The following is a 136958-nucleotide window of genomic DNA, read 5'->3' on the forward strand; positions in this document are numbered from 1 at the left end:
AGCAGGGTTTAAACTGACGGACAAAACTTTTTTCACAAAGCCGCAGTGACAATGGCTTTGCACACAGTCAAGGAGGCATTTGTATACACTGTATCCTAAAAGACAGACAGGAAAAGTGATTCAGAAGTTTCAAGAATTTTTTTAAACCCTGTCTGAGAGGCTAATTGTTCCATTTCTTCTTAATGAAGAGGTTCAAAGAACAATCACTATTATCAGGGACATCTATAAAAATGCAGGACTCTTTCTTAAAATCTAAATTCTCAACAAGAGTGAAAATAAAATACACATGGACTAAAGATTCTACACACATGAAGTACAGTACACATAGATGACATGGCTCCAGCATTAGTTACGTTTACTTATTGTGAGTGTCTGATGTTCAAAGGGATGAGGGTCTGATGGTCACAGGGATGAGGGTCTGATGGTCACAGGGATGAGGGTCTGATGGTCACACTTATCCATGGTCAGAACAAACAGAAATAACATCATAGTTTATAACATGTAAGGCTCATGGGGAAATGAAGGCCTTTCAGCATTGAAATGAAAAAATATTTGATAATATAGACGGACTTACCACCGGACTCTACACTTGACCGTCGCTGTCCCTGCAGATGAGACACAAGCTCCCCTTTGTTTGGCACAGTCGCGTCTCCTCAGCTCAGGGTCTGCTCCATTACTGAACGTAGTGTTGAACTGGACTGCATTTGCCTGTAAGACTTTCCCTGTCCTAAAATATATGCAGGCTAACTGAAATCAAATAAAAATCCAATGACACTGTTGACCGTGATTCAACAGAATTTTTAATTTCTAAACATGAAAGATATTATTCATCATCAAATCTTTTATTTATCTTAACAACTGTAGAACTGAGGTCACACGTTTGCAAATTAGCAAAGCTGTGTGCAACTTGTCAGAGTCAAAGATTAAAAAACACATAAATACTAATATATAAAGAGCATATAGTATATCTTATATGTTTCTTGTTTGAAAATGAGACCCTGTGTCTCAATGTTATAACCTGTGCATATAAATAAAAGAAAAAAAGGAAAAAAATCGCTGTGTCTTGCTTGCTGTTACAATCACTATCTTTACAGCAGACATTACTGGTTAATAAACCATACTTAATTGATTTAATAATAATTGATTTAATGTACACAAATAATGACTATTCATCCAGTGTTCAATATCAAAATGTGTTTTTTATCCATTCTTAACTTTTCCTCCGTCATTTTGTACCGTTTTTCCCGTGTTTTCCCGACTCTCTCTCTTATACTGCGTCAACGTAAACATCATCACGTTTCAGACGCAGTTTCTTCTGTGACCCAATCAGAGTGTCGTGTAGTGTGAGGGGTGTGTCGTGTAGTGTGAGGGTGTGTCGTTGAGTGGGGGGGTGTGTCGGTGAGTGGTCTGCGGGTCTGCAGCTGGACCTGGTCCGAGGAGCACGCCGGGAACACGCCAGGGAAATGTTTGGTATGTTGTAGTACGCCGCCTAATATCGTAATCAAAACACTCCGGAAATAAATGCAATGCAGTAACATAATGTTGAAACATAGGAGCCGGTAACGCAGGACCCAGGTGACGCGAGCCAGGAGCACCCGCTCACCCTGCTTCACACAGATAGGATGTCGGAAATGGCAACAGGGCTTTCAGTGCTGTTGTGGCGATCTCAGGGTATTCTGCCATGACTTTAATCCAGAACACCAGCAGAGTTATTGTCTCAAACATACAAACATAGCCGCCGTCATTTGCAATCTCCAGCAGTTGATCTTCTTCTTGCGACCGTGACATGTGACCGAGGCAAGTATCTTGACGTGCGTCAAGAGTGAGTGATAGACAGATGTGGCAGATAGAAGCCGGTCATTTTTCAAAATATCATCATTCAGAATCTAATAATAAATAAAACGGAAATGATTTAAGTTATGTATTCTTTCTCTGCACCCCCGGTACCGGCCCGGGGGTCAGGGACCACTGGTCTAAATGTCTGTGAGACATTCCTGCAGCTTCATAACTGGATCACATGGAAACGTACAACTGTGTGTCATCTGCATAACAACGGACATTTAGGTCGTGTTTCTTAATAATATAAACAAGACAATATTTATTTTTAGTGTGTTTACAGAGAAAGTCACTCCCTCTTTAACAGTTTGTGAACACATTAAACCCATCAAGCTTTTTTTGTCAGAAACACAACACACTGCATTTTACAGTTTTTCTCAGTCGCTTTGGTGCTTTTCTCAGATCAGAATGAAAATTCTCATAACTATTAGTTCAACCTCCACAACATTTAGTCATTTGTGCACATCATAGTAGCAATTTCTCCTTCCTCTGAACAAATTGCCAATGCTTTTGGACATGTATCACTTGCTTTCATACAATTCTCTGCTGTTTCTAACATTATCATTTGCTTATGTCATGTCAGTCAAAATGAACTATACTTATGCATGCTGAATAGTCGTTCCCAATAAAACGAATTATTATAAAATATAATAATAATAATAATAAAAATAATAATAATAATAATAATAATAAAATATAATAAAACTATAATTTTTTCCTGGAAATGTCTCCTAAATTGAACAATTGCTCTCAGGTGAACTTCAGCTTTCACTCACAAGGAGGTGCAACCAATGACAAGCCACTTGTTCACAGTCACTCAGGGATGAATCCCATGAACTGTCACTTGGCAAGCATATATGAACCGAGCAGGACATAGCGTGTACCATTTCTACAATTCTGTGACACAGAAATGGAAGGTCAGCATCGTGGAAGAGGGGTGAGGATGAGAATCTGCCAAATACATAGGCAGATTCCTAATGAAATGAGAGCTACAGTTGTGGACCACGTTGTCAATCACGGCCTCACAATGGCTGAGGGTGGTCGGAGGGTGCAACCAAATGTTGGAAGAACCACTGTGAATTCAATCATTCAAACATTTCCTACGGAGAACAGTTATGTATAGTATTGGACAGTTATCAAACATCTCATGTTTACTGTACATTACTCTGCACCACATAGGATTGAATGACAACCTTGTATTTGTGCACAGCTCTACCAAAAGGGTGTTTCTTATGTTTGTTCTAAATATGTGACTGTAGTGTATTTTACTTTTGCACAATGCTGGAAAATTGCAAAGACCATATACATTAAAAATGTGAAACATACTGTACATATTCAGTGTCATGTGTAACTTTACTGTAGTTTTCAAATGGCTGTACAAGTAGTATATAGTGCAGTCTTGAGCATTTTCAGGTAGTGTCACCGAGTTCTGACCTTTTTTTTGCATTGGAAAACACTGAGAGAATAAACTGTCATAATGAAAACTTGACACTGCCATTTGACTATCAAAACGATGGTGCCAAGACTTCTCATTTTGATGACACTGGCTGTGCAAATGTTAATAGTGATGTGAGAAAAGCAGCAAAGAGACTGAGAAAAACTGTAAATTCATGTCTCGTATCAATCACACACACACACGTGCACAAACACACACACAAAGCCTGCCAAATATTGTCAACACAAGATTCATAACAAAATGAAGAAAATGATCAGATCACATCAGGTGTAGCAGCAGTCAGGATCAGCTGTGATTCACCACTTCAACCTGTGGAGGACAGCATTTCCCCTCTGAGTGCACAGCCTGTGTCTCATCTGTCAGACAGTGAACACGTGAGGTGACACATGAAAAAGGCTGTGAGAGAAAAAGTTTGTCTCTTGGAGTGGACAAATATTTTTAGTATTTTTGAAAATGCAAAAGTACAGTACTTTATTTTGACACATGGCGTGGCTGCTGTATTTTGTAGTTTTGTTTTATACATTTATTAGTTGGGTATTTTATTTTGAAAAAAAACATGTGTTTATTTGTCCGTGTGTGTGTACAGCTGCAGAGTTTGTCCTCACACTTTATTATCATAATTTAGTCATATATTTTCTACCCTCTTTGCTGCTGTAACACATTATTATCTATCTGTCTGTCTGTCTGTCTATCTATGTATGTATGTATGTATCTATCTATCTACAGTTGAAACCAGAAGCTTACATACATTATGTAAAAAGACCCATATACTTTTTTTCTCACTGTCTGACATGAAATCAGACAATCACTTTTCCTGTTTTAGGTCCGTTAGGATTACCAAAATTATTTCTATTTGCTAAATGCCAGAACAATGTGAGAAGGATTTTTCTAGACAATTTTATTTTATTTATTTTATTACTTTTTCGGAGGTTAAGACAGAATTTTACATACAGTAAGATTACTATACCTTTAAACAATTTGGGAAAGTCCAGATGATTATGTCATGTCTTTGGAAGCTTCTGATAGGTTTATTGACAACATGTGAGTTAATTAGAGACACACCTGTGGATGTATTTTAAGGCACACCTGAAACACACTCCTTCTTTGTGTAACATCATGGGAAAGTCAAAAGAAATCAGCCAAGATATCAGGAAGAGAATTGTGGACTTGCACAAGTCTGCTTCATCCTTGGGTACAATTTCCAGATGCCTGAAGGTGCCACGTTCATCTGTTCAAACAATTATACGCAACACCATGGGAATGTCCAGCCATCATACCGCTGTCCAGCCATCATACCGCTCAAGAAGGAGATAGGTTCTATGTCCCAGAGATGAATGTGCTTTGGTCTGAAATGTGCATATCAACCCAAGAACAAAAGACATTGTGAAGATGGTGGCTGAAGCTGGCAAGAGTGTGTCATTATGCACAGTGAAACGAGTACTGTACCCACATGGGCTGAAAGGCCACTCTGCCAGGAAGAAGCCGTTACTCCAAAAGAAACATAAAAAAGCCAGATTACAGTTTGCAAATGCACACAGGGACAAAGACCTTAATTTTTCGAGACATGTCCTGTGGTCTGACGAAACTAAAATCAAACTGTTTGGCCATAATGACCATCGTTACGTTTGGAGGAAAAAGGGGGGAAGCTTTCAAGCCTGAGAACACCATCCCAACTGTGAAATACGGGGGTGGCAGCACCATGTTGTGGGGTTGTTTTGCTGCAAAAGCAAACATATGAAGCAACATCTTAAGACATCAGCCAGGAAGTTAAAGCTTGGGCGCAAATGGGTCTTCCAAATGGACCATGACCTAAAGCATACTGCCAAACTGGTTACAAAGTGGCTTAAGGATAACAAAGTCAATGATCTCAATCCTATTGAAAATGTATGAGCAGAGCTGAAAAGGCATGTGCGAGCAAGGCGGCCTACAAACTTGGCTCAGTTACACCAGTTCTGTCAGGAGGAATGGGCCAAAATTCCTGCCAACTATTGTGAGAAGCTTATGGAAGGACATCCAAAACGTTTGACCCAAGTCATACAGTTTAAAGGCAATGGTACCAAATATTAATGAAATGTATGTAAACCTCTGACTTTGAAGAAAGTAATAAAAATAGTCTAAAAATTATTCTGGCATTTAGCAAATAGAAATCATTTTGGTAATCTATCTATCTATCTATCTATCTATCTATCTATCTATCTATCTATCTATCTATCTATCTATCTATCTATCTATCCATCCATCCATCCATCCATGGGTACCGGTCCTGATGATTGTTTGTGCCTCTAAACCAGAGTGGTGCTTTGTTGTTGGACTTATGTTCTCATCATATTGTCCATAACAAACACCATGTTCAGGCATAAGGGTGTCCATATGTGCACTTGGCACCAGGATGTGGCCACATGTCGTGGACACTCAGGTGAAGAGAGGGGGCAGAGCTGTCAACTGATCACTACCTGGTGGTGAGTTGGCTCTGTTGGCGGTCAGGCCTGGTTGACCCAAATTTATTGTGAGGGACTGTCCCTCTGGGAGTCCTTTGGGGGGCACTTCAGGAGTATGGTGTACTGGACCCTTTGATTCGGTCCCTGTACGACGAGTGTCTGAGCTTGTCGTAAGTCGGCTCTGTTTCCAATGAGGGTGGTACTCTGCTAGGGCTACTCTTTGTCACCGACAGAATTTGTAGACGCAGCTAGGGCGTTGAGGGAGTCCAGTTTGGTGGACTCAGGATTGGGTCTCTGCTTTTTGCAGACGATGTGGTCCTGTTTGCTTCATTGGGCCGGGTTAGGATGAGAATCAGCATTGCCCCAAGTGCAGTTTAAGTATCTTGGTTTCTTGTTTCACGAGTAGGGGAAGAATGTAAGGGGAAATCGACAGGCAGATCAGTGCGGTATCCATAGTGATGCGGCCTCTGCATCGTTCTGTCATGGTGAGATAGAAGGCGAAACTCTCGATTTACCGGTCGATCTACGTTCCTACCCTCACCTATGGTCACGAGGATGGCAAGCTCGGTCATCCAGCAGGGGCTCAGAGAATGGCCGCTGCTCCTCCCCATCGAGAGAAGCCAGAGGAGGTGGCTCGGGCATCTGGTTAAGATGCCTCCTGGACGCCTCCCTGGTGAGAAGTTCCAGGCAACTTCATCATGAGCCGTCATCAGTGTCAACAATTCACTGCTGCCAACAGCACTAATGATTATTTCATGAAGTTCAGAGTCTAACCCTTGTTTGAACTCCAAACTCATGATAATTATTGTTTGATTGAATCTGCATGTGTTTAGACTGAGGAGGAAACATGTCAGGTGTTCACCTGCACCTCCTCTGTGAGTGAAGTCATCTACATTAACCTGAAAAAACCATCAGTCAAAAGAGGAGGTGGACTAAAGACACAGTTCCATTATACAGAAGGTACATATTTGTGTAGGTAGGTATGCAACAGTAATTATCAAGAGTTTGGAGTTCATACAAGGAATCCACTCAAGTGCAAACATAAAATTAAAATATCATTGACTTTTATTTGGTTTACTCTCACATGTTTTAAACCGTTGTTACCATTGTTCTATAAGGGGACGCTTGATCGTCACGAATGATAAAGCAGGCCCCTCCCCTACACTGTTTAACCCTGCCCCTCTTGTCTGAGGTCACCAGATAAAAAAGGACAAACACTTGTGTCATCGTTACTCTGAAACAACACTTTCAAAATCAACCATGGTTCGTTATGGTGTGGCTGTTCTGGCTCTGCTCGTTCTCCTGATGCTTTATGGTAAGTTTAAACATTCACAACAACATTTGTTGTAAAAACATTTTCACAACCAAAACTAACTTCATGTTTTGATTTTCTCAGTTGCAGAGAACGAGGCTCTGAGTTGCGACAGGATCTATGGGACAACATGTAGATCTGAGTGTCTGTCATATGAATATGCACTTAGTGTGGGCTGCGGCGACCAACTGTACGTTGAGATTTTCCTGATTCAATCAATATTCTGTTCATTTATTTTCCTGTGAAATGTGATTATATTTCTTTCTTTTATCTAGGTGTTGCTATTATGAATAATGGGCCTCATTCAGACAGAGCTGGAATCAGATGGTTGGACAGACAGAAGATGATGTCGTTAACTCTACTGACCTTGAAATATTCAAATCAATTCTTCTGCTGATTTCGGTTCAGATGGAATAAAAATATTCCCTTAACATCATTTGCTTCTTTGTGTAGTTTGTTCATGATTATTTGGATTATTTGTCAGAATATAATTTGATGTATATCTAATACACACACACACCCACACACACACACACACACACATGAGACATGAATTTAAAATGCAGTAAGTTTTTGAAAAAAAAAGCTTGATGGGTTTAATGTGTTCACAAACTGTTTGAGAGTTCTCAATAAAGTCACAAGGAGGCGCCACATGATACAGATTCAGTTTTATTGTTCATGCCAATAGAGATGTTTCTTGTACATGTTTTCACCCAGTTGCTTCCCAAAGTTTTCTGTAAAACAAAGTTCTGTCATGTTCTGCGTCTGTGGTAACTTGGCCTTACTTCATGAGTCACAATAATGGTCCTTCAAAAAGCTTCAGAATGCCCCAGAATTTTACCTCAAGTGTTCAAAAGCTCCGCCCCCTCGCCATGCTAAGCGAGAAAAACTCCTGATGGTCTAAATCAGTGGTCCCCAACCTTTTTTGCGCCACAGACCGGTTTAATGTCAGACAATATTTATTAATACAACAAGCCTTGCCACTGCAGAGTTGTTTAACCACCTCAGTGACCTCCCTCAGGGAGATTGACGATGATCTCCCATCAGCTTCCCTCTCTGCCTCCACCACAGAGGGCGCAGATGTCAGATTCAGGAGTTCCTCAATGTGTTTCTTCCACTGTCCGGTTTACCTCCTCAGTCGAGGTCAACAGTGTCCCATCCTTACTGTACACAGCTTGGATGTCCCCCCCTTTCTCCTCCTGAGGCCCCGAATGGTTTTCCAGAAACACCTTGGTGCCGACCAATAGTCCTTCTCCATGTCCTTTCCAAACTTCTCCCATAACAGCTGCTTTGCGTCTGCCACAGCAGAGGCTGCCGCCCTTCGGGCCCGTTGATGCCTTACAACTGCCTCAGGAGTCTTCCGGGATAGCATATCACGGAAACACTCCTTCTTCAGTCAAATAGCTTCCCTGACCACAGGTGTCCACCACGATGTTCGAGGGTTACCGCCCCTTGAGGCCCATAAGGCCCTGAAGCCACAGCTCTCTGCTACAGCTTTCACAATAGAGGCTTTAAACACTGCCCATTCAGGTTCAATGTCCACAGCCTCCACAGGGATACAGGAAAAGCTCCGCCGGAGGTGAGAGTTACATAACATTACATTACATGTTATTTAGCAGACGCTTTTATCCGAAGTGACTTACAATAAGTGCATTTAAACATTTGGGTACAAACAAGAGCTAGAAGTAAGTAAAAGCTTCAAGTAAGCCAAACTATAAAGTGCTAGTCATAAGAGCGATGTATAAGCAAGTGTTTTTTTTGTTTTTTTTCTCATTGCCTTAGTCGAGGTACAGTCGTTCCACCATTTGGGAGCTAGGACAGCGAACAGTCTTGAATTCTGTGAATGCCTCTGCGATCCTCTCAGTGAGGGGGAAGCAAGCCGGTTTACCGATGCAGAGCGGAGCGGGCGGGCTGGGGTGTAGGTTTTGATCATGTCCTGGATGTAGGCTGGACCGGATCCATTAGTAGCATAGAATGCAAGCACTAGAGTCTTGAAGTGGATGTGAGCAGCTACAGGAAGCCAGTGAAGGGAGCGGAGGAGCGGTGTAGTGTGAGAGAATTTTGGTAAGTTTAAAAAGAAACTCGGTCGTGTCGAAATTGAGTTTCAGGTAATGGTCAGACATCCACTGAGAGATGTCAGTCAGACAAGTGGAAATCCGTTCTGCTACATGTGTTTCGGAGCTGGGAAAAGAGAGAATGAGTTGGGTGTCATCGGCATGAGAGTGAATAACAGAACCAAGAGAGTTGGGGTACAGAGCGAAGAGGAGAGGGCCCAAATAAGAAAGACCTACTAAAGTGATACTTAACTTAATTCCAGTAGTCCTATGAGATACCCAGAAAGTCCAAATGCACACTGTGTTGAAGGCCTCTCGGACAGGGGCATCCTCCAAATGTTCCCAATTCATCCACACTATACGTTTGGGTTTACCAGGTCTGTCCAGAGTCCTCCCCCATCCTCTGACCCAACTCACCACCAGATGGTGATCAGTTCACAGCTCTGCCCCTCTCTTCACCCGATTGTCCAGAACATGCGGCCTCAGATCCGATGAAACGATCACAAAATCGATCATCAACCTTCGGCCAAGGACACTCTGGTACCAAGTACACTTATGAGCGTCCTTATGTTTGAACATGGTGTTTGTTATGGATAGTCCATGACTTGCACAGAAATCCAACCACAAACGACCACTCTGATTCAGATAAGGTTCCTCCCAATCACGCCCCTCCAAGTTTCCCCATTGTTGCACACGTGCGCGTTGAAATCTCCCAGCAGAACTATGGAGTCCCCCGATGGAGCCCCTTGCAGCACTCCATCGAGGGCCTCCAAGAAGGCTGGATACTCCGAACTGCTGTTTGGTGCATAGGCACAAACAGCAGTCAGGGATGTCCGCCCCGCAACCCTAAGGCACAGGGAGGCGACCCTCTCGTCCACCAGGGTAAACTCCAACGCAGTGGCGCTCAGCCGGGGGCTCATGAGTATCAGATCACATCAGGTGTTAAAGCAGCAGTTAGAATCAGCTGTGATTCACCACTTCAACCTGTGGAGGACAGCATTTCCCCTCTGAGTGCACGGCCTGCGTCTCATTTCTTCTGTCAGACAGTGAACACATGAGGTGACACATGAAAAAGGCTGTGAGAGAAAAAGTTTGCCTCAAAGAAAAATCTCTTGTGTTTTTTGTCCGTGTGTGTGTGTGTGTGTGTGTGTACGGCTGCAGTGTTTGTCCTCACACTTTATTATCATACTTTAGTATGTATGTATATATGTATCTATCTATCTATCTATCTATCTATCTATCTGTCTGTCTGTCTGTCTGTCTGTCTGTCTATCTATCTATCTATCTATCTATCTATCCATCCATCCATGGGGACGGGTCCTGACGATTGTTTGTGCCTCTAAACCAGAGTGGTGCTTTGTTGTTGGACTTATGTTCTCATCATATTGTCCATAACAAACACCATGTTCAGGCATAAGGGTGTCCATATGTGCACTTGGCACCAGGATATGGCCACATGTTGTGGACACTCAGGTGAAGTGAGGGGGCGGAGCTGTCAACTGATCACCACCTGGTGGTGAGTTGGCTCTGCTGGTGGTCAGGCATGGTAGACCCAAACTTATTGTAAGGGACTGTCCCTCTGGGAGTCCCTCGGGGAGTCTCTGCTCAAGCTGCTACCCCCACGACCCGACCTCAGATAATAGGTTAAGTGTCTTGCCTGCTAGTGGAGCTGGAAATCTAACCCACAACCTTCGTAATGAAAGACGACTTGCTCTACCACTGAGCTATCGTCGCCCCGTTGTCGTATCCATATATTATACTTGTGTTTTTGTCTGGTTTCAGCAAGTGTGCTCTTGTAAGATGGTTTTTAACATGTGAGAGGAAAAACAAATAAAACAGCGTATTTAAATTTCATCTTCATCATGAGCCCTGCCAACAGCACTAATGATTATTTCATGAAGTCAAGAGTCTAACCCTTTTTTGAACTCCAAACTCATGATAATTATTGTTTGATTGAATCTGCATGTGTTTAGACTGAGGAGGAAACATGTCAGGTGTTCACCTGCACCTCCTCTGTGAGTGAAGTCATCTACATTAACCTGGAGAAACCATCAGTCAACAGAGGAGGTGGACTAAAGACACAGTTCCATTATACAGTAGGTACATATGTGTGTAGGTAGGTACACAACAATAATTATCAAGACTTTGGAGTTCATACAAGGAATCCACTCAAGTGCAAACATAAAATTCAAATATCATTGACTTTTATTTGGTTTACTCACATGTTTTAAACCGTCGTTTCCATCGTTCTATAAGAGGACACTTGCACGTCACGAATGATAAAGCAGGCCCCTCCCATCCGCTGTTTAACCCCGCCCCTCTTGTCTGAGGTCAACAGATAAAAAAGGACGAACTCTTGTGTCGTCGTTACTCTGAAACAACACTTTCAAAAACAACCATGGGTCGTTATGGTGTGGCTGTTCTGGCTCTGCTCGTTCTCCTGATGCTTTATGGTAAGTTTAAACATTCACAACATTTGTGCTGATGATGAAATATTTTTACAACCAAAATTAATTCCTGTTTCGATTTTCTCAGTTGCAGAGAACGAGGCTCTGAGTTGCGACAGGTTCTATGGGACAACATGTAGATCTGAGTGTCTGTCATATGAATATGCACTTAGTGTGGGCTGCGGCGACCAACTGTACGTTGAGATTTTCTGATTCAATCAATATTCTGTTCATTTATTTTCCTATGAAATGTGATTATATTTCTTTCTTTTATCTAGGTGTTGCTATTATGAATAATGGGCCTCATTCAGACAGAGCTGGAATCAGATGGTTGGACAGACAGAAGATGATGTCGTTAACTCTACTGACCTCGAAATATTCAAATCAATTCTTCTGCTGATTTCGGTTCAGATGGAATAAAAATATTCCCTTAAAATCATTTGCTTCTTTGTGTTGTTTGTTCATGATTCTTTGGATTATTTGTCAGAATATAATTTGATTTGTATCTAATACACACACATACACACACACACACACATATATGAGACATAAATTAAAAATGCAGAGTGTTATGTTTTTGAAAAAAAGCTTGATGGGTTTAATGTGTTCACAAACTGTTTGAGAGTTCTCAATAAAGTCACAAGGAGGCGCCACATGATACAGATTCAGTTTTATTGTTCATGCCAATAGAGATGTTTCTTGAACATGTGTTCACCCAGTTGTTTCCCAAAGTTTTCTGTAAAACAAAGTTCTGTCATGTTCTGCGTCTGTGGTAACTTGGCCTTACTTCATGAGTCACAATAATGGTCCTTCAAAAAGCCTCAGAATGCCCCAGAATTTTACCTCAAGTGTTCAAAAGCTCCGCCCCCTCGCCGTGCTAAGCGAGAAAAACTCCTCATGGTCTAAATCAGCAGTCCCCAACCTTTTTTGCGCCACAGACAGGTTTAATGTCAGACAATATTTATTAATACAACAAAATAAAATTATACGACCGGCATAAAAACTGATATTTACTGAATATAATAATAAATGTGAATCCATTGTGTATGCAAATGTATTAGCAGCATCCTCGTAACATCGCGCCAACAGTACTGCAGTACTGAGTTCTCAATAAAGACACAAGGAAGCGCCACATGATACAGATTCAGTTTTATTGTTCTTGCCAATAATGATGTTTCTCGTTCATGTGTTCACCCAGCTGCTTCCCAAAGTTTTCTGTAAAACAAAGTTCTGCACCTGTGGTAACTTCGCCTTACTTCATGAGCCACAATGGTCAATGAGCAATAATGTCCTTCAAAAAGCCTCAGATTGGCCCATTTTTACCTCAAATGCTCAAAAGCTCCAACCCCTCGCCATGCTAAGCTAGGAAAACTCCTGATGGTCTAAATGTCTGTGAGACATTCCTGCAGCTACGTAACTGGATTACATGGAAACGTACAACTGTGTGTCATCTGCATAACAACGGACATTTAGGTTGTCATCATCATCATCATTATCGGGGGCCGGGTCGCGGGGGCAGCAGTTTCAGCAAGGGACCCCAAACTTCCCTTTCCCAAGCCACATTGACCAGCTCCGACTGAGGGATCCCGAGGCGCTCCCAGGCCAAAGTGGAGATGTAATCTCTCCACCTTGTCCTAGGTCTACCCCCGAGGCCTCCTCCCAGCTGGACGTGCCTGATACACCTCCCTTGGGAGGCGTCCAGGAGGCATCCTCACCAGATGCCCGAACCACCTCAACTGGCTCCTTTCAAGGATCTCTAAGGGAAAAGCCAGCCACTCTCCTGAGGAATCCCATTTCGGCCGCTTGTACCCACGATCTTGTTGTTTCGGTCTTGACCCAACCTTCATGAGAGCCTTCCGGCTCAGCTCTCTTTTTGTCACAACCGTACAGTAAAGCGAATGCAATACCGCACCAGCCACTCTCTTCGATTCTCCGGCCCATCTCCCGCTCCCTTGTCCCCTCACTCATAAACAACACCCCGAGATACTTGAACTCCTTCACCTGGGGCAAGGAGTCATTCCTTACCCGGAGAAGGCAATCCACCTGCTAAGAGCCATGGCCTCAGACTTAGAGTTGCTGATCTTCATCCCGACCGCTTCACACTAGGCCACAAACCGATCCTGTGAGCACTGAAGGTCACAGGCCGACAAAGCCATGAGGACCACATCATCTGCAAAAAGTAGTGACGAGATCTCAAGCCCGCCAAACCACGACCCCCTCCCGGGCGACTACGTCTCGATATCCTGTCCATGAAAATCACAAACAGGATTGGTGATAAAGAGCAGCCCTGGCGAAGGCCAACACCCACAGGAAACAGACCTGATTTAGTGCAGAGAACCCGGACACAGCTCATACTTTGGGCGTATAGGGATTGGATGACCCTTAGTAGTGCCCCCCTCACCCCATACTCCCGCAGCACATCCCACAGTATCTCCCTGGGAACCTGAGGTAACCTGATCATACGCCTTCTCCAGGTCCACAAAACACATGTAGACTGGATGGGCGTACTCCCAGGCCCCCTCTAGGATCCCTGCAAGAGTAAAGAGCTGGTCCGTTCTTCCATGACCAGGACGGAATCCGCATTGTTCCTCTTGAATCTGAGGTTCGACTACTGGAGGACAGCATTTCCCCTCTGAGTGCACGGCCTGCGTCTCATTTCTTCTGTCAGACAGTGAACACAGGAGGTGACACATGAAGAAGGCGGTGAGAGAAAACGTTTGCCTCAACGAAAAATCTCTAGGAGTGGACAAGTATTTTTAGTATTTTTGACTTATTTTGATTTATTTATACATTTAATAGTTGGGTATTTTATTTTGAAAAAAACGTGTTTTTTTGTCCGTGCGTGTGTGTGTGTACGGCTGCAGTGTTTGTCCTCGCACTTTATTATCATACTTTAGTATGTATGTATGTGTGTATCTATCTATGTATCTATGTATCCATCCATCAATGTATGTATCTATCTATCTGTCTGTCTGTCTGTCTATCTATCTATCTATCCATCTCTCCATCCATCCATGGGGATGGGTCCTGACGACTGTTTGTGCCTCTAAACCAGAGTGGTGCTTTGTTGTTGGACTTATGTTCTCATCATATTGTCCATAACAAACACCATGTTCAGGCATAAGGGTGTCCATATGTGCACTTGGCACCAGGATATGGCCACATGTTGTGGACACTCAGGTGAAGAGAGGGGGCGGAGCTATCAACTGATCACCACCTGGTGGTGAGTTGGCTCTGCTGGTGGTCAGGCCTGGTAGACCCAAACTTATTGTAAGGGACTGTCCCTCTGGGAGTCCCTCGGGGAGTCCTTTGGGGAGCGCTCCAGGAGTATGAGGTACTGGACCCTTTGATTCAGTCCCTGTATGACCAGTGTCAGAGCTTGTCATAAGTCGGATCTGTTTCCAGTGAGGGTGGTACTCTGCCAGGGCTGCTCTTTGTCACCGACAGAATTTGTAGACGCAGCCAGGGCACTGAGGGAGTCCGGTTTGGTGGACTCAGGATTGGGTCTCTGCTTTTTGCAGACGATGTGGTCCTGTTTACTTCATTGGGCCGGGTTGGGATGAGGATCAGCATTGCCCCAAGTGGAGTTTAAGTATCTTGGTTTCTTGTTTCACGAGTACGGGAAGAATGTAAGGGGAAATCGACAGGCAGATTGGTGCAGTGATGCGGCCTCTGCATCGGTCTGTCATGGTGAGATTGAAGGCGAAGCTCTCGATTTACCGGTCGATCTACGTTCCTACCCTCACCTATGGTCACGAGCTGAGGGTAGTTAATGACTGAAAGAACAAGATGGTGGACACAAGTGGCCAAAATAGATTTCTTCCACAGGGTGTCTGAGCTCTCTCTCAGAGATGAGGATGGGAAGCTTGGTCATCCAGCAGGAGCTCAGAAAATGGCCGCTGCTCCTCCCCATTGAGAGAAGCCAGAGGAGGTGGCTCAGGCATCTGGTTAAGATGCCTCCTGGACACCTCCCTGGTGAGAAGTTCTAGGCACGTCCCACTGGGAGGAGGCCCTGGGGAAGACCCTCTTGGATGGCCTGGGAATGCCTTAGGATTTCTCCGGAAGAGCTGGACAGAGTAGCCGTGCAGAGGGAAATCTGGGCTTCTCTGCTCAAGCTGCTACCCCCACGACCCGACCTCAGATAATAGGTTAAGTGTCTTGCCTGCTAGTGGAGCTGGAAATCTAACCCACAACCTTCGTAATGAAAGACGACTTGCTCTACCACTGAGCTATATTCGCCCTGTTGTCGTATCCATATATTATACTTGTGTTTTTGTCTGGTTTCAGCAAGTGTGCTCTTGTAAGATGGTTTTTAACATGTGAGAGGAAAAACAAATAAAACAGCGAGATGAAATATTTAAATTTCATCTTCATCATGAGCCCTGCCAACAGCACTAATGATTATTTCATGAAGTCAAGAGTCTAACCATTTTTTGAACTCCAAACTCATGATAATTATTGTTTGATTGAATCTGCATGTGTTTAGACTGAGGAGGAAACATGTCAGGTGTTCACCTGCACCTCCTCTGTGAGTGAAGTCATCTACATTAACCTGGAGAAACCAGCAGTCAACAGAGGAGGTGGACAAAAGACACAGTTCCATTATACAATAGGTACATATGTGTGTAGGTAGGTACACAACAATAATTATCAAGACTTTGGAGTTCATACAAGGAATCCACTCAAGTGCAAACATAAAATTCAAATATCATTGACTTTTATTTGGTTTACTCACATGTTTTAAACCGTCGTTTCCATCGTTCTATAAGAGGACACTTGCACGTCACGAATGATAAAGCAGGCCCCTCCCATCCGCCGTTTAACCCCGCCCCTCTTGTCTGAGGTCACCAGATAAAAAAGGACAAACTCTTGTGTCGTCGTTACTCTGAAACAACACTTTCAAAAACAACCATGGGTCGTTATGGTGTGGCTGTTCTGGCTCTGCTCGTTCTCCTGATGCTTTATGGTAAGTTTAAACATTCACAACATTTGTGCTGATGATCAAACATTTTTACAACCAAAAATAATTCCTGTTTCGATTTTCTCAGTTGCAGAGAACGAGGCTCTGAGTTGCGACAGGATCTATGGGACAACATGTAGATCTGAGTGTCTGTCATATGAATATGCACTTAGTGTGGGCTGCGGCGACCAACTGTATGTTGAGATTTTCTGATTCAATCAATATTCTGTTCATTTATTTTCCTGTGAAATGTGATTATATTTCTTGCTTTTATCTAGGTGTTGCTATTATGAATAATGGGCCTCATTCAGACAGAGCTGGAATCAGATGGTTGGACAGACAGAAGATGATGTCGTTAACTCTACTGACCTCAAAATATTCAAATCAATTCTTCTGCTGATTTCAGTTCAGGTGGAATAAAAATATTCCCTTAAAATCATTTGCTTCTTTGTGTTGTTTGTTCATGATTCTTTGGATTATTTGTCAGAATATAATTTGATTTGTATCTAATACACACACACACACACACATATATGAGACATAAATTAAAAATGCAGAGTGTTATGTTTTTGAAAAAAAGCTTGATGGGTTTAATGTGTTCACAAACTGTTTGAGAGTTCTCAATAAAGTCACAAGGAGGCGCCACATGATACAGATTCAGATTTGTTCTTGCCAATATAGATGTTTCTTGTACATGTGTTCACCCAGTTGCTTCCCAAAGTTTTCTGTAAAACAAAGTTCTGTCATGTTCTGCGTCTGTGGTAACTTGGCCTTACTTCATGAGTCACAATAATGGTCCTTCAAAAAGCCTCAGAATGCCCCAGAATTTTACCTCAAATGTTCAAAAGCTCCGCCCCCTCGCCGTGCTAAGCTAGAAAAACTCCTGATGGTCTAAATCAGCGGTCCCCAACCTTTTTTGCGTCACGGACCGGTTTAATGTCAGACAAAATTTATTAATACAACAAAATAAAATTATACGACCGGCATATAAACTGGTATTTTCTGAATATAATAATAAATGTGAATTGTGTATGCAAATTTATTAGCAGCGTCCTCGCAACATCGCGCCAACGGTACTGCACAGAGCGAAGCCGTGCGTCAGTGCCTTTTGGGGGAATAAATGTCCAAGTCCATCATCCAGTTGCAGATGCTGTCCGCTGACCAAAGGACAAATGTACAACATGTGAAGTCCCGCCTGTTAATTGCGAAGCAGGGGGTAACGGAGGACCCAGGTGACGCGAGCCAGGAGACAGCAGCAACAGCACCCGCTCACCCTGCTTCACACAGATAGGATATCGGAAATGGCAACAGGGTTTTCAGTTATTGTCTCAAACATACTTTTAAAGCCGCCGTCATTTGAATTTGTGGACATAACATTGGTGACAAGGATGGAGCTTCCCTTTTTGCCGTTCCCTTCGTTCCTAGCCCTGCCTGGGGAGCCGCCGATCCCATGGTCCCGCTGGCACGACTCGTTCGAGACGTTCATTACGGCTGCCAGGCAAACTGATGCTAGCGATGCTAGGCGCTGATCCACAGCTTGGGGAGCGAAGGGCAACGGATCTTCTGCACTCTCGGACCTGTGCAGACATATGCAAACTGTGTCGCCTTACTGACCGGACATTTTGGTGCTCCACAGAGCGTTATTGTCCGACGGATTATCTTCCGACAGTGCTGTCAACAGCCGGGTGAGTTGGTCCAGCATTACATCGCCGATCTCCGCTGTTTGGCTAGCCTCTGCAGATTTGAACGGTTGGAAGACGAGATGATTCGGGACCAACTAGCAGAGCACACAACTGATCCCAAGTTGCGGGAGAGGCTGCTCATGTCCCCAGATGACCTGCTGCTGTCAAAAGCGGTGGAATTTGCTGTTGGTTTCGCATCAGGCAGCCTCCGCCCCCGCCCCCTCACACTCTGCTTCAATGGCACAAGCCGCGGTGCCTGCGACTCAGCTCTCAGACCCTGCTTTTCCACATGATGACCTCGAGGTGAATGTTGCAGGACGGCAGAGCGCCACAGCACATTGGCCCTGTGGTAACTGTGGTTCTTCCTCTGACCCCACACGCGCACCAACCTGTCAGGCCACAGGTCAGTGATGCCAACGCTGTGGTAGACTGAACCATTTCTCCAGAGTGTGCTGCTCTGTGCCCACCTCTACAAACCCCCAACCTCGTCTGTCCCGCCCGTCCAGCCCATCCACGATCCACTCTGTTGGCTCCAGCGTCAAGGCATTTAAGTTGTGCACCGTGGAGCTGGATGATGTGTGCCTACCACTGTTGTTGGACACTGCGGCCTCTAGGTCTCTGCTCAGCAAGTCCACAGTCCGGCAGCTCTTCCCCCAACAAACTATCAGGGCGGGCGCAGAGGAGCTGTACGGTTATGGCCACACTAAGATCGGCATGGTGGGCACCGTTACCTTCTCTGTGCGCTACGGCTCGAAATCCCTGCCTGCATTAACCTTCCAGGTGTCCCGCCATGGTGCCAACCTCCTTGGGTTTGATCTGTTCTGCGCCTTGGGCTTCTCCATCACGGACAACACAGGCACCACCATACTGACGGTGACCACGCCCTGGCAGCAACGCTGGCCGTCGCTCTTCGCTGGCCTGGTCTGTCTCACCGGGTTCAATCATCAGCCGCTCATTGACCCAGCAGTGTCCCCTGTCATTCAACCTCTACGTCGGCTACCCCTCGCCCTACGTGACGAGGTCACAGCTGAGCTGCAGAAGCTGAAAGCGGGAATTATTGAGCGGATTGACGCTTCGCTCTGGATTTCCAACATGGTGGTGGCGAAAAAGAAGTCGGGCGGCCTGTGCCCCTGTGTCAACCTCAGACAGGTAAACAGAGCTGTGATCCCAGACAAATACCCATTGCCTATGATGGAGGAGCTGTCTGCTCAGTTCCATGACTCCACGTTCTTCTCCGCCAGGGCTACTTGCAGGTTCCCCTACACCCTGACAGCCGCAACCTCACTGCCTTTGTGTCACACATGGGGGTCTTCCACTACACCCGCATGCCCTTTGGTCTCAGCTCCTCCCCCAGCTGCTTTCAGAAGATCATGGCCACCATCTTTGCTGGCATCTCGGGTGTGGTTGTCATGGTGCATGGGGAGACAGCTGCAACACATGACTACCGCCTTTCCAGAGTGCTTAATGTGCTCGCTCGCCACAACCTCACAGTGAACGGGGAGAAGTGCATCTTTGCAGTGCTTGTCATCGAGTTTGTGGGGTTCCGTCTAACTGCTTCTGGCCTCAGCCCACTCCACTCAAACGTCGATGCCATCCTGCGCCTGCCTGAGCCCTCCTGCCCTGAACAGCTATCATCATTCCTGGGGTTGACTGCCTTCTATCTGCGCTTCCTTCCCCGCTACTCCCCGGGGGTGGAGTGGCTCAGTGGTTAAGACCCTACCTTGTGTACCAAAGACATCATGGTCGCAAGTTCGATTCCACCCCTGGCTAATTGTACTTGATTCCATTGTAAGTCGCTTTGGATAAAAGCGTCTGCTAAATGACATGTAATGTAATGTAATACTCCGAAACCACTGCACCACTGTGCGCCCTCCTCAAGCAGGATGCAGCTTGGTCTTGGCCCCCTGCTTGCTCCACTGCAGTCTGTAGGCTCAAATCGCAGCTCACTTCCCCACCGGTGCTCGCCCATCATGATCTACAGAGCCCCATATTTGTGACCTGTGACGCCTCTAATACGGCAGTTGGCGCTGTTCTGTCTCAACTTAAGCAAGGGGGCGAACGCCCAGTGGCGTTTGCTTTAAGGTCACTCACTCCAGCTGAGCAGAAGTACTCTGTCGGTGAGAGGGAAGTGCTGGCTTGTGTCTGGGCATGTGAACGGTGGCATATGTACCTGTACGGACGTCACTTCACGCTGCAGACAGACCACCAGGCCCTTACAGCCCTGCTTGCCATGACGGGATCGGGACACAAGCCACTGCGCCTCTACCGGTGGTCTGAGAGGTTGCAGGCATACAATTTCACCACACAGTTCACGCCTGGTTGGGACAACGTTGTGGCAGACTTGCTCTCCAGAGTCAAGCTTAAGTCTGTTGGAGACGTTGCCCAGGACCCTTCAGAGCCAGAGCTTGTCCTCATGCTGCACACGCCCCGCCAAGGAGCTGTTTCCTTGCAGGAGCTCCAAGACGCGTCTGCACAGGATTCCGTCCTCAATCAGCTCCGCACTTTCATTCGAGAGGGCTAGCCAGGCAAAGTTGCGGAGGAACTGGCGCCCTTTCACTGCATCAAGGACAATCTCTCGTGCTGGAATGACGTCTGCGTGGCAAGGGGGCTGTGCACAGTGGTCCCAAGTGCCTTGAGGGCACACATCCCTGCCATGGTGCATGAGGGTCACCTGGGTGTTGTTAGAGTCAAGCAACGCTGAAGGGGCTTGGTTTGGTGGCCAGGCATCGACAGGGACGTGGAGACTATGGTGAAAGACCGTACAGATTGCCTCACCAGCGGTAAGACAGGCCTGCCCCCACCTCCGCCCCTGCAGCCTCTGCCGTGGCCACCAACACCGTGGACCCACATCCCAGTGGACATCTGCGGTATACTTCACGGCGTCCCTCAGCACCAACACTTCCTCCTGGTGGCCTACGACCTTCACTCTAAGTGGCCTGAGGTGCTGCCCACTGGTTCCGTCAACGCCAGTGTGGTCACTGGTTTCCTCTTCTCTGTTTGCCTATTCGGGTGTGCCCGATACCGTCACAACTGATAATGGGCCCCAGTTCATCTCGGCCGATTTCTCTTCCTTCCTGGCGGGGAGGGGAATTAAACCAGAAGAGACCGGTCCTGGATCAGCTTAGACCCAGGGTCAAGCCATATTTGAACCCCCTCCAGTTCGCCTATCAGTCCCATCTTCGTGTGGAGGACACCATCATCTACCTACTCAACCGGATCTATGCCCACCTGGATAAGCTAGTGAGCACTGTGAGAGTCATGTTCTTTGACTTCTCCAGTGCATTTAACACCATCTGTCCAGCACTTCTGGGTGAGAAGCTGACAACAATGCAGGTAGATGCCCCCCTCGTGTCCTGGATTGTGGACTACCTGACTGGCAGACCGCAGTACGTGAGCCTGCATCACTGTGTGTCAGACAGAGTGGTCCGGGGCCCCGCAGGGAAATGTCCTCTCTCCCTTCCTCTTCACCGTTTACACTACGGACTTCAACTATTGCACAGAGACCTGCTTCCTTCAGAGGTTTTCTTATGACTCTGCCATAGTTTGATGTATCAGCACGGGTGACTGTTGACAACTTTGTCACATGGTGTGAACAGAACCATCTGTGGTCATTGTACAGGATTACAAATACCTGGGAATACACATAGACAACAAACTGGATTGGGCAAAGAACACTGATGCTCTCTAAAAGAAGGGCCAGGGTCGTCTCTATTTTCTGAGGAGCCTGAGGTCCTTCAACATCTGTCGGACTATGCTCAAGATCTTCCATGAGTCTGTGGTGGCTGGTGCGTTCCTCTATGCTGTTGCTTGCTGGGGCAGCAGGCTGAGGGTTGCAGATGCCAACAGACTCAACAAGCTGATCCGTAAGGCCAGTGATGTGGTGAGAGTGGAGCTGGACTCTCTGACAGCAGAGCAGTGGGATCTGTGCAATTACCTAAACTATATGTGCAGTAACCAACTTATGTATAATAACTAAAATTACAACCATCTCATCCATTCAGCACTGTATAGAGTGTACATATCTACTGTATATATTGTATTATGTTGACATTTTATATTAGAGTACATATGTTTAAGTTTACTTAGCTTTATGTTTACTCTTGTTCATTCTTTATTATTCTTATATATTTCTATCCTTGTTTCATGTTCTTTGAATAGTAGTGGCTGTAACACAAGAATTTCCCCTTGGGGATCAATAAAGTATTCTGATTCTGACTCTGTCTATCTGTCTATCTATCTATCTATCTATCTATCTATCTATCTATCTATCTCCATCCATCCATGGGTTAGTTGTTGGACTGTTCTCATCATATTGTCCATAACAAACACCATGTTCAGGCATAAGGGTTTTCATATGTGCACTTAGCACCAGGATGTGTCCACGTGTTGTGGACACTCAGGTGAAGAGAGGGGGCGGAGCTGTCAACTGTAAGATGGTTTTTAGCATGTGAGAGGAAAAACAAATAAAACAGCATATTTAAATTTCATCTTCATCATGAGCCGTCATCAGTGTCAACAATTCACTGCTGCCAACGGCACTAATTATTATTTCATAAAGTTAAGAGTCTAACCCTTGTTTGAACTCTACACTCATGATAATTATTGTTTGATTGAATCTGCATGTGTTTAGACTGAGGAGGAAACATGTCAGGTGTTCACCTGCATCTCCTCTGTGAGTGAAGTCATCTACATTAACCTGAAGAAACCATCAGTCAAAAGAGGAGGTGGACTAAAGACACAGTTCCATTATACAGTAGGTACATATGTGTGTAGGTAGGTATGCAACAGTAATTATCAAGAGTTTGCAGTTCATACAAGGAATCCACTCAAGTGCAAACATAAAATTAAAATATCATTGACTTTTATTTGGTTTACTCTCACATTTTTTAAACCGTCGTTTCCATCGTTCTATAAGAGGACACTGGCTCGTCACGATTGATAAAGCAGGCCCCTCCCCTACACTGTTTAACCCCGCCCCTCTTGTCTGAGGTCACCAGATAAAAAAGGACAAACACTTGTGTCGTCGTCACTCTGAAACAGCACTTTCAGAAACAACCATGGGTCGTTATGGTGTGGCTGTTCTGGCTCTGCTCGTTCTCCTGATGCTTTATGGTAAGTTTAAACATTCACAACAACATTTGTGCTGATGATCAAAGATTTTTACAACCAAAACTAACTTCATGTTTCGATTTTCTCAGTTGCAGAGAACGAGGCTCTGAGTTGCGACAGGATCTATGGGACAACATGTAGATCTGAGTGTCTGTCATATGAATATGCACTTAGTGTGGGCTGCGGCGACCAACTGTACGTTGAGATTTTCTGATTCAATCAATATTCTGTTCATTTATTTTCCTGTGAAATGTGATTATATTTCTTGCTTTTATCTAGGTGTTGCTATTATTATTAATGGGCCTCATTCAGACAGAGCTGGAATCAGATGGTTGGACAGACAGAAGATGATGTCGTTAACTCTACTGACCTCGAAATATTCAAATCAATTCTTCTGCTGATTTCAGTTCAGGTGGAATAAAAATATTCCCTTAACATCATTTGCTTCTTTGTGTTGTTTGTTAATGATTCTTTGGATTATTTGTCAGAATATAATTTGTATGATTTGTATCTGATACACACATGCACATAAGACATGAATTTAAAATGCAGTATGTTTTTGAAAAAAAAAGAAGCTTGATGGGTTTAATGTGTTCACAAACTGTTCAAGAGTTGTCAATAAAGACACTAGCTGCTTCCCAAAGTTTTCTGTAAAACAAAGTTCTGTCATGAGGACCACATCATCTGCAAAAAGCAGTGACGAGATCTCAAGCCAGCCAAACCACAATCCCCCTCCCCCACGACTACACCTCGATATCCTGTCCATGAAAATCACAAACAGGATTGGTGATAAAGATGTCGATGGGGAGCTCATTCCACCATTTAGGAGCTAGGACACCGAACAGTCTTGAGTTCTGTGAATGCCTCTGCGATCCTCTCAGTGAGGGGGAAGCAAACCGGTTTGCTGATGCAGAGCGGAGCAGGCGGGCTGGGGTGTAGGTTTTGATCATGTCCTGGATGTAGGCTGGACCAGATCCGTTAGTAGCATAGAATTCAAGCACTAGAGTCTTGAAGCGGATGCGAGCAGCTACAGGAAGCCAGTGAAGGGAGCAGAGGAGCGGTGTAGTGTGAGAGAATTTTGGTAAGTTGAAGACCAGTGGAGCTGCTGGATGAGTTGCAGAGGTCATATGGCACACGTAGGGAGACCAGCCAGGAGGGAGTTGCAGTAGTCCAAGCGTGAGATGACAAGAGCCTGGACCAGAACTGTGCCGCCTTCTGGGTTAGAAGAGGCCGTATCCTTCTGATGTTGTGCAACATGTATCTGCAAGATGGAGCTGTTGCAGCAATGGGAGAGATGATCATCAAGTGTCACACCCAGGTTCCTTGTGGTACGAGAAGGAGCTACCACAGAGTTGCGAGGGTGATGGTCAGATCTGTCGTGGGAGAGCCCTTTCCTGGGAGAAAAAGAAACTTGGTCTTGTCGAGATTGAGTTTCAGGTGATGGTCAGACATCCACTGAGAGATGTCAGTCAGACAAGCGGAGATCCGTTCTGCTACATGTGTTTCAGAGCTGGGAAAAGAGAGAATGAGTTGGGTGTCATCGGCGTAGGAAAAACCATGAAAGTGAATAACAGAACCAAGAGAGTTGGTGTACAGAGAGAAGAGGACAGGGCCCAAGACAGAACCCTGAGGGACCCCAGTAGTTAGAGGACAGGGTTCCGACACAGATCCTCTCCAGGTTACTCTGTTGTTCGGTTTTGAAGATAGGATGAAAGTAGGGTAAGTACAGAGCCTGAGACTCGAATTTTAGTCTGATTGTCTGAAAGATTGTTTGGCTGCAGAGATAGAGGCAGCAAAGATGGAGAGAAGAGAATGTTAGGAAAGCAGGTCGTCAGGGTGTTTTGATTTCATCCATTTCCTTTCTGCTGCCCATATCATGGATCTCTCAGCGCGCACTGAGTCAGACAACCACAGGGCTGGGGAGGACTTACGAACCCACCGTGAAGTAAGAGGACAGAGAGTCAAGAGAGGAGGACAGAATAGAGAGGAAGGTGTCTGTGGCCAATGAAACTTCACACCTGGTGATGATGATGACTCAATAGAAACTAAGAACAGTCTTGAGTTCTGTGAATGCCTCTGCGATCCTCTCAGTATTTTCATGTGAAATGTGATTATATTTCTTGCTTTTATCTAGGTGACTAGACTGTAGTGTGGGACCTCCAGTCCAGGTGGCGGTAAAGCACCTTCAAATTGGTTGCCAACCGCAGAGACGAAGAAGAAGAATGAGAGCAATACTTCTTCCATTCAAACCGTGGTCATGGAAAAAAATACCCCTGGGCTTCTGAATGGTTCGTTTCACTTTAAAAAAACTTGCAGTCCAGGCTAATAGCAAGCAGCAGATTCATCAAAGCTCTATGGTTGAGTGTGTGAGTCGTCGCCGACCACTGGATGAAGCTAACTACAGCGGTGGCGAAAAGCGGTCTGCAACTGACTGCAGACCGCTGAACATAGTTGAAGATGCGGGTCTAAGGGACGTTCTTTGTTTGGCAACTGCTAAACCATCATACACATTACCGTCGTGGGGAACAATTGGTAAACTGCACATGCTGGCCCAATAACAAGGGATCACTGGACATCAGTGAGCAACAAAAATTATCTTGGAGTAACTGCACACCATATAGACAATATTTGTGTTTATTTGATTCTAACTCTATATTTTTAATATATTTATTTATATGTTTATTTCTCAAAAAACTCCCTGTACCTTACCGCATACAATACAAGGTTCTCCTCATCACTTACAAGTCCCTCCATAACCTGGCTCCCTCATATCTCACCGACCTCCTCCACCTACACTGTCCCACCCGCCGCCTCAGATCCGCTGACTTCAACCTCCTCACTCCCCTCAGGACAAAGCGCCAAACCCTGGGGGACCGAGCCTTTGCTTCAGCCGCCCCCACTCTCTGGAACTCACTCCCACAACTCATCAGGAACTCAGACTCACTACAGACATTCAAATCATTACACAAAACCCACCTGTTCAAAACTGCTTACACTTAACTGTCTATTTCCCTTTGTTTTATTTCAGTCCTATCCTTTGTTTTTGTTTTTGTTTTTTGTTTGTACAGCGTCTTTGAGTGTCGAGAAAAGCGCTATATATATGTGATGTATTATTATTATTATTATTATTATTTCGGTCATGACATTTCGATCACTCATCACACAACAGTGTAGTTCACACAATACACATACCGAAAGGGAAAGCAGGAAAAGCAAAAGCTTATCTGGTCCCGCCCCCATTATAATCACACATTACATAATTATTATTAGTATTATTATTTTTTTTTTCTTATGACATTTGACAAAGAAAACATGTTTCAGCATCAGGTAGCACTCAGAGATATAGTCTAGCTCTAGACAGTCAACTCAGACTCCATGTGTGTCTGTACATGTGTCCATGATATTCCGTCGCGAGTGACAGTCTCGACTTGTTGCCTGGCATATTCAACTTCCCAAAAGTCTCCCTTTAGTCATCCATCTCATCTGTAGGATTTGCCTCGCTTTGCTTCTCCATTCTTTTCATGCGCTCAAGGGTTGTGGAGACGTTGGAGCGCAGCCCAACCATGACTCTCTTTGTTATTGCACTTTCCACCTTCACATCGATCAATTCATTGGTCATCTCACTGCCGATCTTTCCCAGTTCCCGGTATTGCAGGAACATTCCCCATACCAGGGAGAGCATTCCGATCGTCATGAACGTGAATATCTACACATCCTCGACATCCTCTACATCCAGTGCAGCAAGGCACACAACTTTCCACTTATCCCATCCGTCCCGAATGTAGCCAGCCATGAAGGTCCCATCTGGGCAACTACGTTCACCAGAACCTGCACTTCTTGTTGAGAACACTCTGTCGATCGCATTCAGTGACCAGCTTAGCAGTTCGATCTTGGATCAATTGATTCTCTGTAGTGACTTGTTTCACAGGGGCAGCTAAATACTTCTCATGTGTTGACATTTGTATCAGTGTCAGCTGTTGTTTGGGTACATTCGCTTTTTTTTTTGTTTGTTTGGTTACATTTGCTTCCACCAGAGCCGGCCCTGGGCATAGGCAGTATAGGCATATGCTAGGGGCGCCGTCATCCACAGGGGGCACCGAAAACAGAAAAAAAAATATATATACAGTATATATATGTACTACTTTTTTTTTTACCAGTGCCATTATTACTATTATTTCGAAATATTATATAAGCCCACAGCAACAAGTCATAGCAAAGACTATTAAGACTTTTTTCTGTTGCTCTGTACCTGAGGGTGGCGGGGTCAAGAGGCCAGCTGCCTGAATCTGACCGGACCGTGACCCAAGAAAAAAATTATTGACACTGTATCGGAATTATGTCCAAAAGACTGAAGCCATCCGGCGCCCAAGGAAGGAAAAGAAGGAAAGAAGAGGAAGAAAAACATGAAAAAGATAGAGGTACAGTAATGTCAATGTGATGAAGTGCATGAAATTAATAGTTTAATGCATCGTAGTTACCGTTGTTGGAGTGTTAGCTTGCTAGCTTACTTTGGACAATAGCAACATTGTTTAATAATTAATAAATAGCTTTGAGTCGACGTGTGTTAATGTTACTCCACCTTAAATTCATCAGGGACGTTTGGAAACTTAATGTTAGGCCTGTTCAGGTGTTATTTTACAGGTGTCTTTCCTGCTTGTATGTCAGCTAAAATGCTTTTAGTTGTCCATCCCCTTTGTAATAGGGTGGTTGTAAGCCTTTGGTTTTTATGTGTCACAGTTTATGTTTGTTAAAGTTTACATCAGTGTTAAAGTGCAGTTAAAGTGTATTACAGTTAATATTTCATACCTTAGCTTTCCCATATCATTCATAGGCTATAGATACAAATACTGTTTTTTGCACTGGCGTTAGACTGAATTGCATTGCAATGACAATAAAGTTGAATGAATCTCATCACATTTTCATTATTAGTCTATATTAGTCTCATGTATAGCACACCAAGCATCTGTTTTTTTATTAAAATGTAACATACAGTCGCCACATATACTTCTCTTCTCTCTTCAGATGCACTTTTAAAATATTTCAGTACCACCCCCAGTGACACAGCATCAGGTGCTGCTGTCCCGTTTACCTCTGCACAGCCCGGTGAATCAAGAGGTCTCTCTATTTTTTTTCTTATACTGTGTGCAATAGTGTGTGTTGTCATGTCTGCACTGGTTTCATAATTTATTATTTTGTGCAATACCATATTTATATTGTATTTTTAATTCATTTTATGTCACTTGTTTTTGTGTGCAGTGTTCGGCTTAATATGTTTGCCTTATTTATTTTGTATTTTTAATTTTATCACGTTTCTTTCTTTAGTTTTTATTTGGTGTGATATTTTTTACTCAAAGAAATAAAATCTTGAATACATGCAGTTTCTGTGTGATTGTATGAAAGTTGATTGTGAAATTGACTGCTGCGATGCAAGGGGGAGCCAGCTAAAATCTCGCCTAGGGCACCAAATTACTCAGGGCCGGCACTGGCTTCCACTGTTTCCCACAGTGTCTACAGATTTCTGTCCCTGATCTTTGTCATACTTTCCTCCTGGGTCATTCTGTATTGATTAATAGTCATATCTACATACTTCTTTTTAAATACACTCAGTTTTGCTGATTTTTTCATCTCCTCATCCAGATTATTCCATTGTCTGACCCCTGTGACCGATACGGTAAAGGATTTTAATGTTGTTCTTACCCTTCTCTGCCTAAACCTCGTGTTCCCTCTTAGATTGTGTCCCTCCCCTCTGTTCAGGAATAATGTCTGCAGATTGTGACGGAGGTTTTTGTTGGCAGCCCTGTAAATCATCTGTACTGTGCGGTATTTTATTAATTCATAATAAATTAAGAGTAAAATAAGAGTATTTTTGATTTGATAAATAGTTGATTTGTATGTTCTCTGTAACTGGCATAGTGTAGGATTCTCAAGGCTCTTTTTTGGAGTATAAACAGGGGATAAGTAGTGGTTTTGTAAGTGTGTCCCCAGACCTCTGTACAGTATTGCAGGTGTGGAGAGACTAGTGCGCAGTACAACAAGTACAGTGCCTTCTGGTTTAATAGTTTTTGTGCCCTCCAAAGTATGGACACACTCCTGGCCAGCTTACCTTTTAAGTGTTTGGTGTGTGGCTTCCAACTTAACATGTCCTCAATAATTACTCCCAGCACTTTGTACTCATTAACCCATTCAATGTCCACTCCATTAATGTGTATGTTAATACTAGTCTCACGGCCTTTTTTCCCATACAGCATATATTTAGTTTTCTCTAAATTTAGTGATAGTTTATTTATATTAAACCACACATGCAGCTTGGCCATTTTATTATTGACTGTTCCCACTAGTTGGTTTAAGTCTTCCCCCGAACAGAAAATATTAGTGTCATCTACGAATAGTATTAGTTTCAGAATATTGGATACCTTGCATATGTCATTAATGTATATTATAAACAGTTTTGGATGTGTTATCACCCATTTTAACGTATTGAGATCTGTTGTGAAGATAGCTCTTGACCCATTCCAGTACTATGCCTCTAATACCATATCTCTCTAGTTTAGCTATCAAGATATCATGGTTGATGGTCAGTCAGTCAGTCATCATCTAACCGCTTTATCCTCCACCAGAGGGTCGCGGGGGGTGCTGTGCCAATCTCAGCTACATCGGGCGATAGGCGGGGTACACCCTGGACAGTTCGCCAGTCCATCGCAGGGCCACACACAACTAGAGACAAACAACCGTTCACTCTCACACTCACTCCTACGGTCAATTTAGAGTGTCCAATTTACCTAATCCCCACATTGCATGTTTTTGGACTGTGGGAGGAAGCCGGAGAACCCGGAGAGAACCCACGCACACATGGGGAGAACATGCAAACTCCATGCAGAAAGGCCCTTGTTCCAACCGGGGCTCGAACCCGGGTCTTCTCACTGCAAGGCGAGAGTGCTAACCACTACACCACCGTGTGGCCTCATGGTTGATGGTGTCAAATGCTTTTTTTAGGTCTATGAATATTCCTATTGAATGTAATTTCTGGTCAGTAGCATCAGTAATGGTTTCCACAGACTCAGTTAAAGCTAGCGCCGTAGAGTGGTTTCTTCTGAATCCATATTGTATAGCAGATTGTGTTTGTTAATGAAGTTGTCTAGCCTATCGATAAATAGTTTCTCCAGATTTTTTGACAGTTGGGGTAGTATTGAGACTGGTCTGTAATTAGTAAATTTGTGTATGTCACCTTTCTTGAACAATGGCACTACTTCCGCCACTTTCATTTTGGTGGGAAATGTCCCAGTTTGAAATGACAGGTTGCAGATGTATGCTAGAGGTGAAACGATTCCATCTATTATTTTCTTGATTAGCTTCATGTCGAGGTCATCAACATCCGTGGATATAGAGATTAATCGCGAGTTAACTCTGGAAAAAATGCGATTAATCGCGATTAAAAAGGTTTGGCAGCCCTAATTAATATATAAATATATAAACTCTTTAGAGACTCACTTAGTCAATGTAACACAAGTACAAACCAGTGTCTCATCTACGATGGATGGATGGATAGATAGAAAGATAGATAGATAGACAGACAGACAGACAGACAGATAGATAGATAAGGGAATAAATCATAATGATGAGTGTCCTCACAACTAGAGAAATACATGAATGTGTGTGCATGACGAGAGAGAGAGAGAGAGAGAGAGAGAGAGAGAGAGAGAGAGAGAGCACAGAAAGTGAACATGAATGATTGAGCAGACAAATGTGTGAGTCTCTGTGTTTGTGCCAAGCTTGTTTGTATGTGTGTGTGTGTGTGTCCTCACAAAGCCTCCATACAGCAGAGAGAGAGAGAGAGAGAGAGAGAGAGAGTCTCGTTCCCAGAGCACAGACCCTCAGAGCTCCAGGACGCCCAGAGTCTCTGCTGTTCACTGCCCACAAACAGCAGCTCTGAGTGGGACACTTCAGCCTGACACCTGCCCCTCCTCCTCCTCCAGCACCACACACCTGAGAGGGTTACTGATGGACAGAGACAACGGAGACAACAAGAGCTTTCCAGAGAAAAGGTTTGGAACGCCAGGAGTTTAAAAGAGAAGAGAAGAGAAGAGAAGAGAAGAGAAGAGAAGAGAAGAGAAGACCAGACCAGACCAGACCAGACCTCCCCTGGACATTAAAAATCTGGACAAAAATCAGGAATCTTCGACAAATGTTTGACTTCCTTTTTTTTTTGCATTTCAGATTAGCTCCTTGCTCTCGTGTTTTTGGAACATTTTTGGGAATTTTAATCTGACGTTTTGTCTTGGAGAAAGAACAGCTGACACACCTGGTTTGAATTTAAACATTAAAACCCTGCATCATGTCTCCGCCTGTTGTCCTGTGGACGTGTGTCCTCCTGCCGCTGCTGTGTACACAAGCCAAGAGCGTCACGAAACTCAACAGTCGGGGAAACGCCATCGACAAGCCCTCGCCTCCTCTTTGGAGCGGGCGGGTCAAAGTTCAGGACCACACCCACACCTCTGACCAGAGTCTCCTCACCGAGCTTCTGGACTTGGACGGGGAGCAGCGCCACCGTCTGGCACGCGGCACCGATGAGGATGAGCAACAATCCACGTTTGGACAGTCGTTTGAGAATGACTTTGTGACGACGCCGCAGGTCACTGTGCTCAACAACGCAACAAGTGTAGCAGCAGCAGGGGGCGACGGCGGTGACGTCAACGACGACCGTCTCCATGGAAACACTTCCATCTCTACCAACGACGTTGCGGGATTCTTCAACCCGTTTTACCCTGTGGTGGAGAGTTCGTACGTAGCGTATGCCGTGGTCGTTGTGGCGGGGCTGTTGCTGGCAGTGGGCGTGGTCGGGAACATGGTGGTGATGTGTGTCGTATGGAACAACTACTACATGAGGTCGGCCTGGAACTACCTGCTGGCCAGCATGGCATTCTGGGACTTCCTGGTTCTGGTGCTCTGCCTCCCTGTGGTTGTCCTGAACCACCTCACCCACAGGAGGATCCTGGGTGACGTCACCTGCCGCATGGTGCCTTATATGGAGGTGGGTGGAGCTTGTGTTGAGGTGGGAGGGAAAAAAACTGCTCCTTTTACACTTTGGTCGTTTTCACACTTGGTGCGATTGGGGCGAACGGCGTATGTTTTGTTTGTGTTTACCCACAATGCCCTGTGTTGTAGTCCACTTCCTGCATTTGGTTCACGAAAACCAACACCTAAGTTTTTAGGCAGACCAGAGTTCTCTTCTTTGATGCTCAGCAGAGTTCGGTTGCGTGTTCACACCCCAGACGAACTGGACGAGCAAACGAACGAGGGTTGGATGAAGCTTGTATGACTGCAGCCTCCAGACCAGAGGGTGGCGCTTCTGATTTTCCGGTATTTCTGTCACGTATCTGTGAACAGAGCAAGTTTTCTATCGTAGCGATGTTGTGGGAAAACTCACAGTGCCACACACAGGCCTGGCATAGGTACTACAGCTTCTGGAGTCCATCTAATGGCATTTCTTGAAACCACAACAACAACAAAAACAGATGGGATGTCGAGATTTTTGTTTTGAGGCGAGTCGTTTGTTTAGCAACTGAAAATCTGTTTCTCTGTTGGCAGCCATTTTGTTTTAACTGAGAGTCTCAGACTGGTTGTCAGCAGCAGGGGGCGCTCACAGCACAACACAAAAAAAAAGCACTGAACTCAGATGACTGATCAGCTGTTTCTCTTTCTAAAGAATCTAAAAATGTATTTATTTTATTTTCACTCTTTCATATCTTTGTCTTAAAGCCCTTTTTTTGTTTTGGGTCGTGACCTTTTACTGCTTCTTCTTATTGTCATCACCAGGGTTGCAAAATTCTGGAAATTTTCATAAGAAACTTTCCATGGGAACTAACGTGAATAAACTCTAAATGTGTCAATCATAATCTTTGGCTAAAACAATGAAATACAGTGGAATATCAATGTTATTCCATAGCACACACACACAGGACTGTTGAGGCCACGCCCCCTACATGCACTGTCACTGACACAATCCCAGCTCACTCACGTCTACTTTCAGTGTCCAATTGACCTCATCCCAGACAACCCGGAGAAAAACCACACCCGGGGGAGAGCATGCAGAACGACCCTTCCTCTAACCCGGGTCAACAAACCCGAGTCACACACACAAGCACATCCTGGCTACAAGAGACGATTCAGTCGTAGCGTGATCTGTTCAGTTCAGTGAATGTTTCCAGTTTGAGACAAGAAGTCGCAGATTTTCTCACTGACATCACGTTCTTCTTCTTCTTCTTCTTTGTCTGTGCAGGTCGTGTCTCTGGGTATCACCACCTTCACTCTCTGCGCTCTGGGCATCGCCCGTTTCCACGCCGCCACCTCTTCGTCGCAGCTGAAGGCTCGGCGCGTGGAGCGCTGCCGCTCGGTGCTCCTGAAGCTGCTGCTGGTGTGGTCGTGTGCTCTGCTGCTCTCCAGCCCCGAGATCTTCCTGTGGCAGCACGGCCAGGCGGTGTCGCCCTCCAGTGGCCGGCTGATTGATTCCTGCACCGTCAACCTCTCCTCTCCGCTGACCCTCTACTTGCCCGACTCCCTCCACTCCCTGCTGCTCAGGTACCACCAGGTGAGTCATTTCAGTTCTACACCAGCAGGGGGCGCAACGATCTTCACCACTTGTTTTCCACGACGTTAAAAGTATTTTTACGTGAAGCTAATGTTGCGAAAACTAGAGCAGCTACAGCTATGGTAGCTTTTAGCAACTACTGAAGATGCAAAACAGCTCTGGACATCATGTGACTCATGTTTGTTTACTCTGCCATGTTGGCAGGAAAGTTCACAGAAAAAGATGTCACCAGTTCATGGTCACTTTAAATCCACAGAGATGTAGCAAATTTATCACAGAACCAAAAACCTCTTCCTTACACTGCTGCCTTTCAACTCAAGAGAACACTTACCCAATCGCAATAAAAGTAGAGAAAAATGAACTGGATATTTAAGTTAATTAGCGATGGAGACTGTATACAAAACTGTGAATGTCATTGTTGCACTTGTTATTTTTCCATGATAAATGGTACAAATCGCAACGCGTTGGCTTTTTGCAGCTTGAACTAATTTAAGGTCTCTGGGATCAGCGGGTATCTCGTCTGGCCAGCAGGTCGCCAGTCAAGTTTTATTGAGTCAGAGTGAGCAACTGATACAGTGAAATGTTGCGATATTTTGCAAGTATCAATTGTGTTTAAAGGATAACATTTTTAAACTGTGTTCCCGTCCACTAGATGGTGCAAGTGCTCACTGTTACTAAAGCTGTTGTGTGGGTATATCGCAATATAAGATTTCAGAGATCATGATATCACGATATTCCCTCACGATCTGCTCGCAGTGACAGATATTTCACGAAATTTCAGAATAAAAGTGTTGACATGGAAAATCAAAATTTAGCAAAATGAATGTATTGGTGGTCAACGCAGAAATCGTGATTGCAGGTACAGGTCCTTTGAGAATCCCTGACGACATTGTAACCCATTTGTTTCAGGGTCGTATGTGGTGGTGCTTCGGCTGCTATTTCTGTCTGCCCGTGCTCTTCACCCTCCTCTGCCAAATGGCCACTCGCAACGTCAACAGTGACTACAGCTCCGCCAAGAAGCAGCAGCGTGACCACGATGACTGCACGTCCAATCAGAAGCGCCAGGAGCACCAGGCCGTGGAGCGGCAGCGGAACTGCACGCTGCTGGCATTAGCCGTGGTGTATGGCGTCTGCGCGCTTCCTGAACACGTGTGCAACATCGCGCTGGCCTACACGCACATCGTCCTCTCAGAAGACATGGCCGCCATGTTGGCTCTGTTACATCACTTCCTGTTGTTCTTCAAGGCAGCAGTGACACCGGTTCTGCTGCTCTGTCTCTGTAAGGTAGGTGGGGTCAGCGGTCAGGGGTCAGTGGGTGACGCTAACCAAGTGTTCAAGTTCATATTCGCTAAACAAAATTATTTGTATAAAAACAGATTTTATAGTCACCTAACTAAAGTCTTGTGTAATATAATCTGTCAGATTAAGTCTACGATATCTTTAAGAACGCGTTGACGTCTTTATCACACTGTGAGACAGACTTTTCCAACAGGAAACTGAAGTTTGTAAACCACTCACTCTCCCACACCAAACCCCATAGAGAAAATCAGTGATTTTAACACAGCACACAGGAGTTGTTGAGCCACTGCTGCCTCCATCCCTAAGTTCAAATGTCTTATTTTGTCACTGGAATTTAAAATCCTCTATTCGGGTTTACTTCAGTGACACAAAGTGACCACAAGAGGCAGCAGAGGACCAGCAGCTCCTGTGACCCCGCAGCTAAAATCACTGATTTTCTCTATGAGGTTTGGTGTGGGAGAGTGAGTGGTTTACAAACTTAACTTTACTGTTGGAAAAGTCTGTCTCACAGTGAGACGTGAACGCGTGACATAGATGATCGTCTTCACCGACTGCGTGAAGGTTTGAGGAAACTCGATGTGTGACGACATTCCCAGATCTGACTTACAAACTCTGTCACTTCCTGTCAGACTCTAACGTCTCTTCCTGCGTCTCTGTGTGTCAGACTCTGGGTCAGGCCTTCATGGACTGCTGCTGCTGCTGCTGTCAGGAGTGTCAGCCTGACGCCGCTCACGGCTCGCCGGGCTCCGCCCACATCAAACTGAAGGAGGCAGACGAGACGTCCATCTTATTCGACAAGGCTAAAGACACGTCGGCCATCTTGTCCATCTCCAGCTAGAGCTATGGGGGGGGGGCTCCTCCACGATGAGTCCATCATTTCCTGCTGCATAAATCAATCATCTCATCGTCTTTAATTTTCATTAACTGGCTAGTGTCTTGGCTCCTCCTCCATCTTTCTCTCTCTTCAATGATCACATTTCTTCATCTTGTCCATTTGTTTGATTTTCTTCTGTGGACACAGAGTCAACCCTGCAGCTTCCTGTCTGTGCAGGAAGTGAGATTAGAGAGGCTGTGTCTCCTCAGATTCCTGCTCTGACGACAGAAAACGACGATTCTGGGTGTTTGTGCTTTGTGTCAAGACGCAGACGGACTTTAATTTACCATAAACTTGATGAAGATGACGAAGTTCATATTGATGATGAAGACAAAAATCAGACAAAAGTCCAGGTTATGTGAAGTGTGATTGTGTGAGGCACCAACTGTGCTGTGAGCGCCCCCTGTTGCTGACCGCCAGCCTGAGACACAAGCAAAAACAGATTTAAACAACTCTACGAAAGACTCGGCTCATAAAACCGAATGTCTACGATCTCTACGTCACACATTCACGTCTCTATCTCTCACTCTCCCACACCAAACCTCATCGAGAAAATCATTAATTTAAGCTGGCATCGGGGATGCAGGAGCTGCTGGTCCTCTGCTGCCTCGTGTGGTCACTTTGTGTCACTGCGGTCAATCTGAACAAAGTACTTCGAATGCCAAATTAACAAAATCAGACATTTGAAGTTAGTGATGGAGGCAGCAGAGGATCAACAGCTCCTTTGTGTGTGATGTAAAAATCACTAAAGTGAGTGGTTTACAAACGTCACAGTGAGATAAAGACGTGAACGTGTTTTTAAAGAAATCTTAACATAGACTTACACGTGGATTTTATGAGCTGAATCTTTTGTTAAGTGGTTTAAATCTGGTTTGAAGTCACTGAATTGTTCTGCTGTGAGGAGAAAGAAACACATTGGGAACGCTCACAGTACAGTACCATCGACAAGTGGTTCCCAAAGCCTGGGTTGGGGCCCGCAGGTGGGTCATGGGAGATTTTTTTTGGGGTCCCCAAAACAGATTTAGAGAATGTTCAAACCTTTTGGTTCAGATTTATGTTTATATGTTTTAAATAACACGCAGCAAACAATGTTTTAATGAATTCACCAAACATCTCTTGAAGATCTGATTTATGTTTGACGGAAAGTGCGCCCTCATATTTAAAGTTTGGGAAACACTGACTTATATAATCACCCTTTACTGTCCCTTTAAAAGTTTTTCTTCTTCTTCTCTGTGGGAGTGAGGACGGGAATCAAACTCTCTCTGTACAGGAAGTGAAAGTTTGTAGGAGGAAGTTGTGTATTCATTTGTGTTTAGCTGATAGGAGGAGCGTGAACGTAGCTCACTGTAACGTTAGACGTTTGACTAATGACGCATTTGTACGACGATCTGTGATTTACGTGATCTCCCGTCGTCTTGGAGACGACGCACAGGGGCGACAGCGAGGGAGTAAAAATGTGGATTCTTTGAACGAAGGCGGACTGAAGATGTGCACGAGGTCGTGTTTATCATTTTTCATTTCACTTTTTAAAAAATAGGATTTGACTTGAATTTTTTTTTTTGAATAAATTTTAGTTTGAAATAACGTTCAGTGTCAGCGAAGTTTGTACGACGTGTTTGGAAAAGTCGCAGGAACCAGAAGTCATTTTCAGTGGTGAATCAGCGACGAAGGTTCAATTCCAGGCTCTGTTCGTCTACATGTGTCCTCGAGGTTGATGAGTACCCTCTGCTGGTGCGACTACATTAGTACACATAGAAATTTGATTTTGAATTCATCGGCCAAACAAAAAATGCTTTTCTAACGTGGTCATGTGACTGAGGAGGACTTTCCATCAGATCTGCTGCTCTGCATATCAATGACTTCACCACTGTCCCGTCGCCGTGGGATACCAGCCCATATTCATGTGTCACAGGGAACTCACACACACACACACACACAGTGTTGTGTTAATTTAGAAAAACTCAAACTCTCTTCTCATCAACAAGAGTCTCTTTCCACCAGAGTCTCGGGCCTGGTCACCCCTGGCAACCATTGAGGGGGATTTACTGGGTTTAAAAGGCTGAAGGGAAAAAAAAAAGCAGAGACGGACAAAAGAGCGAGCGAGAGAGAGAGACAGACAGAGAGAGAGGGAGAGACAGACAGAGAGACAGAGAGAGAGACGGAGAGAGAGATTAATGTGGAGTTGGAGGAACAGAGTGTTTCACTAATGTTGTTCTCATTAGCAGTGATGAGAGTTCACTGCTGTGAAACAAACGAGTGAACAGAACCACCTCTGTTCACTAATGAAGACACACACACACACACAGGACTGGACGGATACCAATTATATAACAGGAAGGTCACAGGTTCGAGTCCCACATCCATTTATATGAGCTGTCCACTTCATGATAACATTAGTGAATTACTCTCGTCATCGATTCATCTGCAGATTATTATTATTGAGACGTTTGGTTCATGAAAAGTCAGAACATATTGATCAGTTTTGTCTAAAGTTTTGTCAAAACTGGTTTTTAATGAGCAAAGAAAGTGAAAAATCACACAAACACTTATATTAATGTTAGTCATGGATTATTCATCGACAAAGAAGACAAAGTTTTTATCTGTGATGGGAACACATGTTATCACGTAACGCTGTCGCCATGGCGACTCCGAGGTTGCTGGACAGTTTTAGACTCGACTTTCTCAGCTGCTCCAAGTGAACGCACAAAAGAGGAAGAAGGAATAAAGACGAGTGAACACAGGAAAGACGGCGTGATCGCACTGATGAAGAGCTGCGTGATTGTGAGTGTGTGTGTGTGTATGTGTGAGAGTCAACCTCACTCTCCATCAGGAGTCCTTCTTTATCGTCATGACAACAGAAACCCCAACTCTTTTCCCACAGAACACCATTACACTCTGTGTGTGTGTAACATTCAGGTCAGAGAGAGCGAGAGAGCGAGACAGACAGCGAGAGAGAGAGAGAGAGAGAGAGAGAGGGAAAGCAAGAGAGAGAGAGACAGACACACACACACACTATTTTGGACAAAAAGTCAGAAGTATAATGAAAATATATATGACTTTAAATGTCCAACAAATGTGAGGCTGAATATACAGAGCCATATTAAATAAATGTACTATACTAGGCAGACTGTATTTTTTGGGCCCCCCTCCATCGATGTTATTTATGAATTGAAATCTGAAACTTACCAAAGTTACTAATAAAAGTGAATTCACATTTTACATAGCGTAGTCTTTGGTTACGAGTTGGTTCTTTGTATGCCAAAATAAGTCATGTGTCGTATATTAAATAGTATATCAGACTATTTTTTGATTTTTATTACCGTATTTATACGTTACTACAAGGCTCTATTAAATGATCCTTATCTTATCCATTGCGAGTGTCATTGTTAAGGCAGTAGTACCAGTAAATCACCAATAGGTGTCCGCATTGCTATGTAAACAGAGCAAATAAGATAAATGTTGTAAGCTATTGCATTTTGCAGAAAATCTTAATTAAATGTGTTGATTAAATTGAATAGTTTAATAATAGTATAGTAGTCAACGATACAAAGACCAATAAAATTTGCAGCAATAGAAACTGTGCTGTCGTGGTAAAGAGGTTTATTTTCATGGACAAGCATCACCCCCGGGCCCTAAAGGCCTAGTTTGCCTTTGCGTTAATCCGGCTCTGTACATATATATACATATACTGTATATATATATATATATATATACACACTTATATATATATATACATATATATAAACACACATATATTTATGTATATATACATATACAAGTCATACCTAAATTCAACAATATGTGTAAAGTTTTAATCATCTGTGTTTTAATAAAAAATGTCTGCTGCCACCTAGTGGCTCATGTGTTCATGTGTTCATGTGTGGTTTGAGTGGTGAGAACAGAAGTCAGTTAAAAACACATGAACGGGTGAAAATGTGTTGATTTTTAAATAAAAACTTTTTAATATGCGGGTTTTGACCAATGACATTTCTGCGTTTAATACCACATGACGATGTAAACACTGCAGCCTGATCATGTGACGGCTCTGGTCCAATCACTGACTCATGTCCCAGCGTCATCACATCAACAAACGACATTAAAAAACAATAATAACAATAATAATAATAATATAAAACAAATAAAAGGCTTCTTACAGAGACTTCAGTCCTCCTGTAGTTGAAAGTACCACTTCATTAAATCTGGTTATTAACATTATTTTCATCATTAATATTTTACAAAAACAAAATCAACAGTGCAATAAAAAGATCAGAGTCCCTCACTCAGGACAGAGAGAGAGAGAGAGAGAGATAATAAAGAACAGGAAGGACAGCAGGACAGAAAGAGGACAAGCAGTTTACAACAGATGAGGGAGGAGGTGGAGCTTCTCAGGATTATGCAGGTGAAAAGATGGACGGAAGTAAAACAGGAATAAAAAAGGAAGTGATGAAATTTCAGATTAAAGGTTCATGGGGAAAAAAAATCTAAGGGAAGAATATCAACAAAACAGCCTCCAGCTAACTGGGCTAACAGCCTCCAGCTAACTGAGCTAACAGCTAACTGGGCCCACAGCCTCCAGCTAACTTAACCAACAGCCTCAGCTAAAATAGCTGGAAGCTAAATGAGCTAACACCTCATTTAGCAAGAGCCGATTAGCTTAATTGGCTAGTGCCTAACAGCCTCCAGCTAACCAGGGTAACAGGCTCTTCTAACAAAGCAAACAGACTCCAGCTAACTTTGCTAACATTGCTCCACCTCACAATGCTAAATCGCTCCAGCTAACAGGCTAACCAGGCTAACTTTTGCCCATTAAAGTAAAAAACAAAAACATTTGTGGCAGTTTACGGTTATGAAGGCAATAAAACTGTTATTTAGTTTCATTGTAAAATAGATACACTGATACCAACTTCCTGTTTTCAGAATAAAACGACACAAATCTGCTCAGGAGAGACTTAAGTTTAAAAATGGTGAGATTTATTTTTCTGACCCGATCAACTTTAATACTGTTAATAATAACGGTCTTCACATTTACTTCATAAAAACAATCAGAGTCAGATGATTGACCAGCAGAGGGCGCTCATCATCGCTGCTGCGCCGATCTCTCGTAGAAAAATTTAGCCTGCCATTAAAAAAACATCAGGAAAACGTAGACGTTACGTTAAACAGTTGCGATGTTTTCATTCTCTCTAGAAACAAAACCTCAGTGGTATCAGTGCATCTGTGGAGGGCAGAGTCATAATGAGGGGGGAGGGGTTTAAATGAGGGGAAAGAGAGGGGTTAATAAGTTTGAGGTCATGTGACATGTGTTGGGGGTGAAGTTGATCAAAGAGCGAGGATGTGTTAAGTTTGGTGGGGGTGTGGCCAGTTCGGTTTGGGGCGTGTCTCTGCTCTCAGGAACTCCTCTTAGTCCTGGAGTGTTGGATCAACCACTGGAGGGTGATGTCTGCAGGGAGAGGCACAGACAGGAAGCGTGTGTAAGTATGTGTGTGTGTGTGTGTGTGTGTGTGTGTGTGTGAGGGAGACAAACGTCAAAATAAAAGTATTTAAATTTATGTCCAACAAATTTACACATTTTTAAACGACTCTCAGATTAAAACGGCTCTCAGATGAAAACGGCTCAGTTTTTTCAGTACGTTTGAGTTGAACGGCCACAGATGTCCATGTGTCTGCTGCCATCTAGTGGTTCATGCTTTCAGTTTTTTTTGTGCCTTCAAAAAAGGTTGGTTTGTTGTTGAGTGATGAAAAAGTGTGAATTAAACACATTAATGATGAAAGTGTGAATCAAACACATTAATGATGAAAGTGTTAAACATACGATGATGAAAAATGTGAATTAAATACATTAAATACACAACGTTTCTGGTGCGCACGAGAAAGTATCTTGTGCACACCAGAAACGCTTAGTTGTTGTTTTTTTTTCGATGTCCCTTTAGGGGCTCCATAGTTTTAATATCATACAGTTTTAATTACAAAAACTGCTCCATTTACTTTAAATTTTAGTTGTACAAACATGAACGGCTGAAAATGTGGATTTTTTGAGTGAGTCTCACGTGACCGATGACATGTGGGCGCGTGTCATATCACATGGACGCCTGTCCTGAGGACAATGTGGACACACGTATGTCCCTCAAACCTCTGACTTTCAGAGACCTGGTTTTCTTGGCCACACAAACAAACACTGACTTGTAAAGCAGACGATTCATGATGATTCACTTTGGGTGAAAGTGAATCATCAGAATCATTAGTTGAGATGAGTTGACAAAATGGTGCAGTCCTTCAGTCACTGAAGTAAAATACCAGTGAACGTGGTGACGATGGTGCCATCCGTAAATTCACCAGACTCCTTTGCTACATGTTGCAGATTTTTTCAGGATTTTTAACTCTTTTTCACTTTGACCTACAGTTGGACATTGTTTCTTTGACACGTGACTCTTCAGTGGCGACTCTCTGACCAATCAGAGGTCGGCAGTCTGACGACGTCACATTTTATTACCAGCTGAACCTCATCAAAACAGGAAGTTAAAAAAACAGTGGGGACCAGGTTCTATCACTGATGGGATTTGGTTAAGTGAATATTTTCACATCTTTGTGGTGATGCTGAGACGTGTGTGTGTGTCTGTGTTACCGATGTTGTCTTTCTCCTTGCAGGAGATGGAGTAGCAGCAGATCTCTCTGTCCTGGATCGCCGACAGGTTCCTGATGAAACAGACAAAAGAACAAAAACACGTGTTTTATGTTGTGACAGTAGCTTCATTCCAGAGGTGTCACAATCCCTTTAGACTCGTCTAGTTTAGTCTCGGCGGATCATTTCCTGATGACCTATTTCATGGACTTAACCCTCGTATGAGCATCATGAGGATTGATTTAGATTTCATGGCTGTACAATTGTCAGAAAATGTCTTTTCTGCTCCTTTTTTCCAAGAATACTTTCAATTTCCATATCTGGCAGTGAGTCAACTGTTTAGGGATCACAGAGGCTGACTGAGGTTCTACTGTAATGACAAGAATATGAGGGCAATTAAAGCTCTTTTTCTCTGCTTTCCGGTATCCATCCATCTTCTGCCACTGTATCCTCCACATGAGGGTCACACGGGGGTGCTGCGATAATCTCGGCTGATCACGCATGTCAGCGATGACAGGACGGTGACAGAAGCATATCCAGCATCATAACACTGGATATGATGGCACAGAAGAGCAGAGAGAAAATGTATGAAAATGGAAAAATATGTAGCCGAAGAGCATGAACTTACATCCTTTCTATGAGTTCCTTCTCATCCAGAGCTCCTGGCAGGTCCCTCTTATTACCCAGAACCAGAACCTAAACACACACACACACACACACATTACATAAATCAGGTTTAATTAGGATAATTTGGTCCATTCAGGTTTGTATTTTTGTTGGACTTTGTTCTGATCTCAGTGATTCTGATCAGTCTCTTTAAAGACTCATGTTAGTCAGATTCTGGTCTGGTTCGTCTGTGGTGATCTGGTTATAACGTGGTTCTTACAGGAATTCCCTGCAGCTGAGGTTTGTCCAGCAGGTTGTGGAGTTCGTTCTTAGAGGCTTCGATTTTCTCTGGATCGGCCGCGTCCACCATGTAACTGAAACCAGGAGAAGACATAAAAAAAATTTTTTTAACTTCACTCTGTAGAGTTTTAGAGAGAGAGAGGGGAAAAAAAACAGATCGCTTCTCTTTTCATTTTTAATTTGCTCACAGTTTAAAATGGATACTTCATGTTTTTAAAATGTGGCTGTGTAGTTTTTGTCACAGTGTGTTCAACTATTTTAACCTCTACACCCAGCTAATAAAATCTACATCAGTTTAAGTAACGTCTTTACTCGCTGTGAGACAGACTTTCCAAAAGGAAACTGAAGTTTGTATTGAATTTTCTCTATGGACTTTGGTGTGGGAAAGTGAGTGATTTACAAACTCAGTTTCAGTCGCAGTAATCTCAGTTTAGGAAACAAACACTTACACGATAGCGCTGACTCCTCGGCAGTAACGCTCCCACATGCTCCTGAAGCGAGGCTGACCACCAATGTCCCACAACTACACACACACGCACAGAGAATAATATGTTTACTGTCAGAGCAAACTTCAGTTCAAACAGAAATTAAAGAGGAAACAGGAAAAGGTTAGAGGCCCCAGTCATTCATTATATTTATTACTTTTATCAGACAACAGAACTGAACGGCCAACCTTGATGGTGACGTTGCCTTTGGTGATTTTCCTCATGTTGAATCCAACTGTGGGAATCATGTCTTCACTGAACTGTCCGGACTGAAACACACACACACAGTTCCTTTTAATAAAAAAAGTTGTGTCCATGACATTGATATCTACGAACATAGCGGAAAATCAGACATTTTTAAACTGAACAGTTTTAGAGAAATTACAAATTAAAAGTCCTATAGTTGCACTAATCTCAACTTTGAGATGTAAGAAAAACTAAAATTTCCTTACGTTTTGAAAAATATTGATAAAACTGTGTTCAGGACATTGATATTTAATAGTATACAAAATGTCCCACATTTGCACGGTTTAGTCGAGTTAAAGCCTCCGTGTTCAGAACGTGCTACAGAGCAAACACCGAGTGTAAAAATCACTGTCGCGTCTGTGATGAAGACGGTGTCTCTGTGACCTCATCATCCTCATCACTGCAGGGTAACAATGGACGGAGCCCAGATGAAAAAGCTGTCGTTAGCACATCTGTTAGCGGCTCCGTGAGCGCATCTTACCGCTATCACGTTGACGAAGGTGGTCTTCCCGGAGTACTGCAGTCCCACCAGCGTCAGCTCCATCTCCTCCTTCCAGAACAGAGCTTTGAACCAGTCCAGTAGTTTGTTGATGAGCGCTATCATCTTTATATCGTTTCGCGGCTGATGCTGATGCCAAAGCTAAGGCTAGCTGCTGCTGCTGCTACTGATGCGGCGGCTAGGTGGCTATGCTAGCTAGCTAGCTGGCTAACGCCCCGGCGTTTCTGTTGTTTTTTTCGTTATTTCCGAACGTTGACAGTCACAGACAGAGTCAGTGACGGTAACGGAGCACCGAATAGCACCGACTGACTGTGACGGAACCTACGAGCAGCTCGAAAGTGTCGGTGTTTTCCGGCGTTAATGTCCGCTCTGTGTTTTCAGCAATGTTCATTTAGCTACGCCTTTTTTGATCGTTAAAGCGTCAAGACGACGCACAGGATGACGTGCGGCGCATCCGGTGCAACCCTTCAAAATAAAATCCGACTGAAACTCCCATCAAAGCAAATAATAAAGATTCTGCATAATCAATTATGTATTGTGTGAGTGTGTCTGTGTGTGTGTGAATAATAATTCGAAATAATACGTTATACGCAATTTATGTTTGTTCTGCGGATAATTTGTTTTTAATGGTCGTATTGTTTTGTCGGGCCGGAAGTCACCCTGCTTCCTGTTTGGGTGGGTGGGGTTGATGCGTGAAACTGAAGAGATGCAGAAACAAGAGGAGACACAAACGTCGATTTGTCTAAACTATGCCCCCTAGCGTACACACACACGTCACATTAACATGTTTTTAATTTGGAGAACTATATATTTATAATCTGTGTCGACACTCAGCTTTACATATACACATAGAAAAACACCTATTTTTTTTATATTTTTATATATTTTTATTTGTTCTCATTTTAACACTGATTAAAAGTGAGGTGAGATTTTTAAGAAATACTTGGTTGTTTTTGGGTTCAAACATCTGAGTTCAGTTTCAGTCCAAGAAGAACACAATGTTCTGGTTCAGGTTATCTGGAACTAATACAACCAGAACTGCTGATAGACTCATTTATTTTGTTTCAGGTTCTGTTGGTTCTGAGGTTCTGTTGGGTTTCTTCAGCTGTGTATGTGTAGGTTCTGTGTGTTGTCCAGCTGAAGGTTCTGTAACTGTGTGCTGAGCTGCTGGTTCTGCTCCTGAAGAGAAAACAGGCATATGTCAGACTCTAATTAACAATTCTATGATGTTATGTTCACGTCTTTATCTCACTGATAGACAGTTTGCAAACCACTCACTCCCACACCAAAGTCCATAGAGAAAATCAGTGATTTTAGCTCGCAGGGACACAGGAGCTGCTGGTCTACTGCTGCCTCCTGTGGTCACTTTGTGTCACTGAGGTAACACAGAAGAGAATTAACACAAAATAAGACATTTAAACTTAGTGAGGGAGGCAGCAGTGGATCAACAACTCCTGTGTGTGTGATGTTAAAATCACTGATTTTCTCTATGGACTTTGGTGTGGGAGAGTACTCACTCTCCCACTTTCAAACCTTAATTTCCTGATTCTAGGCAAAGAGGGCAATGTCAGCTTTATACAAACTATCAAAGTTAAGTTAAGTCAAGTTAATTTAGGTCAACTTAAGTTAAGTCAAGTCAAGTCAACTTAAGTTAAGTCAAATTAAGGTCATGTTAATTTAAGTTAGGGTTAAGTCAAGTCAAGTCAAGCCAACTTAAGTTAAGTCAAGTCACTTAAGGGGTCATGATAATTTAAGTTAGGGTTCAGTCAAGTCAAGTTAAGTTAAGTAAAGTTAAGTTAAGTAAAGTTAAGTTAAGTCAACTTAAGTTAAGGTTAAGTCAAGTTAACCTAAGTCAAGTTAAGGTTAAGTACACTCTACTCAAGATGGGTTAAGTTAAGTAAATTTAAGATTAAGTGAAGTACCTGCTGGTGTTGTAGCTGAGAGCTGAACTGGGCCAGAGTCGAGTACAAGAACTGGTACTGTTCTGTGGTCTGGATCATACCACCTCTGCACGGGGGAGGACAGGGGTGAAACCAGGTGTGATACAGGTGTGATACAGGTGTGATACATGTGATAGGGGGCGACGTCTGTCTCACCTGTCCAGTCGAAGCTGACACACTGCCTCTAGAATGTCCACCTGAGCTGTTTCTCTGAGCTGCTCAACACAAATACTGCTGGCTATAAAACAACCTGTCCTACCTATACCTGCACTGAGGAGAGGAAGCAAGGGGGGAAACAAGGAGAGCAAACAAGGAGGCAAGACGAGGGGAGGAGGGAAGGAGGGGAGAAGGTGAATTGCTCAACAATAAAGTAAATTTTTCAATGAATATTTCAGTGTTTGATCATCACAACCTGCAGTGGACGATGATTGGTCCAGGGCCGGGGGTGGGGCCTGCGGTTGGCTGAGGGGCGGGCAGTAGGAGGGACTTCCTGTACGACTCCACCTCCTCCACCAACCTCAGCAGAGGAGCAGTGCATTGTGGAATGTGGTGGTCGGGCCAAGAGGTGAACCAGTAATGTCTGATAGGACGACGCTCGGAACACAGCTACACACACACACACACACACACACGCACGCACACACGCACGCACAGACTTAGTATTTTTAGTAGCACTTTTTTAACAAACATAAACATAAGGCGATGAGTCGCCCCCTAGTGGCTGAACATGTTGTGTTTGTGAATTAAATTGAATGCGGATGATGATGATGTAATGTCTGAACCTGGATCTCCATGTCAGTGATGGTGAAGCAATCTTTCTCTTGACTGTCTCTCACTCTGAGGAGGAACCTCCCGAACTGCCTCGTCTCTCCCTCCTCATCTTCTTGCCTCCTTTCCTCGTCCCTCACCTTCATCCTTCTCAGCTGTGGCCAGTACACCTCACACTTCTGCAACAACAAACACCAAGCGTTTCCTCTGTGACCTCCTGACCCCCGCCGTGGGAGCACGGTCCAGGCAAGGTCAAAGGAGGTGGAGTCTGCTCACCTCATTGTTCTCCTTCAGTCTGGTAACCATGACGATGACACTGCTCCTCTCCTGCCACACCATGTCCCAGAAGTCGCCCACAGTGTGCACCATCGGCCCCTGGGTGGCGATGTAGGCGTGCGGTGTTCCTTTGTAACCCTGAGAGAGAGGGAGAGAGAGCAGGTGAGAGAGAGCGTGAGAAAGAGAGAGAGAGAGAACTTAACTTGACAGTTAACAAAAAAGCTGACTGTGCCCCCTTTGCCTAGAAAACACACACACGGCTGCAGAGTGACAGGAGTGCGTGGGTCGGGGTGAGAAGGGAAGAGATAGGAACGTGTCACTTCCTCCCTCACTTCCTGTGGTTTTCCTGGTTGTCAGACTCCCGCACTGACAAACTGACAGCTCAACACAAACACACACAAGCACACAAACACACACACACACAAATACGTATGTCACAATCTCGTTGTCGTCAGTTGTTGTTCCGTTAATCTTCAGCTCACAGCTGTTTCTGATGCGACCGCCTCTGTTAAACATTACAGTAAACGTTTATTCATATTCACTTGTAAACATGATTCAGTGTAAGTGTTCAGACGACCTGAACTCATGTGTTTTCCTCTGGCGTTCCACAGGGATCTGTACTCGATCCCTTCTCTTGTGTTTTTAAAACTTAACTTCTGGGAAAGTAAGACAAATGTCACCACAGCAGGGCAGAGCTAAAGAGGGACACGCCCCCAATATGAAATAAGTTCTGACCCTGATGTAGTTGGCATTGATGTAGCGGTCTGGCCCCGCCTCCTCATCCAGGCTCCTCAGAATCACGCGACTCTCAGGATCTAAAGGGTTAATATAAAAACAACAACAACAAAGAGCAGTGATAAACGGGGGTGGAGACAGTAATTGTGTCTCTGCTGAGGACAGGTGAGACAGGTGAGACACTGACTGGGCAGAATGGTCTTATATCTGTCCTTCATCATGTGTCCAGGGACATCGAGCTCTTCAGCGCTCACAAAGTTGGGTGGGATCTTCTGCAGAGGAGACGGGGATACGACACACGTTAAAACAAACACGCCTCATCTCACGATGTTTAGTATTATACAATTACTGTAATGTACTATGACTGCAGCTAATGCTAAATGTAGCCTAAAACCATGCTGTTACTGTCTGTACAGATAGCATAAGCCTTAGCAGGGCTAGCCCTGAAGAAGTCGCCAAACTCTGACATTTACTTCTTCTTCTATGTGGTGTAGCAAATTTGCTTACGTTTACTAGCCTTAATGTCGCTAACGCTGCTAATGCTAGCTTGCTAATGTTGCTGTTTTGCTAGTGTAAGCAAATTTGCTAATGAAAATGCAATTGCTGCTTATACATCTCTAATGTTGGCAGTTAGAAGTTGCTAGCAACGATCATCAACAAAGACAAACAAAGAAAGAATAAACAGCAGAAGCTAATGATGTTGGTTAGCTTCTGGTTAGCCTCTGCTGAGAGCTCGTGTTTTGGTTTGAAAACATCACAGATATCCATGTTTTACCTGATACTCGTCGTTGAGCGTGTGCGTGTTGGTGGCGGCGTGCTGCAGCAGTGTGTGTGTGAGCGGTCTGGACGAGGTGTGGAGCAGCTGAAGCCACACCTCCTTTGGGGTGGAGACAGAGCACACAGGCTCCACCCCCAGACTGCTCACATCCAAGAGCAGGGACAGGTTAGAGCCACGTCTATAAGAAATAACCACACACACTCTCTTTATAAAAACAAACAAACATGTGATTCAGACATTTTTGAAAAACATAAAAAACACACATCTGTAAACCACTCACTCTCCCACACCAAAGCCCATAGAGAAAATCAGTTATTTTCACATCACACTTACAGGAGTTGTTGGTCCACTGCTGCATCCTTCACTAAATTCAAATGTCTTATTTTGTCACTTGGGCATTTAAAACCCTACATTTGGATTTGCTTAAGTGACACAATGTGACCACACAAGGCAGCAGAGGACCAGCAGCTCCTGTGTCCAAGCCAGCTAAAATCACTCATTTTCTCTATGGACTTTGGTGTGGGACACACAAACACAAACACTTCACCTCTCCTGCAGGCGGACTGAGGCTTTGCGAGGGGGCGTGGTCATTGGTGGGGGCGTGGTCGGCTCCTCCACAGGTAGTGAGGCTGAGTGCACTGCTGTCGTACTCATGGTGGGTGTGTGTGTGCGTGTGTGTGTGTGAGTTGCTCTCAGGTTTTCATCACATCACGTTCATTCTGTCGACATGAGACACAAATGTTACCATGGTTACTCGGTCACTGATGGTGTCCCGCAGGGTTCATACCTTGGCACTGATGGACATCTGTCTGAAGTTTACAATTGTCCGTCCCTTGCGTTGTTTCTTCTTAGCTGGTTTTGGTTTAAGGTGACACTTCCTGTCTGAGTCTGTCAGTTCTGTAAAAACACACACACACACACACACACGCACACACATATCTGAATGAAGTGTGTGTGTGTGTGTTCCTACAGCAGTTTCATTCTGAAACGTTTCAGTGTGACTCCATCGGAAAGAAAGTTTCCTCATATCAGGAAATCAGAGCACACACACCCACATCGACCAACACACACATCGACCAACACACACATACACGCACACACATCGACCAACACACACACAGACACACAACACACACACAGACACACTGACAACACACACACATATACACACACCCACATGACCAACACACACACTAACCAACACACACATACACACACACATCGACCAACACACACACAGACACACACACATCACCAAGACACACACTGACCAACACACACACACACACACACACACACGCACACACATGACTTGAGGGACATTGCATTGACATTTCTTGGAGACTTACTAACCTAACCACAATTACTACTGGCCTAATCCTAATCCTAACCCTAACCTAACCTTAAAACATATCTTCACCTTAAAATGTAGTAATTTACGTTATGGACTTGCTTTTGTCCCCACACAAGTCCCCATAATGTGACACAGGTTTAGGTCCCCACAACATTAGTAATACCTGGACAAACTAACACACACACACACTGACCAACACCGCACACACACACACACACACACCGCACACACACACACACTGACCAACACACGCACACACACACACACACACACATTGACCAACACACACACAGACACACCTGGCATTAGTGGCCAAAAGAGATGTGAACCAGAAGTAAACCACTTCCTTTTAACGTGTTTTTCAAAATAAGCCACTGACTTTGTCTTCTGGGCCACACGGTGTTGTAGTGGTTAGCACTCTCGCCTTGCAGCGAGAAGACCCGGGTTCGAGCCCCGGTTGGAACAAGGGCCTTTCTGCATGGAGTTTGCATGTTCTCCCCGTGTGTGCGTGGGTTCTCTCCGGGTTCTCCGGCTTCCTCCCACAGTCCAAAAACATGCAATGTGGGGATTAGGTGAATTGGACACTCTAAATTGACCGTAGGAGTGAGTGTGAGAGTGAATGGTTGTTTGTCTCTAGTTGTGTGTGGCCCTGCGATGGACTGGCGAACTGTCCAGGGTGTACCCCGCCTATCGCCCGATGTAGCTGAGATTGGCACAGCACCCCCCGCGACCCTCTGGTGGAGGATAAAGCGGTTAGATGATGACTGACTGACTGACTTTGTCTTCTTAAGACTTCTTCTATCAAACTTTAGTCATAGCGTTCACTCATCATTCTGTCAAATAAAATAATGTATATTAAAGACTGTTGTTATATTGACGATATATTTGACAGAATTTCAAAATAAAAGTGTTTGTTTTGATATGGAGTAACACAATGACACACACACAGACCAGTCATAAATATATTGATCAGTGTTTATCAGTGATTGTTTTTTTCAGAAAGGCGATCGTTTCTGCTCCTGACAGAGAAGAGACAAGAAGAAACAAGTGTGTGTGAGTGTTGTCCAGGTATTACTAATGTTGTGGGGACCTAAACCTGATTACACAGTCACATGATGGGGACTTGTCTTCCTTGTGGGGTCCCCATAACGTATATGACAACATTTCAAGGTGAAGATATGTTTTAAGGTTAGGTTGAGTGTTAGGGTTAGGGTTAGGATTAGGCCAGTAGTAATTGTGGTTAAGGTTAGAGTAAGTCTCCAGGAAATGAATGTAATTCAATGCAATGTCCCCTCAAGTCATGAATGTCCAACATGTGTGTGTGTGAGACAGAGAGAGAGAGAGAAGTGAAGGATGGCAGGTGAGGTGGAGGAAAGAAAAAGAAGAGAACACATGATGAGACATGTCCTGTTGTTTTAACCGTTATTACTCTGAGAGAGAATGAAAAGATAGACAGATGAGGAAAGAGTGAAAGATGCTCCAGGCGTTGATTATTAAGGCACACACACACACACACACACACACACACACACACGCACACACACACAATAATATAATATTCTTAAATAAAACAGCAGTAAAAGTATTTTACATTACATTATTTCATAAAAACTGTGGAAGAAAAAAGTGATAAAAACTTCTGTCTGTGTGTGTGTGTGTGTGTGTGTGTGTGTGTGTGCACCTGTCCCTCTCCTTTGTCCCGTCTCCTCCTCCTGTCTTCTTTCAGGTCCTCGTCTCTTTTGTCTCTTCTTCCTTCTCTCTCTCTCTCTCCCTTGCTCTGTCTTTACTTCTACCTTCACTGCCACTTCCTTTTCTGTACCCGCCCACTCTCTCATTATCACACACACACACACACACACACACACTGGTGGAGCCTGTGGCGTGCAGTCTAAAGGGGGGACCATAACCTTGGATGAGGGGAATAGAAAGTGTGTGTGTGTGTGTGTGTTCTCTCGTCAGGACCTGTAGTCCTCATGGAGACATGAAACCTGGTCCTAATGAGGCAGAACCTCAGCCTTTCTGAGAACCTGGTTAATGTTTAGAACTAAAAACCACACTGATTTTTGTGGTTAAGGTTAGTGAGTAAATGAAGCGTCCCGATAAGAACAGCTGCACAAACCTGTGTGTGTGTTGTGTGTGTGTGTCAGATGACCAGCAGCAGGATTTGATTCCACCAGGATGGAGAGTCAGTGATGAAGCTAACCTGCTAGCGTTATTCACCGTCACCATAGAAATAAAAGTGAACAGAGAGGATTCTTCATCATCATCATCATGAAATCATCCGCTGATAGTTGTTGTTTATGTCAATGTTGTACTTTATTTTGTTATTTATATTTACTTTTCCTCGTTACTACCAAATAAAAGAGTTTGCATTATGGTCTGTATTTATATAGAGCTTTTCTAGCCTTGATGAACTGCTTTACATTACAGTTTTCATCCATTCACACATTCACATGCTGCAACATGGACTTAAGTGTCTTGCTTCCAGTTGAAAATACAACTCACTCACTCATTCATTCACCTACAATCTCACACTCACTCACTCATCTACACTCTCACTCACTCACACGCTCACTCACTTCATTCATCGTCTACATAGACGTCATTTGTCTACATACACAGTCATTTATCGTCTACATACAGTCATTTGTCACACATCATCGTCTACATACACAGTCATTCCATCATCTACATACAGTCATTTATCGTCTACATATACAGTCATACATACGTCAGTCATTTATTCATCATATCATATCGTCTACAGTCAGTCATTACTCATCTACATATGATTTATCATCTACATACACAGTCATCTACATATACAGTCATTTATCGTCTACATATTTATCCGCATATACAGTCATTTGTCTACATACACAGTCATTTATCGTCATACTATCATTTATCCTCGACATACACAGTCATTTATCGTCTCGCATATACAGTAATTCTCGTCTACATATACACAGTCATTTATCATCTCACTCTAAATACAGTCTACAAATACAGTAATTTATATCGTATACAGTCATTTAAGCGCTACATATACGCATTTATCTGCATATACAGTCATTTATCATCTACATACACAGTCATTTATCGTTAATACAGTCTACATATACAGTCATTTGTCTACATACACAGTCATTTATCGTCTACATATACAGTCATTTATCGTCTGCATATACAGTCATTTATCGTCACATACACATTTATTGTCTACTACACATTACATACACAGTCATTTATTGTCTACATACACAGTCATTTATCATCTACATATACAGTCATTTATCATCTACATATACAGTCATTTATCGTCTACATATACAGTCATTTATCGTCTACAAATACAGTCATTTATCGTCTACATACACAGTCATTTATTTGTTTTCAGTTTTCAGATTCTTTGTCTCGTGTTTCTAAATCACACCGTGTGATTAAACCAAATTTCCCTCGTGAGCCATGAAGTGACAATGACAGCGCAGCGTCTAACTGTCTCCAGCAGAGGCAGCGCTGCTCACTTCAGTGTCCCCATGTGAAGTCTTCTCATTAGTTTCTATGGCGATGCAGCTGACGAGTGGCTGCACAATCACAGTGACAACACTTTAAAACTCTCTCAGAGGAAACGTTCACTGATCAACGACACATGGAGCGACTGTTTCCACAAACCACGAGCTGAGCCACTGTCATGGCGGCAGTTACTGATGGTTACCATGGAAACAGAGGCGAGGGGACTGCATTAGTCTTCATTAACATGACATTTTAATGAACAATTACATTTTTGTTTTGTAAACTGCTGTTTTATTTGAATGTACTTTATATCACATCTTTTTGTAAACCATTAACTCTCCCACACCAAAGTCCATGGAGAAAATCAGTGATTGCAGCTGGTGGGGACACACGAGCTGCTGGTTCTCTGCTGCCCTCGTGTGGACACTTTGTGTCACTGAGATAAATCTGAACACAGGATTTTAAAATGCCAAATAGACATAATAAGACATTTGAACTTAGTGATGGAGGCAGCAGTGGATCAACAACTCCTGCATGCTGTGATGTTAAAATCACTGATTTTCTCTGTGGTGTGGGAGAGTGAGTGGTTTACAAACTTCCTGTTGGAAAAGTCTGTCTCACATTGAAATAAAGACGTGAATATGTTCTAAAAGATATCGTATATTTTAATCTTCAGTCTTAAAAAACAACAAAAAAAACGCTTGAATCAGTTGCTGTGTAAACCTGAAGTTTGTAAACTGCTCACTCTCCTACACCAAACCCCATAGAGAAAATCAATGATTCTAACATCACACACAGGAGTTGTTGATCCACTGCTGCCTCCATCACTAAGTTCAAATGTCTTATTTTGTCACTTGTGTGTTTGAAATCCCTTGTTCAGAGTGACCTCAGTGACACAAAGTGACCACACGAGGCAGCAGAGGACCAGCAGCTCCTGTGTCCCTGTGAGCTAAAATCACTCATTTTCTCTGGACTTTGGTGTGGGAGAGTGAGTTTCTCTCCAGTCAGAGGCTCAACTGCGATGAATCTTTAATAAAACACACAAAAAGACAAAAGTGCTAATAAATAACTTTACTGTTTATTCATAGTGTGGTTTGTATACGTGTAGTAAACAGTTACAGGATAAACTCTCTGCTCATCACGTCGCAGGTGGAAGGAAAAGAAATATGCATGGAAGTCATGTGGAGGAAAATTCCCATCATGCAGTGCAGTTTCATATTGCGAATAACTTTGGTATGTAAACAAAGCATATACGTTCATTTACATAATCAAGAAAAAAAAACAATCAGCATCAGGATCCATAAAACAAACAAGCGTCTGTTTTATTCTGAAAGAGACAAATGTGATAAATACGATAACACCTCAAAGTTATTATTCATTAAAGTTGTTCTCTAAATATTTGCTTCTTGAATCAGTGTTGACAAATATTTACAGTCACTTCACATTAATGGCGATCAGCTGATCAGTTTCACAGGAACTCAATACATTCACCCAACACTGTGACCCCGCCCCCTCAGTGACATCACGTCCTTCAACAAAAGAGCGCTTCACAACGATGATCAACAGAAAATATTTTTTCCCTCTTTAATTATTCTAAATATTACACATTTTTTGTTTGGTTTTTCTGTAAAAATCGTTAATTTTGTTGTGTCGATCAGCGTCAAGAAGAAAAAAGAAAAAGTCTTAAATATGTGAAATATTTCAAGCATCTCGTACAAACATTTAACACTGTTATTGTTTTCTCCTCCGTATTTTAATATTGCTAATGTTTATTCACATCAGAAACTTTTACTTTGAAAAATATTAAAACCCAACTTGAAAAATACAAAAAAACCAAAAACCTACAAAAATGATGACAAAACTAAAAGATAATAACAATAAATTAACTTGTTATAAAAAGAAAATGACGTAAATAACGTTTACAGATAAACAAACGCTCACTCTGTACATGCTAATCCACGCTAACTGTTAACAGCAGTAGCGTACACACGCTAGGTAAACTGACAAATCCCGACCCCAACAGCGAACAATTGAAGATAAACTCTAACAGTAATACTGTTTACGCGCTAACAGTGGCGTACAGCACAGCTAACAATAGCTTGCCACTGTACATATGCTAACGGAAGGCTACTGCATACACGCTAACAGTAGTACACTACCGTTTACAGCCTTAACGGTTAAATATTGTATAGCTATTAGCAGTATACATGCTAACGGTAGTGCACTATGGTATGCTAACAGAGGGCTCCTGTATGCATGCTAACAGTAGTATACTAATGCATACATGCTAACAGATGGTTCCTGCATACATGTAGCATGTGCACAGTAGTGTACTACTGTTAGCATGTATACAGTTGTACACTACTGTTAGCTTGTATACAGTAGTACATTACTGTTAGCATGTATACAGTTGTACACTACTGTTAGCTTGTATACAGTAGTACATTACTGTTAGCATGTATACAGTTGTACACTACTGTTAACTTGTATACAGTAGTACATTACTGTTAGCATGTATACAGTAGTGTACTACTGTACACATGCTAACAGAAGACTCCATGTCCCACACAAACAGGACACAAGCAGGACCATCTTCCATTCTTTCAAAATAAAACACATTTTAACAAACATGGCCGTCTCATTAAGTCAGTCAAAGATGAGGTTGCGTGTTTCAGGCTAATTTCCTTTAACTTCTTGCTCACATGAACACTAGTGAGCTAACGCTAACAAAACAAACAAAAAATCTCCCCATCACATGTGACCTTTGACCTGGGTGAAAGTCTCTTAACAGTCATGTAGTGTTCAGTGTAAGGTTAGCATTAGTTTTATAAATGTTGGACTGTATGGGCGGACGTATTGATTGACTGATTGGTGTGTTGATGAAACAGGTGTCCTTTTTTTCCAGGTATTGATCTGTTTCTTCCGGTTTTGTTTAAAAACGTGCAGCATTAGCCTCACAGCCGACTGTGATGTCATCGATGACATCACTGGTGTCTGTGCAGTAAAATGGAAGACAGAATTCACTCCATCAAGCGTTCATGTGTCGGATCTTCTGATTGGTCAGACAGACGCAGCTCCTTCTTCTTTTAAAATGTTTAACTTTTAATCCACAAAAATAAAAGAGCCATTTTTTCCAGTTTGCTGTTGTCCTGCAGAAGACCCGCCCCCTACAGTGATGTCAGAAGAGAAGACTCCGCCTCCTGTTTTGGCTATTTGCTAAAGAGAAACATTTTATTCAATCGAACAGTCCTCTAAGTTTGAGTGAGTGTGATTGCGTGTGCGTGTGCGTGTTACCTGGCTCAGGTGTTGCCGCCGTCACTCTCACAGTTTCTTTCTCCAGGTGAATCTCTGGCAGACTGAAGATAGAAGTGGCTGGAAAAACAAAAAACAATCCATTGGCGACTTAATGTCAAACAGGAAATGACATCATGGTCAAGTCATTTAAAACTTACTGTCAGGAAGTGACTTTACTCTGTTTCCAAGGTTACTGAAGTAACGATGATGAAGTGACTCGTCCGCAGAGACTCTCTTCTTTCCTTCAAACTGAAGTTCACATTAAAAAAAACAAAAAACTTTATTGTCCAGTTACTGGTGAAACATTAGTGATGATGTCACATCCTGTCTGTGATGCATTCACTGACCTTTAAGAACTTTGACAACAATTCCACTCCTTCACTGCTGAGCCTGAACCCCACACACACACACACACACACAGAGTTTATTAATTTACTCTGTATCTGCTGTGTAGTACTGGTGTGTAATATAGTTGTGTAGTACTATTGTGTAACATCGTTGTGTAGTACAGGTGTGTAGTACTGTTGTGTAGTATGCTGTGTAGTACTGGTGTGTAGTACTGGTGTGTAGTACTGTAGTGTGTAATATAGTTGTGTAGTACTGTTGTGTAACATCGTTGTGTGCTGTGTAGTACTGTTGTGTAGTACTGCTGTAGTATGCTGTGTAGTACCCGTGTAGTACTGTTGTGTAGTACTGGTGTGTAATATAGTTGTGTAGTACTGTTGTGTAACATCGTTGTGTAGTACTGCTGTGTAGTACTGTTGTGTAGTATGCTGTGTAGTACCGGTGTGTAGTACCGGTGTGTAGTACCGGTGTGTATTACCGGTGTGTAGTACTGCCGTGTACCTGGGCGTGTGGTGACTCAGCGTTTCTGCTCTGTACTGAGGGTAACTGTATGACACAAACTCGTCGTTTGCAGTGATCCCCGGCCACGTACGCTCTGTCGGTGTTCCTGTAAACATAGTCAGGTCAGCTTGTCTGATTACTGGTGGGGACAAGAAGCGTTTGTCCACTGCTCAAAAACACGGCTGTTACCATGGTAACTATGTTAGGAATTTACCAAGCAGTTTGAAGATGAAGTGAAGCTCCTCCTCCACCGTGGAACCAGGAAACAGAGGACGACCCGTCGCCATCTCATAGAAGATACAGCCCACGCCCCTGAGACACACACACACAGTCGGACGAACGGACAGACGGACAAGTCAGTCATAGACGGGCAGCGTTAGCGCTACAATAGGAGTACTACGGTGAGAGTACTTGGTACTGACCACATGTCGATGTGAGTAGAATAGTCAGTGCTGCCCAGGAGAATGTCCGGCGGTCGATACCACAGCGTCACCACCTCGTTAGAGTACGTCTTTGTCGGGATCGACTTAGCTCGAGCCAAACCTGAAACAAATAGTGACATCATCACTGTGTTGACATAAAGTCAGTGCACATTTACCGTAAAGTCAGAATTAAGTTAGGGTAACCTCACAGTTAAGTTAAAGTAAAATCAGAGTAAACTCTCGGAGTAAACACTCGGAGTACGCTGTCGGAGTACGCTCTCGGAGTACGCTCTCGGAGTACACGCTTGAAGTACACTCTTGGAGTATAGCAGGAGTATAGCAGGAGTGAACTCACCAAAGTCAGCCAGCTTCAGTTCTCCTCGTTCGTTGATGAGCAGGTTCTGGGGTTTCAGGTCTCGGTGCAGGACTTTCCTGCGGTGACAGTATGACAGACCTCGAAGCAGCTGAAACAGAAACAGCTGAGGGACCAAAAGAATCAGATCAGTGCACACGTGTAAAAGTACATCAATAATAATAATAATAATAATAATACTCAACAAACAGTAGCAAAACACACGAGTCAAACTCTAATAATACACATTTAACCATCAATTTTATAGACAACAATAAATAAATAAATAAAGCTTACTCACTTTGACATTGTGAACATGGATCATGTTTCCACAGTCGTCCAGGTACTGTTTAAGATCTTTGTCCTGAAACACACACACACACACATTAGGGTTAGTCATAACTTAAACTGGTCAATTCCCAAGTCAATTCAACGACAGGCATACGTGTGTGTGTGTGTGTGTGTGTGTGTGCGTGCGTGTGTCTCACCAGGTATTCAAACACCAGTGTGAGTGACTTCTGCGTGTGGATGATGTCATGAAGCGTGACGATGTTGGCGTGTTTCAGATCCTTCAACAGAGACACTGAGGAAATAAAAACACACACATTAATAAACACACACTACAGAAGTACCACTCTATAGTACTACAGTATCAGTAGTACCACTCTATAGTACTACAGTATCAGTCGTACTATGCTGTAATGTGAAGTGACTGTTGATGCTGAACATCTAAAGCCTGGTGACTGTTTGTTTATCGTCTTTGTTCACGATCCTGGTTTTGAATAAAGTTTAATTCAAATGAACCTCTGAGTAAAGTCAGAGTAAACCATGGATGTATTATAAGAACTGGATAGAGCTCCGCCCCATCTGCCTTGAATACAATGTTGTCATGGTGGCCATAGGCATGTATAGATCTTTATATTCTATATTTTTAATTGATTCATATTTGAAAAACCTTCCTAAAGGTCATAAAAAGCCCAGAAAAATCTTATTTCTCTGTGTACAAGTACAGCAAAGCACGGTCATGGCGTCTCGGGAACGGCTACTGTCAGGGAAGTGCAGGATGTGAAAACTTTACGAGAAAAGTGAATAAATGAAGGCAATTATGAGTTTTCTTTTACATTATTTAATGCGTCGAGCAAGTCGAGAACGTGGACGGCTCGTTCACATAGCTGAATGGCATCATGGGAGGTAACACTACTGTGCATTCTCTTGCTCTACACAACCCGGAAATAAACGTGGAAGTCAGAAACTTTTTTGGCATATGCGTTGGGTGAGCAACTCCATAGGAATGAACGGAACCAGGGGGGCGGAGCTCTATCCAGTTCTTATAATACATCCATGGAGTAAACTTAGAGCAGTTGCTGTTTGTTTATCACCTTTGTTCATGACCCTGGTTTTAAATAAAGTTGAATTCAAATGAACCTTCTCTGATGGCCGTGCACGGAGCTCCTTCTTCATGTTCCAGTCGAATTTCCTTCAGCGCCACCAGGTTCTCCGTCAGTTTACTGCGACCTTTGTACACTGTGGCATACGTTCCCTACAGAGACGCACACAGAGGGACAGACACACACACAGGGGGACAGACACAGTTCAGTAGACAACATCACAGTGTGTCCCTTTAAGTCACTGACGACAGTTTCTTTGTGTATAAAATGACAAATGACTGAATGGACAGGACAGTCAGTCCACATGTAAATAAAGTGTCCTCACCTCTCCCAGTTTGTCCAGTTTGATGTAAGTTTCCAGTTTCCCAAAACCAATTTCTGACTGTAAGCACAGAGACAGACAGACAGAAGGGAGAGGGTTCATAAAATATGTCTTCAAGAGACAAAACAGGAGAAAAAGGATGTGGTATCTGCTCTGTCTTTGAAAACTTCAAGAAAGAGGGTTCCTAACAACAGGAAGTAATACCAGAGACACTCTGCGGAGACGCCTGCTGATTGGCTGCTCAAACAAAGACGGACCAATCACGTTAAACTTCTCCAGGTAATCGTCAGGAAGACGGATGTCAGCAGGTAACGAGAGGCGCTTGTTTATGTCCTGAGGGACAGAGACAAAGACACGGAGAAGGACTGATGGACTCAAGAACAGAGAACATGGTGTGTGTGTGTGTGTGTGTGTGTGTGTGTGTGTGTGTGTGTGTGTGTGTGTTTCAGTGTGTGTGTGTGTGTGTGTGTGTGTGTGTGCTGACCTCAGTAGAAATCTTCTTGTTCCTCAGTCGGACTCTCACTGGACTCTGGACGTCGTCTGATGAAGACGCTGCGTCACTTTCTCCGTCTGAGCTCATCTTCATGTCCTCATGGACGATTTCTAAAAACAAAAACCTGTCAATCAAATAAACTGTATATATGCAGTATTTGCACTGTGTAGTAGTAGTAGTACTGTGTAGTACAGGTTTTTTTTAGACCATGCTGGTAAAGGCTGCAGAACCTGGGTGATGTGCGTGGCGTGCAGCATGTGTGTGAGTGTTGTGTATTAAGTGAAATATCTTGATTTGACCGAAGAAAATCTTTTACATTTTACACAAAGATGGATCAAAAACAGAAAAAAACAACAACAAAAATACCATCTTAATATTATCTTATTATTTGTAAAAACATCTAACCAGATCCTTCTAGAGCAGCATGTCTGCTGGAGGTCATCAATCACCTTCACTGTACCTGTTCTTATTAGGTTATAGCTCAATATCTTCACTACTACACTTGTAACTCCTCCTTCACTCCCTCAGTCTCAACTGGTTGGCTGGAAAAGGTTGGAGCAAAGAAATAAATAAATTAAGTCAATTTTTACTCATTCATCAATACTTCACTCCCTTATAGAGTTATAGTGGTAAACACAGATGTGGTTAAATTAAAAATAATCTCTTAGTCTCATAGTCTATTCTATAAATAATCTACTGATGTTATACATTTCTTCTGTAACTTAAACATGTATCAGGCTGTCTGTCGGCATGACGTCACTGGTATCGGTCACACCTGCTCAGGTGATCGGAGCTGAAATGAAGGCAGCAAAACTCGCCAAAGTTCAGATAAACATCATATTTTTATGATCTATTTCTACGTGTCTTTGTAGCCAGTTCCACCAGTGAACACAGCTGCAGTTGGAGCTTACGTTTTCATTCACTGACTTAGTCAACACAGGACGTGTTTGTCTCGTCTCGTGAGCGTGTTGTTATTATTGTGGCGACAAAGAACTTTAATGCCTGCGCCTTTATCTTGTTGGAAGAAATAACGTTGAGGGTTGTTGGACGTAGTAACGGTCTGTTTGGCGCACTGGGGTTTAACTCGCCGGAAGGCGTCACGTGGCGCGCGGGCATACGATGGAAACGCTCGCCACATATGACGCATGTGAGGTTCATGCAGTTCTCCATCCGCACTATAGAGGCACTACAATGCTCATATTACTATTGTGTCAAGAGTGTTGGAAACATAGTTTTCTGCCCTTTTCCAACCAAGGCAGCCAAAATCAACCAGGCCACCGCCTTTGCCTTAAACAGGCAGAGAAAGCCCTGGTGGTGGTAGTAGTAGTAGTAGTAGTACTGTGTAGTAGGAGTAGTGAGTATTACCTAGCCTGTTAGTGTGGTTGAGGTACGAGCTCAGACTTCGTCCAAGTGCTCGTGGTTTTCTGTACGACTGAAGAAGAGACTGAAGAGACGAAGACGAAGACCGAGCCTTCAAACCTCCTGACGAGCGGACAGACACCTCTGAGGGGACGGAGTCAAAGCAGCCAATGAGATCACAGATAAAGGTTTTTCGACTCTTGCAGGCGCCACTGTTATTGATTCACTTCAAAGTGTGTGTGTGTGTCACCTGAATCACTGTGTGATGTCACTTCCTGGTTGATGGTGTCACTCACTGTTCTGTCCCCTTCCCCAGCCCCGCCCCTCCCGAGAGTGAGCGACAGCTGCCGCTTGATCTTCCTCATCCTCTCCATCAGGGGAGGGCGGGGAGGCAGAGGGGGGCGTGACGCCAAGGTGGGTTGGGCCGCCAGCCTGGAGGGCACACCTACACAGGACAAATACAGGAAGTGAATGTAAATATAGCTGCTCAAAAAAGAAATTAATCACTTGCGTTTATTTGTGTTCACTCATGGTACTCGCCCATTAGTATCCTGCGGCTAATGCTAAGCTAATTATGGTCATAACTTACCGTCTTTGTCGCCACAGAAGAGGCTCAATGCTGACAACATTACAACACACTGTTTGACTTTGGTTCACAGGGAACATAGATGGATAGATTAATAAATAAATACTTTATTGATCTGCCATGGGAGAAATTCACATAGTCCAGCAGCTCTTGACATGTAAATAGATAAAAAGGGGAAAATAAAATTAATAAATATTGCACTGTTAGTTGCAAAATGTAACCTAACAAAAACAAGAAGCGAATGTACCCAAACAACAGCTGACATTGATAAGCACAAATGTCAACACATGAGAAGTATTTAGCTGCCCCTGTGAACCGAGTCACTACAGAGGATCAATTGATCCAAGATGGAACTGTTAAGCTAGTCACTGAATGCGATCGACAGAGTGTTCTCAACAAGAAGTGCAGGTTCTGGTGAACGTAGTTGCCCAGATGGGACCTTCATGGCTGGCTACATTCGGGACGGATGGGATCAGTGGAAAGTCGTGTGCCTTGCTGCACTGGATGTAGAGGATGTCGAGGATGTGTAGATATTCACATTCATGACAATTGGAATGCTCTCCTTGGGATGTGGTATGTTCTAGACTGCATCTCTGAGTGCTACCTGATGCTGAAACATGTTTTTGTCAAAATGTCATAAGATAAAGAAAAATGATGTATTGTACAATGAATATATGTATTCTGTGGATAATGGGGGCCGGACTAGATAAGCTTTTGCTTCTCCCGCCTCCCCTTTCAGTTATGTGTTTTGTGTGAACTACACTAAGATGATGTGTGATGATGAGTGATCTAACTGACATGACCGAAATAAACATATAAATAAATTATAAATAAATAATAAAATGACCATTGTTATGGTGTTATGTTATGCTATGTTCTGTGTTCTCTCTGTAGTTCCGTCTATGTTCTGAGTTTTCTCCGTGGCACTGTCTATGTTCTGTGTTCTCTCTGTGGTTCCATCTCTGTTCTCTCTGTAGTTCTGTCTATGGTCTGTGTTCTCTCTGTGGTTTCGTCTATGTTCTGTGTTCTTTCTGTGGTCTATGTTTCTCTCTGTGGTTCCGTCTATGTTCTGTGTTCTCTCTGTGGTTCGTCTATGTTCTGTGTTCTCTCTGTGGTTCCGTCTATGTTCTCTCTGTGTTCCGTAAGTCTATATTCTCCGTCTATGTTCTGTGTTCTCTCTGTGTTTCTGTCTATGTTCTCTCTGTGGTTCCATCTATGTTCTGTGTCTCTCTGTGATTCTGTCTATGTTCTCTCTGTGGTTCTGTCTATGTTCTCTCTGTGGTTCCCTCAATTTGTGTTCTCTCTGTGGTTCTGTCTATGTTCTGAGTTCTCTCTGTGGTTCCGTCAATGTTCTGTGTTCTTTCTGTGGTCTCTGTTCTGAGCTCTCTCTCTCTGGTACTGTGTTTGTTCTGTGTTCTCTCTGTGGTTCTGTCAATGTTCTGTGTTCTCTCAGTGGTTCCGTCTATGTTCTGTGTTCTCTCTGTGGTTCCGTCAATGTTCCGTGTTCTCTCTGTGGTTGCGTCTATGTTCAGTGTTCTCTCTGTGGTTCGACTATGTTCTTTCAGTGGTCTATGTTCTGAGTTCTCTCTGTGGTTCCGTCAATGTTCTGTGTTCTTTCTGTGGTCTATGTTCTGTGTTCTCTCTGTGGTTCCGTCTATCTTCTCTCTGTGGTACTGTCTTTGTTATGTGTTCTCTCTGTGGTTCTGTCAATGTTCTGTGTTCTCTCTGTGGTTCCGTGTTCTCTCTGTGGTTCCGTCTATGTTCCGTGTTCTCTCTGTGGTTCCGTTTCCTCTCTCTCTTCATATTTCAGTGATAACAAATGAAACGGGACCCGTCTATCTGCTGGTATGTGTGTGTATGTGTGTGTGTGTGTGTGTTATAAATAGCAGCGCGTTTAATCTCTGACGCCGTTGTGCCGTTAACGGCTCGTTCATGTTTCTGTTTCCGGGTGTCTCGCGGCTCGGTGGTGGCTGTCACTCACCGGGACTCGTTGACCCGGTCTGTTCCGGGTTTCCAGCGGCTCGGTTCAGTCTGACAGAATCTCGGTTCTCTGTGGCTCCCAGTAATCTGCCGCCATGTTGCTGCTGCTGTTGCTCGGCCCCGCCCCTTCGGTGCGTCTTGGTGGAGACGCCCACCGTCACTGACGTCACAGCACGGCGTTCCCGACAAGCGCGCCAACCGCAGACTGTTCAATGTTCAAGTTAGTACTAAATAAATGTTAGCGTTATTATTGTTAACCGTTAAATATAAAATGTAAAATCAACTAATTTATTTATAAAGTAAAATTTAAACGGTTTGTTTTCGTAGCTTCAGAATAACGATGCGTTCAAAGTCGGGAACCGGAAGTCGGAAAAAACCATGGACCCAAACGTATCTTTGGGTAGCCATTGTTGTATATTTACTGTATCAGCACTGTTTAGTAGTAGTCATACTGAGTATTATCTGTTAGCAGGATTGTACAGTAAGCAGTATTAGTACTGTGTAGTACTAGTAGTACCCAGCCTGATGGTGTGGTTGTACAGTACAGTATATTTGCAGTAGTACTATGTAGTATTAGTACTGCTGTTTTCTGGCTTGTACATTATATTATATTTTCAGTATTAGTACTGTGTAGTAGTAGTACTGCTGTTTTCTGGCCTGTAAGAATGGTTGTACAGTATATTTGCAGTATTGCAGTACTGTGTTGTAGTAGTAGTAGTAGTAGTGATCTGCTCCAGATTTGGAAAAAAGGTCCTTTCTCTTCACTCGAAGAGATATAATAATTCGACTGGGTATGCATGCCAGGCGGCTATGTGGTGCTGTGATACACTATCACACAACACCGCCATGTATAAGCGCATGCGCAGAATCTTCTTTCCTCTCCTCAAAAAGCTAAACAGATTACAGATCCTTCTCTGTTCAGTAATATTATCTGCACATATCCTGCACTTTTCGTGGAAAGACTCCTGTACGTTTATTAGAGCTGCCAGAGCAGCTTGAAGGTCCGTCCCATGGAAATAATCCAACATGTTTGTTTATTTCCCTGTACTGGTGCATATATGTGACGTAAACACTTACGCGACGTGAGCAGATCTGAGCAGAGTTTTGCATCTTGCCAGTGTAGACAGAGACGATACGGCGGAGCGTATTCAAGTTTTCCACTCTGGAGGGTGGTTTCAGATGTTTGCGTTTCTAAGCCCCAAAAAAGCCGTCACCGTCTAAACGAAAGGCACTTCTGATAAAATATTTTGTAGTTTTTACCTGCAAGCGCCCTCGTGTGAACGGGGCCTTAGACACAACAAACACTGCCTGAAACTGAGTTGAGGAGACAGAAGTGGGAGGAGCCTTGGTTGTGGATTACAGATGAGTGGAAAGGCCAAAGGTCAACAAAGAGTTCATACAGTTTATTGTTAGAGTGAAATAAAAAAAGTCAATCAGATCAGCCGGCTGCTGCAGTGGCTCCACCCACCAACTCTGAGGAGTTCTGCGATTAGACAGTGGAGGTGAGCGTGTCCCAGCACTGTCACTGTTACTAGTTGGAGTTGAAGATCTTGGTCAGCAGCGAGACATTCGATTGGCTCTTCTCCTGTAGGAGGCGGGCCTTGTCCATGTCCTTCCTCCTCCTCTTCCTCGTCTGGATCTCATCCTCCGTCTGCCGCTGCGTGAAGTCCCACGTCTTCTCCTCCACCTGCTGGAGACACACAGAATAACAGGCATTTTAACACAAGCCCTCAGGTGGGACTCTTGCCCGTGGTCATGTAACCGCAGTGTGGTGTACCTGTGGGCCATCCTGCCGCCTCTTTCTCCTCCTCTTGTCGTTCATGTGAGCGCTCTTCTCCACGTTGTTCAGGTAAAAGTTTGTTTCTCTCTTTGCCTGAGAAATTTCTGTCCTGAGTCTCTGCTTCAGAACCATCTGCTCGTACGCCAGACGCTCACTCAGGTGAATCCACTGGAACCTGTGCAGGTACTGAACACACACACACACACACACACACGTCAGGCCCCTGCCTCCCTCTGCCTGAACAGTGTGACGATGTCACATGTGGGCGTTACCTTGATGCACCACAGGTCGGAGGAGAAGTTCTGGCGTTTCCTGGTTCCCATCGGTGTGTTGTGTAGAGACGCAGCCACGCGCTTCGCCACACGCTTGTCTCTAAACTCCACCCATCCTTCAGTGAAGCCACACCTCCTCAGACCAGACCTCTTCTTCTTCTTCATCTTACTGTCTGAGGGATCGATAATCAGTGGTAACAGTGAACACAACTGGAATATATACATGAGTATTTGTACTGTTAGTGTGTGTTTACACACACTTTTATGTACTTGTGCCCTTGTCTGGGGTGTTTGTGTGTATATGTACTAATTTACTTGCATATACTTGAGTGTAACTGTGTATATTTGTATGTATTTGTGTGTACTTTTGTGTATTTACAAGTCTGTACACTTGCTTGTACTTGCATGTAATTGTATTCTCAGGCTGCAGAAATACTCTAAGTTGTTTGTGTGAATTTGTAATATATTAGTTTGTATATTTGTGTTTACTTGTGTATTTACACATACGTCTGTTTACATTTGTGTAAGTGTGTGTACTTGTACCCTCAGGCTGCAGAAACACTCGTCCAATCTCTCCGTATGCTGACATCATGTTCCTCAGGTGTTTGGGGCGGAGCCTCGGAGGAATATGACCCAAGTAAATGATTCCAGGAACCACCTGACGTTTTGAACAGGACGTCACTTTGGCTTTGGTCTTCTTCATCACAGCTGCTGCTTCCTCCTCATCATCATCGTCACCTCTGATTTCCTCCTCTGCTTCTCCTTCCTCCTCCTCTCCCTGAGTCGCAATCTTCAGCTCCTCCTCTTCTTCCCCTTCCTCCTCTCCCTGAGTCGCAGTCTTCAGCTCCTCCTCATCTTCTCCTTCCTCCTCTCTCTGAGTCGCAGTCTTCATCTCCTCCTTTCTTCTCTCCATGTCTGTGAACAGTGAGGAAACATGAAGTGATGACTGACAGAAGTGATGTGTGGACACAGACACAGAACGGTCCGGAGAGCGTGGTTTGACCGTTTTCTCTGAGAGTTCTGGACGAGACTGACTGTGTTTTTCAGGACATCAATGATTACTAGTGTACTGTGAATCAGACATTTTAACTGTTTTAACAGTTTGAGAGAAATGTAAAGGAAAAAGTCACCACAATGTTGTGTTCAGGGTCTGTGACCACGAGCAAACTGGAAATATTTTTACTGCTTTAGAGAAATTTGCACCAGTTCATCTAAAACATTCTTTAAAAAATAAATGCTCCATAAGTGCTGTTATTTATTGATTTAACCTTTAAAAAGTCAGTTGAGAACCAATTCTCATTAACAATGACGACCTGGCGAAGAGGCAGCACAACAACACAACAAGAGAATATACATATTAAACAGTTCATAACAGTCAGATATAACCTGACATCAGTCACAAACCTAATAAACATAAACATTCTCCTCGTGTTTAACGTTCAACGAACACAAATCTCACCTTTAAATCTTTATTTGTACGTTTTCCAAAACAGTGGCAGCACGTGAAGGTGATACCGAGGCGAGTTTCGTCGCCATGAAATGACGACACAACCTCCGGCCTTACCTTAAAAATAAAGTTTTTCCTGCAAAGATTTAAAAAAAAAACACACGCATTTTTTTAGAATGATACCAAGCAATGTAATACATTTTAAAACACACACATTTACTATGGTTAAACACATTTCTACGTGTTCATTAGACTTTTTTCACATCTGACCTTAAAAACGTAAGACTTTTAGTTTGAAAGGTCAACACGGAAGTACGTATTCCTTTCTGGCCTCACAGAGGCATGCTGGGATATGTGTCATGGCGGCATGTTGTTGTTGTGAAGATGCAGCGCGCGGTGTCTACTTTTCCTCTCAGCTCCGGTGTGAAGCTCAAACTGCTTTCAGCCGGATTCCGTTTCGCCGGGGATCTGCAGCACGTGAGCCCGCCAAAACTGAGCCACGGTACCTCACTCACTCACCCAGAACCCGGGTCAAGGACCGGGTCTTCACACAAGTGTAGTCGGACTAACGCCAAGTTTAACTCACGTTTCACTGTTGACTGATGCAGTACCAGTTTGTCCCGGTTTTGTCACTGCTCTGTTAAACACTGATTTAGTATGTTTTTGTTGTTTTAATCACAATTAAACTTGGTCAGAACTGTTCCATGTGTTTTCATGAATTTACAGTCAAATATGTTCATAATCATGTAAAATGTATTATTATTACTGTAAAATATCAAAAAAATCATAATTCCCACGGAGAGTTTCCAATTTGGAATATTTCCAAAATTCCTAAAATGTAATGTAATGATGTTTGAATCTTTTAGTTAAAGCTGTATTATTGACTGTAAAGATTATATTATATGATATTTTAGCTTTGAGCTTTTGGATTTTCACGTTTACATGAACCTGTTGCAGAGGCTGGTTTGTCCCAGCAGGAGGCACTGGAGGCGCTGCAGGTGGTGACTGGAGGAGGGGCAGTGGCTTCTTTCACGGCAATGGAGCTCCTGCAGATGGAGGCGGAGTCAAGGAACATCGTGACCTTCTCCTCTCAGCTGGACTCCGCCCTTGGAGGCGGAGTTCCTGTTGGGAAAACAACGGAAATCTGTGGAACACCGGGAATCGGAAAAACACAACTGTGGTCAGACTCACACACACACACGTGACCTCATCGATCATGTGACCTGTGTTTGACCTCGTCGATCATGTGACCTGTGTTTGACCTCAGCCTGCAGCTGGCGGTGGATGTGCAGGTGCCTCCGTGTTTCGGCGGGATCGAAGGTCATGTGATCTTCGTGGACACTGAGGGAAGCTTCGTGCTGCAGCGAGTCATTGACATCGCCGCCGCCGCCGTCACACACTGCTCCCTACTGGCAGAAGATGACGAGCAGCGCGGCGCCATGGCGACGTTCACCGTGGAGACAATCCTGTCCAACATCTTCTTGGTAACGATGCAGGTTGTCATGGTAACAGAAGCCACACTTTGCGGTCAGTGAGATCGACTCTGATTGGCCGTCTGTCCCTCAGGTGCGTTGCCATGACTACGTGGAGCTTCTGGCCGAGCTCCACCTGCTGCCTGACTTCCTGTCCGATCACCCGAGGACCCGCCTCCTGGTGATCGACAGTGTGGCGCGTCCGTTCAGGGGGTTTGACGACCTGTCGCAGAGGACACGCCTCCTCCAGGGCCTCGCCCAGCAGCTGGTCACCTTGGCAACCAGACACGATTTGGCGGTCGTGATCACCAACCAGATGACCACACGGGTGCGAGGCAGCCAATCGCAGCTGGTCCCCGCACTCGGGGAGAGCTGGGGCCACGCCTCCACCATAAGGCTCCTCCTACAGTGGTCGGGTTCACGGCGGCTGGCTACCGTCGTCAAGTCTCCACGTCACATGGACGCCACTGTCCAATACCAGATCAGCACTGACGGCTTCAGAGACGCTGACCAATCAGACGAGAGATAGGCAGGCGTGTGATTGGTTGAAAGCTGTCGTCCCGTCTTTAACATTATGTAAATATGTGATGCTGTAAATACACAATAAATAATATTTTCTACTTTAAGTTTAAAAAAACCAACATTATGTCACTTATGTTCCAGAAACACATTTTTAAAAAACGTTTCATAAAACTTAATAACAAGACAAAACATGGCTTCCTGTGGTTTGCATCGGAGGTGAGTGATCACTGGTGGAGAATTAACAGACATCTGTTTCCATGGCAACAGTTGCTGGTTCATGTGTGTGCATGTGTGAAAACAAAAAAAAAGTAACTTTGAACACTAACAGTAAACACAGAGGAGGCCACTGTCATCTTTCTCCTGTCCTCTATCACACACACACACACACACACACACGAGTGACTAGTGACTTTACAGCAGACTTCTGTAGTTGTTGGAGATTAACCCACGTTTTTAGGATTGTTCAGCCCAGTTCGGCTTGTGTGTCTGACGTCTCTTCCTGTGACGGCACTCTGGCCAGTCAGCGGCCGGCAGTCTGACCAATCATTGCATAGTTACCTACTCAGCATGCTTTTGGAACCTCGCCTGAGCAGGTACTAAAAATACTACTATGCTGGTGGAAACGCTACTTAAACCATGCCGTGGCGAGGCGAGTAGAGCCAGTGGAAATGTGCTTATCACTAACCTTAACCATCACAAATACCCTTAACTTAAACCTAATATCCACCCTAACACTGAACGAAGTCTTAACCCTTAAAGGGACCCAGACAAAAGTTCACAAATTGTCCTCATTATAAAAATGACAGCACTATTAAAAATGTCCTCACTTGTGCAGTGATTCTTCTGTTCATTTGTAAAGAGTAAACAAAACCTTAACCATAACCAGTTCACCTTAAACCAGTTCTGTCTCATTAGGACCAGGTTTTTGGTCTCCATGAAGACTTGAATGCTGATAAAGTTCAAAGCAGCAGAGGGCGCCATTGTCCCATTTAACATGACATGTTTCCTGTAAGCAGACATTAGCACAATCATGCACACGTCAACTATTGTCTCTTATATTTCAGAAACATCGAATCACAAATAAAAGCAAAATCCACGAGTGGTGACACAAGTTAAGGAGTGAAAACAGGTGATAAAGTGAATGTTTATGACATAAAGACACAGGATTGTTTCAACCCACCACCAGGGGGCAAAGACGAGCAGTGGGTCTTCACACGCATTTCATTCAAACACTTTATTAACACATTTGTCCATTAAAATAGATTTAAATCCATGATAGATTTTCTCTGTGACATTGAACAAAAAGCTCAACACTTAAAAAAGCGGCTCATGAACATCACACGTTCATAATTGTGCGTTTACATGAATAACAATGTTACAACAGATATGAGCTGCCGGCGTGGACACGCATGAAAACTGACTTTATCCGCCTTATGAAAGATTCAGCCATTAAATTCAGTTTAAGGCTACGACGTCATGCGTTCACGTATTTATCTCACTGTGGGATAAACATACAAGAGGAAACTGAAGTTTGTAAACCACCAGTTTACAGAAATACTTCATTCAGATTGACCTCAGTGACACAAAGTGACCATACGAGGCAGCAAAGGACCAGCAGCTCTGTGTCCATGCCAGCTAAAATCACTGGTTTTCTCCATGGACTTTGGTGTGGGACAGAAAAATCTGTCTCACAGTGAGATAAAGACATGAACATGTTCTTAAAAATATCGTAGACTTAAACTGAGTAGATTCTAGCAGCAGGGGGCGCTCACAGCACAGCCCTGAGAGAAAGTAATAAACACTTCATACGTTCATAACTGTGCGTCTCTGTACAACAACAGCTGAGAACATTCTGGAAAACAGACACACATGTGGTTCCTATCAGACCTGATTCTGACTCTTCATCAGGAACTCCACTGTTTCACCAACTGGGAGCGAGGAAGTTTAGTCCCTTTAAAGCCACCTCGAACCCCAGAAAACAGGCCTGAGACAGAGAGGGGACAGAGGGTGACAGAGAGGGGACAGTGGGGGACAGAAAGGGACAGAGGGGGAGGAGTAAATGAGGTATTTCATTGAAGGAAGAGAAAGTAGTGTGTCTCTTTGTGTGCGTGTCTTGTGTGTGTGTGTGTTACCGCGTTGGCAGGAAACGCTCGGAGGAAAACAGCGTTGAATCCTTTATACAGAGCTGTAGCTCCTTCTTCACGTAGCAGAGTTCTCAGCACATCCACCAGACCTCTGTACTTCCCGTCTGCAGCTACACACACACACACACACACAGCATCACAGTGCGTTCAAACACAAGCAGGAAAGTTTCAGCTGGAGCTGCAGTGCCCCCTTAAGTTGCAATTCCGAGTCATCATCATTTCAAGATGGCTGCCTTCAGCAATAACAGAGGGGGAGGAGCTGTTTCTATGAGTCATGGTTCGTACCTGTCTGGAAGTTGGACTTGAGGACGTCCGGAGGAAGAGCAATCGTCCAGTTCAAAATCCCTGCGACGCCACCAGCCAGGAGGATGTTAGCAGTGCTGAGCTGAGACACACTGAAAACACAGGCACGAAGACCTTACAAAAAACTAAAGTCTGGACAGGCAGAAACTGAGACCTTTGAAAACTAAAGCTGGGCTGGCAGAAACTGAGACCTTTGAAAACTAAAGTCTGGACTGGCAGAAAACTGAGACCTTTGAAAACTAAAGTCTGGACAGGTAAAAACTGAGACCTTTGAAAACTAAAGTCTGGACTGGCAGAAACTGAGACCTTTGAAAGTCTGACTGGCAGAAAAGACCTTGAAAACTAAAGTCTGACTGGCAGAAAACTGAGACCTTTGAAAACTAAAGTCTGACTGAGACCTTTGAAAACTAAAGTCTGGACTGGCAAAACTGAGACCTTTGAAAACTAAAGTCTGGACTGGCAGAAACTGAGACCTTTGAAAACTAAAGTCTGGACTGGCAGAAACTGAGACCTTGAAACTGAGGCAGAAAACTAGACACTGACTCACTCCCAGTTCCAACTTCAAAGTTCTGATATAAATGGAACACAGTAGTAGCTAAAAGCTGTAACCATGGTTACTCACCTTTGACCCTCAGGTGTCAGGAGGTTTTTGAGGTATTCATAGGTCAGGAAGTAGAGACCGTTCGAGGGCACGTCTGAGAAACAAGAGACAAACGTAAAAACTGATTGTTTGCGTCAGTCACAACGTGTGTGTGTGTGTGTGAGAACAGAGTGAAGTTCACCTCTGATAAGCGTCAACACTGTCCCTTTGTAGACGCTGCGCAGTCCCTGCTCTTTATAGAGCTGCAGAGCACAGTCCAGTGGACCCACGTACCTCGAGCCACCGCTGCTTGCCTGCACCTAAGAAATGATAGTTAATGTTAAGAACACACTTAAAGGTTAGTACCTTTCGAACAAACACAAATATTCAAGTTTTCTTTGTTTTTAGATCAATGTTTGGTCTCCACCACCAAATCCCAAGAGAAACACGTTACTTTTCAGGAAACAGACGATGTTGCGCTAAAAAAAAAACACACTACAAAGACAATTTCAGATGATGTAATCATCACGTTGACATAGTTGTTAGATGATACGTTGTGACAACAACAACAAAAAACGAATTATTATGATTACAAAAACTAAAAAAAGGATGAACAAATTAAGCACTTCCACAATCCACCAGCAGGGCGTCATCAGCTCACCTGCAGCAGACATTTGATTCTCTCTCCTGGAGCCACGATCACTGTGGTGAAGACTCCAGCCAGACATCCAGAGAGGAAGACCTGAGAGTGTCTGAGCACCGGAACACACCGGAAAACACAGGAAATTCACAGGAACACACAAGAAAAACCACAGGAAGACACAGAAATACACAGGAAAACCACAGAAAAACACAGGAAAACACAGGAAAAACCACAGGAAAACACAGGAAAACCTCAGGAAAACACAAGAAAAACCACAGGAACACACAGGAAAGACACAGGAAAAACCACAGAAAAACACAGAAACACACAGGAAAACACAGGAAAGACAGACAAACACAAAAAAACTAAATTATTAAACAAACGATTACTCAATTTATCGAGAAAATAATGGACAGAAGTTAGAGTAACAGTAAAAGCAGTGTTTGGAACTGGAAAGCACCAGTTGCGGGTGCGCTAATCCTTCATTTAAGTTTCTTTCAGTGGATCTAAATGATGAAATGAAAAAATACTGATCTCTGAAATGGTAAGGTTGGCTGTTTTCATGTGGCTCTGGTGTTCTCACTGATGTTTGAGTGGTGGGAGTGAGTGTGGAAAATCCTGAACTGTCCCTTTAAAAGCAGGGAGATGAATTGATAACGTCGACAGGACAGACGCAGGACGTGGACATTTATAGAGCAGAGCCAGACAAGGACAGAGCAGAACCAGCAGTGGTGGGAGGAACCAAGGTAACATGAGGAAAGTGGGTGTGTGTGTGTGGAGGGGTTGATGCTTCAAATGAGCCAATGAGAGCAGAGGGTGTGTGTGTGTGTGTGTGTGTGCGTGCGCTAACGTTAGTGGTCGACCAGGATCCGTGTGCTGCAGCTGTTTACCCAGACCAAAGCCGAAGAAACTGATGGCCATCATCGGAGCCACGCCCACCAGAGGAGCGCCCATCCCTTTGTACAGGCCGAGAAGACCCTACACACACACACACACATCTTTATTAAATTCGGGGGTTCCTTGTCAGGACCACATGGTGAAACCACATAACAACTAACTCACGTCTCAGAAGAATTTAAAGTTTAAAATATGGATTTATTGATTTATTGATTTTATAAGACGATATTTGTGTGCGCTCACCTCTTTGGACACTGTCTTGCGGAAACAGTCGTACGTTCCTGTGTAGAGGACATACTGAGTGCAGGAGGGTTTGGGCTGTGTCTGAAGTCTCACCTGCAGGACACACACTCACACACACACACGGTTAATGACTAACCCTTAACCTCAATTCAAATCTTAGTCGTAAACTTAAAGTCCTCAGAATTAGGACTGGGTTTTGGTCTCCATGAGGACCACTGGTCCTGACAAGGTCAGTGTTTATGACAGAAAACACACACACAGTCTAACAGTGTGTGTGTGTTGTAGAGATAAGGACAACAGAAACCGTCCTTCAGATCAACGATGAACAAACATCTGAACCTGAATCTACTCAGTTTTATTAAAATTAGTCTCCGACATAAACAGTAGGTGGCGCCAAATTCAAAGTGCAGGTCACCACAGAAGAAGAATGAGAGGTTTGCAGTTGGAATTTCACGTTAATTCGTATTCCACTTTCATCACCAGCTTCTCCCACAATACCACGTACTGCGTTGCTATTAGCTGCTAACAGCGGCTAACAATGGTTAGCCAGAGAATACGTTTGCGTCTAATTGTCTTTTCCCAACTTCGCAACTAAGTAGCAGTGACTCCCCGTTCTGACTTTCGACCAACACACGACAAACAACAGTGCTAACGTTTGTTGAAGGCTACTAACTCTGACGCTAACAGAGAGCTCCCTCACAGGTCAGATTTCGGAAACTCGGACAGTCAGAACTACCAAGATGGCTGCCGACTGTGTCAATCGTTAAAACAGTACAACTTTTACTGTAAATATTCTAATACCGGCTAACACTGTCTAAGGTGTTGTGGTTTTTTTTAAAATGTGTAAACAATAATGTGTGTATATAAAAAAAAACCCAGTCATTAGGAGACGTCCTCTGAGGACAATCAATGTGGACATGCTCTGCTTCACTCTGTCATGCAGCAGGCATGACAGAGTGAGGAAACAACCATGTGGAAACTTCTGGCTATGAATAGAAAAGGTTTCACAACGCACACACAATCAAATCATATTTTATAAATAAAATGAGGGGACACCTGATAAAATCTATGTCACACGTTCACGTCTTTATCTCACTATTAGACAGACCATTCCAACAGGAAATTGAAGTTTGTAAACCACTCACTCTCCCACACCAAAGTCCATAGAGAACATCAGTGATTTTAGCTCGCAGGTACACAGAGCTGCAGGTCCTTTGCTGCCTCTTGTGGTCACTTTGGGTCACTGAAGTCAATCTGAATGAAGTTTTTCAACTGCCGAAGTAACAAAATAAGTAATTGGAACTTAGTGATGGAGGCAGCAGTGGATCAACAACTCCAGTGAGCAGTGACGTTAAAATCGCTTATTTTCTCTATGGAGTTTGGTGTGGGAGAGTGGATTGGTCTCCTAAATGTGTATCATTTAGACATGTCCTGGAAACGGCGGGATCAGTGTTTCTTTTGGCCTCGTTGACTTTTTAAGCTGATTGATCAATAATCCTCTCACCGCCTTCACGTGATCACTGACTGTTTCCATGTCAACGAGAGTCAAAAGTGCACGAGCTGCTGCTCAAACTAACAAAAGTAAAACGCTGCAACTCTGACGCTGTTGTTTGTTGTGTGTGGACACAGTGTGTCTCTCACCTTGATGGTGTCCAGCGGGTGACCCGCCAGCAGAAGACACGCTCCTCCCACTCCACCAGCCACGAAGTTCTTCAGAGGAGAAACTCTGGATCCTTCACCTCCGCCTTCATCCATCATCTGAACCCGAACTGAGCCGACCACAAAGCCGAGACACGGAGCTGCTGAGGAGGACACTGTCCACACACTGTCCCGGCTTTTTACACTCACACACTTACAAGAGTCCTGTCTGGACTTTGTCCTCACAGCTTTGTTTGTGGCTCACCGCCGCCCTCTTGTGGTCCTTATCAGTATGAAAACGATGGAAACTTCCTGAAGATACAAACAACTTGACAGATGAGTCAGATCAATTTATCTACTAGGAAAAATATTGATTATAACAATTTTTGTACTACACAAAAATGTTCATTCATTTATTTATTGGGGTCAAAGCAGAATCACATCATCATCAACATTCACCACAAATGTTCAACAAAAACAAAAATCACTGACAGAAAAGTTCACTTTTTTTTCCAGTGCACGTCATAAATAATAATAATAATAATAAATAAACACAGAACAATTCAGACGTTACCATGGCGATGACTCGATGACACACGTTTTGTAGAGTTGATAAATAATAATGTGTAACATCAAACACGACCCTTTAACAGCTACACGTCACAAACAATAATAAATAACTTTTCTTCTCTTTTTTGTTCCCATTTATTTACAGTTTGTTTCTTTAATCCTCATTTTCTGTGAAAGATCAAAAAATCAAACGCTGACTCAACAACACCTTCAAACATCGCAGTACATAAACAAACAAAAAGAATGCGATACATGAAAATAAGCGCAGGATTCGTGAAAAATACAAACACTGCGACAACGAAATTGCGACTTCATTCTGGTAATATTTCAACTTCATGTTCAAACCCGTATTTGCTTCGTTCTTTTTTACTTATGTCGCAAAACTGATGTCAACGTTTAAAAAAATTGGAGTTTGAACGTTAAATCGCAACTTAGAAAACATGTAGAATTTATCTTTATCGTTCAGGAGACAGAGATCACATGCTGCATTTGAGGACACGGCAGGGTTTGTTTTTTATCTTTCACAGAAACAGAAACTTGAATGCAACTTGACAGTGGTTCCCAAACACTGGCTCGGAAGATTTATTAAAAGAAATTTGAAGAATTTGTAATTTAGTTGCTACTTTTTTCACAAATTTTTACTTCACAATAGTTTGACGTCTTTCAAAAAACAAAATCGGGTCGTGAAAGGTTGGGAAGCGGTGGGCGTGGCTACTCCGTCTGCGGCACAGAAATGGCCGGACCTTTGGGGTCGTCGAAGCGGTCCATGGTGTGCAGCTGCATGATCATGTGCAGGCCGTAGGTCAGGACCAGAACCATGAGCAGACTGGTCATCAGGCCCATCCAGATCCCGGGGGAGAAGAAGCCAGAGCAGTCGCTAGCGTACGAGAACTCGCCGCCGCTCACGTTAAAACCCTGAATCTGTGGAGCGAAGAAGTTTCTATAAACAAACACTAATTTGAATTTAATTGAATTTAATAACGTTGTTCAAATTAGTTATGGTATTAATTCATACATTAGTCAGTTATAAAGCCAATTAGTTAACACAGTAATAACAGTCCTAAATAAGCATTATTTAACTGTAATTAAGCTTTATTGTAAAGTCTTCAAATACATCACAACAGTCATTTAAAAAACATTGTTTATGTTTATAAATATAGGTGCAACGGATCACAAAAGTCACGGATCGGATGAAAAACAACACAAAGCACCTGATCTGTGGCCCCAGTCCAGCTTCAACACTTTTGGGCCTCACTATCTTTCACTCGGCAACTGCTCCTGTCAGTACCTTCACCAGATGCCGGTGTGACTCTCATAGAGGGGGCGTGTCTACAGCACTGGACTCCGCTGTGATGGAGTGAGCAGTCGCAGTCACCCGTCTGTGGTGAGTGCAACAGAGGATGCCTCTGATAATTCTTTTGTGTAAAGTTCTGGTCTTCGATCTTCGTACCATGGCACTATATTTTTTAAAGCCTTTGTTCTCGCCAATGGAGTATGGCCTCATATCTGCAGCTATAAACACCCCAATAGCGTCAGTAAAGGCTTTAGCCCGGTCTGAGCCTGCGGGAAAGGGCTGCTTAACGGATCGGATCACGGATCAGCTGTGATCCGTTGCACCTTAAGTCTAACAGATGAATTAAAGCGAGTAAAAACATAAATCAGTTTAAAAGCCGTGTTCTTGTGTTGCACTGACAACATTAAGAACTGCAAATATTTGGTGATGGGATGAAGTAGAGTAGGAGTTATAAAGTTTATACTCCTCTTCAAACATGAAACACTGAACGTGTTTGTTTCAAATAAAAACAATCTATAACTCTTACGTAAAATTAAAAATGGCAGACTTCCTGTTGAGTCTTGACTTTTTTGTTCGCCTTGGTCTATAACATCTTCCCACCAAGTTTACGGAAATTTGTTTCCACCTTAGGGGGAGGTGTAGAGCCCTTGAGCAACACACGGTTCCGGGAACTATGCCAATATCACATTTTCACCAGACCTGAACTCCATGCACAGTTTCTGTGCTATTCTGTGAGTTTTTAATGCTCGATAACCTCCTCCTCAATAACGACCGCAAAGCCACGGATAGGTTCCTCGCACAAATTTGTTTGGAATAACTTTATTATCATTACTAAATGGTTAGTTATAACGTTAATGAAACCTGAACGTAAAGTGTTCAAACACAAAAACATTTTCATTTTCAACGAGCCTCATTATCCCGTGAAATTTGAGACGACAACAGTGAAAAAGTATCCGGGTGAACGTGAAAACAACAACGTCCATCTCACCTGGAAGTCTTCGAAGGAGACTCTCCACTGATTGGCCGGATCTTTGGCCGAGCGCGGGACAAGCAGCGGCCATCGGAAGTTGGTGACGGACTCGCAGCGGTACGAGAACTCGGCCGGAGCGTAGATGTTCCTGCTGCCGTTGAACGTGGCCTTGGTGCCGTCGTACTCCAGCTCCACGGCGTCCAGAGTGAACCAGCGCCGTGCAGACACCTGGTAATGACGCTGACTCATGGCCAAGCTGGACACACACACACACAAAAACAAGGTTCCCACGCCGGACATCAAATTCAAGGACTTTCCAGGAGCAATTCCATCAAATTCAAGATGGGAGGACAAATTGTAAGAGTGTCTTTGTCCATGATGGCGTCCACTTTTATAGTTTAGTTTATTAGATTAGTTGACAGGGACCATGTATAGAACTGGGTCTTTACCAGAGTAAGCTTAATGGCTAATTTGCATCTGTGTTTATTGATGTGCAGCAGCTCTGCATCTGGACAAGTGATTGTCCTCAAAGTCAGTCTTTGTCTTTGGTGAGATTTCCCAGACGTCACGTCGTCATTCTGAATTCTTTTAATTCACAAACTTTCAAGGATTTCAATGACACATGTCTATTTAGGCCCTTGAATTTTGTTTTTCAAATTCACAAACTTTCAAGGATTTCAAGGACCCGTGGATTATGAATATAATCAATAAATTAGTTGATTGTAGAGACTCACATCAGTTTGAAGCTGCGGTGTCCTAGAACGTTGTCATAGTTCAGAACCAGCCTGGAACAGAAAAACAACCAAGTTAATTTTCATGTCATCATTCTCATGTGGTCATGTGGTCATGTGACCTGGTGCAGGTGCCTCTCACTTTGCTCTGGTCTTGTCACAGATGGAGCCGTGCAGCTTGGGCTTGACTCCCTCTCCAAAGGTGGAGGATGTCAGGTCGTGGTCTTCCCAGCGGCCGCTGCGCAGGATACTCACCGACAGACCTTTGGCCCACAGGAGGATACAAGACTCCTCCCCTTCCTGTCAAAGGCGGAGCACACAAACAAACACAGCTCAGTGATGTTACACTTAATACAATAAAAAAAACAGCAAACCAATAATCACTAAAAAAAACAAAAACTGACTGATTTATTTTTAAATAATTCAAACCAGTTTCTGTCATTTTTCTTTCTTAAATGTGATTATTTTCTACTTTGTAATTTTTCAGCTTATTTTCTAGTTTCTGTCATTTTTCAGCTTCTAAAATGTGAATATTTTCTGGTTTCTTTGCTCCATAAAACAAAGAAATCATTCAAACAGAATCATTTTTGGTTTAGGGACAAATCTTTTTAATCAACTGATTCTAATCATTCAGTTACACTTGCTTTACAAATCACTTTGAGTCTGTGGCCGTTTCTCAATATCCATACTTGTGCGTACTTGTGCGTACTTGTGCGTACTCCCGTACTTGTGAAAACGTCATCAGCCTCAGTCCAAGTGCTGTTCCAATTCTCAAGTAAGCGAACAGCGAGGACGGTTCTCAAACCCGGAAGTGTTCTCGCTCCGCCCATGTTTACCAAGTATGCATCGGAGGTGACTTAAGCGTACTTGGGATGGCCATGTATCCCAGAATACATTTCGGCGGAGCATAGCAGCAGATAATAGAAATATAAATCTGAAATAAATATTTTTCTATGTCCCGGAACAAAGTTTTAAGATCATTTGAGGCGAGAAATTAGTCTTTTAGAATTCAAATATGTGGTTTGTGTATGAAGATATGACGTATTTATAGTTTGGCAGCGACGTTTGTCGGAGGTGATAAGCTCCACCTCTGTGGGCGCTCGGCGCTCACTGTGCCCGGCACAGAGCAGCGTTACCTCGGCCTGTCCTGATGAAATGATCCGCTGGCTCAGACGTAGCTGTCATTACATGCTCGGTGTGATCCATAGATTTGTTGTTGACGTGTTATTTTGATTTTAATGGAAACGTTTTGACCTGACGGTTTGAAAGTTTGTATATTATTAATTTCAACTTTCAAAGTTAGATTTATATTAAAGTCGCACGGTCATTGTATCTGTACTTAAATATAATATGTAAATATTAGCTATGTAGAGTAGTATATATTTGTACATGTCATGTATATATATATATATATACATATATATACACTACACTACACTATTCAATGCTGTACTCTATCTATTTTCCACATTGTATTATTTGTATTGTATATTTTAATAGAAATAAATTAAGAAATGAAGTTAAATATTTAAAATGTAAAAATAATAACAACATATATATGCATTTATTAAAAGTATTTCATATGTTCATTGATCAACACCGTAGGTGGCGCTAATGAGGCTGCAGCACTTGGCGCCAGCCACCATTCAAACAGCAGAACAATACATACATACTTGCATACTTGAGTATTGAGAAACAACCACATACTTGTGTACTCCCGTACTTGGCAAGTATATACTCCCAGCTTACTTCTCAAGTATATACTTCCCAAGTAAGCAAGTACATACTTGCTAACTTGAGTATTGAGAAACGGCCTGTGTCTTTGTGTGGTTGTGTCACATAGAAAACCAGGTCACGGCTACGTGCTATGATGGCACAGTGGCGAAAAAGATTAGATTTTACTGATCTCACATTCACAGGAGCAGGGTTTACAGGTTCACCAGACAAATACAAAAAGTACTAGAACACTGAGTTGTTAGAAAAATAAAACAAGTGAGTGACTCCCACCTTAAACTCCACAGGAGCGTAGACCCCGTCTCTCTCTTTAATCCTCTGCTTCCTGTCTCTGTCTCTTCCTCCTCCTCGCGCCTGCAGCAGCGAGCGTCCTCCACCGACAGCTGCTTCAACCGACAGAGACACTGCATCCTGTCGCACACACACACTAAAAACATGAGACGTCATCAACAGACGAGGACAACAATCAGGAACAGAGTGAGCTCACCCTGGACGGCCTCAGTGCCGTGTAGATGGCCGTGTACGGAACAGCCTGAGTCTTCATGGTGCTCAGCACCTGACCAATCACCTCGTCTGAAACACACACACACGACTCATCATTTATCATCACTTCTCAACTTCCTTATGAAAATACAAACAGAAAAAACACAGCTCAAAGTGTCACATTCCAATTTTTGTTTTGGAGCGAAAGTTTCCGTAATTCAACTTGACAAAAGTTGACCCGTGTTTTTACGATATTGGACGACGCGACTCACCGTTTCCGCTGAGGATTTCTTTGGCCGACATCAGGTCGGACCTGAGAGAAAAGACAATGACAAAACATTAGTTAAAGTGATAAGGCTTTGGTTGTGTGTGTGTCTACTACAGCATTCGCACCCAACGCCGTACGGCAGCCTGAACACCAGCAGTGCGGGCGAAGAGGCGTTGAGCCTGAGCTGACTCAGTGTTTCCGGGTCCATGTACAGAGGGGAGGTCTCTAATTGGTCCTGGAGCTGACCAATCACTGCGTTGGAGGCGGGCCAGGAGACGGAGGGCAACACCAGCGGGGAGGACGAAGACATCAGTGCCCCCTGTGACATAGCAGAGACAATTTCACTCCCTCCCTCACACAGAGGATGAAGAGCTGAAAAGATCACATGACTCCACAGACGTACAGCGGCCATCTTACCTCCAGGTTTGGAAAGGCGCTGTCCTGCTTGTTTCCGAACGCTCCTCCGTACATGGTGAAGTCCTCCACACTCATCTGGACACACATAGACACAGAGGAAATAAATACAGGGCTCAGGATAATACATAGGGACAGCACCGCTGATCGCCAGCAGTGAGCGGCGAGCTGCCTAAACTGCCGCTGTGGCAAGGTCTCCGGAGTACAGTCACTGGTCTGATACAGTCACATACAGCGACAGTTTATTCAGCTCGCTGCACGCCGCTGGCGATCAGCGGTGGCGATCAGCAGTGCTATCCCTAAGTGTTTTTAACTGATTTACAGTTCGGCACTGTTCGGCTCGATCCTTATGTAGGACGTCTCTTCCTGTGATGGCACTCTCGCTGTTTTCTGCGCATGCTGTAATGTTGATATTGTCAGAGAACTATTTTAATGGGGGAAATAGGGTATAATATGTCCACTTTAACTACATCACAGAAAGAATCCAGCTCATAAAAATAATGATAATAATAATAATAATAATAACAATAATAATAATAATAATAATAATACAAAAGTCAGGGAAACAAACATGGATCAGTTCAATAATCCGACTCAATGTGACTTATATTTAGAAGATCCAACCATAGATTCATGCCTTTTCTTGTTTCCACTAGTCTGGTTTGTTTGATTGCTGTCAATCAACGTGATTTCGGCTCTGTGTGTGTGTGTGTGTGTGTGTGTGTGTGTGTGTGTGTGTGTGTGTGTGTGAGTGAGTGTGTGTGTGCACCTTGTCCTGTAGGAAGAGAACCACGTTCTTTGGACCCATGTTCAGAGCGTTCTCCAGGTAAGCAGCAAGCTGCTGCTGCCCCACAATGTGACCGGCAGTGGGCGGAGCCTGACTCAGTGCAGACGTCCTGATGAAGAGAACAGAAGGGATTTGTATTGATTTAGAAAATAGCACATTTATTTTGTAGCAATTGAATCAAACCAAAGCAACTTGATGAGGAAAAACTAAATACAAACCAGTACAAAACCTACTGTACTGACATACATGACACTTTTCTACAGTTTAAGTGATTGTTCAGTCATCAAAGGAAGGAAAAAAGGAAAAATAAGAAATTATCTTAGTTGTTATAGGCTGGAGCGAATTATTAAAATCAAGAACATAATGGACAGAGGAACTGTTTACGAAAAATACTCATGAGTTGCAGATCTATACGCGTATATAAAAAGATATACATGTTTAAATAAACAATAGAAAATGATATTTAATAAATGGTGTGACTGAATAATAAGTAATAAGTTAAGAGAAAATAGGACAAGATAACTGTAATTGAAGCCTGCAATGCATTATATGTGTGAGTGTGTTCATATAGAACTTTGTCTTTGTAATGATAATTTTTTCATCTTTATTTTATTATACATAGTTTATTTATTATTTGTTTGAAAGTTAAGATAAGATACTACAAGTTAAGATATAATGAGATAAGATATATGCTAGTACCAGGCCCGAAGCAGCTGCATTGTGGGTAAATCTGCCCTTGAAATAAGCCAAACACCGAACGCTGTGATATCATGAATAATAATGTTAATAAAAAAGAGTTAAATAAATGACAACACCTACTTATGGACATTTATCGCGGTACTTTCCTCTCGTCGTAGACAAAGGATTGAGAAAGCTAAGACTTAGCCTCAGTGCGTGTTTTATTACAGTCAGTGTCGGTGCTAACCGTTAGCCACTGCACCGTTAGCGCGCCTCCCCCCTCACTCCCCCCGGTGACCGGACACACACACACGGACATGTCCTCACCCTCCGCTCGTCCACAGCAGCAGTGGCACCTGCTCGTCACACGTCCCCGCGTTCAAAACGCTCAACAGGCCGAGGAACACGGCGAGAGCCATGGAGCTGCGGCGACGGCGGAGCAGCGTAGTCCGAGAGGACGCCATCTTTACTGACAGCACAGCGGAGCAGGTGCGGTGACGTCAGCGGCGCGAGGTCGTTTGACGGAGAGGATGATGCAGCCATGGCAACGCGCTGCTCCGCCTCCTTTTACTCACAGAGACATATAAAAGAAATGTGTGGGTTTAGTTTCAAAACAATCAAACAAACAAATATAAATATTTTCTTTTAGATAAGTTAAGATAAGGTATTATACGATATAATACGATATAAGATAAGAAAATATATGTTTAAGATAAGATACTATAAGATCATTTAAGATAAGACATTGTAAGATAAGATACTATAAAATAAGTGAAGATAAGATAAGAGAGGGTAAGTTAAGTTAAGATACTATAACAACACTCTCTATGGAAAATCACTAGAGTTGACTGCTCACCTGTAAATGTGTGTGCATGATTTAAAAGTGAAACACGCCTGGACAGGTGAAGCCTCTAGACTCACACTGATTAAAATGTTTGTGATTGTGTTGACATGTAGAGAAGACAGGTTCACTGTCGGGCTGGAGGCTGAGTTTGTGTGAGAAATGAGTGTAAATGCCAAAGATTGTTCAGCTGAGCCATTTTGGAATCGGCTCAGCTGAACCTCGTCAGAGCAAGAACTAAAAAAACTACATTTAAGCATTTAGCAGACGCTTTTATCCAAAGCGACAAGAGAGGAACAAGCACCATAGAGGGATGCAGCACTCATAGGTAGATCATTCCACCAGCGTGGAACGACATATGACAAGAGTCTGGATTGTCTTGTACGGGGTGTTGGCACCACCAGATCACAATCCTTTGATGACCGGAGCAGTCGAGGGGTAACATGAGCCTTTAGGAGAGCATTTAAGTAGGTTCTATCACTGATGGAGGAGAAAAAGAACCCAAGCCGAGCCGAGTGCTTGAAGTGGATAATGGAAAATCACTAGAGTTGACTGCTCACCTGTAAATGTGTGTGCTGGCACAGTTACAGGCTTTGCAGGTTATCGTCATGAACCGTTGCACCTAAAAGAGTGATTGTGTTGACATGTAGAGAAGACAAGTTCACTGTCGGGCTGGAGGCTGAGTTTGTGTGAGAAATGAGTGTAAATGCCAAAGATTGCCAAATAAAATATACACTGTTATCCCACAGAGGATGATTTGTGTGGTGACAAGTTGGGACAAAGCTGTAGACAACCGTCGCCAACACACCGCCGCCATCATACGGTTTGGTTTGGTACAGTAGGGGGCAGTAGAGACAACATTTAACCGGCACAACATGAATGTGAGAGCCACTCAAAGTAATTTTGTAGCGTTAAGTTTAGTATATGTAGTGTAGTATTTGTAGTACATATACAATATCTTCAAGTTTATGGTTAGTTTGAAACTGATTTGTGTTGGAGAAAAGCATGTTATATTTGAGCTTTATGACAGTTAAATGAGCTTTAAGGCAGTTTGGTCCCGTGGGCAGTAGTATTAGGAGGATTATGGAGGATTTTGCACGCGTGGATGTAAGTTTTTGACCGTGCGTGTGTGCATACAAAACTGCATAAGGAAGCAAGCAAGGGTTCGTAATTTAGACTCCAATATTCTGGTACTGGACCAGACCTTTGACGTAAACGTTTACCTGCCTCCTGTGGAATACTTGTGAGTAACATTGGGTTTCTCAAAAATAAATAATCGGACACGGGTCGGAAACAAAACCACTGCAAATGAAGTGGCTGTAGGAACTTGGACTGTGGTATAAGCGGCCACTACACTGACTCTGAACAAGTTCAACTTCTGATTGACTTTAGTTAACGCTGAGAATGAGTGAGAATGTTTCACTGCTGCTTCAGCTCAGAGACAATGAACAGAGAACACACACACACAAAGATATAAAGGCAGTCATTATAGCTGTCTGTGTGTCTGTCTGTCAGTAGACAGAATGAACTTGTGTGAGCAGACTGACAGACTGACAAAGTTTCCCGTGAGAGAAGAAAGCAGAAACTGAGAAACCGTTGATCCAGACATTTGATAACGAAACAAACAGGTTTTAAATTAGATGGATTGACAGCCAGTGACAGTTCATCAGTGCGACACGACAAGTGGAGGCAGATCATCACCTGATGACAGAACCCTCATAAACCTGTATGTCATAAAAAAACAAGCAGACACTATGGCAAACTGTCTCCTCTACATGTCTGCACAAACACGAGCGAGAGGAGACGACACCTGCAGTTACACAACAAGTGCGTGTCAGAGGTCAACGACAACAACTGCAGCTTCTGTAAAACCCACCAGAGACAGATCACAGCTTCTCCTTTTAAAGCATGTGCAATTTTTACTAGTGCTGTCAAACTATTCAAATATTGAATCGCGATGAATCGCATTAATGTCACCGTTAACTCGCGATTAATCTCACATTTGTAGCTATTCTAAATGTCCCTTGATTTCTTTTTGTCCCATTAGTTTTTCTCATTTTAATGCTCTTATCAACATAGAAAAGTGGATCTGCTCACTCTGAATATGCATATGGTGAGTTATTCCGCACAGTAATAAGAGATGCTGTAAATAAAGTGCCGTTCTTCAACGCAGACGGAGTCCCGTGGTTTAATGTGTTGTTGCCGTAACGAGCTAATCCGAGCTAAAGCAGCTAGCGGTCTTCGGTGGTCTCCTTACTACGGTTCGGGGGTCTGCTAGGTTGGTTGGTAACACTGGATGTGGGCAGTGTGTGGAGAAATGATCCATGCTGCGTTGGAGACGGAGAGCCCGCCTGGAGACGGAGAAGCGCACAGTGCTCGCCATCCACTGAAAACGGAACGTTAGACTATTACTTTCTGGCCGGCTCGCGGGTCTGTTGTTTTGTTTCCGGTCTAGCTAGATCCGGTGTGGTGTTGTAGATTTCTATCGTTACTAAAGGCCAAAAAGAACGTTAATCTGGCGATAAAAAATGGGTTTGCGTTAATGCCGTTAATAATGCGTTAAACTGACTACTACACTAATATTTACTACTTTTATACATCTGTAATCAACTCAATATTGAGTAATTGTATACAATGCCCTGTACTTTTGTTGATTTTTAACACACACTGTGGTACTATGTATGCAATGTCTAGTACTTTTAAACATGTTCTATGAAGTGGAACAGTTTAGGTACTTTAAATGATTGCAGTGACTCGTTAAAGCAGGGGTCACCAACGCGGTGCCCGCGGGCACCAGGTCACCCGTAAGAACCAGATGAGTCGCCCGCTAGCCTGTTCTAAAAATAGCTCAAATAGCAGCACTTACCAGTGAGCTTTTATATATATAGATTTATTTATTTAGCTATTCTTGTTTAAATCACACTTACATGTAACTTACAAATGACAATACATATATAAACACTTAAAATGTAAAGTGTTTTTTGTGTTTAATATAAATGAACTCTGACCTAGTATAGTTCAAAGGTCAGTATTGTGCGCATGACCAAAACGTAGCGTTTGTTGCGCTCTTACAAACAAGCTAACGTTAGCGGACGCAGCGAATATGAGGAGAAGAGTTACCCCAAAAAATGTCAGAAAAAAGAAAGAAAACATATCATTTTCACGACGAATGGGAGGTAGAGTTTTTTTTTACCACTGTGAGAGGATCCTGCGTGTGTTTCATTTGCGGGGCAACTGTGGCAATAGCAAAGCGGCACAATGTGGAGAGACATTTCACTACGTGTCACACAAGCTACCATGCTAACTACCCACCGGGCAGCGCACTGCGCGCAGAAAGGGCCCGCGAGTTAAAGGCAGCTTTGTGCAAACAGCAGTCTTTTTTCACTAGACCGGTTAAAAACTCCCAAAAAGCAACCGAAGCCTCGTTTAGAGCTACGCAATTCTTGATGAAGAAAAAGAAGGCATTTACAGACGGGGAGGTTGTCAAAGAAGCAATGATGATAATTGCTAAAACTGTGCTTGAAGACGAGAAGTATGGAACCGATGTACTCTCCAGTCTCTCCGATGTTCAACTCGGGGCAACTGCAATGGTAAGAAGAGTGTCGGCGATGTCTGGGAACTTGACCGACCAGCTGGACCGTGATCTGGCGAGGTGCCGGTGGTTCAGCATCCAGTGTGACGAGTCGGTGGACAGCAGCAGTACGGCGCAGCTGATGGTCTTTATCCGGATGGTGTTTGATGATTTCTCCACAAAAGAAGAACTTCTGACACTACTGCCCCTGAAGACAACTACGAGGGGAGTTGACATTTATAACGCAGTGAAGGAGTTTTTGGTGGAAAAAAAGGTGCCGCTGGAAAAGCTGGTATCAGTGACTACGGATGGGGCTCCTGCTATGATCGGCCGACACACAGGATTCGTTGCTCACTGTAAAGCTGACCCAGAGTTCCCAAACTTTCTGCAGTACCACTGCATCATACACCAGCAGGCCTTATGTGCAAAAGTGATCTGCTTTGAGCACGTAATGACTCCCGTCGTAAAGATCATAAACAGCATCCGCTCCAGAGCTAAACAGCACAGAACATTCAAGGTACTTTTGGAGGAGCTGTCAGCTGAATATGGTGACCTGCTACTACACACAGAAATCCGATGGCTCGGCAGGGGACGAATTTTGCAACGTTTTTTTGTCACTTTTGGATGAAATCAAAGAGTTCATGCAGTCCAGAGGTGAGGACACCGTGCTGCTGGAGGACACTGAGTGGATACTTGACCTTGCATTTTTAACGGACATTACTGGACAACTGAACAGTTTGAACTGTGAGCTGCAAGGCAAAGGTAAAACTGTCGCCGGTATGATAAGTGCTTTAAATGCATTTAAAGCTAAGATGAACCTTTTCTCTGTGCATTTACAGAGTAAAAAAGTGCCGCACTTTCCCTCTGTGCAGATGGTGCTGAAAGACAATGCTTCTGCATCTGAGGCTTTTGATAAAGTTGCAGAAAAGTACTCTCAGGTCATAAACAGAGTTGGGCAAGAGTTTGAGAACAGGTTTTGTGACCTGGATCAGCTTGTGTCGTTCATTTCTAAGCCTTTCATGAATGTGAACATATCATGCATTGCTGAGCAGTTAAGTGCAACACACCAGAGTACAACACACTAGTTGACAGCATGCAATGCCAGGCTTCCCACTAACTGACAAAGAAACAGATAACAGATTTGGTGTCCAGTTCAAAGTGTGACATGATTTATTTAAAAATTTGAGAGTTGACTTTTGTATTTTACATGAGTTATTATTTGTACAAACATGGTGCAAAGTAATTCATGATTTGTTAAAAAATGTTAGTGGCTAGCTAGTTAAAATGGGATATTGTGATTTCACAAGACTGTCTTAGAAGTGATCATTTGAACATGTTCAATTTGAAAAAAGTGCACTCAGAGAAAATATAAAAATAAAGTGTTGCATATTGATATTTATCTGTTTCTATATATATTTATTGTGAGAAATCATTGAGATGATCAGTGTTTCCACAAAGATAAATATTAATTATTAATAATAACATAGATTTAAAGGTAAATTGAGCAAATTGTCTATTTCTGGCAATTTATTTAAGTGTGTATCAAACTGGTAGCCCAAGAAGTAGATCTTGGTTTCAAAAAGGTTGGTGACCCCTGCGTTAAAGGTACACATGTCGAGGTTTGGGGCGACTGCAGTGGCAGAGAGAGGCCACCAATAATCCAGAGTATAGCAGATGTAGACCACACCCTGAAAGCTCCATGTAACTGAAACCATGTTTGTTACTGACGGCCTGACTTCCTGTTGCCAGTAGCTGGCACAGTTACAGGCTTTGCAGGTTATCGTCATGGACCGATTGCACCTAAAAGAGTGTCGTTCCTGCAGAACATGTATGTTTTTTAACTATAATTCATGCAAAAATGAATGTAAAGGCCCTAAAACTGGGCACCAGGGCTCCGTCATCGTCTTTGTCGCGTTGAATTCCTTCCTTCAGTCTTGGCTTGTGTTCCGTCAACTTGTTCCAGAGAATGAAGAGAATGAAGAGAATTAATCACATGTTCTCACAACGATGCACACGCACAGTTGTGGTTGAAATGTCAGAGGGAGATTGTCAGTGTTTTTTTGTTTGTTGAACCATGTGATGCAAGAGGAAATGTCTGTGTGAGTGAAAGTGACTTCAAGTGGATCTTTACCCTCATTTAGCAGCTTGAGAGGTCCTCCCAAACTGCAGGGAAAAGTTCTGCTTTTATATCACATGACTCCACAATGAATTAGCTCGGAAATGACAAAAAAAAGTTGTCCTTGTTACAATCATTACTCTACCAACGACCAGAAAGCATGAAAAACAATCCCAAAAGTTATCCCACAACAGTTTTCCAAAAATTAGGCTTGTTTTATTGTCTTGAAAATGAATTTTTTGCAGTGTGCAGAAACAACTCCTTACTGAGTGCATTTACTGGCTGCAAACAAGGACGAATGGAGCTGTATTTGTGTTATAAATGATCAACCTGTAAACTCAAGTTTAAGTGCACAGTCTCAACACTCAGTCCAAAACAAACGACGTGAAACAACTGCTCGTGTGATGACAAAGAGTAGTGGACCTTGGACAGGATCAACGTGGAGGCAGTTCCAGCTCATTAGTGACAATGCTGAGTCAGCAGTGTCATAAACACTGGAATGCTTTGGTACAGTACTTATTATTTATTATTATTTTGGCCATTCCATTAAGAATGGTACCAAAATATCCAGCCCCGACTGTAAAAAGAACAGTCAGAAACGCGATCGGGCCCATGGAAGTCGAGACAACGCCCACATTCTGCTCCCACAGCCGCAGACCGACGCCTGAAAACATCATTAAATTGTTTTGATCACATGTTCTCACTCCTCACTTCCATGAAGGTTTTTATGACATTGTTGAACTGGTATTTCTACCTGAGTGAGGGGGGAGTGATTTCATCACCAGATTCGATCAGATGTCTCCGATTGGGTGTCGCTCTCCACCCCCGTTTCATCCAGCACTGATATAAAGTGGGCTGGTTTCAGAGCAGAATCACTTCAGCCTGCTCAGCTCTTTCTCTGACAGAAGAACCTGCTACAGCTGGTGAGTTTCTCAGAACTTCCTTTGAATCTTAAACAAGCAACATTTCATTTCTGATTTTACTCCTTCAATTAAGCTCTGCTGCAAATTTGAAAATGGATCTGAAAAAATTTGCCGCAGACTCACTTTGCTCCACTCCCAGCATAGATGAATGTGTTGGGGGTCGCAGGTAAAAGGGTCCTGGACTGGTACAAAACCCCCAACAGCACTGCACCAGGAGGGTCTCTTAATCCTTCTCAAACTCTGTGTTCCCAGAACCATGAACCGAAACTCACTCAGCACTGACCAGGAGCTGCGTCAAGGGGAGTACCTGATGAGTCTGAATGGTGATTACAAAGCCATTCTCCAGGTGAGGAGACAAATATTCTTCCAATGACTAAAGGAATCGGTGTTTGATGATATTTAAGAACTAGAGTGTTTCCAGACGATGAGCGAATGAGTAACGGAATTGATATTATGATAAATTAACCTTAAATTGAATAATTAAAGTTCATTTTCAACTAAAATCTAAATCATGAGATCAGCTGGGATTAGCTCCAGCCCAACCTTTGTAAACTTTCTAACTGAGTTATTTCTTCTCATCCAACAGAACGATGGCAACTTTGTGGTCTACAAATGGACTCCCACCTGGGCGTCCGCTACAAACACCAATGATCCGCTCCGTCTCCTTTTGCAGCCGGATAACAACCTGGTCATTTACAACAAAAAAGGACCAGTGTGGGCCAGCGGAACACACAGCAACAGCCAAAGCCAAAGAATGCGCCTGACCATGCAAAACGACGGTCGGCTGGTTCTTGACAAGGATGGGAACGAAATCTGGAGTGTTGAAGGAAACAAATAAAGAGCTGAGATGCTCATTAACTGGCTGCAGTGTGTGTGTGTGTGTGTTTATTACTCTATGATGTGCTGTAGTGTCAGGCTCAGTGCAGCTGCTTCATACAGGACGCCATTCACAGGAGAAAACGGCATTTGTGAGGAAATGACAGTGAGATCATTCAATAATATTCACTATGTCAGAAATATGTGGAAAACTGTATACATCCCATAATGGTTCCGATTGATTGGTTTAAATCCATCAGGAAAACCGTGGTCGGAGTTATGTGTGGAATAATAAAAAAAAGACAGAAAATGCACATGTACAACAGCAGCAGCAGCAAAGAACAACGCTCACAGAAAATAATAATAATAATAATAATGATAATAATATAAAATATAAAAACAGAGACAAAAAAAGTTTGTTTTTTAAAAAAAATTGAATCTCACAATTCACTTTTTTTATTTCCCATCTCCTCCTCCGTACATTAGTGTGTGTGATCACATGAAACAGACAAATGTTGTGGTTTCCCATGAATGAGCTCGAGCACAACACACATTGACTGTAGAGGGCGCCCTTTTCCACACAGCGTAGTTGCCCAGGTCTCGTACTGTGACCGTTTCTCAATACTCAATTAAGCAAGTATGTATGTATTGTTCTGCTGTTTGAATGGTGGCTGGCGCTAAGTGCTGTAGCCTCATTAGCGCCACCTACGGTGTTGATAAATGAACATATGAAATACTTTTAATAAATGCATATATGTTGTTATTATTTTTACATTTTAAATATTTAACTTTGTTTATTAATTTATTTCTATTAAAATATACAATACAAATAATACAATGTGGAAAATAGATATATTACAGCATTGTAGAGTAGTATATATACAGTATATGTACAAATATATACTAATCTACATATCTAATATTTACATATTATATTTAAATACAGATACAATGACCGTGCGACTTTAATATAAATCTGACATTCAAAGTTAAAATAAATAAAACATTAATAATAAAACTTTCAAACTGTCAGGTCAAAACGTTTCCATTAAAAACAAAATAACACGTCAACAACAAATCTATGGATCACACCGAGCATCTAATGACAGCGACGTCATGATGTCATCAGGACAGGCCGAGGTCACGCTGCTCTGTGCCGGGCACAGTGAGCGCCGAGCGTCCGCAGAGGCGGAGCTGATCACCGCCGACAAACGTCGCTGCCTGTTAAAAGAATTGTTGAGATCCATAGGAAGGAGATTGGACTCAGCTCAGTGTCCAAACAAGGGTTTAATCTTGTACAAGAGGAGCATTCACAAAGCAACACACAGGCCAGTTACAAAGTGAAGCCTCCCTGTCTTCGAGGAAACACAAGGTATTTATCCGTCTCAATGGGTCAGCTATCACCCTGCCATAAGGTGCAGACCCCCGCCTCTGTGGGTTAGTTATCACCTTGCCCTGAGTCGCAGACCCATTGTCTCTATTCACAAGTTAACTCAAACAGTTCCTAAAACAATACATATGGTCACTGGTCCCAAGTCACATCGAACAGTTACATTAACAATACAAAGGGTCAATGGTCGCAGGTCACATCAAACGGTTGCATTGAACATTTGTCTTCATGTATTACATGAGGTACATAATTCCCATAACACTGCCAAACTATAAATACGTCATATCTTCATACACAAACCACATGTTTGAATTCTAAATGACTCATTTCTCGCCTCAAATGATCTTAAAACTTTGTTCCGGGACATAGAAAAATATTTATTTCAGATTTATATTTCTATTATCTGCTGCTATGCTCCGCCGAAATGTATTCTGGGATACATGGCCATCCCAAGTACGCTTAAGTCACCTCCGATGCATACTTGGTAAACATGGGCGGAGCGAGAACACTTCCGGGTTTGAGAACCGTCCTCGCTGTTCGCTTACTTGAGAATTGGAACAGCACTTGGACTGAGGCTGATGACGTTTTCACAAGTACGGGAGTACGCACAAGTACGCACAAGTATGCACAAGTACGCACAAGTATGGATATTGAGAAATGGCCTGTGACTTCACCACCAGATTCTAGTGAGAATCAAAGGGTAATTTGGCCACCAATAATCCAGAGTATAGCAGATGTAGACCACACCCTGAAAGCTCCATATAACTGAAACCATGTTTGTTACTGACGGCCTGACTTCCTGTTGCCAGTAGCTGGCATAGTTACAGGCTTTGCAGGTTATCGTCATGGACCGATTGCACCTAAAAGAGTGTCGTTCCTGCAGAACATGTATGTTTTTTAACTATAATTCATGCAAAAATGAATGTAAAGGCCCTAAAACTGGGCACCAGGGCTCCGTCATCGTCTTTGTCACGTTGAATTCCTTCCTTCAGTCTTGGCTTGTGTTCCGTCAACTTGTTCCAGAGAATGAAGAGAATGAAGAGAATTAATCACATGTTCTCACAACGATGCACACGCACAGTTGTGGTTGAAATGTCAGAGGGAGATTGTCAGTGTTTTTTTGTTTGTTGAACCATGTGATGCAAGAGGAAATGTCTGTGTGAGTGAAAGTGACTTAAAGTGGATCTTTACCCTCATTTAGCAGCTTGAGAGGTCCTCCCAAACTGCAGGGAAAAGTTCTGCTTTTATATCACATGACTCCACAATGAATTAGCTCGGAAATGACAAAAAAAAGTTGTCCTTGTTACAATCATTACTCTACCAACGACCAGAAAGCATGAAAAACAATCCCAAAAGTTATCCCACAACAGTTTTCCAAAAATTAGGCTTGTTTTATTGTCTTGAAAATGAATTTTTTGCAGCGTGCAGAAACAACTCCTTACTGAGTGCATTTACTGGCTGCAAACAAGGACGAATGGAGCTGTATTTGTGTTATAAATGATCAACCTGTAAACTCAAGTTTAAGTGCACAGTCTCAACACTCAGTCCAAAACAAACGACGTGAAACAACTGCTCGTGTGATGACAAAGAGTAGTGGACCTTGGACAGGATCAACGTGGAGGCAGTTCCAGCTCATTAGTGACAATGCTGAGTCAGCAGTGTCATAAACACTGGAATGCTTTGGTACAGTACTTATTATTTATTATTATTTTGGCCATTCCATTAAGAATGGTACCAAAATATCCAGCCCCGACTGTAAAAAGAACAGTCAGAAACGCGATCGGGCCCATGGAAGTCGAGACAACGCCCACATTCTGCTCCCACAGCCGCAGACCGACGCCTGAAAACATCATTAAATTGTTTTGATCACATGTTCTCACTCCTCACTTCCATGAAGGTTTTTATGACATTGTTGAACTGGTATTTCTACCTGAGTGAGGGGGGAGTGATTTCATCACCAGATTCGATCAGATGTCTCCGATTGGGTGTCGCTCTCCACCCCCGTTTCATCCAGCACTGATATAAAGTGGGCTGGTTTCAGAGCAGAATCACTTCAGCCTGCTCAGCTCTTTCTCTGACAGAAGAACCTGCTACAGCTGGTGAGTTTCTCAGAACTTCCTTTGAATCTTAAACAAGCAACATTTCATTTCTGATTTTACTCCTTCAATTAAGCTCTGCTGCAAATTTGAAAATGGATCTGAAAAAATTTGCCGCAGACTCACTTTGCTCCACTCCCAGCATAGATGAATGTGTTGGGGGTCGCAGGTAAAAGGGTCCTGGACTGGTACAAAACCCCCAACAGCACTGCACCAGGAGGGTCTCTTAATCCTTCTCAAACTCTGTGTTCCCAGAACCATGAACCGAAACTCACTCAGCACTGACCAGGAGCTGCGTCAAGGGGAGTACCTGATGAGTCTGAATGGTGATTACAAAGCCATTCTCCAGGTGAGGAGACAAATATTCTTCCAATGACTAAAGGAATCGGTGTTTGATGATATTTAAGAACTAGAGTGTTTCCAGACGATGAGCGAATGAGTAACGGAATTGATATTATGATAAATTAACCTTAAATTGAATAATTAAAGTTTATTTTCAACTAAAATCTAAATCATGAGATCAGCTGGGATTAGCTCCAGCCCAACCTTTGTAAACTTTCTAACTGAGTTATTTCTTCTCATCCAACAGAACGATGGCAACTTTGTGGTCTACAAATGGACTCCCACCTGGGCGTCCGCTACAAACACCAATGATCCGCTCCGTCTCCTTTTGCAGCCGGATAACAACCTGGTCATTTACAACAAAAAAGGACCAGTGTGGGCCAGCGGAACACACAGCAACAGCCAAAGCCAAAGAATGCGCCTGACCATGCAAAACGACGGTCGGCTGGTTCTTGACAAGGATGGGAACGAAATCTGGAGTGTTGAAGGAAACAAATAAAGAGCTGAGATGCTCATTAACTGGCTGCAGTGTGTGTGTGTGTGTGTTTATTACTCTATGATGTGCTGTAGTGTCAGGCTCAGTGCAGCTGCTTCATACAGGACGCCATTCACAGGAGAAAACGGCATTTGTGAGGAAATGACAGTGAGATCATTCAATAATATTCACTATGTCAGAAATATGTGGAAAACTGTATACATCCCATAATGGTTCCGATTGATTGGTTTAAATCCATCAGGAAAACCGTGGTCGGAGTTATGTGTGGAATAATAAAAAAAAGACAGAAAATGCACATGTACAACAGCAGCAGCAGCAAAGAACAACGCTCACAGAAAATAATAATAATAATAATAATGATAATAATATAAAATATAAAAACAGAGACAAAAAAAGTTTGTTTTTAAAAGAAAACTGAATCTCACAATTCACTTTTTTTATTTCCCATCTCCTCCTCCGTACATTAGTGTGTGTGATCACATGAAACAGACAAATGTTGTGGTTTCCCATGAATGAGCTCGAGCACAACACACATTGACTGTAGAGGGCGCCCTTTTCCACACAGCGTAGTTGCCCAGGTCTCGTACTGTGACCGTTTCTCAATACTCAATTAAGCAAGTATGTATGTATTGTTCTGCTGTTTGAATGGTGGCTGGCGCTAAGTGCTGTAGCCTCATTAGCGCCACCTACGGTGTTGATAAATGAACATATGAAATACTTTTAATAAATGCATATATGTTGTTATTATTTTTACATTTTAAATATTTAACTTTGTTTATTAATTTATTTCTATTAAAATATACAATACAAATAATACAATGTGGAAAATAGATATATTACAGCATTGTAGAGTAGTATATATACAGTATATGTACAAATATATACTAATCTACATATCTAATATTTACATATTATATTTAAATACAGATACAATGACCGTGCGACTTTAATATAAATCTGACATTCAAAGTTAAAATAAATAAAACATTAATAATAAAACTTTCAAACTGTCAGGTCAAAACGTTTCCATTAAAAACAAAATAACACGTCAACAACAAATCTATGGATCACACCGAGCATCTAAAAACAGCGACGTCATGATGTCATCAGGACAGGCCGAGGTCACGCTGCTCTGTGCCGGGCACAGTGAGCGCCGAGCGTCCGCAGAGGCGGAGCTGATCACCGCCGACAAGCGTCGCTGCCTGTTAAAAGAATTGTTGAGATCCATAGGAAGGAGATTGGACTCAGCTCAGTGTCCAAACAAGGGTTTAATCTTGTACAAGAGGAGCATTCACAAAGCAACACACAGGCCAGTTACAAAGTGAAGCCTCCCTGTCTTCGAGGAAACACAAGGTATTTATCCGTCTCAATGGGTCAGCTATCACCCTGCCATAAGGTGCAGACCCCCGCCTCTGTGGGTTAGTTATCACCTTGCCCTGAGTCGCAGACCCATTGTCTCTATTCACAAGTTAACTCAAACAGTTCCTAAAACAATACATATGGTCACTGGTCCCAAGTCACATCGAACAGTTACATTAACAATACAAAGGGTCAATGGTCGCAGGTCACATCAAACGGTTGCATTGAACATTTGTCTTCATGTATTACATGAGGTACATAATTCCCATAACACTGCCAAACTATAAATACGTCATATCTTCATACACAAACCACATGTTTGAATTCTAAATGACTCATTTCTCGCCTCAAATGATCTTAAAACTTTGTTCCGGGACACAGAAAAATATTGATTTCAGATTTATATTTCTATTATCTGCTGCTATGCTCCGCCGAAATGTATTCTGGGATACATGGCCATCCCAAGTACGCTTAAGTCACCTCCGATGCATACTTGGTAAACATGGGCGGAGCGAGAACACTTCCGGGTTTGAGAACCGTCCTCGCTGTTCGCTTACTTGAGAATTGGAACAGCACTTGGACTGAGGCTGATGACGTTTTCACAAGTACGGGAGTACACACAAGTACGCACAAGTATGCACAAGTACGCACAAGTATGGATATTGAGAAATGGCCTGTGACTTCACCACCAGATTCTAGTGAGAATCAAAGGGTAATTTAGCCACCAATAATCCAGAGTATAGCAGATGTAGACCACACCCTGAAAGCTCCATGTAACTGAAACCATGTTTGTTACTGACGGCCTGACTTCCTGTTGCCAGTAGCTGGCACAGTTACAGGCTTTGCAGGTTATCGTCATGGACCGATTGCACCTAAAAGAGTGTCATTCCTGCAGAACATGTATGTTTTTTAACTATAATTCATGCAAAAATGAATGTAAAGGCCCTAAAACTGGGCACCAGGGCTCCGTCATCGTCTTTGTCACGTTGAATTCCTTCCTTCAGTCTTGGCTTGTGTTCCGTCAACTTGTTCCAGAGAATGAAGAGAATGAAGAGAATTAATCACATGTTCTCAACGATGCACACGCACAGTTGTGGTTGAAATGTCAGAGGGAGATTGTCAGTGTTTTTTTGTTTGTTGAACCATGTGATGCAAAAGGAAATGTCTGTGTGAGTGAAAGTGACTTCAAGTGGAACGACGCAGGATCTTTACCCTCATTTAGCAGCTTGAGAGGTCCTCCCAAACTGCAGGGAAAAGTTCTGCTTTTATATCACATGACTCCACAATGAATTAGCTCGGAAATGACAAAAAAAAGTTGTCCTTGTTACAATCATTACTCTACCAACGACCAGAAAGCATGAAAAACAATCCCAAAAGTTATCCCACAACAGTTTTCCAAAAATTAGGCTTGTTTTATTGTCTTGAAAATGAATTTTTTGCAGTGTGCAGAAACAACTCCTTACTGAGTGCATTTACTGGCTGCAAACAAGGACGAATGGAGCTGTATTTGTGTTATAAATGATCAACCTGTAAACTCAAGTTTAAGTGCACAGTCTCAACACTCAGTCCAAAACAAACGACGTGAAACAACTGCTCGTGTGATGACAAAGAGTAGTGGACCTTGGACAGGATCAACGTGGAGGCAGTTCCAGCTCATTAGTGACAATGCTGAGTCAGCAGTGTCATAAACACTGGAATGCTTTGGTACAGTACTTATTATTTATTATTATTTTGGCCATTCCATTAAGAATGGTACCAAAATATCCAGCCCCGACTGTAAAAAGAACAGTCAGAAACGCGATCGGGCCCATGGAAGTCGAGACAACGCCCACATTCTGCTCCCACAGCCGCAGACCGACGCCTGAAAACATCATTAAATTGTTTTAATCACATGTTCTCACTCCTCACTTCCATGAAGGTTTTTATGACATTGTTGAACTGGTATTTCTACCTGAGTGAGGGGGGAGTGATTTCATCACCAGATTCGATCAGATGTCTCCGATTGGGTGTCGCTCTCCACCCCCGTTTCATCCAGCACTGATATAAAGTGGGCTGGTTTCAGAGCAGAATCACTTCAGCCTGCTCAGCTCTTTCTCTGACAGAAGAACCTGCTACAGCTGGTGAGTTTCTCAGAACTTCCTTTAAACAAGCAACATTTCATTTCTGATTTTACTCCTTCAATTAAGCTCTGCTGCAAATTTGAAAATGGATCTGAAAAAATTTGCCGCAGACTCACTTTGCTCCACTCCCAGCATAGATGAATGTGTTGGGGGTCGCAGGTAAAAGGGTCCTGGACTGGTACAAAACCCCCAACAGCACTGCACCAGGAGGGTCTCTTAATCCTTCTCAAACTCTGTGTTCCCAGAACCATGAACCGAAACTCACTCAGCACTGACCAGGAGCTGCGTCAAGGGGAGTACCTGATGAGTCTGAATGGTGATTACAAAGCCATTCTCCAGGTGAGGAGACAAATATTCTTCCAATGACTAAAGGAATCGGTGTTTGATGATATTTAAGAACTAGAGTGTTTCCAGACGATGAGCGAATGAGTAACGAAATTGATATTATGATAAATTAACCTTAAATTGAATAATTAAAGTTTATTTTCAACTAAAATCTAAATCATGAGATCAGCTGGGATTAGCTCCACCCCAACCTTTGTAAACTTTCTAACTGAGTTATTTCTTCTCATCCAACAGAACGATGGCAACTTTGTGGTCTACAAATGGACTCCCACCTGGGCGTCCGCTACAAACACCAATGATCCGCTCCGTCTCCTTTTGCAGCCAGATAACAACCTGGTCATTTACAACAACAAAGGACCAGTGTGGGCCAGCGGAACACACAGCAACAGCCAAAGCCAAAGAATGCGCCTGACCATGCAAAACGACGGTCGGCTGGTTCTTGACAAGGATGGGAACGAAATCTGGAGTGTTGAAGGAAACAAATAAAGAGCTGAGATGCTCATTAACTGGCTGCAGTGTGTGTGTGTGTGTGTTTATTACTCTATGATGTGCTGTAGTGTCAGGCTCAGTGCAGCTGCTCCATACAGGACGCCATTCACAGGAGAAAACGGCATTTGTGAGGAAATGACAGTGAGATCATTCAATAATATTCACTATGTCAGAAATATGTGGAAAACTGTATACATCCCATAATGGTTCCGATTGATTGGTTTAAATCCATCAGGAAAACCGTGGTCGGAGTTATGTGTGGAATAATAAAAAAAAGACAGAAAATGCACATGTACAACAGCAGCAGCAGCAAAGAACAACGCTCACAGAAAATAATAATAATAATAATAATGATAATAATATAAAATATAAAAACAGAGACAAAAAAAGTTTGTTTTTTAAAAAAAACTGAATCTCACAATTCACTTTTTTTATTTCCCATCTCCTCCTCCGTACATTGGTGTGTGTGATCACATGAAACAGACAAATGTTGTGGTTTCCCATGAATGAGCTCGAGCACAACACACATTGACTGTAGAGGGCGCCCTTTTCCACACAGCGTAGTTGCCCAGGTCTCGTACTGTGACTTCACCACCAGATTCTAGTGAGAATCAAAGGTTTTTTTTTGGCTGAGTGGTTGTGTGTGAGGTGTTGACACAAAGTCAGTGAGCGCCCCCTGCTGCTGACAATCAGCTGCAGGCGACAAAGGAAAAAAACAATGATCATTGCAGCACACATCCACTGCTGCCTCCATCACTATGTTGAAATGTCTTATTCCTGAGTCCACCAAACTGGACTCCCTCAACGCCCTGGCTGCGTCGACAAATTTTGTCGGTGACAAAGAGCAGCCCTGGCAGAGTACAACCCTCACTGGAAACAGATCCGACGTACGACAAGCTCTGACGCTGGTCCTACAGGGACTGAATCAAAGGGTCGAGTACCCCATACTCCTGGAGCGCTCCCCAAAGGACTCCCTGAGGGACAGTCCCTCATAATGAGTTTGGGTCTACCAGGCCTGACCGCCAGTAGAGCCAAGTCACCACCAGGTGGTGATCAGTTGACAGCTCCACCCCCTCTCTTCACCTCAGTGTCCACGACATGTGGCCACAACCTGGTGCCATGTGCACATATGGACACCCTTATGCCTGAACATGGTGTTTGTTATGGACAATATGATGAGAAGATAAGTCCAACAACAAAGCACCACTCGGGTTTGGATCGGCGGGGCCGTTCCTCCCAATCACACCTGATAGAGGCAGCCTTTTTCATGTCACTTCAGTTGTTCACTGTCTGACAGAAGAATGATGAGAACCTGATGTGATCTGATCATTTTCTTAATTTTGTAGTGAATCTATAAATCAATCCTATACATCCTATATATGTACATATATATATATATATATATATATATCATAGTGTCATCAGGGTATAATAGGTATGTATGTATGTATGTGATGCCCTTTCCTGGCACACATGTTCGACAGATTTGGGTGTGGCACCTTTAGGCTGCCATAGCTAGTTACTGTGAGTGCTGAAGCAGCAGACTGGACAAGCAGTGAAAAGTTGCAGTCATAACTTCGTTCCCACAGTTTAGGACATATATGCCTGTAAGTACAAGTGTGCATGTTGTCACATGTTGTTTTATGTTAAGCATGTTAAGGAAAACGATCGTTTGTTTTGTTTAATTTTACCGCGATCGCAATGCTAATTTCGTTAACCCGTCAATGGCGTTTTCCATTATGTTTTAGCATCAAGCTAACAGAGTTATCGTAAATTGTTTTTCACATGCCTATAGCAGCTTTGTTAGCTATATTTGACTAGGTTTATTATGTCATACTGTAAATGTTGAAGATGCTTTTGTATCTTACTGTGTGTGATTTTAATGTGATTTTCCTGTGTATATTTTAGTTTTATAGTACCTTCTTTTGGGATGCAGTAAACAAACCAGCTGAACCTGGAAGTCTTTGTCTCTCATTTGGAGAACTGTTTATCTAACTGCCAAACTAAACACCAAAGTTAAGTGAGGGCAGAATAATGTACGTAGGTAGGTACGTAGGCACTTTTCAGATACAAATCAAATATTGTGTCGCGCACCATATTAGTATTACTTTTGTTGAAATGGAGTCACACTTTTGACCTTGGTGGCATTTTCAGCCCCTTCGTCACGGGGTAACCCCAACACACTTACGTGTAGTCTATAGTTTAGTTTATTAACTATAGTATAGTTTCTCTTACTTGAAGCACTAACTTATTACTTATTGTAAGTTGCTTTGGATAAAAGCATCTGCTAAATGACATGTAATGTATTGTAATGTATTGTAATGTAGTTAACGACACAGACACACGTGAACGCGATCTGTGGGCGTAACCACATTGTATTCTTCCTGCACGCCGCAACCACGTGTAACACTACAGCCAATCACCGGCAGCATTGTGAGATCTTGATCACATGATTAACTCCTTAGGTACCAAAACTTAAGACCGAAAAAACAAGGCATGTTTCGATCCCGGGTAGTATCGAAGCATTTTGGTCGGTACCATAAAAGAACCGAAGTTCGGTACCCTGCCCTAGTCCTGTAAGGTTTATATTCAGGCTGACACACAGGTGGTGAGGTTGCAGATAATTAAACCAAAACAATGTCAATAACCATCACAACCCTAACCCTAAAACCAGATCTAAACCCTAACCCTAAAACCAGGTCTAAACCCTCCAAAAAGCCCTTGAAAGATGTGAGGACCAGCGAAAATGTCCTCACAAAGCCACAAATAAAAGAACACACACCTGTGTCAGAAAGTCATTTATTATAATCACATCGTCATGGTGACGTTTACATACATGAATAATAACATAATGATGTAACATTTTACCTGCTGACACCATGAGAAGTTACATCAGTTTTCATGGTCAAAAATTTCAACCAAAATGGCCGCCTTCCTGTTGGGTTGTTGTCATGGGTCCCCGGGAGGAAATCAGAAATACTGTTCTCCTGTATACACCAGGGTATGTGATCCTAGCCGAGCAGAGGAATTCTGAGCAGAGTGCGTAGAAAATGAAACAAATCAACTGGGGGTTCCTCCTTCGGGAGATGTTCCTGGCACATCCAACTGGAAGGAGGCCTTGGGGCAGACCAAGGACTAGGTGGAGAGATTATATCTCCTTGCTGGGAGCGCCTGGGGCTGCCTCAGTTAGAGTTGGACGATGTGGCCAGGGAAAGGGAAGTCTGGGGCCTGCTGCTAGAGCTGCTACCCCCACAACCCAATCACGGATAAGCGGATGATGGTGGATGGATGAAATAACAGAGCAGAAATTAGTCCGGTTGAGTGAGCAACATGACACCTGCCCCAATGATGGCCAAAGGATGTGAATCCATGATATCATACAGTAAAAATGCTGAAGTGAGCCATGCCTGTTCACGGTCTTTCCTTTGTTTTATTTTGATGGAGACTGGGGTACAAGTTAATAAAGAGTGCAGGTTTTGGGTTGGAAAGCTCACGTGATGAGTGCTGCGGCCTTTGTACCTTCCAATGAAAAGTTGAAAATATAAATGTGTGTTGAAAAACTGTTGGAAAAAAGACCAAGACCAGGCAGCAGGATTGCTGCATCATTTCTTCTAGTGGTCTCAGTGAGATCAGTGTCCAAGAAGTGAATCGACAAAGTCGAGCTACAAAGTCTTGAGATGCTGCTCGGTTTAATTAGCTCCGACTCCATAACAATCTGTAGTTTGCTTTGAGGTAGATGAGCGTCTCCAGGTTCTTTGGTAGGACGTGGCCTCGTCCTGGCCGCAGGCAGCATTCAGCAGTCATGAAAACATTCCCCACCACAGTACCACAGGCAGGTACGGTAAACGCCCTCTTGGCCACTTGGGCCAGAAGAGGAAAGTCAATTGCTTTACGCCGCCAGTAATGCAACGCATCCTCATCAGTGGGTTCTTCTCGTAGATAAACACTCAGCTCCTGCTCCAGGCTCTTGGCCTGCGTTGTGGGTCTCTGCTTAATGAACGAGAACAACTTGCAGGACCGAGAGAGCGAAGAGACCGGTGATGGTGCAGGAGCAGGAGGGGTCTGGGACAGTGTGTGAACATCTGTGTTGGGGTGTGTGGGGCTGGAGGCTGTGGAATATTTAGATAACTCCTCTATGAGAACTTGTCTGTGCCAGTCAGGGTTGTTGCTCCAGGTGAGCTTGAACTGGGGGTCCAGTGTGGTGGCAGCGATATAGAGTGGGTCATCCAGGATGGGGGCCAGTCGACGTTCAACTGCCTGACTGAGGGCCACCAGGAGAGAGGGGCAATGGAGGGTCGTTGTCTCAGAGAGGTGTTTGCGAAGACCCAGGACGCATGGCAGACCGAGACTCATTGACACATGTCTGTCTGTGTGCATGTCGTCCTGTCTGTCCCCATGCACCATGTCCCACGCTTCAGCAAAGGGTTCCAGAGTGTCAGTAAGCTCCTTCAGGAGAGCTCGCTCTGCAGTGCCCAGTGACAGTTCTCCTGGACCGCTCATCTCCTCCAGGAAGTCCACCGAGTCCAGAAGCCGCCGAAGCACCTGCATGAAAAATAAAACAGGGATGTAAACGTCTTTATATCCATGGAAACAGTTAGTCTTAAGAGTGAGAAAAACTCTGCTCATACTTTGAGTGTTCACACTTTCTGTGGTTTAGCAGAAAGACTTGCCAGGCTTTTCTTGAAGACCTTTCACCGAAATGGCTTTTGTGCATATATTTATACTGAATGAAGGGACCGACTCTAGCATTAAGCATAAATGAGCCTGAAGGCCTCAGATCAGCAAGTATGTCTTCACATGTAGGTGTACGTGTTTTAAGACCTGACTTCAGCCTGGTGCTGAAAGGGGCTTTCGAATGGCACCAGACCAGTTGTTGCAGCTATAGCGCAGGGGTCGGCAACCTTTGTGACATGGAGTGCCAGTTTGAAATTTTCTTCTCATCTAGTGTGCCTTTATCAACAATAACACTTAGTTAAATTATCACACAAAATACAAAATTTAAAATAACAATAATAATAATAATAATAATAAAATGTCCATCAAATCTGTTGGGCTTGATCAAGAAGAGAACATTGGTCCGTACCTTTTTAAAATCCACATTGCATACAAATCGCACTGTGAACCCCCAGCTCAATCATGTAGGCCTACGTAGTTATTTCGGGGGGGGGTTTCAGGTGTTGGAACTAACGGATAGCGGAGGTGAAAATGTCACCTGAGAATACTGCCAGCTTAACGACAAAAGCCGTCCATGTCTCAAACATGTCAAAAACAGGTTGTCCTGCACCTTGCAGAGATTGAACCCGTTCAGGTGTCCCGTAATGTCCGCCAGAAACAGAAGTTTTACAATCCACTTCTCGTCCAGTTCTTGATACGTTTGGCCCTTTTTCAGCCAGAAAGGCCTTGATAGCATAAAACCAGCTGACAAATAGCTCTAGAACTTTCTTACTGCTGAGTGGAGAGGCAGATCTGCATATACGCTGTCCAGCTCCTCCAGCAGGGACCCAAACTGCCATGTGCGTCAGTGCGGATCGCTTCACTATGAACTTAATAATCTTCGAAACCGTGGCCATCCCTGTCCGGCCCGCGGTATGTCAGTCATAAACACAGATGAACAAGTATTTATGCTGCGCATGCAATACAACTGTGTTGCTTTTATTTTGAAAAGCCTGACACACGTATCTGCGTCTGTCTGCACAGTGACGGGTGACGCGAGCCAGTTACCCCTGGCCCCCTAAAAATGTCGGCTCACGTTAAAAAAAGAAAAGTTCATTCCGAATGGCGCGTTTTCAACAAGACATGGACTGCTAAATATTTCTTTACAGGAGTAACACTGTGTGCTTACAAGTGTCTCGGTTTAAGTTCAGGAGTTCAGATTATCTCCCTCCCTGTTTATTATCTTATGATCTAACCAGCGAAGCATCGTCACTCGTATGTGAACTCATCCGGTGTGATTGCAGCATTAGTGTGTGTGTAAGCGTGCAGGTGCGCTCTGTGCAGGGCGGGTGGGTTGTGTTCGACAATATATTCACTGCACTATACCACAGTAGTATAGTATAATAGTATTCATTATATAGTGTAGTCATTTGATATTTTTAATAGAGTTGGTTACCAAAACTATACAATTTACTGCTTTTTTTAGACAAAAGTGATAAAATTAAATTCAAATTAATTCAAATTTGGCCCGGCCCTCAATAATATTTTTTGTTTCTCATGTGACTCCTTGGGGAAAATAATTGCCCACCCCTGAGTTAATGACTCACAGGTACCTCAGGGTGAATGTTATTACAGTTGTTTGACACGTACCTTTAGCTGGGCAGCCCAGTCTCTGACCGCAGGATGGGAGTTTCTTGTTCCCCCCATGGTCACTCCAGTTCCGTCAAACACCTGGCTCAATTTCTCAGACGGGACAGCAGAGGTAATGTAGTTATAGAAAGAGGCGGCCTTGGCCAGTGCAGATGAGAACTGCGGACAGGAGCGTAACCCGTGTCTTACACACTGTTCAAGAGCACGAGAGAAACAGTCCACCCGACAAACCCCCAAACCCTGCTCCCACGAATCCTCCCATTCTCCTTCATCTCTTCCACCATGGCCATTCATCATCCCTTCCTCCACACCGTTACCGTTCTCCACCTCTTCTTCATCATTGTCGTCTTGCGCGTTAGCAAGAGGAGACATCACCAGAAAACCAGGAAGACAGCACGGCTTTGTGGTCGCTGTTGCCAGCGAAGGATCCGCGACGACACGAAACGCTCTTCCTGACACGCTGTGTGCGTGACATACTTCATCAAACTCCGACAGCACGCAATTCTTAGAGATGCCCGTGGTCAGGGGAAGGCACGCCAGCAGAGCGGAACACATCTGCCAATCAGATGTAAGAAAATGGCAGGTGACACCAAGGTATCTACGAAGAGAAAGAGAGAGAGATTTGGGAATAGAGCTGGGTATTGAACCCAAATGGTCAATCCTGTATCAATACCTGGACTTCGATACCTACACGCAGTTTTTTTTGGTTTACCTTGCCTAGTCGTCTTCTTGCAGTCGAACATGGAGCAACTTTTTCTTCGCTATCTATCTATATATCTATTCAATGTACTTCTTTTTTGTCAAACCTTATAACTGTGCAGGTACTGAAACTTAATATGAAATGGCAACACATGGTGGCTAGCACTTTTGCCTGACAACAAAAAGACCCAGGTTTGCCATGCGGTGCAACCAAGGGCGTCTCTGTGTGGAGTTTCCATGTTCTTCCCATGTGCACGTGGCTTTTTCTCCAGTTCTCCAGTTTCCCGCCAGTGACCAAAAACATGCAGAGATTGGACACTCTAAATTGCTGGCAGGTGTAAAATGAGAGAGTGAATGGTTGTTCGTCCCTCGCCATGTTTTTCCCGTGGAACGTTTGGTTTGGTACAGTATGACACAGTTTAAATAGTATAGTACCAAAATAACCACACCCTGTTCCAGTTCTTGACACACTTTTCAAACGTAGCGTACTGTACCAAACTGAACCGTACCATGATGGAAACACAGTGTGTGTGTGTTTGCCCTGAGATGAACTGGTGATCTGTGACCCTGGCCCACCACCCTCACATGGAGGATAAAGCAGGAGACAATAAAGGGATGAATGAATGAATGAATGAATGAATGACTGACTGACTGATACAGAGGATGTTGGGTAGATACCACAAAAGCATTCACGTGTGATACGTTCCATGTACAGTTACTACAACAGTTTCTACCCTGATGTGGGTCCAGAAAAGCCCCTCCACAGATCTAGACTCAGACTGAGTGCCTGTGCTGAGGCCAGCGCCTGACGGGTGCTCAGCTGGACCTGGTAGGCGTAGGCTGGGAGGAGCTGACTCTGGATGTAGTGCTGAGGCTCCGGGGAGTAACGTGGCTCCAAGAACTGCAGCAGCTCTCTGAAGCCCTGGTTTTCCACGATGGACACTGGCTGCAGATCCAGCACGATCATCTTAGCTATGGCCTCAGAGATCAAGACCTGTGGGGACAAAAACCTGTGTGAATCTTATCACTTCAATTGATAATTCAGGTTTTTTGAATTGCCATATTATGAAACACTGACACAACCTAGCTGTTGTGTGCTCAGTGAAAACCTGGCTCATCAAATAAAATCTACAAACTTCAGTTTCCTGTTGGAAACGATAAAAACGATTTTATGTAATGAATGCAAGTCCCACCTGACGTGGGTCATGTCTGTCAAACTTGCTCACTCCTCCTCCAGAGCCTCCACCTACTCCTCCCTCTGGAGTTCCCACTCCTCCTCCTCCTGCTCCTCCTCCTGCTCCTCCAGTACTGACAGGTAACGTGAAGCGTGGATTCCCTCCATTGCTGGTGAAACTGTGCAGCGGTCCAGTCGAGTATCCCTCTCTCTTCATATCCTTTCTCTTCACAAAGTCCTCGTACATCGCCTGGTGTTTCCTCTGCAAGCACAGGAAGGTCAACTCACGGCAGTACATCAGTCTATCGGACAATAATACGAATAAATACAAAACAAATCACAATAACATAATCAGTGTGATAAAGTAGATGCATATTAATATAGTTAACAGATAATGTGACATGCATAGTCCAATAACACAAGAATACTGTGATAATGGTATTGATTCTACTTGGAATACATAATTAATCATAGATATCATACATTTATTTTTGGATTTCTATTGAAAGATTTATGCTAATTTCTCTTCATTGGAGGAATTTAATTCATGTTCATTTATGATCACAATATCTGTCATTAGTTGTTTTTCTATAAAGACATGGATGTGAATCTGTCACTTTCACTTCCTGTTTTCAATCAAAACGTATTCTGGTGGCTCTGCTTCTATTGTTTAGGTTCTTCATTTCAGGCTTTGTGGATTAGGGTCTGTAGTTCAGGTTCTATGGTTCAGGGTCCAGATCCCTTTCCCTGAAGCCCTCTAACTCGCTGGCAGCGGCCCTGCTCTCATGCTGACACAAGCGCACGCGCGCGCGCGCACACACACACACGGAGAATCGGAGTGTTTAATGTCAGTGTTTCATTGTGACGTCATTACCTTCAGGTGCGTGACGAAGTTGGACGTGACGCTTCTCTTCGCCTGGATCCTGGTGCCACACGCTTTGCAGTTGGACTCGATTTTGCCATTTTCTCCTTCGTACACGATGTTGAAATAATCCAGGATCGACACCTTCGACGCTGACGCCATGAGCGCGGACGCTTCTTCTGCCGCGGAGCGAGCTCAGCAGCGATGAAGGCTCGGGGAAGAAGCCGGGAGCCAGTGCGCGCAGGCCGGCGTGTTTACGTCCCTGAGCTCGGCTCCGCGCTCAGACATCAGCTGATGTCTCGATGTCTCTGACAGACAAAAGGAAAGTGAGCGTCGCTGACGCGTCGCACCGCTGCGGATGTCTGCGCGCGTCAATAACAACACTGACGCTGCCGCTGCGTCCGCCGCGTCTGCGAAGGGAGGCGCGCAGAAAACACTGGGCTTCTAATCACTGTAATAATAATGGAGCAGGAAGTCCATTCTAACAGTTCAAAGCAACACTGGCCCATGACAGTTACTCTGTGTTTAAATTAAACTCAGTTCAAAGACTTTTACAGATATGAAAACATTAAATAATAAAGGTGAAATCATTTCTTAATGATCCACACAAGAACTATGGACACCCACATGTGTCAAGATATGACTTTTGATGAATTATTGTCTTGATCTAAACAAATCTCATTCTACATACTGAAGAGAACATCTTTGTTTCTCACACGTCTGCACAAACATCACAGTTTTCAAATTAAAACGATAATAATGATGTAAAATTACCATCCTATCACGAATCATATCGCAATTCCTGTCAAAATTATCACAATTAGATATTTATTCAAAATCGTTCAGCCCTGTTAATAAAATAATACATTTTATTTGCTGGCATCAGCTTACACACAAATACAACATGAAAAAATGGAATAAAACACAGTAAACTTAAATAAAAAGCCACACCCACATCATAATTATAAGATACTTAGTCATAATTTTGAGATAGTATATGATAATAGATGCCGAGTCATATTCAGAAGATGCTGAGTCATAATTCTGAGATCGTTTCTCACAGTTGTAACTTAATATCTCACAGTTGAGGTACATGGACATGATGATGTTTCTCAAAATATTCATGTTGAACAAGCTGAAAAATCACAAACTGGTTTTAATCATGAAAAAAACCCACAAAAAACAAAATAGTTGACAATTTAGTAATCAATGAATACTTGGTTAATGGCTGAATCGTTCTAGTGTCGTGAGTCAGTTGCTGGTGCTGCTTTCAGGACAACAGAGAAATCAGAAGTGTGGCACTAACAAATGACAGAGCTGAGCTTTAATCTATTAAAACACAAACTGAAATGAACTTCATTTAAATCACAACACGACTGATCTTCACACACTCGGCAAACAACATATGATATGAACCCACCGGGTCAGAGTTCACTGGCTCAGTGTCAGGACTGTGACACCGCGTCCACCTGCTTCTGTCTCAGGCCGTCCTTCAGTTCCTGTCTGCTCTTCAACACTGACGTCTGAAGAGTGGCGACCTCTGCTGACAGCTCGATCGCTGCAACACCACAACACAAGACGATCAGTGTCACCACCTTTTTTAATCAGTAGCTACCAAAATATCAATGTTCAAGTTGGGATTTTAGGAGATTTTTTCAGATCAGGACACAGAAATGAAGATGCTGTGCTGTGTCAGCGCCACCTGCTGCTGTGAGCCACTACAGAACGAGCTAGAGTGAAAACATGGCTGCCGGCAGGGACAGAGCAAAACAACGTTTTTAGCCTAGACGTTACTTTGTGTTTATTCATGTAAATATTCAGAGATAATCGCGTTCCTCTCACTTTAAATCAGTCCTCAGATGTTTGTATTTTCAGTATGAGATCAAACCTTGCTTGAACGCAGCCTGCGCTTGTTTGAGAGACTGTGGAACCAGAATCCCAAACCACCTCAGCGGGTCTTGTCGAGGATCCTGTTCGTTCTTCTTCACTGTTGCTTTCTCACTGCCGACCTCGTCACCTCCCTCTTTCTCTGCGACCACGTCTTTAGGTTTGTTTCTCCTCCTGATGCCTGCGACAGTCAGTAGTACCATGTAAAGTAATAAAAATAATAATGGAGGAAAACGTGTGTCATCACACAGACTAACCTTCTTCCTGAGGTCCGATATTCTCCACTGACCTCACGTCGTCTCCAGATTCAGTGCAGAACTCCACCTCACCACTGTCATGTGATCTGTCACACACACACACACACACACACACAGTTACACCGATCATGAAAAATCAACATATAAATCAGAAATCAGTTGACTGATTCCTCACCTGACATGGACACACACTAGAGGCTCGATGTCACTGGCGTACTGAAGCGCACAAACCTGTTTGTTTCCCATCGAGTATCGAGCCTTGGACATGGAGAACCATCCCTGTGAGCAACACACAACACAGAACTTGAGTATATTTATATGTAAATGAAGAAGGTTCAGGGTGAGATAGGGTGAGATGGACCGACAGAGACCGACAGAGTCAGAAATCCCCAAAAAGATCAAGAAAACAACAGGTAAGGCGATTAATTTTGTCATGTAGAGGCAGTGAGGAGAACTAACAATATTGGCTTTTATACTAAAAATCACATTTATTTACGAAAGCACATTTAAAAACCACATTGTTGACCAAAGTACAATAAAAAACAAATTGCTTAAAAACATGAAACACAAACAGCGCAATACACACACGACACAGGAAGAGTTTATAAGAGAAACAGGAAGTGAAGGGCTGTGGTGCCGGAAGTGACGTACTGAGGGCCGGCTGCCAATGATAAGCCGGCGCCGGCAACTGTTACCCAAGCAAGAAGTCCCAAAGTTTTCACTACAATAAAGGATTTTGAGAGAAATCTCAGAAAAGTGGAAGAAGTGACTGCTTCTAAGTATATATTATGTACAAGAAACAACTCAATTTCGGGGGAAATAGCAACCTGGGGTTTAGGGTTAGGCATGGAGAAGAAGTGAGGTTAGGGTTAGGGCAAAGATGGCCCAGCACCTCGAAAAATCCTCAACCGTAGCAAGAGCCACCGATCGGCTGATCTCAGTGAAGGAAATACAAAGCAGAAAATGTCCAATAATCCAATATTTAGTTTTGTCCACAAACCAAAAACAATCAGTAAAGTTTCATAGAAGAAAATCACAACTTCTATGCTAACAATGCTAGCAATCTACTACCTATCTTATGCCAGCAAGCTACTATCTATGCCAGCAATCCACTATCTATCTATGCTAGCAAGCTACTACCTATTTTATGCTAGCAATCTACCCTGTGCTAGCCATGCTAGTCTGTCTGTGTTGAAGGTAAAGTTGAATAAACTCAAATCTCGTTGTTTTCGTGTGAACTCACATGTTCGATGAGAGAGTTCACAGCTGCTCGTTTCTCCTCCAGAATCTGCAGCTGCTCCATGAACAACAGCAGTTTTTCATCCACAGACGCCGAACTTTCATCTGCTTCTGACAGAACCATGTTCGCTTTTATTCCCGGATTATCCTTTAAATCATTCACCACAAAGAACGACGCGTTAAAAGGGAGAAATGTACGTGGAAACACAACAAACTGCGCTGCTCTATTTCCGCGTCAGGTGACAAATCCAGATCACGTGCACGCTCTCATCTTCCTCTCTTCTTCCGCTTTCCGAATCCGCTTAAAAAAATAAAATAAAAACAATTAGATATGCACACGTCTCCAGAAAATGCAGTTGGAAATGCTAACGCAACGTTTGCAACCAGGAATTGTCATCCATGCACAATATCGATTCTACACAACAATGTTTTCAAAGATGAGCAATGTTGTTTCTCATTATATATGTGTTCTATATATCCAGTCAAATACATGCTGAAGAAGAATGTGTTATTATTGTGACACAAAGGTGTTGACATCGCGCCTGTAATAAACTGTAATATGCATACGTTTTCAAAACACAAAAAGCAAGTTCCCATACCGGGAGTCGAACCCGGGCCGCCTGGGTGAAAACCAGGAATCCTAACCGCTAGACCATATGGGAGCTATTGTGCAATCGTTGAAGAAAATGTAATATATGAATTAATAAATGGAAATAAATGTAAAGCATTTATTCCTGAATTTATTTATACATTTATTTATTTATTTATAATTTTATTTATGCACTTATTCATTTATTTCTGTATTGATTTATGTATTCCTGTAATTACTTATACATTTATTTATACATTTATTTATTTCTGTATTTATACATTTATTTATGCATTTATTTATTTCTGTATTTATACATTTATTTCTGTATTTATTTATACATAAGTCAGGTTTTGTCCTCCATACTCCATATCCATATAGTTGTCTTTATTTTACACGACAGTACTCACCCCCATTCTATGGCTAGATAACACGACCCTGAAAGCCTCGTGACATCGTTCTCAGTAGCTCGCCGTGATCGTATAGTGGTTAGTACTCTGCGTTGTGGCCGCAGCAACCCCGGTTCGAATCCGGGTCACGGCAGGGAAGATTCCCTGACACGGCATGAGAACTGTTTTCTTGTTTTTGGAGCATTATTTAAAACAACAGACGATGAATATTAAAGTATTAATTTACATATTATGACATATATGTCCACTTTCATTTTCCGAGTTGCTGTAAAGATAAAAGGCATTTTGGGTAACACCTAAATTGCTGTACAACATGGTAATAGCCAATAGTTAGTGTTGGGGTACAATTACAAGTTATAATGTTGAAAAAGTAATAGTATAGTATAGTATGTCACTATTCCAATTACTTTCCCAAAATGCCTTTTATCTTGAAAGCAACTTAAAGCAAGTTGAAAGTAGACATATATGTCATATAATATGTAAATTAATAATTTAATCTTCATCGACAAGTTGTTTTAAATGACGCTCCTAAAGCAAGAAAACTACTCCCATGCCGTGTCAGGGAATTTTTCCCTGCCGTGACCCGGATTCGAACCGGGGTTGCTGCGGCCACAACGCAGAGTACTAACCACTATACGATCACGGCGAGCTACCGGGAGTGATGACGTACAGGCAGGATAAAGCCTATATAATCCTACTCTACGGTTATGTTATGTTGAAAATTGCAACGTATTTGGAACATTATCTGATGGGGATTGTTCGACAAGATGTGGATTGTTTAATCTCCTCCTACTGCAAAAATATCTGAGAATTATATTCACTGCTGTATCGGAGTGTTGAACTTTTCCAACAGGAAACTGAAGTTTGTAAACCGCTCCCTCTCCCACACTGAAGTCCATAGAGAAAATCGTTGATTTTTACATCACAGCACACAGGAGTTGTTGACCCACTGCTGCCTCCATCACTAAGTTCAAATATCTTATTTTGTCACTTTGGTGTTTGAAATCCTTTGTTCAGATTGGCCTCAGCGACGCAAAATGACCACACGCGGCAGCAGAGGACAAGCAGCTCCTGTGTCCCCGCGAGCTAAAATCATTGATTTTCTCTATGGACTTTGGTGTGGGATTTAACAGCAACAACATGGTCATTTATTGGCTTATATAAAGTAAAACAAATAAAATAACTCTAGTTGGAGATGTGAACCAAGGTGACGCATGTTTCATGCATTTAGTAATGAATGAGAAGAGAACCATCGTGTGCAATGTGTCTTCGTTCTGCTCCTGGACGCAGGGGGGTGTCTGTGGGGAAACTAGGGACGTGCTGTTATTGGTGGCCGCCGGCGTCAGCTTTAATGTTCCGAGATGAGGAGCCAATCAGAGAAGGGACCAGATCACACGCGCCAGTGTAGCTATATTCATGCTGCGCTCTGATTCGTCCGTGTTGGAACAAGTCCCCGCCCACTGTGGATCCACAGTGAGTTTTTCCTTGTTTTCATGTTCTAGTGATTTTATTCAAGACTAAAGGGTGAAACTACAGCAGCACAGGTAAGACACATGGAATTAAACCCTCACCTGTGCTTACCTGGTCCAGGTTCATCTGGATTAAATGATCCATCTGAATTCTGTTGTTTTTATTTAAACCCAGATTACATCCAGGTTTTAATCTGGATTTTGCTCTAAATTAAATATTCCGTATGTCTTGACATGTCATGTTATTGTTGACATTATAGACTTTAGCCAAGTTGTAAATGGTAGCAACATTGCTAACGTAAGTTGTCAATGTTAGCCAGCTTTAACAACATGATCAACTTTGGTAACTGTTGCAACGTTTGCTAACATTAGCAACCGCTTTAAAGACCGTAGCCAGTGACAATAGCCAGCATTAGCAAAGTTGTTTGCTATAGCAAAAGTTTATGACATTAGCCAGTTTGAACAATATTAGCAGCTATGCTAACTGCAGCAACATTTGCTAACATTGGCAAATATGCTAATGTGCAACAGAAGCTACATTGCTAGCATTAGAAAGCAACGTAGCCAACATCAGCAAAGTTTATTGCAGTAGCATCATTGCTAACAGTAGCAGTAGTTTTAGACATTAGCCAGTGTGAGCAACATTAGCAGCTTTGCTAACTGTAGCAGCTTTTGCCAACATTGGCAAAGTTGTTAATGGTAGCAACACTTGCTAATGTTAGCAAAATTGCCAACAGAAGCAACATTGCTAACATTAGCAACAGTTATAGACATTAGCCAGCTTAAGCAATGTGGCGACATTTGCTAAAGTTAGCAACTCTGCTAAGGTTAGCAAACGTCGCCACAGTTTTGATCATGGACATGATGTGCGTCAGCAAAGATTTGAAAAGCATCATCAGCAACAGGGGGTGCTCACATCACTCCCATCTGTGACGTAAATGGAGCGCAGCATATGTCACTATGTCACAACTGCTCTTTAAAAAAAACCTTAACTGTCTCTTTAAATTGACTTTTTTTATTGAATTGTTGTCTTTAAACAGATCATGGATGCCGCCGCCTCCCCCTCCGCTCCTCTTCATCCCTTCTGGCCTCGGGACCTCCTCATCCCCTCGTACGTTGCCAATGACCGCTCCATGTCGGAGATCCTGGTCTTCCTGTTCTCCGTGTCCGGCCTCCTCCTGCTCGTTACGTGGCTCGTCACAGGAAGCAGCGGTCAGCTCGGGACGTGGCGGCGTCTGGCTGTGTGCTGGTTTGCCGTGTGTGGCTTTATCCACGGCGTCATTGAGGGCTGGTTCTCGCTCTACTACGACGTCATCCCGGGAGACCAGAGCTTCCTGTCGCAGCTGTGTGAGTGGATGAAACAGGAAACTGTGTTTCAAAATAAAAGGCAGAATCTGGTTGGACGTTAATGGTGTGTTTTGTTTTTTTTCCCCTCACAGGGAAAGAATATTCTAAAGGAGACAGTCGATATGTGATGTGAGTTTTGTTAACGACTTGTTTGTGTTGAGATTTAGCAGAAAGACAAAAATAACAAACTCACGTTTGTGGTTTTCTGTGCAGAGCCGACAACTTTACCATCTGCATGGAGACCATCACGGCCTGGTTCTGGGGACCGTTCAGCCTCTGGACCGTGTTTGCCTTTTTAAACAACAAGCCCTACAGATTTGTCTTGCAGCTCATCATTTCATTAGGTAAGAAGAGAGTATTTACAGTATATTTACAGAGTATTTTACAGTGTATTTACAGGATGACATTTCCCAGGATTCATGAGTATTTTACAGTGTAGACGGGGGTGTAGTGTCACTCTCAAACGTTTCATGAGTCCAGAGAAACGTGTGCACAGCTTTATATCCACATTTATCTCCTTTATCAGGATATAGACTCAAAATATACAGATTATTTATAAGACATATAGAAATGTTGATCTTTTAGAATGATAAAATATATCTGATTTTTTATCGTCCAGTATTTTAAATTCACAGATGTGAAAACACGTTAATTGTTTATTACCTTTACCTTGGACATTGATAAAATGTATTATATTATCTCATCTATAAAGTAGGTCAAAGTTTACATATCGTACATAGTTTTTTGTGGGCGTGACCTCACCGTGTGATTGACAGGTCAGCTGTACGGTGCCGTGCTCTACTTCTTCACGGAGCACAGAGACAGCTACGTCCACAGCGAGTACGGACACCCGGTCTACTTCTGGTTCTACTTTGTGTTCATGAACGCGCTGTGGGTCGTCATCCCGCTGCTGCTCATCGTGGACGCGTGGAGGCAGATGTCCACGGCACAGACATTCGCCGACAGGACGCACAAGGCCAAGAGGAAGTGAGCGGCGGAGACAGAGAATTGTGGACAAACCAGGGGACACAGAGGGACAGAATACACACACATAAATACAACTCAATGCAAACAAAACATATTTGTCCTTTTCCATGTGATAATAAAGCTTTTTTCAAACTGTGTGGAGCCTGAAAGGGAAATAAATATAACATTTATTATTTCATAAAAACCTGAGAGGACTTAACTATGTGATGTTAAACTTCACATAGAAACCAGAAAATATTCACATTTCAGAAGCTGAAAAATCACACAAACCGGTTTTAAGTATTGGGGAAAAAGAAACTCAAACCAATTATTAAATACAAAAACATCCACATACAGTTTCTGCATATCAGAAAACTTTATTACTTAGTCCTGATCATTCCAGATAAAACACTAAAGCATTTTTTGAGAAGAACAGATTTTTAATAATAATTTAAGTTTTATAAAAACAACATCCAGATATGCTTGGTCATATCTGGATGTTACTGTGTTATCGTGCTAAGGGAATGGTGACATAGCATAGCATACCCTGCTAACAGAGGAACCATTCACAGTATCTGATGTAAGGCGCTAACAGAGGCTAACGATGGCTAGCCTGAGAGACATCTGACATCATTCCCAGTTCCGACCGCCGTCATAAATGGAATGCTGACTCCACATGCCCAACTAATAATGAAAACAAACATAGTTGGGTTGGTGACTTAGCATACCTTGCTAACAGAGAATTAACGTGTTCTCATTTACAACTGATACCATTTGTGCTAACAGAAGCTAAGGATGGCTAGCCTGAGATAAATCCGATGTCATTCCGACATAAATGGAATGCACTGAGTCACGTCAGCCTAGATTTTGTGGCCTTCAGCTGAACATTTTGCTGAGTCGCTGTCCTAATTCTGCGTCCGTCTCCTTCTCTTTCCTCTCCACGTCCTTCAGTGCCTTCAGTGCGGCGGGCGACTGCGGCTGCAGCTGCAGCAGGCGCCCAAACGCCCGCCTCGCCTCCTCCAGCTCGCTCAGCGTCAAACACGCCTGACCCAGGCGATACCAGGCTTTAGCGCCACCTGGCTCCAGCTCCGAGGCTCTGGCCGCGTTCGCTCGGGCTCGCAGTGGATGGCTGAGTTTGAGTTGACACAGAGACAGGTTAGAGTGTAACTCCGCTTTGACTTGTTTTAATTCATCCACGGAGGGAAGGTCCTGTCGCTGCTGCGTCGTTGTCGGGTCTCTAAACTCCGCCTCCTCCATCTGCGTGGCGCAGCCGTAGAGCGCGATGAGCAGCTTCAGTGCTCGGCTGTAGCTGTCCGCAGCGCCCCACACGTCCCCGCTCCTGAACCTCACTCCTCCCCTCTGTTTGTGTGACCTCACCCACTCCCACTTGTCCCCCGCTGACATTTCCCAGGATTCCTTGCCTGGCGTGAAACCACTGAGTTCAACTGTGGCTCGTGAAGGACAGCGATCGACTCCATTTCCAACCGGTGAGAGCAGAATCTGAGAAAACAACAATCAGACACATTAGAGGACCAGTTTTTATAAAAAAAAAAAACGACTTTAGCCACATTATCTCACTGTTTAAATGGAAAACTGAAGTTTGTAAACCACTCACATTTTAGCTCTCTTTAGTGAGTGGTTTACAAACTTCAGTTTCTTGTTGGAAAAGTCTGTCTAACAGTGAGATAAAGACGTGAACATGTTCCTCAGACATCGTAGACTTAAACTGACATAGGATTATGTCAGTTTTGTAAACCACTCACTCTCCCACACCAAAGTCCATAGAGGAAATCAGTGATTTAAGCTTGTGGGGACACAGGAGGTGCAGGTCCTCTGCTGGGTCCATCACTAAGTTCAAATGTCATTCATTTATTCATTCATCAGATTTAAATCAGTGACACAAAGTGACCACACGAGGCAGCAGTAGACCAGCAGCTCCTGTGTCCCCATGAGCCACAATAACTGATTTCCTCTAAGGACTTTGGTGTGGGAGAGTGAGTGGTTTACAAACTTCAGTTTCCTGTTGGAAAAGTCTGTCTAAAAGTGACTAAAATCTGTGTTTGTTTGTGTTCCCACTGGCAGCTACGTTTGAAATCATGGGGGTGCTGACAGCTTGGACATTTACCTCACATGTCTCTCTGGCCCTCATTCCCTCCACACATGCTTCTGTGACATCACACTGACCCTCCCCCAGCCTCAGCGTCATCCAGTGGCCCAGTGGGACCTGCAGCACAGAGTCCTGGCTCCTCGGGAAGGTGGTGACCTCTGCCGCTGCTACCTCAGTGACTGACAGCTTCTCATCGACGGGATCAGACTCTGAACTCTCAGTTTCACCCGTGTCAGCTTTGAGTCGCACTCGGACGTAACACAGTGACCCCAGCTGTGGACGGGGACTGGACAAACGCGCTGGAGGAGACAGAGACGCTTAAACATGTTTCTATTCATGCAGACAAGGACCATTTCTTTAAGGTGATGGTAGAAATGTACCTGTAACGTCACCAGAGTTTGACAGACTTTGACTTTCTGTGTGTTTTCGCTTCAGCTCCACATTCCAGAGGCCTCCAGGACAAACCGACACCCAGGAAGTGACATCAGCGCCATCATGGATGGGAGGGTGAACTGATTCCATCACTGATTCAAACAAAAACACACACACACAAGTTCATATAGAATGTTAAGGACCACACCACCGCTCTGCAGCCAACAGTTATTTTCATAATCAATGAATGTGTCGGTTATTTGAACCACGGGTGTTGTGAAGGAAGAGGACATGAGGACAGTTTGTGTGACAGAACAGGACGCAAGGGAGAAGACACTGTGGCCACTCCTACAGGGAGTAATAATGAGCTGTTCCATCCACCCACCAACAAACTATTAATGAACTGTTTTAAACGTCCACAACAAGCAACAACAGTAAAGTCTATATAAATAACAGAAAATCATCTCTGTATAAACAACACATGCTGAAAGTATCTTGAAATTATGATTAAGAGTGTTATTATTATTATTTTTTTTACAAAAATCGAATTTAAAGTTCGAATCAAGTTCAGTTGTAAGACACATTACGTTACGTAAGTTTATAAATTAACAAAACCTGACTTACTGAATATTGTGACTTTGCAAAGGTTTATTTTTACTTCAGCTACAGCAACAAATGTATTCAGGCAAAACCTGACGAGATAAACAAATTAAACTGTGAGACTCACAGTTTAATTTCACAGTTTTATTCACCAATTTTGGTGAATAAAACGAGAGGTTTTGTCTCGCTTTAGCGTGAATTAGCATCAGCGCCGAAGCTAAAGAGCAGAAACTCGAGCCTCGAAAATGTCTTTATTCTTCGTTTCACGAGCAGCAAATGACTTTAAACTTTCTCTCTTACCTCATTTATAAACACAATATAAAATAATGTTTATCCCGCGACAAGAAATGCGCCAGAAATCAAGAAAACACGTCAGAAAACAAGTAAACACGAGCTCCTGCTGTCGATGCCGTTCATTTTCCTGCTTTTCTTCTTCTTCACAGATTTACGGCAGCTTTAGTCCACAGAGTTCCGTTACTGCCGCTTACTGGCGACAGTTCATTACTACAGTTTAACCCACTGTAGTGTACTGTACATTCTGTATGATATTTATTTTATTTATTCATTTATTTTTAAACCTTTAGTCCCCTGAGTCACTCTTTGGGTCCAATAAAGTCCAATAAATTACTTTGGTAGAATTTAAAGTAAATTTTTCTTATAATATTACTCAAGTTTAAGTCTTAAAGTTTATGACAGTTACTGTACTTAGGTATCAAAAGTAATTTTCTGATATTAAATGTTGTTAAGTTTTAGAAGTAAAAGTAAAAGTATTAAAAAAAGTGAGGAGTTAGGATTGAACCATGGCGGATCAGTGTTAGAGCAAGGCCAGTTGTGGCTTCAAGTCTCTGCTCGACTACATGTGTCTTTGAGCTAAGCCACTTAAGTCCATGTTGCAGCGTGTGAATGTGTGAATGGGTGAAAACTGTAGTGTAAAGCAGTTCATCAAGACTAGAAAGGCTCCATATAAATACAGACCATAATACAAACTCTCTTCTTTGGTAGTAACGAGGAACAAAGTCTCAGCCTTCAGCTGAACATTTTGCTGAGTGAGTGTTGTACTTAAGTACAGTAACAAAGTATTTGTACTTTGTTACATTACAACACTGCGCACACACACAAATGCACACATGCACACACACACACAGTGTCAGTGTGTGTTGACCTTTGACTGACACCACTCAGGTTTAAGTCCTGTGTGTTAATCTGTGCTGTCACTGTGAGTTAGTGCCACGTCCGCTGGAAACCATTAGGGGCGTGTGTGCGTGTGTGTGCGTGTGTGTGCGTGTGTGCGTGTGTTACAGAAAGAGAAAAAGGAAGAACGTCATCTCAGATAAAATCTCACACTGTTTGATCTTTTACAAGGACGCACGTAAATAAACGATGTTACCACTGACAACAAACAAACAAACACCTTTTAAAAGAAATGTACTCAAAATCATTTACATATGATCATTTTTTTTCCCCACATATATTTTTGAATGAAAGTCATGAGCCTTAAATAACAGCACAACATTTGGGTTGCCAGGTTGTGAAAAAAAATTACTTTATGTCACAATTTGACCTGTTATCTACAGAAAAACCCTCACCTGCATTCAACTTTAAATGCTTTCAATTATATTCTAATCATTTTAAATCCATCAATCAACATCTTAGACCTTAAAACAGGACAAAGTATGAACCAAACTGAACAACATTGACCTACCTTCCCATTTAATTCTGTTCATATCACAAGTCACCAATAGGGGTCACTCTCTCCCTAGTAAATATGAGCTAAGGTGACAGCATCTCGTCGTCGTCATGTGTTCAGTGAGTTGAAATCGTTCTCTGTTTATATTCAGTAAATGTTGCATTGTCCCTTTACTGTTCACCATCAACATAGACAATCTTTACTTCAAATTTAGATCTTTGGAGTGACTGAACTGAATATTTACAGATGAAAGAGTTTTGGGAGGTGCTAATTATGAGATAAAAAGTCATAGTTATGAGATAAAAGGTCGAAATAATGAGGTAAAAAGTCATAGTTATGAGATTAAAAGTCATAGATATGAGGTAGAGAGTCGAAATTATGAGATAAAAAGTCATGAGATAAAGTCATCGAAATGAGATAAAAAGTCGAAATTCTGAGATAAAAAGTCGAAATTATGAGATAAAAAGTCGAAATTATGAGATAAAAAGTCGAAATTCTGAGATAGAAAGTTGAAATCATGAGAAAAAGAAATTTTGAGATAGAAAGTGAAATTATGAGATAGAAAGTCGAAATTATGAGATAAAAAGTCGAAATTATGAGATGAAAAGTTAAAATTATGAGATAGAAAGTCAAAATGATGAGATAAAAAGTCATAGTTATGAGATAAAAAGTCAAAATTCTGAGATAAAAAGTCAAAATTATGAGATAAAAAGTTGAAATTATGAGATAAAAAGTCAAAATTATGAGACAGAAAGTCGAAATTATGAGATAAAAAGTCATAATTATGTGTGAAATGTTTACTTAAAATTAGTTTTTCTTAATTTATTTAAGCTGAATTTAGGAATTTAAACCTTAGAATATCTATTGCGCAACAAAAATATTAAAACTAGCTTGTAAATGTTCCTAAAAACGTGGAAATACTGGACAAAATTTTAAAAAGTGTTACTTAAATTGAGATTTTCTTTTCTTAAATAAGATGAATATATGTACACAAGGTACACACAGACGCTAAACAGAGTTGTATTGTGCTGGAGACGTGAGGACGAGTCCATTACAGGTGGTCTAAGATGAGATTGTGTTTGACCTGAGGGATTCATTCACTCGTTCTCTGGTACATCGTGTTCGTAAAGAACAGGACGTTACTTTGGATTCTACGAACAAAGAACAAAATAGTTCACACGAGGTGATGTGAAAAGTCTCAGCGGGGAGTCTGGTCGTAAAAGTTCTGCTCAGTCTGAGGCAACAGCAGGTAAATAGAGAGCTACAATAATCCAGGCGTGAAGATATAAAAACCTGATTTCTCTTCCTCGTATTGCGAAAGGACATAAATGATATGTGGAGTGCGGCGCGGAGGCGGCCAGGCAGTGGCTGGATTTGTTCGAGGTGGTGTTCAGGGTCAAAGATAAAGTCTCCGTTTTACTGCGAAGAATCTGGTGAGAAAGTTTCGCACTTCAGCTGCGAACACTCTGTTCTCAGTCCAGCTTCTTCAAAATCAGAGAGATTTAACGGCGTGTCGTCAGCGTAGCAGATGACCTCGTTGTCAGGTGTTACGATGAGAGCAGGAGTGGTCCAGTTATCGATCCCTGAGGTACGCCACACACCGACACAGGCAGGAAATGCCCACGCACTCGTTTCTCTTTCATTGCCGTGTCATTTTGTGAGCTGCCATTTTGAGTTTTCAGCAGTTCTGGATTGTCAAGAGACCACACATGGATGAGAGGGTGGGGCTTAATAACACCTGGATGATTAGCTGTCAATCAAGCCAGAGCCACGCCCAGAAGCATTACCCCGCTTTCTGACTCTGAAGGCTAATCTTCCTTCATTGTCAGCTACATTTCTTTTCACAAAACGCTGTTAGCAACAAATGTTAGCAACACATTATTAGCGTTACAAGCTAAGTTAGCTAAATGAGAGCTGCAGACCAGGATTAGGATTTAAATAGAGTTAGCAACACATTGTTAGCTTTACAAGCTAAGTTAGCTAAATGAGAGCTGCAGACCAGGATTAGGATTTAAATAGAGTTAGCAACACATCGTTAACTTTACAAGCTAAGTTGGCTAAACTTATTGAATAAAATAAAATAGTCAATATTTCGTGTTAGCTGACCTCAGTAGTTGGCCACAACTGTGCGTAATATTCTGACAGACTCGCCCCCTCATGGTCATTCAGTAGAACAGGTTTCTCTCCTTTCTCTAGTACTTTCTCTGGTTGAGAAGACTTTGAATCATCTTTGACTGACATCATAGGTTTCAGAGACCAAAGAGACCCTCGGAGTCGGTCTGTCTTCATCCTTGTTCTTGCTCTGGTCCAGCTCTGTCTTCCCCGGAAACTCCCACTCTCCCTCATCATTCTCACACTCACACCAGAACCTTCATGTTCTCTTTAATCCTCCTCCATGTGTTACCCATAATAATCTCTTTCTCCTCTGCTTTTCTCCATCTACCCTCTCCTTCAACCTTTGTCTCCTTCCACTTGGCTCACAACGTCTTCCCAGCTGGCCTTTTGTGAAATATCCCAGTGGGTATAATTCAGAAGCGCGTATCGCAGGGCTCGTGGGCCGCTTTTCGCTCTCTGTTCGCCAGAAGGGCGTTGAAAGCAAGCGGCCGGTGAGTCGGGTTCAGGGAACAGCTGCTGCTAAACCTCGGTAGCCAGGTCTTAGCCATGGTACGAGCCTGTGCCGAGCCTCGCCGAGGGGTTCAACGTGCGTCATTCTGGGAAAAGGTGGAGGTGAACAAAGAGCCAGATAGATAGATAGACAGACAGACAGACAGATCGGGGCAGAAGAACTCACTCATTGAACATTTTTAAGGCAATTCTATAGCCTCAAAATAAATCCATTCACGATGGTCATGAGAGGGTTACATGGTCTCCACACTCAGTTTCAGTAAATCACTGAAGCTCCAGCGCTGGTCTGAGTTCAGACCTTATCAGACACATCTCAAAAACCAGAATCCTCAAACTACAGCATTACAATCTTGTCAGAATCAGAGTCCGCTTCAAAGCACTTTGATTTACTGAGGCTTTCGAAGTCAAATGAGGATAAAACCTGATCCGACGTGTGATTAGAAGCACACAGATGTCAGGAGAGACAGATCTATGGAGGGTGGAAGGTTTCCACAGATACCAACATGTATGACATACTGTTTCTTGAGTATCGCCTTTTTTGACCGATCGATAAAAGAAAAAAAGAAGCTCGGCCTTGTAATTCAGCGTGATTGCCAGCAGAAGTTGCACAAGAGGTGAAATATGACTTTTCTCTTCCATTAGCAGTGATGGAGCAGAGTCTGCCAGGTCAGAGCCATTCATCTACATTAGCATGTCATGATGAGATCGCTGCAGCTGACGGGAAGAAACACAGGCTCCCACTTCAATCCCCACGGCAACGAGACATCACAGGACCGCGTCCCGCTGAGACCTGGAGTCCAGGCTACGTGAGAGTTCACTTCTCCCCAACATCACTGCTCAATGTACGCAGCGGCGTCAGTGTCGTGTCGCCACAGACGTCTCACATCACTTCACATCAAGTTAGAATGAGTTATTTCTGTTATGTCTCTTTGTGTCAAGATTCATTTTACAACATGAATGCATTTTTATTGTAAACTGTACATCATTCCACAGCAGCAGATGTACTTTTATTTTGAAATTCTGTGAAATAACATCAGAAACTAGAAAATTGTGTGGCAAAAATTTTGATTGCGCCTGCTTCTTGATGCAGATTTGGGGGGATTGAACCTTTAAAAGTTGAAGTATTTGGACAAAGTAGTATTTTTGTGGAATCACCCTTTAAAACTGACTCACAAGCCCCTCCCCCAGCCTGATTCCCGCCCTTCCCCTTCCAAACACCTGTTTCTAACTGTCCAAAACCGGTGAGAAACAGGGAAATCAACGTTTTAAAGTTGCCGCATTTCAAGAACAGTTGATGACAGAGAGTCAATGTTTGGTGTGTGAGCGTCAGGAGGCTTTAAGCCACTCCCACATTTACATCTGTGACAAACGGCTGTGAACTGACAGAGAAACGACAGTTTTAAAATCAGCCTCGTCTTCATTTTTAAAAACTCCAGAGCAGATTTTTAACATGGGAGTGAATGGGAGGTTTGAGCAGAACTCTCTGTGCTTTTAGGTGAAAGAAAAACTGCAAGTCATGTGAGAATGAAAACAACACACAGGGTTAGACGACAACCACAGGAACGTTTTGATGTAAAAACTGTCTGTGTAGGTTGGAAATTGTGGTCGGGAGGAGAGATTGTTTCGAGATTTTCAGCAGATTGTGTCACGCCACACACACTCATTATAAAATCTGAACCTGCCAGTGTTTTAAAACCGTAATCAATATTAAGACTTTGACTTGAGAAAAGTCCCAAGTCTCGTGTCACAGGTTAAAGTATGACGACACTGTGAGGCTCCAAAATGGGCGGGGTTCTGGTCATTTTTTTGACTGTTTCCCATTCATGTGTATGTGGAATCTTTTTTACGGGCACAATCATCATATAAAAGTTGTATTTTAACAAAAGGTTTGACCAAATCAGATTTTTTTGGTGGATTCAATTCTGGTAAGAATTTTCCCATTAATGACATTGCAAAATATTCTGGAATAAAATTCATCTTAAAAAATCATCAACAAATCAACATCATCTCTTTATAATCGGCAAAACTGTAAAAAAAAAAAAAAAAAAAGGAGAATGTCTCACACACTCTACTACCAGACCACATGGTGTAGATTTGAATGTAACATGGTTCAGTCAAGGTTTGAGAGTCATTTATCCAGTTTATGACAACAAAAATGTGTCATTTGTAATAATTGGCTGATTAATTAATCATAATTAGCCACTGCAGATGATTATTTTATTTGTCTTAATTGCGTGTTATTGCATGGCTGTTACTTTTACACATTTTTCATTTATCTCAGTTGATTTTTATGCATTTCTTGGCCTCGTGTGAGCTTTTATGTACCTTGTTTTGATTCAATTCACTTTGTAGACTTTTTCTCAAGGTCCAAAGATCGCATACTCGTGAGAAAACATTCTTCAAATGTGTACCTGTACAGGTACAGAAATGTTATCTGTCTTCTATCCCTATTTTTGAGTGCATATAAAAATGAATTATCACTCCAAATCCAAGGGTAGAATTTATTTAATCATCACTGAACACATCGTAAATCGCAGCATATGCTAATATGTGTGTGTGCCCACGAGCGACACTGCTGAATCTGGCACTAAGTAAAGGGTAAATTTGTTTTATCTGGAGCATAAAGTGGCTCTTTAACTCCATTAAGTTGCTGCTCGGCGGTCGGAGCTGCTGCGCGGCCTGAGTAGGAACCCACCAAGGGGAAGAGATGGCTATCGGACGCCACGGGGCAGATGGGGGGACCGTTTTTATCGCTGCACGCGCTGTAATGGGGTCTTCCTGTGAGGCGGCCTGAGGAGTTTCTGTTGACGGAACTCTGGTGTGTGTGTGTGTGTGTTGTGTAATTGGAGAAATTCACTGTTGGCCATTAGGCCTCTGCACGCATGTGTACTCACACACATCTGGATATGCTTCCCCTCAAACAGTCACCGCTGCACACACTCTGCCACTCCATGTGACCTTTTCATACTGTCTGAGGACACACACACACACCTGCTCATGTCACTGCGCTTGCACGCTCTCATGTCCACAAGTTTCACGATAAATCGCTGTCACACTTTGTCACACGAGTTCAGGTTTCCTGATGTGTGATTTTACGAGACTCTGACATATAATCAGCCTGAATGTGTCGCGTCCAACAGTCTGAACACGTTCACGTCTTTATCTCACTGTTAGACAGACTTTTCCAACAGGAACTGAAGTTTGTAAACCACTCACTTTTCCCTTTGAAAAACTCAGAAACATCACAAACGTCACTAAAACTTAAATGTTTTCAATAAAATGTTTTTTTTTATTTTTTTTGCATTTATTGTCATCAAACTTAAACTGTTATATTTTATCAGATATGTTATTTTTAGAAAATGACAAAAATCCATGTCAAATAAGGTTGCCAATGGTTACCTGTAGTGACACACACCAAATACAACCACAAATACACATACAAATAGAAGTGCCATTGATGACGTGATTTGATTGGATTGTTCTATGATGTATTTTATTGCTTTGTATTCCAGAGCTTTTATGTCTTTGTATTTATTATCCATTGGTTCACTGTGGTTGTTTTAAAGTGCTTCACAAAATAAGTTAGACTGAATCGGACGATGGACTGAAATTGTGATAATAATAAAACCCAAGGTCGCTGTACAGGTGACAACAGATCAAAAAAAAGAAAACCAGAAAACACAAACACTCTCAAACAAACAATCAGTTGGCAAAAGCTTGCTGGGACCAGTGTTGCTTCACTTGTCGCCCTGTTGCCAAAGCTTTGTCTGCATGTGCGCGGAACGGAGAGGAGACCGAGGTCAGCAGACCGCAGGTTCCGGGAGGGGCGGTGCACATGGAGGAGGTCGGAGAGATAATGTGGAGCAAGTGAATGGAGAGACCTGTAGCACAAGAGGAGAAGCTTGAAGGGGAGCCAGTGCAGTTGTTTCAGTGTGGGAGAACCCTAGCAGCAGAGTTCTGGACGTGTTGGAGCCTGTCCAGGGTTTTCTTCGGGACCCAAAACAGGACGGCATTGCAGTAGTCCAGGCGTGATGTGATGAAGGAATGGATGAGGGTTTCAGCGACAGAGTCAGTGAGCGATGGCCGGAGTCGGGAGATATTTTTGAGGTGGAAAAATGCAGATTTTGTTTGGGTTGAGTCCAGAATGACACCCAGGTTGAACCTCTGTAGATAGTGAAGTGGTGATGTCATCGACAGAGAGGACCAGATCTCCCACCTTGTTGAGGAGAGACTTTGGACCAACCACTATCAACTCTATCTTTCGGCTGTTTAGTTGGAGCAGGTTAGAGGTCAACCAAGATTTAATTTCCTGTAAACAGTTGATGAGTGATTGTGGAGGGAGCTGAGTGGTTGGAGATGTGCTGAGGTACAGTTGAGTATCATCAGCATAGCAGTGGAAATTAAGACCATGGTGGCAAATAATCTGTCCACGCGGGAGCATGTTTATGGAGAAGAGGAGAGGGCCGAGGACAGAACCTTGTGGAACACCGTGGTTGAATGGGGCGGGGCGGGAGCATGAACCATGAATGGAGACAAATTGATTCCTGAGCAGTACCGTTGAGTCCAAGGTGAGTGGAAAGGCACTTCAGCAGAATGGAGGGGGAAACAGTGTCGAAGGCTGCGGTGAGATCCAGCAAGACCAGGATGTTGATGCAGCCATCATAAGATCATATGTGATCTTGACCAGGGCAGTTTCAGCGCTATGGTGGCTCCTGTAGCAGATTGGAATGATTCATAGAGCTCATTGTTGAACATGTGATGGTGGAAATGGGTAGCAACTACTCTTTTGAAGATCTTGAGCTGAGAAACAGGAGGTTGGAGATTGGCCGATCCTGGCCCTTTCCAGGATTGGGGGTGACAGAGGCGGTTTTCAGGCTGATGGGTACAGTACCTCGTTGGAGAGATGAATTAACCATGTCTCGAATGTGACAGCAGACGGAGGGAAAGCAGGCTTGACCAAAGCCGGGGGCATAAGGTCAAGAGAGCATGTGGAGGCCTTAGCCTTGGTGACCAACTCAGCAATATAGGTGGCCTCAACTGGATTTAGGGAGGAAAGGGAAGGAGAAGAGACAGGGGAAGTTACATCCTGGGACAGAGACACCCAGGAGGTAGAGGGAGACGATTGTAGCTGCTGGTGGACAGACTCAACCTTAGCCTGAAAAAAGTAGTGATTGAGATGGAGCTCGAGAGAAGATAGATTAAGTTAAGCCACTGACAAGAAACACATGTCAGGATTTAGAAATCACCTGATTTACGTACATACAGAAGGTATAGGTTTGGACGGGGGGCGGGGTCTGTGGAGGAGGTGAGGAGCTCTAATTCAGACCAGGCTTCAGTCAAAGTAGCAGCTCCATGCTGTGTTAGCTGGTGGAGCGGGTCATGTCCTGTCATGTGTGTCTGTCAGTTACACGCCGTGGTTTTGTCCAACAAGCTGTCGGTGTCGGGACAATCACACAAACCCTGTCAATCACACTCAGACTGTGTCTGTCTTCTCTAGACAGTACAATAATCTTAGTTTCTGGGAAATCCTTTCTTTTTTTGCCTAAAAAGAAAAATCGAACATTGTCTTAATACGTTAGAACATCTTATTTTATGCTTTAATTACTATATTTATATGCTATATTTCAGTACCTTACCGTGGGGTTTCAGTCAGGGCCTTCAGTAAAAAAAAACAAAAAACATGCCATAGCGCACACACACACACCACTGTGCATCTATAGGCTACTGCATCATTACCACCACATCTTCCGTTAAGTCACTCAGCAAACGCAATTTCACAAGCCACTATATGACACAAAAACAAGCTTCCACATAAGCATAGGCGTTAGCTACGCGGCGGAACACGTCCCCGGCACTATTTATGATCAACACTTTTGTCCTCACCACTTCTAAAAAATTTTATAAATTTATCATTAACACTCCAACTACGGTAAATCATGCACCTCTTGGGTGTAGGTCTTCCTCTTGAAATCATTTCCTTCTTTTCTCCAAACGATCAGTGGTGTTAATGCAGTGATCATAGTTTACTTCAAAACCCGCCAAAGGTTCAAACGTCGTTGATGACATCACTGGGGGCTAGCGCCAGACACATCGCTAGCTGGGGCGTTCTGTCACTATGCATCACATTTTGATTGGCTGACGACACACGTCAGTCAAAGTTATAACCAAATAGGAAATGGCAGCTTCAACGAAAGGCCAGCATCAGACGAAGCTATGATGCGTTTAATGACATCCAGGAAAATCCAGCTCAGCTTCACAAAAAATAACCATATTCTTTCTGGAAATATAATCATAACATACTGAAAAAGTCATTGAATTCAGACACGTTCAGACACACATTCATTTGATTATTAAAAATAATAATAATAATTTAAAAAAAAATACTTTTTTGATATCACACGGTGGGGTAGTGGTTAGCACTCTCGCCTTGCAGCGAGAAGACCCGGGTTCGAGCCCCGGTTGGAACAAGGGCCTTTCTGCATGGAGTTTGCATGTTCTCCCCGTGTGTGCGTGGGTTCTCTCCGGGTTCTCCCGCTTCCTCCCACAGTCCAAAAACATGCAATGTGGGGATTAGGTGAATTGGACACTCTAAGTTGACCGTAGGAGTGAGTGTGAGAGTGAATGGTTGTTTGTCTCTAGTTGTGTGTGGCCCTGCGATGGACTGGCGAACTGTCCAGGGTGTACCCCGCCTATCGCCCGATGTAGCTGAGATTGGCACAGCACCCCCCGCGACCCTCTGGTGGAGGATAAAGCGGTTAGATGATGACTGACTGACTTTTTTTAAATTGTCAGCCCATCACTGCTATATTTATACTTATTATAAATTATATATTTAATGGATTTCAATGGGTACATTTATGTACTTAAGATGATGAATGAACTGTTATTTTATTGCGGTGCATTTTAGACACAAAGTATCACAAAAACTACAAACCAAAACATATCACGGTTGTTGCATTAACACGGACAAATATAAACATGTATACTGTATATGTATAAATATATATTTATACGTATATGAATACATCAAAGATGAAAAACTGTAGCAGGACTGAGATTGCTTGAGAGTTAAATATCAGAAGTACCAGCATTTCTAGTAGTTCTTCTAGATCATTCTAGAATTTCTAAACTGAAAAATAATAATAATAATTATAATATTTTTCAAGACTGTAAAAGAAGTTTAGTTTCTGGGAAATTCTTTGTTTTTTTGCCTAAACATTTTACACAATTACTAGCTAATAAGCTAAAACACCTTATGTTCAAATTATGTTTTTCATGGATTATTTCAATGGGTACATTTATGTACTTAAGGTGATCAATGTAACTATTACTTTATTGTGGTTTAGTTTAGGCGCATCCTAGGAAGAGTAGCTTCAATTTTAGTATCATAATAATCATAAAAACTAAAAACCAAAAATAAACAATTGTAATGGATTTCATTGGGTACATTTATGTACTTAAGGTGATCAATGTAACTATTACTTTATTGTGGTTTAGTTTAGGCGCATCCTAGGAAGAGTAGCTTCAATTTTAGAGTATCATAAAAACTAAAAACCAAAAATAAACAATTGTAATGGATTTCATTGGGTACATTTATGTACTTAAGGTGATGAATGTAACTATTTTTAGTACAACCACAAATACACATAAAACACAAGGATGTAAAAAGCCACAACACAAAGTGCCATTGATAATGTTATTTCATGTTATTTTATTTTATTTACCCTCGTAGAAGGACCACCGAGGTTGCGTAGGGGTTAAATATTGAATCAGAACTATCAGAATTTGTAGGCAATTGAAATTATTTGGGTGCTTTGACGAGGACTGTGCCCCAGGGCAAACGTGGAGAGGGCAGAGGCAGAACTGGGCAGCCCACCCATCGCAGTCCAACATGCGGAGTGCAGATGTAGCGGCGGGTGCTGTAGCGACGGGTGCTGTAGCGGCGGGTGCTGTGGCGGCGAGGCTCGTATCATAGAACAAAAGTTTTATCTAAATAAGAGCCAGCTGAGCTGAAGTTGTTTTCTGCTCTGGTTCTCCGCTCCTTCATCTCTCACTCATCTTTTTAGGCCTCTTATGCTAATCCTCTGGCATTGTCTGACCTCTGACTCAGTGCCCTAACTTTTTCACGTCTCTAACTCCCCCTTGCCTCCCAACCCCAACCTCCCTCCACCCGCTTTTGTTCTGTTCAGAATGGGGTGTATGTGTGGCAGATCTCATGGGAGCAGGTAACGTATAAATCCAGCACAGCTTTGACATCTCAGTCTCTGGTCCCATTTGGTCGGACGCCCTGCGATCAGTCACCACTCCGCTCTGTCTTTCCTCCTCATTGTTCTCGTTCTGGAGACGTCCACCAAAACCTCATGATGGTTCTTGTCTTTTTGCCACAGACAATGAAAATCAGATGCTCCGTGGACGCTCGCATCCAAGCGGATGATCGCTACCTTGATCGTGCCTCTGTTGTATTTTATTCCGCCTTGTAAGCGGCGCTGTTAAATTGACTTTTACTTTTAATGAAAACATGAGTAGCCTCGGCAAGGATTGCTGCTGACAGCTGGCATCGGCAGCAGCAGCAGCTCTGGTGGAGGAGGGGGACGAGAACCCGCTCTCCTCTTTCATCTCCAGTCGTATCGGCGTGATCAGTGCAAGTGCTTAATGTGGACATGTGCCCCAGTTACCAGGCTGCCACACACATGTACGTACACCGAACAAGGAAAACTGCAGCGTCTGTTTCAAATCCACACAAACAGAGAGTTCATGTAACCCACCACAGTTCTCACGATTCTTGCCGTGTACTTTGGGGACGACCTAGTAGGGTTAGGGTAGGGTAGGGTAGAGTAGAGTAGAGTAGAGTAGAGTAGAGTAGAGTAGAGTAGAGTAAGAGTAGAGTAAGAGTAGAGTAGAGTAGAGTAGAGTAGAAAACTCCTGTATTTTTCCTTTAAAGACTGAAGTAAAGCAAATGTAGAGTAGGGGACGACCAAAAATAGATTTCATCGATAACAAAAAATTGATTATTGTTTCAGGGAAATTGTTCTTGGTTTTTTTTTTGCATAAAAAAGACTTTTTTTAATATAAGCTGTAATATCTGAATTTACATATTTTTCTTAGATAGTAGATTATATTTCTAATGCAGAATCTGCTCGCCAAAATATTTATTTTCCTTTTTAGGCAAAAAACAAGAAAAAAGAACAATTTCTTTCAAGTTTATTTCATTTTCATATTAAAAACTATTTTTTGTTGTCAATCAAACATATCAAACTGTGGATTTTTTCAATAATAAAGAGTCCTGTGTGTGTGTGTGTGTGGTCAGGGGACAGTGGTGGTGGTGGTGGGGGTTTGGGCTGACATCCCACTGGGAGACAGAAGATCGACCACCAAAGAGGACGCTGAGGACGATTAGAAGCACATGGTGAAACAAGAGCGAGGAGGAGCTCAGACGTCTTCAGCAGAAATGATTAATCATCATAAAGGCTCATTGCAAAAAAATAGGTAAGCTTGATATAGAACAAAGTCTCTCTGTCGGTTTGAAAAGGTCTAAACGCTGCAGTACACATGTCTGGCCAGTAGGTGCATGGAATTAGATTTGTGTCAATATTTTCAAACAACAAAAATATCGATTTAAGGATGCTGCCTGCTGACTGGCGACTGTGTTTTGGAGCGACCGCTCAATGAACCGGAAGTCATCCCAGGCTTGGAGTCAACTCGTTTCCCAAGTTTTCCCGTCAACATCTGATAAAATAATTGTAAGTTTTTAACATTTAGAATTTGACAAACGTTAGATATTTACAATTATTTTGTCGGATGGCGACGAGTTCCAGACGGACAGCAAATTTGAAGCTGAAAGGAAAAAAAACCTGCAGGGTTTCCACAGGTTCTTGAAATCCTTGAAAGTTTGAATTTGAAAAACAAATTTCAAGGTCCTTGAAAGTTTTTGCCCTAAACAGACATGGGTCATTGAAAGTGCTTGAATGTTGTGCAGTAAAGAAGTTGATATTTAAGTAAATGTCTTGTTTGTGATGACGCCACCTGCTGTTTGATGCCCTGCGTTGCTTGATGTACGTAGACGAGACGACGCAGGACAGACGTGGAGACATCATGACTCACTGTCCACTGTCTCTCTCTCCGCCGTTGACGTGAGATTCTGTGCAGAACAATGAGCGAGTAAAGTTAAGAAAGAGAGAGAAAATGACGACGTGATGATCTTAGTTAGTGGTGAGTTTTTACAACAGTGAGGACAAAGCGGTGGACTCACGGGGGAGCTCCGTACAGAAGAAGGCGAAAAACCGACCATGACTCGCAAAGTTCTGCTTTACAGAAATCCAGAGAAGTAAACCGAGCTCATTTTGCAGTGGAGTCGCCCCCTGGTGGCTAAAGATGA

At 43.1% G+C, this 136958-nt stretch overlaps 15 protein-coding genes, 4 long non-coding RNA genes and 3 other non-coding genes across 28 annotated transcripts; 11 read left to right on the plus strand and 11 right to left on the minus strand.

Annotated features, from left to right (window-relative positions):
• Positions 1-6958: 6958 nt before the first annotated feature.
• Positions 6959-7478, plus strand: LOC122777331. The gene is made up of 3 exons (XR_006361307.1): positions 6959-7045; positions 7127-7232; positions 7318-7478. It is a non-coding gene; the product is annotated as an uncharacterized LOC122777331 (long non-coding RNA).
• A 3982-nt stretch (positions 7479-11460) lies between these two features.
• LOC122777329 lies at positions 11461-11982 on the plus strand. Its single transcript, XR_006361305.1, has 3 exons — positions 11461-11549; positions 11632-11737; positions 11822-11982. It is a non-coding gene; the product is annotated as an uncharacterized LOC122777329 (long non-coding RNA).
• A 4432-nt stretch (positions 11983-16414) lies between these two features.
• On the plus strand, positions 16415-16942 carry LOC122777330. Its single transcript, XR_006361306.1, has 3 exons — positions 16415-16509; positions 16592-16697; positions 16782-16942. It is a non-coding gene; the product is annotated as an uncharacterized LOC122777330 (long non-coding RNA).
• A 6254-nt stretch (positions 16943-23196) lies between these two features.
• On the plus strand, positions 23197-23734 carry LOC122777328. Its single transcript, XR_006361304.1, has 3 exons — positions 23197-23297; positions 23384-23489; positions 23574-23734. It is a non-coding gene; the product is annotated as an uncharacterized LOC122777328 (long non-coding RNA).
• A 7407-nt stretch (positions 23735-31141) lies between these two features.
• Positions 31142-36710, plus strand: gpr37l1b (G protein-coupled receptor 37 like 1b). Its single transcript, XM_044038427.1, has 4 exons — positions 31142-32322; positions 33571-33879; positions 34789-35163; positions 35843-36710. Exons 1-4 carry the CDS (start codon positions 31627-31629, stop codon positions 36014-36016), a joined length of 1554 nt encoding a protein of 517 aa, XP_043894362.1. The 5' UTR covers positions 31142-31626; the 3' UTR covers positions 36017-36710.
• A 3280-nt stretch (positions 36711-39990) lies between these two features.
• On the minus strand, positions 39991-45243 carry LOC122777312 (ADP-ribosylation factor-like protein 8A). The gene is made up of 7 exons (XM_044038472.1): positions 44790-45243; positions 44251-44331; positions 44027-44100; positions 43558-43651; positions 43300-43367; positions 42675-42745; positions 39991-41492 (listed from the first exon to the last, which is right to left on the minus strand). Exons 1-7 carry the CDS (start codon positions 44910-44912, stop codon positions 41440-41442), a joined length of 564 nt encoding a protein of 187 aa, XP_043894407.1. The 5' UTR covers positions 44913-45243; the 3' UTR covers positions 39991-41439.
• A 603-nt stretch (positions 45244-45846) lies between these two features.
• LOC122777288 (tyrosine-protein phosphatase non-receptor type 7-like) lies at positions 45847-52373 on the minus strand. Of its 2 annotated transcripts, XM_044038435.1 has the most exons (12): positions 52340-52373; positions 50092-50201; positions 49852-50023; positions 49302-49482; positions 48714-48798; positions 48527-48606; positions 47792-47929; positions 47530-47694; positions 47160-47353; positions 46904-47017; positions 46730-46814; positions 45847-45986 (listed from the first exon to the last, which is right to left on the minus strand). In XM_044038435.1, the coding sequence occupies exons 3-12, from the start codon at positions 49956-49958 to the stop codon at positions 45909-45911; spliced, it is 1227 nt and encodes a 408-aa protein (XP_043894370.1). In that variant the 5' UTR covers positions 49959-50023; positions 50092-50201; positions 52340-52373; the 3' UTR covers positions 45847-45908. The 2 variants fall into 2 exon arrangements, with proteins under 2 accessions (XP_043894370.1, XP_043894371.1); XM_044038436.1 differs by lacking the exon at positions 52340-52373 and having other exon boundaries at positions 50092-50396.
• Positions 52374-55230: 2857 nt separating this feature from the next.
• LOC122777284 (cyclin-dependent kinase 16-like) lies at positions 55231-66532 on the minus strand. The gene is made up of 17 exons (XM_044038428.1): positions 65218-66532; positions 62901-63095; positions 62657-62794; positions 61283-61401; positions 61003-61131; positions 60802-60858; positions 60514-60628; positions 59577-59671; positions 59390-59452; positions 59092-59215; positions 58737-58857; positions 58529-58626; positions 58315-58420; positions 57816-57858; positions 57627-57717; positions 57469-57546; positions 55231-57390 (listed from the first exon to the last, which is right to left on the minus strand). The coding sequence occupies exons 2-17, from the start codon at positions 63022-63024 to the stop codon at positions 57353-57355; spliced, it is 1539 nt and encodes a 512-aa protein (XP_043894363.1). The 5' UTR covers positions 63025-63095; positions 65218-66532; the 3' UTR covers positions 55231-57352.
• Positions 66533-66604: 72 nt separating this feature from the next.
• Positions 66605-68810, minus strand: abt1 (activator of basal transcription 1). Of its 2 annotated transcripts, none has more exons than XM_044038458.1 (5): positions 68728-68810; positions 67812-68183; positions 67269-67441; positions 66994-67182; positions 66605-66906 (listed from the first exon to the last, which is right to left on the minus strand). In XM_044038458.1, the coding sequence occupies exons 2-5, from the start codon at positions 68179-68181 to the stop codon at positions 66748-66750; spliced, it is 891 nt and encodes a 296-aa protein (XP_043894393.1). In that variant the 5' UTR covers positions 68182-68183; positions 68728-68810; the 3' UTR covers positions 66605-66747. The 2 variants fall into 2 exon arrangements, with proteins under 2 accessions (XP_043894393.1, XP_043894394.1); XM_044038459.1 differs by having other exon boundaries at positions 67812-68192; positions 68728-68809.
• A 10-nt stretch (positions 68811-68820) lies between these two features.
• Positions 68821-70808, plus strand: rad51c (RAD51 paralog C). Its single transcript, XM_044038450.1, has 4 exons — positions 68821-69217; positions 69673-69895; positions 69983-70199; positions 70282-70808. Exons 1-4 carry the CDS (start codon positions 69058-69060, stop codon positions 70714-70716), a joined length of 1035 nt encoding a protein of 344 aa, XP_043894385.1. The 5' UTR covers positions 68821-69057; the 3' UTR covers positions 70717-70808.
• Positions 70809-71928: 1120 nt separating this feature from the next.
• Positions 71929-77389, minus strand: LOC122777301 (mitochondrial carnitine/acylcarnitine carrier protein-like). The gene is made up of 9 exons (XM_044038454.1): positions 77161-77389; positions 75520-75612; positions 75230-75357; positions 74398-74488; positions 73939-74056; positions 73779-73851; positions 73139-73248; positions 72842-72963; positions 71929-72693 (listed from the first exon to the last, which is right to left on the minus strand). Exons 1-9 carry the CDS (start codon positions 77275-77277, stop codon positions 72631-72633), a joined length of 915 nt encoding a protein of 304 aa, XP_043894389.1. The 5' UTR covers positions 77278-77389; the 3' UTR covers positions 71929-72630.
• A 476-nt stretch (positions 77390-77865) lies between these two features.
• Positions 77866-85592, minus strand: atp6ap1a (ATPase H+ transporting accessory protein 1a). The gene is made up of 11 exons (XM_044038429.1): positions 85414-85592; positions 84391-84517; positions 83625-83699; positions 83333-83526; positions 83212-83252; positions 82944-83029; positions 82730-82867; positions 80865-81022; positions 80726-80776; positions 80010-80247; positions 77866-78648 (listed from the first exon to the last, which is right to left on the minus strand). The coding sequence occupies exons 1-11, from the start codon at positions 85548-85550 to the stop codon at positions 78439-78441; spliced, it is 1455 nt and encodes a 484-aa protein (XP_043894364.1). The 5' UTR covers positions 85551-85592; the 3' UTR covers positions 77866-78438.
• Positions 85593-92450: 6858 nt separating this feature from the next.
• LOC122777324 (comitin-like) lies at positions 92451-93400 on the plus strand. Of its 2 annotated transcripts, XM_044038489.1 has the most exons (4): positions 92507-92537; positions 92611-92703; positions 92790-92883; positions 93124-93400. In XM_044038489.1, exons 2-4 carry the CDS (start codon positions 92630-92632, stop codon positions 93373-93375), a joined length of 420 nt encoding a protein of 139 aa, XP_043894424.1. In that variant the 5' UTR covers positions 92507-92537; positions 92611-92629; the 3' UTR covers positions 93376-93400. The 2 variants fall into 2 exon arrangements, with proteins under 2 accessions (XP_043894426.1, XP_043894424.1); XM_044038491.1 differs by lacking the exon at positions 92611-92703 and having other exon boundaries at positions 92451-92537.
• A 3355-nt stretch (positions 93401-96755) lies between these two features.
• LOC122777323 (comitin-like) lies at positions 96756-97705 on the plus strand. 2 transcript variants are annotated; one of them, XM_044038487.1, is made up of 4 exons: positions 96812-96842; positions 96916-97008; positions 97095-97188; positions 97429-97705. In XM_044038487.1, exons 2-4 carry the CDS (start codon positions 96935-96937, stop codon positions 97678-97680), a joined length of 420 nt encoding a protein of 139 aa, XP_043894422.1. In that variant the 5' UTR covers positions 96812-96842; positions 96916-96934; the 3' UTR covers positions 97681-97705. The 2 variants fall into 2 exon arrangements, with proteins under 2 accessions (XP_043894423.1, XP_043894422.1); XM_044038488.1 differs by lacking the exon at positions 96916-97008 and having other exon boundaries at positions 96756-96842.
• A 3364-nt stretch (positions 97706-101069) lies between these two features.
• On the plus strand, positions 101070-102012 carry LOC122777321 (comitin-like). 2 transcript variants are annotated; one of them, XM_044038485.1, is made up of 4 exons: positions 101121-101156; positions 101223-101315; positions 101402-101495; positions 101736-102012. In XM_044038485.1, the coding sequence occupies exons 2-4, from the start codon at positions 101242-101244 to the stop codon at positions 101985-101987; spliced, it is 420 nt and encodes a 139-aa protein (XP_043894420.1). In that variant the 5' UTR covers positions 101121-101156; positions 101223-101241; the 3' UTR covers positions 101988-102012. The 2 variants fall into 2 exon arrangements, with proteins under 2 accessions (XP_043894421.1, XP_043894420.1); XM_044038486.1 differs by lacking the exon at positions 101223-101315 and having other exon boundaries at positions 101070-101156.
• A 2761-nt stretch (positions 102013-104773) lies between these two features.
• Positions 104774-111472, minus strand: si:dkey-109j17.5 (zinc finger BED domain-containing protein 4). Its single transcript, XM_044038410.1, has 5 exons — positions 111041-111472; positions 110186-110428; positions 109727-109986; positions 108294-108891; positions 104774-106532 (listed from the first exon to the last, which is right to left on the minus strand). Exons 1-5 carry the CDS (start codon positions 111188-111190, stop codon positions 105684-105686), a joined length of 2100 nt encoding a protein of 699 aa, XP_043894345.1. The 5' UTR covers positions 111191-111472; the 3' UTR covers positions 104774-105683.
• A 447-nt stretch (positions 111473-111919) lies between these two features.
• ccdc115 (coiled-coil domain containing 115) lies at positions 111920-114676 on the minus strand. The gene is made up of 5 exons (XM_044038466.1): positions 114416-114676; positions 113348-113451; positions 113173-113258; positions 112917-113096; positions 111920-112586 (listed from the first exon to the last, which is right to left on the minus strand). The coding sequence occupies exons 1-5, from the start codon at positions 114533-114535 to the stop codon at positions 112474-112476; spliced, it is 603 nt and encodes a 200-aa protein (XP_043894401.1). The 5' UTR covers positions 114536-114676; the 3' UTR covers positions 111920-112473.
• Positions 114677-115001: 325 nt separating this feature from the next.
• Positions 115002-115073, minus strand: trnae-uuc. The gene has a single exon. It is a non-coding gene; the product is annotated as a tRNA-Glu (tRNA).
• Positions 115074-115471: 398 nt separating this feature from the next.
• On the plus strand, positions 115472-115543 carry trnah-gug. Its single transcript has one exon. It is a non-coding gene; the product is annotated as a tRNA-His (tRNA).
• A 441-nt stretch (positions 115544-115984) lies between these two features.
• trnah-gug lies at positions 115985-116056 on the minus strand. Its single transcript has one exon. It is a non-coding gene; the product is annotated as a tRNA-His (tRNA).
• An 821-nt stretch (positions 116057-116877) lies between these two features.
• On the plus strand, positions 116878-119349 carry LOC122777308 (EBP cholestenol delta-isomerase). Its single transcript, XM_044038463.1, has 5 exons — positions 116878-116954; positions 117920-118226; positions 118319-118355; positions 118440-118570; positions 119003-119349. Exons 2-5 carry the CDS (start codon positions 117923-117925, stop codon positions 119215-119217), a joined length of 687 nt encoding a protein of 228 aa, XP_043894398.1. The 5' UTR covers positions 116878-116954; positions 117920-117922; the 3' UTR covers positions 119218-119349.
• Positions 119350-119553: 204 nt separating this feature from the next.
• On the minus strand, positions 119554-122710 carry fkbpl (FKBP prolyl isomerase like). Of its 2 annotated transcripts, XM_044038448.1 has the most exons (4): positions 122572-122710; positions 121680-121823; positions 121318-121598; positions 119554-120692 (listed from the first exon to the last, which is right to left on the minus strand). In XM_044038448.1, exons 2-4 carry the CDS (start codon positions 121819-121821, stop codon positions 120069-120071), a joined length of 1047 nt encoding a protein of 348 aa, XP_043894383.1. In that variant the 5' UTR covers positions 121822-121823; positions 122572-122710; the 3' UTR covers positions 119554-120068. The 2 variants fall into 2 exon arrangements, with proteins under 2 accessions (XP_043894383.1, XP_043894384.1); XM_044038449.1 differs by lacking the exon at positions 122572-122710 and having other exon boundaries at positions 121680-122565.
• Positions 122711-136958: the final 14248 nt, after the last annotated feature.

The sequence above is a fragment of the Solea senegalensis genome, linkage group LG11, assembly GCF_019176455.1.
Source record: "Solea senegalensis isolate Sse05_10M linkage group LG11, IFAPA_SoseM_1, whole genome shotgun sequence".
Lineage (NCBI taxonomy): Eukaryota > Metazoa > Chordata > Actinopteri > Pleuronectiformes > Soleidae > Solea > Solea senegalensis.

What these genes read in the sequence shown, in the direction of transcription:
- gpr37l1b (XM_044038427.1), top strand. Translation starts at nt 31,627, where the DNA reads ATGTCTCCGCCTGTTGTCCTGTGGACGTGTGTCCTCCTGCCGCTGCTG. An exon ending in GCATGGTGCCTTATATGGAG is followed by an intron (nt 32,323 to 33,570) that starts GTGGGTGGAGCT and finishes TTGTCTGTGCAG; the next exon opens with GTCGTGTCTCTGGGTATCAC. An exon ending in TGCTGCTCTGTCTCTGTAAG is followed by an intron (nt 35,164 to 35,842) that starts GTAGGTGGGGTC and finishes TCTGTGTGTCAG; the next exon opens with ACTCTGGGTCAGGCCTTCAT.
- LOC122777312 (XM_044038472.1), bottom strand. Translation starts at nt 44,912, where the DNA reads ATGATAGCGCTCATCAACAAACTACTGGACTGGTTCAAAGCTCTGTTC. An exon ending in CCTTCGTCAACGTGATAGCG is followed by an intron (nt 44,332 to 44,789) that starts GTAAGATGCGCT and finishes TGTGTGTTTCAG; the next exon opens with TCCGGACAGTTCAGTGAAGA. An exon ending in CAAGGAGAAAGACAACATCG is followed by an intron (nt 41,493 to 42,674) that starts GTAACACAGACA and finishes CTCTCCCTGCAG; the next exon opens with ACATCACCCTCCAGTGGTTG.
- LOC122777288 (XM_044038435.1), bottom strand. Translation starts at nt 49,958, where the DNA reads ATGAGTACGACAGCAGTGCACTCAGCCTCACTACCTGTGGAGGAGCCG. An exon ending in GACTGAAGGAGAACAATGAG is followed by an intron (nt 47,695 to 47,791) that starts GTGAGCAGACTC and finishes TTGTTGTTGCAG; the next exon opens with AAGTGTGAGGTGTACTGGCC. An exon ending in TGTCAGCTTCGACTGGACAG is followed by an intron (nt 46,815 to 46,903) that starts GTGAGACAGACG and finishes TCCCCCGTGCAG; the next exon opens with AGGTGGTATGATCCAGACCA.
- LOC122777284 (XM_044038428.1), bottom strand. Translation starts at nt 63,024, where the DNA reads ATGGAGAGGATGAGGAAGATCAAGCGGCAGCTGTCGCTCACTCTCGGG. An exon ending in CTGAGTCACCACACGCCCAG is followed by an intron (nt 57,859 to 58,314) that starts GTACACGGCAGT and finishes TGTGGGGTTCAG; the next exon opens with GCTCAGCAGTGAAGGAGTGG. An exon ending in TGTTGTCAAAGTTCTTAAAG is followed by an intron (nt 57,718 to 57,815) that starts GTCAGTGAATGC and finishes TGTGAACTTCAG; the next exon opens with TTTGAAGGAAAGAAGAGAGT.
- abt1 (XM_044038458.1), bottom strand. Translation starts at nt 68,181, where the DNA reads ATGGAGAGAAGAAAGGAGGAGATGAAGACTGCGACTCAGAGAGAGGAG. An exon ending in AGTGTTTCTGCAGCCTGAGG is followed by an intron (nt 67,442 to 67,811) that starts GTACAAGTACAC and finishes TCGATCCCTCAG; the next exon opens with ACAGTAAGATGAAGAAGAAG. An exon ending in GGCGGCAGGATGGCCCACAG is followed by an intron (nt 66,907 to 66,993) that starts GTACACCACACT and finishes GTGTGTCTCCAG; the next exon opens with CAGGTGGAGGAGAAGACGTG.
- rad51c (XM_044038450.1), top strand. Translation starts at nt 69,058, where the DNA reads ATGCTGGGATATGTGTCATGGCGGCATGTTGTTGTTGTGAAGATGCAG. An exon ending in ATCGGAAAAACACAACTGTG is followed by an intron (nt 69,896 to 69,982) that starts GTCAGACTCACA and finishes GTTTGACCTCAG; the next exon opens with CCTGCAGCTGGCGGTGGATG. An exon ending in TCCTGTCCAACATCTTCTTG is followed by an intron (nt 70,200 to 70,281) that starts GTAACGATGCAG and finishes TCTGTCCCTCAG; the next exon opens with GTGCGTTGCCATGACTACGT.
- LOC122777301 (XM_044038454.1), bottom strand. Translation starts at nt 77,277, where the DNA reads ATGATGGATGAAGGCGGAGGTGAAGGATCCAGAGTTTCTCCTCTGAAG. An exon ending in GATCCTGGTCGACCACTAAC is followed by an intron (nt 74,489 to 75,229) that starts GTTAGCGCACGC and finishes TCCGGTGCTCAG; the next exon opens with ACACTCTCAGGTCTTCCTCT. An exon ending in CTGACACCTGAGGGTCAAAG is followed by an intron (nt 73,249 to 73,778) that starts GTGAGTAACCAT and finishes CTGTGTTTTCAG; the next exon opens with TGTGTCTCAGCTCAGCACTG.
- atp6ap1a (XM_044038429.1), bottom strand. Translation starts at nt 85,550, where the DNA reads ATGGCGTCCTCTCGGACTACGCTGCTCCGCCGTCGCCGCAGCTCCATG. An exon ending in TGTGACAAGACCAGAGCAAA is followed by an intron (nt 80,777 to 80,864) that starts GTGAGAGGCACC and finishes TTTCTGTTCCAG; the next exon opens with GCTGGTTCTGAACTATGACA. An exon ending in TCTCCTTCGAAGACTTCCAG is followed by an intron (nt 78,649 to 80,009) that starts GTGAGATGGACG and finishes TTCGCTCCACAG; the next exon opens with ATTCAGGGTTTTAACGTGAG.
- LOC122777324 (XM_044038489.1), top strand. Translation starts at nt 92,630, where the DNA reads ATGGATCTGAAAAAATTTGCCGCAGACTCACTTTGCTCCACTCCCAGC. An exon ending in GAATGTGTTGGGGGTCGCAG is followed by an intron (nt 92,704 to 92,789) that starts GTAAAAGGGTCC and finishes CTGTGTTCCCAG; the next exon opens with AACCATGAACCGAAACTCAC. An exon ending in ATTACAAAGCCATTCTCCAG is followed by an intron (nt 92,884 to 93,123) that starts GTGAGGAGACAA and finishes CTCATCCAACAG; the next exon opens with AACGATGGCAACTTTGTGGT.
- LOC122777323 (XM_044038487.1), top strand. Translation starts at nt 96,935, where the DNA reads ATGGATCTGAAAAAATTTGCCGCAGACTCACTTTGCTCCACTCCCAGC. An exon ending in GAATGTGTTGGGGGTCGCAG is followed by an intron (nt 97,009 to 97,094) that starts GTAAAAGGGTCC and finishes CTGTGTTCCCAG; the next exon opens with AACCATGAACCGAAACTCAC. An exon ending in ATTACAAAGCCATTCTCCAG is followed by an intron (nt 97,189 to 97,428) that starts GTGAGGAGACAA and finishes CTCATCCAACAG; the next exon opens with AACGATGGCAACTTTGTGGT.
- LOC122777321 (XM_044038485.1), top strand. Translation starts at nt 101,242, where the DNA reads ATGGATCTGAAAAAATTTGCCGCAGACTCACTTTGCTCCACTCCCAGC. An exon ending in GAATGTGTTGGGGGTCGCAG is followed by an intron (nt 101,316 to 101,401) that starts GTAAAAGGGTCC and finishes CTGTGTTCCCAG; the next exon opens with AACCATGAACCGAAACTCAC. An exon ending in ATTACAAAGCCATTCTCCAG is followed by an intron (nt 101,496 to 101,735) that starts GTGAGGAGACAA and finishes CTCATCCAACAG; the next exon opens with AACGATGGCAACTTTGTGGT.
- si:dkey-109j17.5 (XM_044038410.1), bottom strand. Translation starts at nt 111,190, where the DNA reads ATGGCGTCAGCGTCGAAGGTGTCGATCCTGGATTATTTCAACATCGTG. An exon ending in ACTTCGTCACGCACCTGAAG is followed by an intron (nt 110,429 to 111,040) that starts GTAATGACGTCA and finishes CTGTGCTTGCAG; the next exon opens with AGGAAACACCAGGCGATGTA. An exon ending in TTTTCTGGACCCACATCAGG is followed by an intron (nt 108,892 to 109,726) that starts GTAGAAACTGTT and finishes TTCTCTTCGTAG; the next exon opens with ATACCTTGGTGTCACCTGCC.
- ccdc115 (XM_044038466.1), bottom strand. Translation starts at nt 114,535, where the DNA reads ATGGTTCTGTCAGAAGCAGATGAAAGTTCGGCGTCTGTGGATGAAAAA. An exon ending in TGAACTCTCTCATCGAACAT is followed by an intron (nt 113,452 to 114,415) that starts GTGAGTTCACAC and finishes TGTTGCTCACAG; the next exon opens with GGATGGTTCTCCATGTCCAA. An exon ending in GCAGGCTGCGTTCAAGCAAG is followed by an intron (nt 112,587 to 112,916) that starts GTTTGATCTCAT and finishes GTGGTGTTGCAG; the next exon opens with CGATCGAGCTGTCAGCAGAG.
- LOC122777308 (XM_044038463.1), top strand. Translation starts at nt 117,923, where the DNA reads ATGGATGCCGCCGCCTCCCCCTCCGCTCCTCTTCATCCCTTCTGGCCT. An exon ending in GGAGACAGTCGATATGTGAT is followed by an intron (nt 118,356 to 118,439) that starts GTGAGTTTTGTT and finishes TTTTCTGTGCAG; the next exon opens with AGCCGACAACTTTACCATCT. An exon ending in GCAGCTCATCATTTCATTAG is followed by an intron (nt 118,571 to 119,002) that starts GTAAGAAGAGAG and finishes TGTGATTGACAG; the next exon opens with GTCAGCTGTACGGTGCCGTG.
- fkbpl (XM_044038448.1), bottom strand. Translation starts at nt 121,821, where the DNA reads ATGGAATCAGTTCACCCTCCCATCCATGATGGCGCTGATGTCACTTCC. An exon ending in AAACTCTGGTGACGTTACAG is followed by an intron (nt 121,599 to 121,679) that starts GTACATTTCTAC and finishes TGTCTCCTCCAG; the next exon opens with CGCGTTTGTCCAGTCCCCGT. An exon ending in GGGCCAGAGAGACATGTGAG is followed by an intron (nt 120,693 to 121,317) that starts GTAAATGTCCAA and finishes TTGTTTTCTCAG; the next exon opens with ATTCTGCTCTCACCGGTTGG.